Genomic DNA, 144179 nt, shown 5'->3' on the forward strand with positions numbered 1-144179 from the left:
GGAACACCAAGGCTATGACAATAACAATTGTGAACAAAAACATTTCATACCAATTTTTATTAACAATCAACATTAAAAGGTTTTTTTTTATGTATAAAGTGTATACAAATAATACACAATACATACAAATTTAAGAACAATTTACATATACAGTAAAAAAACTTAACAGATTTTGTCTATCGAACAAATGGTATAAAAAAACGGTAAGTGGTTGCATGTTTAGCCCAACTTAGAGAGTGGACACTGTTAAGACAGTTTTTACCAATTCAAAGATCTTAGTTCTGGAGTGACTGAGGCAACATGGCTGGGTAACAAAACAAAATTTTATGTCCATACACATCATGACCAAATTTGGTGATGATTGGACAAAGGTACTTGAGTTATTTAGCATACAAAATACTGGATGTCGTAAGCCCACCCAGCCAATGGCCGTTAGACTACAATACATCCTGTTTATCTAAAACAGGCGTATAAAAAATAATACAATTTCACTACTCGTATAAATAACTCCTTAAACATATCACAGAGCATAAACTCATCATGTAAATAACAGCATATGATAGAAATGACATTCAATGAATACAGAATTAATTCAGACATCAGCAAATGATGGCAGGTCAGAGTCAGAGTCGCTCGTGTACTGCTCTGTGGTCAGAGCATGTGAGAGACCAAGTCGGGATGAAAACCTCCTCTTCTTTAAGACTGGTTGGCAGCTCACATTCTGCACTTCACCTTGAAGATCAAATACGGGTAAACGAATCATAAAATGAGACCTGTAACTATGATGAAGCACTACTAAAATATCATTGAGGAAAGTGAGAGAACAGGAAACAAAATGAAAATGTGGCAAAATGTCAAAAACTTGCTTCACATCTGGCTGCATTATGCAATATGATTATGTAATTGATTGCTATCATTACTTTTCTCCATTAATAGCTTTCATTAATTCATTCACTCTTACGCCAATCTAAAGGCACCAGATGGCTCTAATGATATTGGTGACTGTTCATCAAATGATAGATTCAAAAGCTCTTAGTATGCAAGTTTGCTTTACATGAAAGCCTTTAGTGCCTGAATTCTCTTTATTTACTTATCAGTATCCATACCTTGTGTATTTTTTTCAGAGTTTGCTGATGCCTCCAATACAACATCACCTATCTCATCCAGGCATTTCTTTTGTGCAGTTTCAAAATTCTTCTCTGAAGAAGATAATGAAAAGTTCACTCCGCCACTCCCCTGGCCCTCACTCCCCTGGCTCCCATTCCCCTGGCCCCCACTTCCCTGGTTCTCTATGTTTTCCTTCCGACTGTTTCCATAGCTATCACAAAAGTCTTCAGAATCTGAATCATTGTGCAGAACACTGGACGCATGGGACTTTCTCTTCCTTCCTTTTCTCCTTCTTCCTCCATTCTGTACACCATCCTGAGTTGACTCCCTTGTACTGCTTGCACTTTTGGCAGCAGACTTTCTTCTGGATGAGTTGCTTCCCTTGCCTGATCCCAAACTGGTTTGAGAATCCCCAGTAGCATGTGAGGCTTGACTGGTTCTAGGGCTGTCCTTCAGTGTCTCCAAGTATTGTTCTAGTATGGCCCTGGCCTCGTCTGCACATTGAAACCCATCTGGGTAACCTGTGGATAAAGTAAGCATCACCAAATTGACTTCTTGATTTTTTGGTTTAGTGCATGCTGACTCCCATACTTAAACTTGAACTATCCCATAAACATAACAAGAGGAATGTGACAAATGCTCTGAAAAACTTTGTTGGACAGATTTTCATGATGACCTACCATACCTTCCAATGAAGTTCGGAAATACCGATTTGATACATCTTTAAAGAATATGCATGAAAATGATGAGTCACAGTTAAATGGAGTGGATGTGAACTTGTCTCAGGGTCTATTTTATCAGAAACCGATTTTCAACCTGAGGCCATCACAAACTTGACCTTTGAACCACTTACCCCCAAATCAATAGGTTTCATCTGCTGGTCACTACAAACTTGCCTACCAAGTATGGGGTATCTGGGCCTAACTTTCTTAAGATATTGATTGAAAATGGATATTTAGCCAGGTCACCATGACCTTGACCTTTCACCAACTGACCTTCAAATCAATGGGGGTTCCTCTGCTGATCAACCTTTCTACCAAGTTAAAAGTCCCTGGATCTTAGCGTTCTTCAGTTGTTGATTGGAAACTGATTATTGCTCCAGTTCAATACAACCTTGACTGTGACCCACTGACCACAAAATCAAAATGGTGCATCTGCTGGGCATTTCCAATTTTGCCTACCAAGTTTGAGGTCTCTGGGCCTAAGCATACTTCATTTATTTTTCAGAAACAAATTTTCACCTTGAGGCCCTTTGACTCACATATACCCCAAAATCTATAGTTCCTCTGCTGGTCATTTCCAACCTGTGTGTTCATAGTGTTCCTTAATTATTGATCAGAAATGATTTTTCAGCTCTAGGTCACAATGACCTTGACCTTTGACCAACTGACCTCATTGATGGTTCATCTGCTGGTCTTACCAACCTGTCTACCAAGTTTACTGTCTATGGGCCTAAGTGTTCATCAGTTATTGATTGGAGACAGTGGGGACAGACAGAATTACAGAAGGGAAGAAGGTCAGATTACTATATGCCTCCCTTTGGGGGAATAAAAAGAAATATAAAAAAATCGGTATGACCGAATAGATCATTCTTATTACATGAAGTTTAACAGAAATGGCTTTTATCTTTCTTTGACTGCTCTCGAAACAATCTACCATGCATTAAATGATTTACATTGTAACATTGTTAACATCTGACAGACAAATATCTCTAGACAGCCTCACCTCTGCAATGGTGGATGACCCTGCTCCAGAGTGGGTTGGCTGACAGGTTGCCATGGTGACCCACTATCAGGAGGTGATGTCGAGCTCGCGTCAGGGCTACATTTGTCCTCCTGAATGTATTCACAAAACAATGCTAGGTTTTCTCACAATTGATGCACATACAATTTTAAGGCATGAGTTTTGACTTTATTTAATTTTAATGCAAAATCGTTTTAACTCATTTCACTTAAAGGAACTGTATCACAGATTGGCACCCAAAAGTTTTTTTCTGTAAAGAATCTCAGGACAATTATCTAATAGAATGTGTTACGCTTTGATATCATAATTGTAAAAAAAAAAAAAAAAAATGTAAAAAAAAAATTGTGTCGGGGACCGGGTTCAAATCCGCGTTGCCAAAATTGCAGTCCAGTGTCTTACTCACTGAGCTACAAAGGCTTATTCTAACGGGTGACATAATTAAGCTATAAAGCTACATCAGCAATATCACATGATATCACCGACTAGCTAATCACGCATAAGGAATGAATTCTACCTGGTAGACATACCCAGTAATCTTTTTTAATGGAAAAATACAAAATAACTGCTAAACTTAAATAAATTGTAAACTATGTGGTACTTCAGTTAGTAAGTTTCAATGCATTATACACATCGATGCCAAGTTTATGTCAGTTTTAGACAATTTTCTTTTTTTTTTCGCTAAAAATGAGCAAAACAAAAAAATGCATATGATTAAGGTGCAGGTAAAGAAATATTAGCCATATTTTGGCATTTTTAACATAAGGAATTTGTGACTTCACAACTATTAATTTAAAAGAACACCACCATTTATCAAGGCTAATATTTTTCATCTGTACCTAAATCATATATTTTTATCATTAAACTCAAATGAGTTAAAGATGATAATTAAAAGATAATATTTTTGCATTAACCGATATTGTGAGTTTTAAAGGAATAGCCATTTGCTTCATATCAAGACTCCACATAAAATATGAGAACCTAAATGAGCATTTCATACTAATTGTGTCCAAATTTGGAAAAAAAATACCCCCCCTATATGGTTATAATTAAATTTAATTGTTTGTTAAAGCAAAACTGATATCCCAGCTTTCACTCCTCACTTGTCATTGTCGATGAAGCCTGTGGCGTTAGTGCGGACAGTTGAGAGGATTATGACGTCTCTCTCCCCACCCTGGAAAGCGTCCACAGTCGACACCAGCACACCCCGCACATCATCCGCACAGCTACAACTACAGGCAAAGGAGTGCATTTGCAGGAAAAATAATCACAAGGTAAGTTTGAATACAGATTCTACAAATTTAAGTGTACACACATTTAGATGTACTTGACCATATCCATATGTTCCAGATCATTATCTTTGTTTTACATTTAATTGGTAAAAAATGTCCCTCAAGTAATACAGAGAAATTATTCATACATTTACTCAAACATTATAATCAACTATTCACAGCAAGAACTGGAAGTGAATTTACTGCATGATGTTTATTTCAATATTATTATGTCCCCTTCCCCTCATGGCTTCCCCCTTACCTGGCCAGAATGTCAGTGATGCGGGCCACCTGGGCTCTGTACAAGGTGATCACCCCCACTTGCCCTGGCTCAAGTCCAGCCCCCAGGATCAGTTGTAGCAGGAAGGCCACATACTGGGATTCAGCCTCGTTGTAGAAGCTGCCTGCACCCTCACAGCACTCAGAGCCACGAGAGACATCGTAGTAACACAGGGTGGGCAGTACCTCCTGAAGAGTATATGATTGGTGAGCATAAGAAGAACTATACAATGGTGATATTTCAAAAAGAAATAATAATAAATGAGGATAAACACAAAACCAAATGAGTGAAATCAAGTATAACCAAGTTTATTCTGTATAAAAGAGTTAAGACTAAAAACGCTTTACACCAATGTCTGGTAGTACATGTATCTTGTATGTCATATTATGTATTTATTACATGAAGTTGCTAATTTAAAGTGTAAAACAACAAGTCAACAACCACATATTTTTATATTACACTAGTGTAATCAAACTTGATTTTGATGCAAATTTGCTAATTTACTACTTTTGCATCAAAGAAATGCCATTTAAAACAAAATTTAAGATCTTATCTATGATTTATCCAGTTATTTACCAGTAAGGGTTTCCTGCAGTGTTGTGAGACGCCATCCTGCAACATGCCCCCATAAAACTGGGTGTTGGCCACAGCACTAATATTGGGGTGGCACCGGTACTGGGTCCGTAACAGGGTCGGAATGCTGCCCTGTACAATACATGTGTGTGTGAAATAGAAATTTGTTGTGATCATTGAATTATGTTGAACTGTAAGGGATCCACTGGATTTTCTAGCCCTTGTGCAGTTTACTTGGGGAACGTTGATGATATTTCCAATCTTAAAATTTGAAATTTATGAACTATATAACAGAATACACGTAACCAAACACATATATCAGTTCATACTATGTACAAGTGGTTTCAAAATGACCCGGTAGCCAGGGAATAACAATGGCAACTAGTGATGGGAGGTCCCCCAAATCCCTATTTAACTTCAGCAATTATCCAGCTACTTTCAAACAAAATCCGTGATGTACTGCAAGGATCTACAACTATGACGCATACATTAGAGCAATGTATATCATTTGAATAGCATACCTTATTCTGGTTAAGTTATTCAACAATACTGACCTCAGTTAAACATATTTTTATCTAAATGTTATCAGTTACGTTAAACATGTATTCAACAACAAGTGATGTCAGTGACTTCAATGTTATTACATTACAATTAAATACACACTATTCCTACAGATCAACTGTATTATGAACCCCACCATAGGAGGGGAGGGGGGATGTACCCACCATGTGTATGAGCCTGTCAAACAGTGTCTGCTCCAGACCGCTGGTGTGAGCGCTCTCCGAACCCTGGATAGTGGGAGCCAGTTGCTGTAATACAAAATATAAGACGTTCAACCTCTGTAGCTTGAACTAGAGATTGCTTTTTTGAAAAAGCGCATGTCTCCCCCATTGTGTGGTCGTAGGTGAGAAATAATCAATGATGGACATGAAATTTGTACTTTTGGACTGGAGACGAACAAACATAGGGGTCATCTACTGGTCATGACCAACCTGCATACAAAGTATGAAGTTCCTGGGTCCAAGTATGAAGTTCCTGGGTCCAAGCTTTCATAAGTTATTGAGCCAAAAGAAGTGTGACGTACGTACTGGTGACAAAGAAATTGACCTTGACCTACTGACCTCAAAATCAATAGTGGTCATCTTATAATCAAGACCAACTAGCAAACCAAGTATGAAGTTCCTGGGCCGAAGTTGTGTTTAGTAAATCAGCGGAAACTGTTATTTTACCTCAAGGTCACCTTCACCTTTGACCTACTGACCTGAAAATCAATACGGGTCATCTACTAGTCATGATCAACTGGCATACCAGGTATTAAGTTCCTGGGTGGAAGCATTCTTTAGTTATTGAGCGGAAACCATTTTTTACCTCACAGTATTGTGACCTTCATCTTTGACCTTCTGATCCCAAAATCAATAGGGGCCATCAACTAGTCATGACTAACTGGCATACCAAGTATGAAGTTCCTGGGTGTAAACGTTCTTGAGTTATTGAGCAGAAACCGGTTCTTCACCTCAAGGTCAGTGACCTTGACCTTTGACCAACTGATCGCAAAATCAACTAGACATCATGACCAACCTCACTTCAAAGTTTGGTGAACCTAGATCAAAGCATTCTCCTGATATTGCACGGAAATATTTTTTTACATTAGAGGTCACAGCGACGTTGACCTTTGACCTTGTGACCCCCCAAAATATAGGAGTTTTCTAAACCTCATGATCAACCTCCCTACCAAGTTTGGTGAACCTAGGTCAAACCATTCTCAAGATATTGAGCGGAAATGTTTTTTACATTGGGGGTCGCCGCGACCTTGACCTTTGACCTAGTGACCCCCAAAACAATAGGGATCTTCTACACCTCATGACCAACCTCCCTACCAAGTTTGGTGAACCTAGGTCAAACCGTTCTCAAGATTTTGAGCAGAAATGTTTTTTATATTGGGGGTCGCCGCGACCTTGACCTTTGACCTAGTGACCCCAAAAACAATAGGGATCCTCTACACCTCACGACCAACCTCCCTACCAAGTTTGGTGAACCTAGGTCAAACCGTTCTCAAGATTTTGAGCAGAAATGTTTTTTATATTGGGGGTCGCCGCGACCTTGACCTTTGACCTAGTGACCCCAAAAACAATAGGGATCCTCTACACCTCACGACCAACCTCCCTACCAAGTTTGGTGATCCTAGGTCATGCGGTTTTCCAGTTATCGATCGGAAACGAAGTGTGACGTACGGACGGACTACCGGACTGACGGACAGGGCAAAAACAATATGTCTCCCCCAGAGAGGGGGAGACATAATAATGTTTGTGTTGGAGCCTGTGAAACAGTTTCCACTTGGCTGCTGGTGTTAGCGCTCTACGAACCAATGATAGTGGGAGCCAGTTGCAGTAACAAAATATCTCAGACATTCAATCTCTGTAGCATTACTATTGTTTGTGTTGCACCTGGCTGCTGATGTGAGCCCTCTCCGTACACTGAAGAGTTCGGGCCACTTCCATTTACACAAAATATCAGATATTCAATCTCTATAGCAAGATTATTGTTTGTTCAGATCATCTTAACTTATTTTATTTAACTGCATGTAAGGACAGCTTTGAGGTGAAATATCTGTTTCCCATGTAGAACAAGCACAGGAATTAGATTATTAGACGTATCAAAATGGGGACCTTTAACAAATTGTCAGGACTTTATACATTGTATTGGAAAGTAAGTCACTTTTAATATGGCAAACATGCAATACTTGGGCGAGCTTTGGGCATATTTAAGAACACTTTGGCCTTAATTCAGAACAGCCAATCTCACACACACTTAATGAGTTAATCTTCAGAAATCACATAACAGTTTAGATATGTTTGAGTGAAAGTACTTTCCGTATTCACAGGTGTAAGTGAGACTCAAGTGTTTTCGTGCAAGTGGGACGTTTGTGAGTGCTCGGCTAGGCCACTTGAACCATCCTGGAGGACTGGGAGTTTGAGTGGTAAATGTACATGACAAGTAGAAATGATGAAATTTATCATAAATTTCCAACAAATAAGGGAAATCTCGGTTCCCAGACAATAATAAAGAGATCTTGATACTTCATTGGAGTACTTCAGTAATGTGGACTTCTATTAAAAATTCAGAGTTTCAAAAGTATGTGCCAATCAGATATTTGTCCCAGGTTTATATTAAAGCGTGGTTGGAGACTTGATATATATTTCCCAGTCTACAGTAGGTTGGATTGTAGTTAGTGGGTCATCCATCATAGCATCTGAATTATTATTATTATTATTATCATCACTTCCCCATAAGAAGTACCGTATTTCCCCAATTATAAGGCGATCCGCTTATTAGACGACCCCCTAACTTTGCCCATGAAATCTGGTATTTTTGTCTCGACTCGTTTATAAGACGGGGTCGATTTTCAAAGCAAATCCATCACTTGAAATTCTCCAAGTCTTTGATAATGTTCAAGCTAAACAGTCAATTAAATTTGTTCATTTGCTTAGGATTATTGATTTTTATTTTCCGATCGTATGGTATGTTTTTACCAGCCTAGACACAATCTTGGGAGTTAAATGGGTTTATACCGTATTTGATTGACCTATTTAAATACAAACCATTGCAGTGCACCTTTGATCTTTACACAGCTTGTGCTGTGACATCACAAATTGTACTGTTTGATCTGCAGCCGATGAACACGACACATTCCATTACATGTGTTAATAAGTTAATTTTTTCACAGGTGTTTGTTTGGATTGCAGTTGATGGGACTTAAATTTTGAGAAATAAATAACCATTGATGATTGCGGATAAATTAATGTAATGATTAATGAAATGTGTATTGAAATCTACCAGTTACATGTATGTGCATGATATACGCAAAGCCTAATAGTAAGGAAAAAATAAGTTTTATTTACGACATATAAAAAATAATAATTCAATTTTTTTGTTCAAAATATTTTAATTTTAAAGGTAGCAAAATATGTCTGCTGTGATAAACAATGTGTTTGGACCGATAACAAGCGTTATATCGAGTGTTCATCATAGCGAAACAAAGCAGATGGTCGTCTTAATCCGATGGGTGTGATCGTGTCACTTTTATTGGGGTGTCATCAACAGACAATAAATCAATCGGTCGTATACCTTATGTTGAATATTCCTGATTCTAACTCTATTCTTTCTGAATTTCTTATAGCCTCGCTTATAAGACAGGCCCCCTACTTAAAGGTTAAAAATCGGGACCAAATTTCCCTGTCTTATAGTAGAGGAAATACGGTAGTTTTATTCCCTAATTTAATCCATAGCTATTTTTTATGTGTTTTTAATTGTTTAATTTCAGTTTCAAAATAATATTTTTACTTATTTGTCGCCATTTCTAACAATAAGGCACATAAATCTCAAATTAACATAATTCTGTTAAAAATTGTATATATACTGTATATAACCCTACAATCAAATAGATTATCCGATATGATCATGAATAGTTACATGTAAGACAAGTGAACTGTATTGGTCACTTGATGAAGTGGAGTGTAAGCGAGGCCTGTGAATACAAACAGATCACTTGAGTGTCACTCCTCTTGTCCCACCCAAGTGATCACTTGAGTGTCCCTTAGGTGAATGTGGTTGGAATGTGAGTGAGAGTTTTTGTTCTGAATTTGGCCCTTTAACTTTAAGGTATAAGAAACATGCCATCACAAACCTTTGGATCTCCCACAAGGATGAGTTTGTGACACAGGAACCTGGCTATAGGCAGTAGTGAGGTGGGCTCTGTCATCTGACTGCACTCATCCAGCAACACAAGCTGTAGGCAGCACACACAAGTAGTTCATTTAGCTGTGAGACTTATTTAGGAGCATCAATATAATTTTGAATTGGCACAAAAAAGGGGAGCTCAATTCTATCATAAACAAGAGATGTTTGTCAAACATTATGCCCCCCCCCTGAGCGCCATGTTGTCAGGATTATATCGACAATTGAATGAAATATGCATGGACCGAAATGACAGCTGATTTGTCACTGACATTGGATGCCGTTGAGGCAGTTTTAAGATTATGACCATTCAAAGTTTGAGGGCCATGGGTGCAGGCATTGGCAAGTTATCACACAGACAAGCTTTTTTCTTTCAAGGTCACTGTAACCTTGACCTTTGACCCGATGACCCCTAAAATCATAAGGGGTCATCTACAGGTCAGACACAACACCAAATCAAGTTTGAGGGCCATGGGTGCAGGCATTGTCGAATTATCACTTGAAACATTTTCGCATTCAAGGTCACTGTGAACTTTACCTTTGACCCAATGACTCCTAAAATCAATTAGTGTCATCTCCTTGTTCAGGCCCAACTTCCATGTCAAGTTTGATGATCATAGGTTCAGGCATTGTTGAGATATCACTGGGAGAAGATTTGTTAACTTTTTTGTGTTAAAGGTTATTGTGACCTTGACCTTGGCCCGATGACCCTCAAAGTCAAGAAGGGTCATCTACTGGTCAGGCCCAACCTTCATGTCAAGTTTGGGGGCCATGGGTGCAGGCATTGTTGAGTTATCACTCAAGACAACCTTTTACCATTCAAGGTCACTGTGACCTTGACCTTTGGCCCGATGACCCCCAAAAACAATAGGGGTCATCTTCTGGTCAGGCCCAACCTCCAAGTCAAGTTTGAGGGCCATAGGTGCAGGCATTGTTGAGTGAACACATGGACAACCTTTTACCATTCAAGGTCACTGTGACCTTGAACTTTGGCTCAATGACCCCCAAAAACTATAGGGGTCATCTACTGGTCAAGCCCAACCTCCAAGTCAAGTTTGAGGGCCATGGGTGCAGGCATTGTCGAGTTATCACATGGACAACCCTTTACCATTCAAGGTCACTGTGACCTTGACCTTTGGCCCAATGACCCCCAAATACAATAGGGGCCATCTACTGGTCAGGCCCAACCTCCAATTCAATTATGAGGGCCATGGGTGCAGGCATTGTTGAGTTATCACTCGGACAACCTTTTACCATTCAAGGTCACTGTGACATTGACCCGATGAGCCCCCAAAAACAATAGGGGTCAGCTACTGGTCAGGCCCAACCTCCAAGTCAAGTTTGAGGGCCATGGGTGCAGGCATTGTCGAGCTATCACTCGGACAACCTTTTACCATTCAAGGTCACTGTGACCTTGACCTTTGGCCCGATGACCCCCAATAACAGTAGGGGTCATCTACTGGTCAGGCCCAACTTCCATATCAAGTTTGATGACCATAGGTCTAGGCATTGTTGAGTTATCACTCGGACAAGCTTTAAAATTATTTTACCATTAAAGGTCACTGTGAACTTGACCTTTGACCCAATGAGCCCTTAAATCAATAGGAGTCATCTACTGGTCAGACCCAACCTTCATGTCAAGTTTGATGACCATATGCCAAGGAATTGTTGAGTTATCACTCGGACAAGCTTTGGTCTACCGACGGACCGACATGCCTGTGCAAAGCAATATACCCCTCTTCTTCGAAGGGGGGCATAATAAGTAATTATTTGTTTTAGCTTCATAGTAACGACATATATAGGTTGATATGAATAATGGTCAAATCTGTTTCCAGGGTAAAAAACAGCACTGTTGTCTATTTTGAGATGCCATAAAAAAGTGCCCCTTGTGACTCTTCAGTCTATGACCTCCATGGTGAGAGGCAGACATCTAGACCACTTTCACAGCTCAAACTATACTCTACCATAAGCTATATGGTAACAGATATGCCCTCTATTCTTTGTAAGTACTTACCGGAAAAGTCATATTGTTGAGACAGTTGAGAGAGCACGATGCACAGGTAGCACCAACCACATGGACACGACCCAGCTTCTGTGAACACATTGGTCAGCTTTGTTACAAAAACATAAAATTACGCAAATACACAATACCAGTTTAGATTTTAAACAAAAAACCAGCTTAGAAGCGATGCTTGTGAGTTAATATGTAAACATGTATTCTACCATGATAATGTGTGAACTACCAAAGAAGAAAAATAAAACATGAGTGCTAAATTAGCCTGTCTTGCGTCTAGGACACGAAGGTTGGTGAAGCTTTTTGTATGTTTGCCAATAGTAGAGAGCAAAGGGTGTCAATGAAAAAAATGTCAATTCAAGTGCGATAACTGTGGAGTTGATGACATAAGGTGAGAGATTTTGACAATAAACATTATGCTAAAATGAGCTTAGACTGTAAATTCTTTAATTTCTTGCAAATTCAAGGGCCATAACACTAAAATGACTTTGACAGACCAGTGAATTAGTTATGTCCCTTCGTATGACTGGCATATATGGTTATTGTATGAAAGCTTCTAAAGTAAGAATACGTTCAAGTACTTTGCGATATATAACTGACCTTCTTGTTTTCCCCATGTCTGTGTTTCTCAATGCTCTGCCGTACATGACTGCAAAACACAAATGATGACATTTTTAATGATATCATTCAAAACTAAGTTATAAAGTGACAACTAGAGTGGAATACATTAGAGAATGGTAGCAATATTTTGATATCAATTATAGTGTACATAGAAGGACTTCTTGAAATAATGACAGTCCATACATAATTGTACTTGGACTGCTTATCTCAACTCCACTTAATGATGTTTATTGTATAGAATAAACAGTAATTGGTAGGCCAATAGATTTGCGGCCTTACCTTTTCTCCTGGTTGGTGAGGTCTCCACTCCTTAACATCTCCTGTAGGTCCTTCAGTTCCTGACTGGCAGTCCCTCCCGCATGTACACTGAAACAAATGTACCTGTACATATGTGCCAAAGATGATTTTGCAATATCATGGTAAGAATTAGAGTACAGATAATGTTTCTTTTTAGCATATACCTGACTTTAATTGAAGCTTCTTCTATCTTGTATCTGAATAATTTCGAAGCTTGTCTTCTATTAAGATAAGAATCATAAAATATCTAAAACCATTTAAGCATGTTTGTATACTGGTAAAATATTAATGCTAGTTCAGTTAAACCTATAACTCACCCCTGGAAGGCACTTTCAAATTAGACCACCCCACTGCAGGTGATCCAATAGTCGCATTACAAGTAACTGCCATGTTTGTCGGTGGTTTTGATGTATTACAAGTAACTGACATGTTTGTCAGTGGCTTCATTGTCATATTACAAGTAATTGCCATGTTTGTCAGAGGTTTTGTCACATTACAAGTAACCGCCATGTTTGTCAGTGGTTTTGGCATATTACAAGTAACTGACATGTTTGTCAGTGATTTTGTCGTATTACAAGTAACCGCCATGTTTGTCAGTGGTTTTGTCATATTACAAGTAACTGACATGTTTGTCAGTGGTTTTGTCGTATTACAGGTAACCGCCATGTTTGTCAGTGGTTTTGTCATATTTCAAGTAACTGACATGTTTGTCAGTGGTTTTGTCATATTACAAGTAACTGACATGTTTGTCAGTGGTTTTGTCATATTACAAGTAACTGACATGTTTGTCAGTGGTTGCATTGCCGTATTACAAGTACCATATTATATCATGTATAGGACGCTAGCATAGATAGGACGCAGGCAAAAAAATAGTTGAAAAAAACGGTAAAACCCCTTAATATATAATCAGAGCTGAAAAATTGAGGTTGGTCAAATATTTATAACATTGAAGTAAAAAAAAAGAAATGTATATAAGGCATATTTCGATAACTGGCTTGTGTATTTCGATAATTATCGTCATATTTCGGTAATTCAGTGTACACAATAATGATAAAAGTCTTGACATTTTGAGAACATTCACGCATATTATAAGACTTATACAAATGTCGTAATAGTCCCGACACGCATTCTGACTGACAGTCAACCGTTGCAACCGTTGCAATAGTCCCGACATGCCTTCTGAATGATAGTCAACCGTTGAAAAACTGTGTATTGTCAAAACTGATGATTGTTTTGACAAGGCTTGTCGCTGCGCGGATTAAAATATGTCAGGCATAATTAATGCGTGTCGGTAATTATCCTTGCCAGCGGAAGGCACATCGGGTAAAGTGCAAACAATTAACCATACGGTATTACCATCGCAATAGTTCATTCTATTGATGTTTTTCTAATGGCAGAGAGCGGGTGTTTTTCACACCTTCGCACATTTGAAAGATTTCATAGTGACAATAATGATACTTTGCATTATGCACATTCCTTTATTATTTTTTTAAAACAGTAAGATACAACAATGTTTTGTAAAATATCGAAACATTAAAATCATGAACAATGATTAATTGATATTTACCTCCTTTCCCGATTTTCTGTCGCCGTTATAACTCAATCTAGTTAAAGTGCTGACTCACATCAAGTTTTTGTGAGTAGCGTCCTTTTTGTAAAAAAGTAAACACTCATGTTTGTTTTCAATTTATTTCTCAATTAAACATTTTAAAGCAAACATTCAATATATTTCTGCGTGTGTTAACTTGCGTGATTTTACCTAAGTCAGTTGTTCTCTTCGGTGACACAGTACAGATACTTACTATTACCGCGTTCTTCCCCGGTCCGATATTTTCGACCTAAAATGGACTTGAAAAAAACCAGATGCAATTCTAATAGCAAAGAAAGGACGCGGGAAATTTTAAAGACGAGAATTTTGGGTAAAAAAGTGCGTCCTATGCATGATATAATACGGTAACCGCCATGTTTGTCAGTGGTTTCATTGTCATATTACACGTAACCGCCATGTTTGTCAGTGGTTTTGTCGTATTACAAGTAACTGACATGTTTGTCAGTGGTTTCATTGTCTTATTACAAGTATCTGACATGTTTGTCAGTGGTTTTGTCATATTACAAGTAACTGACATGTTTGTCAGTGGTTTGTCGTATTACAAGTAACCGCCATGTTTGTCAGTGGTTTTTTCATATAACAAGTAACTGACATGTTTGTCAGTGGTTTCATTGTCGTATTACAAGTAACGGCCATGTTTGTCAGTGGTTTCATTGTCATATTACAAGTAACCGGCATGTTTGTCAGTGGTTTTGTCGTACTACAAGTAACTGACATGTTTTTCAGCGGTTTTGTCATACTACAAGTAATTGACATGTTTGTCAGTGGTTTTGTCATACTACAAGTAATTGACATGTTTGTCAGTGGTTTTGTCATACTACAAGTAACCGCCATGTTTGTCAGTGGTTTTGTCGTATTACAAGTATCCGCCATGTTTGTCAGTGGTTTCATTGTCGTATTACAAGTAACCGCCATGTTTGTCAGTGGTTTTGTCATATTACAAGTATCCGACATGTTTGTCAGTGGTTTCATTGTTGTACTACAAGTAACTGACATGTTTGTCAGTGGATTTGTCGTATTTCAAGTAACTGACATGTTTGTCAGTGGTTTTGTCGTACTACAAGTAACTTACATGTTTGTCAGTGGTTTTGTTGTATTACAAGTAACTGACATGTTTGTCAGTGGTTTTGTCATATTACAAGTAACTGACATGTTTGTCAGTGGTTTCATTGTCGTATTACAAGTAACCGCCATGTTTGTCAGTGGTTTTGTCGTATTTCAAGTAACTGACATGTTTGTCAGTGGATTTGTCGTATTACAAGTAACTGTCATGTTTGTCAGTGGTTTTGTCGTATTACAAATAACTGACATGTTTGTCAGTGGTTTTGTCGTATTACAAGTAACTGACATGTTTGTCAGTGGTTTTGTTGTACTACAAGTAACCGATATGTTTGTCAGTGGTTTTGTCGTATTACAAGTAACAGACATGTTTGTCAGTGGTTATTATTGTCGTATTACAAGTAACTGACATGTTTGTCAGTGGTTTTGTCGTATTACAAGTAACCGACATGTTTGTCAGTGGTTTCATTGCCGTATTACAAGTAACTGACATGTTTGTCAGTGGTTTTGTCGTATTACAAATAACTGACATGTTTGTCAGTGGTTTTGTCGTATTACAAGTAACTGACATGTTTGTCAGTGGTTTTGTTGTACTACAAGTAACCGATATGTTTGTCAGTGGTTTTGTCGTATTACAAGTAACAGACATGTTTGTCAGTGGTTTCATTGTCGTATTACAAGTAACTGACATGTTTGTCAGTGGTTTTGTCGTATTACAAGTAACCGACATGTTTGTCAGTGGTTTCATTGTCGTATTACAAGTAACTGACATGTTTGTCAGTGGTTTCATTGTCGTATTACAAGTAACCGCCATGTTTGTCAGTGGTTTTGTCGTATTACAAGTAACTGACATGTTTGTCAGTGGTTTCATTGTCATATTACAAGTAACCGCCATGTTTGTCAGTGGTTTCATTGTCGTATTACAAGTAACCGATATGTTTGTCAGTGGTTTCATTGTCGTATTACAAGTAACCCGCATGTTTGTCAGTGGTTTTGTCGTACTACAAGTAACTAACATGTTTGTGAGTGGTTTTGTCGTATTACAAGTATCTGACATGTTTGTCAGTAGTTTCGTTGTCGTATTACAAGTGGTAAAAATTCAAAGTAAAAATATGCCTGTCAAAAGAAATTAAAAAAAATAATAATGAAAATATTCAAGGGACATAATTTGTATTTAGGGTTCAAATGGAGTTATGTTTCTTGTTGTAAGATGGTCGTAAATAATTTTGAATTTTTATTAGGTGTATTGAATGAAAGGTATAGAATTTTTTTTATTAAAATCCCAACTTGCCCTTAACTTTTACTTGCCTAAAACTTTAACCTAAGTCAATCAGGGGCCATGACTTGTATTAAGGATATGGAGTTATGTTACCTCATTGGGTGTTGGTCCTGAACAGTTGTGTGAAGTATAAAGTCAATTGAATGAAGGGTATAGAAGTTATAAATAAATATCCCAACCTGCCCTAAAACTTTAACCTAAGTTCCATAGTCAATCTGGGGCCATAATTTGTATAAAAGATAATATTAAGTTATCTAACCTCATTATGTGATGGCTCTGAACAACTGTTTAAAGTATTAAATCAATTGAATGAATGGTATTGGAGTTTTAAGTGAAAATCCCAACTTGCCCTAAAACTTTAACCTAAGTTTCATAGTCAATCAGGGGCCATAATCTGTATAAAGAATAATATGGAGTTATCTAACCTCATCATGTGATGGTCCTGAACAACTGTGTGAAGTATTAACTCAATTGAATTGTATTGGACTTATAAGTGAAACTCCCAACTTGCCCTAAAACTTTAACCGGATGTCGACGCTTGGGCGAGTATTATAGCCCACCTTTTCTTCGAATTGTCGAGCTAAAAAATGTTTGGCTAAAAAAAAATCCAATCAGGACAAACAAAGAATGGCCAAATGCTAACCCTTTCACATACGAAAAACCTTTACCCCCACCTTCATTAGACAGGAACCTTGCCCATCAGAATTTCTTTTTTTTGCTGTTCTGGGGTGGGTTGTATGTTGAACCAGTAAAAGTATTAAAGCATGTCTATGGTATGAATGCCTTACCTGTAGGGTAGCACAGGTTTAGCTATCTTCTTCACACTTCCAACCCTGACAAAATCCTCAAACCCAAGATCAAGTAAGCTGAAAACAGAATAATAGGAGAAATTGGAATTTAATAAAAGTTCTACTGTCCTGCTGATTTGACGGTTTTTTTTCAAGTAGAAGTGACTCAGTTTTTCCCTTTGGAGGTTTATAACAAATGTATTAAACTTACCATCAGATTTTGATAAGATCTTAAGCAATTTAAACAGAAAAAATCGTGAAAGTTTTCAATTTCCCTCTAAATACCCCATGAGTATCCTGTCAACGGCGACGTTGGTTGTGGATGAGATGAGGAGTTTCCATGGCAACTGTTGCTGTGGTGACTGTGAGAACACCTCCATAAGGAACAGGATGACCACAGACAGCAGGAAACTTTTCCCCGCACCAAACACTCCTGGTGACCATACATTACACAAATTACGAAGTTATCTCATGAGCACAACTCGGAATGATGAAGTTGGTAATCCATCAATTCAAAAAACTGTTTGCTTCTACCACTTGAATTACTAAAATCATTTAAACAGTGTATGTAGATTAATCATAATCATAAGCTAATATTGAAATTTTGAAAGTATAATTTTACAAACATGTTAGTGAATACACTTTAATAGTATAAATCCTTTCGACTTACCATACATGCTAAATTTCAAAATGGACATTCAAAATTAAAAAGAGTGTTACATGCACAAAAATACGGTACTGCTGATTTTGGCTTGTAATGGTTTGTAATGCAGTCTTCAAAACCCTACATGTATTTCCATCCAGTGAGGTACGTAACTAGTAGACGTAAGAGGCTAATGTACAAACATGCAGAAGATAATCCATATACTACCATGTATGAGGAGCACACTGTCAACGTTGTCGGACTTTCCGCGTGTAAACATGGCTGCCACCCTCCGCATTGCCTCCGCTTGGTCAACATTCAGGTGATACTTTTCTATGTACTCACTGGATAATGCCTCCTACATTGGGGAGAAAGGGAGATGGTCAATATCTTCCAAAAGGAAAGTTCTGACAACTATATAATAGAGAGCTTAACTACATTTAAACAGCCTCAACTCACTGTATCATCTGCATATCCCATGGCTTCCAGTCTAACAGTACATAAAGACGAGGGGAACAGTATTGAACTGAATGTTGACAATATGTACTGTCACACTGGAAGCCATGCAATATTTATTTCATTATACCAAACACTATATGTTACCGGGTTAGTAGGTGACCCGATATGGGATATACAGAGCAAAGGAAACAATATTTGGTTTCCTGTGAGCTGTATATCTCATATCGGGTCACCTACTGACCCAGTAACATATATATCACATTAACAACCTGATTACCTGTTTCATTTATTCATCAGAATATTCATCAGAATCGCAAAATAGGCGCCATTTTGGTAAAATATAAATTTGGTGATCCAATATGGAAAATTATTGGGTCACTGTGTGACCAGTCCTGGACCAATGGCGTTGTGTCATTTATGTTAGAGGCATTATATAATTACATAATATAGACCTTTCAGCCCATTTGATCATTTTATTCGGTAATTGTTTTGTTTAGAGAAGTTGCAAATACCTGCTGTTAAAAGCGCTTTCCACCCCAGATTTGGGTAATATTTTTTTCTGTATTTTAAGGTGAGCATGCTATGTAACAGTTTCATGTCAACTGGTCAAAACCGTACTGTCAGTGTGTGGCAGTATCAAATTGCCAATGATGGTATATGGTTATTTTACATGGGCAGGTCCATGAGGTAAAATAATGTTCAATATAGTTTTATAAAGCCTACCATGTGAGCCGAGGTCATGATGATTGGGGTTGAAGTCCTTTCACCCTGCACCAGAAGAGGGGCATGAAACCCGGTAGATGTGGCCAGTTTGGGAGATAGAATGTCTTCACTGCGTCTAGATAAAAGCAACAAACTCTTTGTCAGCATAGGGCAAAAATATTAAAGAATTAAACTATGAAAATCAGCTCAGTGTTCATAAAAGAAGCATTACAAAACAATATTAAAAATCATAAGCCTTCTTAACATATGCTGATTGGAAAAGCTATCCATTCAAGGCCATGTTTATGTATTTTATGAAACTTTTAATCATGTACCAAATCTAAAAACCACAATATAAAAGAATCCAACATATCTGACCTGTGAATAAGCTGTGTCATGATTGGTGGAGAGTTGGGCAGGACGTGATCTCGCAGGTTGTCAAGGCAACTCAGCTCGGAGGATGCGTTCCCAGCAAGGATGGCATGGCATACAACTTTGAAGGATTTATAGTGCTTGTTAGGTATTTCTGGCATGACATTTGGGCAAAAAATCATCAAATTATCAACAACCAAACGACTATGGCAAAGTTTCCATCATATAGCACTCACAATATTACTGCTTAAACAAGAAGAATGAAGCAATATGTAAATCAAATGTTGCACTAATCTGAAGTTAAATGTATTAGAGAATACAATCATTAAAAACCTAGAAACACTTACTTATCATTAAGTAACAGTTAGAATAATAATCCTGATATGCACTTCTAAAATAAAATGTCAAAACTAATCCACTCCAAACTATCAACAACTTACCTCCATTTTGCCAGTTTGAGGGTGAGTATCCAACAACTGGCTCTATCTCCACTTCCATGGAGGAGGATGGGCCGTACCACATGCTCCGGGCCAAAAAACAGGTGCCCCTGGGGAAGTCCAGCTGCTGGGAGATCACCCATAGGTCATCTGAAGTCAATAATACTGTTACTAACAACTGCAATCACTTGTTTATATTTCTCAACAGAACAAGGAGTAATGTTAATCAAACATTTATGTGTGTATCATTCTATACATACCCATAGTGTCAGTGTTTACATGTACAAATAGTCACATTAATATTTTGAATAGTTTTTGATTGAGGGCCAACATATGCTCTACTTGCATGGCTCTTGTGGTCATTTTCAATCCAGAGCATGTATGTATGGGTGATAGGCAACGAACGAGTTCACGATTAGTTGCATGAACTATTCTAATATGTGCCAAGTAAAGGTCATCTGACGAAAAAAAATATATTTGCTTTCAAAACTGTACTCATGGTCAAAATTCATTTCTTTAGCTTTAAAATAAAAAAAGCTGGTTAAAAGGTCAAAGTCAAGGTCATCCAAGGACAACATTGATGCTCGTTTGCAAAACTGTACACATGGTCCAATTTCATTGCTGTAGCTTTAAAAATTAAAAAAAAAAAGTAGGTTAAAAGGTCAAAGTCAAGGTCATCCAAGGACAACATTGATGCTCGTTTGCAAAACTGTACACATGGTCCAATTTCATTGCTGTAGCTTTAAAAATTAAAAAAAAAAAGTAGGTTAAAAGGGGTCCAGGGGCATAATTTCAACTGTTTTGCTAGACTGTCATCATATGATGCTCCACAACAATTATCAAAGGTATGAGCCTTTTGGTTTGAAACAAGACGATTTTGAAAATATTTCTTAAATACCGGTAGGTCTCTAGGAAACTTGTGACCCCTGGGGCAGTGCCAGTTTTGACCCCATGGGCATAATTTGAACAACCATGGAAGCGGACCATTAAATTATGCCTTATTCAAAATAGCAAGGGTCTTTATAGCTTGTTCAGACAAAAAGATTTTCAAACATTCCCAATCTAAGTATACCAAACCTGTGAACCCCGGGGGATGGCCAGTAATGACCCCAGGGGCTTAATTTGAACAAACATTCACAAGCAATTGTGTTTAGATGGATGCCCGAACACACAAACAGATTTTCAAACATTTCCCAATTTAAGTATACCAAACCTGTGAACCCTGGGACGTGGCCAGAACTGACCACAGGGGCATAACAACATTCACAACCAATTGTGTTTAGTAGGTTGCGCGAATGACAGACACTGGCCAATAGAGCTAAAAATGGCCTTTGGCCTTTCAGCAAGAACAAGGGAGAGTAATTCACAAAATCAACTGCAGAACCAAACAGCAAGTTGTCTCCCTTTAATACTAGACTTGACTTTTCATGTAAACTTGGCTTAAAATAGACTTGCTCATGTAGACTTGGCTAAAAATAGACTTAGCTAAAAATAGCATTTTTTAAAACTTTCAAGGCCCATAATCTAGGCATGCATGGGCAGATCTGGCTGGTTTTCGAAAGGTACCAAGCTCTGATGGATATCTAAATACTGTACAAGTTTCATCGTGATACAATCAAAACTGAAGACTGTATCGTGTTCACAAGCAATTGTTTACAGAAGCATTGATGCACGCATGGACGCACGGACGTTCACATTACCATTGCATAAGCTTTTCTGGCCTTTGGTCAGTAGGGCTAAAAACTACAGGATGTCATTTGAGTCTGTTAAGTTTGATATTAACTTTTATGTACAGAATATAACACAGCTAGATAAGCCATGATTATTTTAAAAGAAAATACTGCAGGCCCTACCTTTAGCATACTGTGAGGAGTGTGCCTTGTATGGAAGCTTCAGGTACATCTGCTTGGTCTGGCATGCTTCATCACTTTCTCTGCTGCGCACCCATTTCTATATGTAGTTGGGGGTGATATTAACTCAGGATAGTTTTTCGATGCATATTGCATGATTATAATCATGTCCAAATGTGACAATACATGTGATCGTACAAAGCGATTGATTCTATATAGATATCTTATCAAGTCTATGGTCGTTTCAAAACATCTTCAAAAAGGTAAATTCTGTTAAAATGTTTAGCAAGGATAATATTTGAAGGCATCAAAGATATGATGCAATTAAAGGCTGTCATTCATAAGTTGAAAAGTTTGTTTAATGTATGTAAACAACAAACATACCGGTGGTTTAAAGAACTTTTTTATTTTTTCCTTGGCCCTCTTGATGAGCGTACACTCGCCATAGAAGTGTATGCGGAGGTTTTTCATATGCAGGTTAAGGGCCTCAACACTGTTGATCCTCTGTTTACTATCAACACCACCGCCCCCACCACCCTTACGGCTCTCATCAGCCCACTGGAAAAACTTGAAAACAATGCAAGGAATCAAATTTATACTGAGAGATGGTCAAATCTTGATAATACTATGTAGAGAATACTTAATAATTTTGGAATACCTGGTAAGTAGGATTTTTTACCATGTGACAACAGAACTGTGACTGTGCAAAGGGTGAAGATATAAATTTTTGTCATAACGAGTGTAATAAATTTTGATCACACACTTAAATCAATAAATATTCTGTTTCATATTAGCTTTAATTTACCCAAAACATCAATTTAATTGGAATATCATGTGACAAACATAACATTGTGTTTTCATTTATAAGACATAATAAAAAAATCAGCCTGGCATAGAGAATGCAGAGAAGTTTTTTTAATTACATAAAATGTAATTTTTTTAAACTGACCTCCTCCTCTAACGAATATGATAAACACAAATAAACAGCTACCTACCTTACACTGTTGCTGCCTGCCTGCACTACAAGAGTAGAAATGTCTGCCTTGGTTAGAACCAGCCTTCTTGACCATCACCAATTTGGAGGGAACCCCACACTGACACGCCGGGTTACCGATGGACAGGCCAACCGCAGACGATTCTGAGAAAGAGTCCAGTCAATTGTCAGCATTCTCATAAAGATAACAAAATGTAATGGTGATGAATATGAGAACTGTCTTTGAATTTTGCAATGATATAAATACTTTTCAAAATGAATATTGAAGATTTTTTCTAAAAGTTAGACTATTCAAAACTGTTTCATATGAAATACAATTACATTTAGCTTTTAAACATTTCCTAAAAACACAACATTCAATCACTCAAAACAACCAACTTCCAAAGCTGAGCAAACAAGTTTTATTCTTACTGTGTTCTGATTTTGAGTACCCTGATGTGTCCAGCTTGGACAAGGCATGGTGGAATCTCCTGGCTACTTCAAACAGCTGGGTGTTCAGGTATTCTGATATGATTACATAGTGCCAGACATACCTCATTATTTACAACAGTATTATTTGCACACACATTCAACATAACAGTCTCTTTTTCATACAACAGAAATAAACTTTGATGACAGTAAAGTAACAACTTGTTAAGATAAGTTTATATATAAAGACTTTTACAGAGATCATGTACCGATAATGACAGTGATCTGATCACAAGATTGGCACTAAGACAGATATGAGATAGGCTGGATGAATAGACAAGTGAAAGTACACATCCATTTTCTTCGATGCTGGTCAAGAAATAAACTTAAGAATAAGAACATTTTATAAAGCTAATATTATGGCTTGGATGTACCTGTTATTGTATTCATGAGAATCTGCCTGTAAACCTGCACACTGGGGAATGTTGGGGGTATGGCCGCCTGTCTCTGGACCTGCAGGCCTCCTTCTACCTCACCACGCCCGGGAAACTCCAGTTCCACACTGCCCACAGTCTGAATAGAGAAGTAAGATACAGACACACTAGGGAGTGTTGCGGGTATGGCCGCCTATCTCTAGACCGACTGGCCTCCTTCCACCTCACCACACCCGGGAAACTCCAGCTCCACACTGCCCACAGTCTGAATAGAGAAGTAAGATACAGACACACTGGGGAAAGTTTGGGCTATGGCTGCCGGTTTATGGCACTGCTGGCCTCCTGCTTCCTCACCACGCCTGGGAAACTCTGGCTCCACATGCCCACAGTCTGAATAGAGAAGTAAGACACAGATCCAGTGGAGAAGGTTTGGGCTATGGCTGCCTGTCTCTGGACCTGCTTGTTTCCTTTCCCCTCAAAACTCTAGCTCCAGAATGCCAATAGTAACCTGTACAAATTTTTTTTATATAGAAAACAGATATGCTTTACTTTTAAGACACAAGAAAGACCATGGTCTGTCTTCTCAGCCAGTGCCAGCTTATTCAATTTCTGGTGCAATACCTCTTTTCTAAATCTGAACATCCTACAGAAAAGATTTATTTTATGTATCAAGAAATGAGTTGAACATACATTAAGTTTCAATACATCTTTTATTTCAGACCCACATTACCTTATACTGCTGGTCTGTGAGAGCTCCAGGGGTGTTACAAGGATGAACAGCGGGCAGTTGAGGGGTCCAGGAAATAACCTGAGACCCAGGCCTTGAAATCAGAGGCGGCTTAAACCTAAACAAATAGGTGAAACATTTTATATGCAAGGTAAAAATCGCAATATGGTATACATATAGGATAATTATTTGTTTCAGTGTAAGACAGCAATATATTTCACTGAGTGAGCACCAAAAGTTATACTTCAAGTGACTTTGCCACTTGTTACTAAGTGACTAGTGAAATATTTACTTTTTGTGTTTACGGGGTGAAATATAAAGCAATCTTACAATTTCTTTTTATTTCAGGCTGATAATTGATTAACAACAATTCATTTTTAAAAATTGAATAGGAAAATAGCGTAAAATTTTAGTCAAATTACGTCATCACTGATTTAAACTGAGTTTATCAGGATAATATACATATTTTGTTTTCTATAAACCACCAAAAAGTATGCAAGAAAGGCTGTCAATATCTACATAGTAAGTTCAGGATGTAACTAATAAAACTACAGGAAGATGTACATGTACCTCTTGTTTGTGCCCTCCTTAGTTTTGCTCGTATGCAGTGGCACTGAGTTTCTCTCATGCTTTGTTACACTTCTCTTTCCAGTTCTGTCCAACATATTGACAACGTTATCACTGTCGGTATGACCATTGTGTCTAGCAGGATTGCTCTGAAAACTGCTCTTAGAACTGGCTGGGTTTTCCAGCAGGTTTTCTTTCCTTTCTGATCGAGCCTTTTGCAAGAGTTGTAAACACCTGAATGTAGGCTTGACCTTATTAGATGGTTTATCATTTGAAACAGTTGTCTCCTCCTGGCTTACTTCCACAACATTTGTAGGCTTTAGTGGTGGTTTCCAGCCAATTCTCAGTGTTGGTTGTTCACCTTTACTGGGTATGTTGCCATTTTTTTTAAATAAAGGAATATTATCATCTAAAGATAATGAAATATCTAGTGATGTGTTGAAACAATTTGATGGACTATTTATAGTTTTCAATGTTGGCAATTCAGATTGTGCACTGGGTTCATTTTCTTCAGAGAGAACTTGATTAACATCTTCTTCACCCTTATAATCTTGACTGCCCTCTTCTTTATCAAAACCACTGATGCCATTCATGTCTCTGGGTGTTCCATCACTCTCAACCTTGTCAACCTCTGATATATCAAAATTGCTCTGTTTCATCTCACAACTTATTGTTTCTGTGTTTTCTTCAACATTTTTGCAAAGCTCTTGAATCACTAGAGATTTTTTGTTCTTATCTTCAAGACTATATTGTTCCATTACATTGTCTGCGTCATTTTCATCATGCACAAATATTGGCGTTTCTATCTCTACACAATCAATCTCCTGGGAAGTGCCAGAGGAACCTGTTATGCCTGTGATAATCTCATTATCATCATCAGCCATATTTTCTGATATTTTATCAGCCTCCTCAGCATTTCTATCATCAAGAATGACAAACTCTTTGGCCGGAACAATTTGGTCATCTGGTTTTTGTGATTGTTTTCTTTCACAACCAGAAACACATGTATCAAAATTTTCCTCCAAAATCATTTTGTCAAATGAGTCCATAGAAGCAAAAGTATCCTGTGAGCATTTGTTACTACTCTGAGCATTAGTATCACTAGGCTCTTCAATATCATTGCCTTTAAAATTAGAATCTCCCTTATGATGTCCTTTATAAAAGTTGTCCCTGCTACCAGTTTCAGTGATAGATTTATCTATTTCCCTTTTAATCTTAGTGTTAAACAGTCCCTCTGGTTTATCTATGACAGTGAAATCTCTTTTAGTCTTCACTGTTTTTTGTTTATGAGACAGCTCATATAAACTCACATCGCATTCATCACTACTTTGACTCTGAGCAAATTTCTGCCATTTTGAGGATGACTTTAAACTGTCTTCTAGGTTTTGAGATATTTCAGAGTTTAAAAATTTACTGTTCACTTTTGTTTTACTTCCATTGATCAAAGCCTTGTCTGTTTCACTACCAGATAAATTGTTCCTCTTATTTTCTACAAGTTCAGGGTTACTTTGAGACCAATTCCAATGCTGTTTAGTTTCCAGCCTGTCGATTTCACTTGGCAGATTGAAAGGGCCATCACTTCTAGGTTGCACTCTGTCAATGCTGGAATCATGTATGCTCTTTTCTAAGAATCTATTCCTGAACAGTTGCATTCCTGAGTAAATTGTTGCTTCCTTATGTACAACATCAGTTCCAAAATTGTCCAGGTTACCAGCAACACTGTGAACTGAATTCAACACTTCACTGTGAACACCCATCCTGTATTTAACAGGAGAGCATATATTGTCTGGAACAAAAGGTGTTTGACCAAGCTGGCTGTTCCTTGTCGGAAGGTGGGGTCTATATTGCCCATGAAAATTTATGGGATAATGTAAACTGCCTGGAACAAGGACTGCTGGAAGTAGGCCTCCAGAGGAGCAATTGTGTGGTTGCTGGGAACTGCCGAACATGTTAGGTCCTGGTGGCTCATGCCCCTCCCCTGCCCCACCCACACTCCTGTACATTGGACGGGCCCGGTAGAGCTCACTGTAGATATCCTCATCTAAAAAATACCGCAATATGATGAACATATGAATTGGGCATCAACAGGCCTGAGTTCTGCTATAACTACCTTATTTGGCTCAAGTATAACAAGGTTATATACATACATGCCATATCCCCGGCGGGGGAAAAAATCCCCCGGAATTTCGAACCATCCCCCGGTCTCCCGGCGGGAGATAAAAATCCCCTGGAATTTATAAGAAAAAAAAGAATTTTTATTTATTTTTTTTTTTTTTTTTTTTTTTTTTAGAAATTTTACATCAGGCAATAATGACAAAGTAAGTGAAACCACAGTATGTGAGTGAAACTGGATGCAAAGAAACAACTCCACGAGGGTGAAATGCCAAAAGGAAACTTACAACAAGTGATCAATTAATTGGTAGTAATTATCAAAGGCAAAGAAATATTACTATTTTGGAAGGAAGAAATTAATTATTTATTCTATTCTCTTATTGTCTGAAAGTCATCAAGCTGATAGAGTTAAGCACATTTTTTTAAAAGACTTTGGAGGAAGGTAAATTTAATTTAATTGTCTCGAAAACATATTTTTCCAATGACATATTTTGTTCTGCAAGTGCATTACAGTATGACATGACAGTGTATCATAAGAATGTGATAAATCATGACATAAAATAATTCTGTATAATGAAAAAGTTAAGAGGTTTTCAAAGCAAACTATATGCGAATACATTTTTTCGTACTTGCGTCTAAAAACACTTTAAAATTTGGCCAACTTAGACCTGCTAAAAAAATCCCCCTGAATACAACCAAAATCCCCCTGAATTTTCAGCCTTTTGAACAAATCCCCCTGAATGGTCTCCAGAAAATATGGCATGTATGTATATAAGACTTGAATTTTTAATGAGACTGGAAGATATTTTACCAGTGTTGGGGGTGTGATTATTAAGACAACTACATTATACTGGGAAATGCCAAACAGGCCAAGTGTCACTGAGTGCATTATGAAGAGAGAAACATTAGGATTTCAAAATAATTTAAAATGGAATAGTCAGTTGTTTGTCTGGACAAAAATACTCATGACTAATGCATATAATACGATTAGAACATAAAACTGAAAAGTTGAAGAATGATAAAAACGTGACGTGCAGCTTTGTTGAAAGCCATAAAAGAGAAACACATGATTTGGTTTGGGAGTAATCTGGCACACTGTAAATGTGTCTCAATGTCAGGTGTTGCATGATCCTGTCACCTGTGCTTTGGGATGAGCCTGACTCTGTGTTCCACACTGAGCGGGCCTGGTCAGGAACTATATGGCACTCCTCTCCTTTCATTTTCTGAAATCAACAACAGTTATTTAATACTGTCTGCATCCATGTTTAACTTGATTACATATTATGACAGTAGTGACTTTTGATCCCAAAATAGGACATGGCAATGCTTCTGAACTTGATAAACTCATAACTGAGCAAAAGAAACTACCGGTAATGATTTCCAATGGTTAATTGAGCTTATCAGTAAGACAAACTTATTTTTTTCACTGTTTTAAACCGTTTAACGTTTTTATCGTGTTCTGTTGTCTTTTTTCAAATAAATTTTTGTGTCAATTCCTAAAGGATGTTGCATTACATAAGCGAGGGGACATTTTTTGGAAGCATATAGAAATTGTTCTGTTCGACTGGAATATTTTTAATCAAGTGACAAATTACTGTTTACAGATAAGGTTGCCACATATGAAATATTTACTTTGGTTGTCCACTAGGTGTCTTCAAACAATTATCCTGTATACAGTTCTTTCAAGTTCGAATAATAAATTAAATGATTAAACAGAGATGACCCGATATATATTTTAAAAGAAGTCAATAACTAGCATGCTGGTTTACATAGTTCGAGTGTATGACATGACGTATTCAGACAATAAATTGACAAAAATACTCCAAAGACACAATTTTGTCCTTCACAAAATATCGGTCTATTGACCCTTAAAATAGCAAAACCAGTTTTATCTGAATTTATACAACTAAGATTTACAGTCTACCAAGGCCACAGGTAATGTAATAATATAACACTATGTTTGATGTCATGCTGTCTCATTGGAAAAATGTTTCAATTTATGTTCATAGTTTTCATTTAAGTATGCTTTTCTGTTTGTAGGTGTTTTTGGTTCAAGTAGTTGGTGTCTGCAGATTTTGTGACAGATGTTGAACATAAGGTTTGTTGACACCAACAATGACTTCAAATATGAAATCATGATTGCCATTTTTTCCCCACCATTTTGGGAATGAGCCAGGGCCTTTTTGTTGGGGAAAAATCTTTTTTAAGTAGACAGGAAAGATAAAAGAATGTGATCAAGTGTGTTTCTTTAGGAATGCACGAATTTTTCCTTACAATTTTTTTTGTTTTGTTTATTCTTACTAGGGACTTTTTACACTATAACTGCAAATTTTGTTTTCTCTTTTGGAAAGAAGTCAACGTTTAAGCAATGTTAATGGGGCCAAAGTTGGTCAGAAAAAAACACTTGACTATCATAATCATCTGCTCACAAAATAAGGAAAAGAAATAACATGATAAACACAGAGCAAAATGCTACAGCCTGTACAAATGTATTACTGAACTAGAAAAGTACAAACATCTATTTATATACAGTAAATCATAAATGTGAAAATTACTGTAGAAGGCTTGTTATTCACAAGGCCCATTATGTGAACAATATCAACAGAAATCCCTTACCTATATATGCAATGCTATTTGTTATTTTTTTGACAATTTATTTAACCTAAAGTGAAGTTTTAATTTGTGATTTAAATTTTTACATAAAATTAAATAATGTCAGACATCAAAAGTGAATTAAATGCTTGTTACAATGATACAACATCACCACAAGTTAAATATGGCCTCTTTATTAACAAATATTGAAAATTGAGAAATAGAACACTCTAAACTGACATTTTGCCAAAAAAACACTACTGGACGTTGATTAAGTGTAGGCTAAAAATAACAATATTACGTTTACTTAAATGATTAACTGTCAGTTTCTGTATGGTGTGTGTTAATAAAGATATGGAAAAATAAATCAAAATAAAAAATTGCCAATACAAAATCTATTAGAGTCCCTTAACTGGAATTGTGAATATCAGTAAACATAAGAAAATATAAAGGCCGCTGAAATTTAAAGCAAGTTACACTACCTATGTTGTGTACATACCTTGACACAGAGAGTTGTATTTTCATTCCACAAGGGTTTTCCTTCATTCCAGCCAATATAGAACTGTGGTGAGGACTTCTCACTTCCCACTGTAATAAGTTTTATGTTACATTTAATAAGTTGGGTAAATTACGTGATTTTTAACAGTCTTCTGTTTGTTATGGTGGCATATAACTGCCATAAGATAACCAGATAAAGTTCGTGAATTGCTTCAGGTTGACCGCTTAATGTTATGATTATATAGCTATCTAGTTAATATTCCCGAAACCTTTTCAGTAAGATAAATATCAAAATACTAAAACCAGACTTGAAAGTGCCCAGAACTGCCAGCTGTTACATTTTCATGTCTACAACACTAACAGGTTATCTAGTCATGGTTTGTGAATTTGACTTAATAAGTAACATAATAACTGGTTAACTAGATAAGATTCAAGTTTCCAGTTATCTAAAAATGTATTTCTGGCTTCTAGCACTAACTAGCTATCCAATTATGATTTGCGAATTCCACTTAGTAATACAATAACTGTTAACTAGATCAAATTCATGTTACCACTAAAATATCTATTATTTATATATAGGGCACACCAAATGGATATTTCGTTCCACGGATTTACCGCTCCTATTTTTTTGAAAATGTAAAAAAAAAAAAAAAAATTTGTGCGCCCGCACCTTCATTTTGATCGCCAAGCAGATTTTTTTCAGGTAATAATTTATTAAAAGGCTAAAAATAATCAAGTATAATTTTTCTAAGCTAGTTTTCGGGTTTGTGTAAAGGGAAGTTACCGATGCGTAGTGTTTTTATACTGTATATCGATCGGTTTAGCATGGGTTTCAATAAATTCAATCAAAATGGCAGCTTCCCGTATAAACAATGTGGCTCAAAGTTTGGAAATTAAATCTTATTTTTGACAATAAATATGTTTTGAGCATACTTGAAGTCATTGTTGATCATCTCATGCACTAAAGGATCATTATTTAAAGCAATCATTATGCAATAAAGCATGTGAATCTGAGACTGGTAGCGATTATATTGCATAATTGGTGACTCGTTTTGAATGGAAATCGGAATGATCAACTTAGAACTATTTTATTCAAGTCATAATACAAGGGACCAAAATTTTACCTCGTAACAACGATGCTGAAGATGACAGGTCAACTTAACTGGAACATGAGTCATTGTTTGGTCCAAATTGATGTATCAAGCTCATTTTTGATCAAATTCTGACAAAACTACAGTTTTGAACAAATATCTTTTCACAAATAGCGATATAAACACTGGTCTGGATATACCTCAACATAAGTAAGCCTAAGTTTATCACCTTATATTTTGTTTTTATTTGCAGCTTAATCCGGGATTGTAATGCACTTGTCAATTGTAACCATTGCCCTGCCCACCCCTTGCCCTTGTTCCAGGGGACAGCAGAGACAATGGGCTGTGTTTTTACCTTTCAGGTGGCCCCGCAGTGCCTAGTGAATGTGGTTTTGTCTTCATATTGAAAATAGTCGGGAATGGGCCTCACATAGGTATTCGGGGTTGCGGGGCCATTTGGCAGGGATTTTACCAGCAGTGTGTCCCTGCAGGTCGGGTGTTTTGAGAGACCGAAAGTCAAAGTCCCCGCTATTCCGGACTTGGGGAGGTGGGGCATATACAATTGGCTGGTGCATAAAAACATCTAAATAACCAAAAAATTTACTCTGAAAAATACCCTTGTTTTTGTTTTTGTTTTAATAAGCACATGTCATTGCATTTTCTGTGTTAATAAAAACAAAATTTAGTCTATGTTATATGGAGTCTGATGTTTGATGATGCCTGTGTGATCATTCTTTACAAATCCAAAATCAAAGTTTTGTCTAAATACAGTTGCATATGATGTTAAACTGATTCAGGTAGATTTATATAAGTCGTTTAAAACTTTTTACTAAAAGCAGGGTTATTTATTATTATGAATGATCGTCATATTAAAGTATGTTTTAATTATATAAGAAATTAGATTTATCAATATAATGTTTGTACTAAACACGGATGAATAAATAGTATGTATTCCGACATTTTCCCTATGTCCATTAGAGGTTCAGTTCGATGGCATTAAAATGGGTTTAAGGGCAATTATTTTGAACAATCTTTCTTATTTATATTGAATATAAGGAAAAATATATTTTTCACTCTTCGCTCACTTCGGTTTTTATGAAGCAATGAAGCATCTTATTTAGATGTTTTTATGCACCAGCCAATTTTGGGCAAAAATCCGAGGAACAAAACATTAATTTGGTGTGGCCTTACTGCCAAAATAGTTTGTCTTAATGAAGACATAATACAGAAATTGTTCATTGGAGATTTTCTTCTATGCCAGTGTTTGTTATCAACATTTTGATATTTCTCATTTGATTCGAGAGTAATGACTCAAAAGACAATATTTTAGTTCATGTCATTAAGCTAAATCAAAACATAGTTTTTTCACTTTTTACAAAAAAATACATGACTTTGCAATCCTTTGTCAACATTTGAAAATATACCTTTGTCAGGAGGTCTCTGGAATGGAGATTCACTATTTGCCCATATGTCACTCCTAGGAGAATTCGATCCACTGCAAAAAGGAAAAGGCTCCCTGTCAACAGTAGTAGCTATTTCTGCTGTGCTATCGATAATTCCTTCCCTTGTACAAGTTACTTCTTTGTCAAGCAGGGATTCTTGCCCTGGTCCTTGAATTGGTGATCCCACTGTGCAAAGCATAGTCATCTCCCTTGTGAAAGTTTTTGGCCCCAGCCCAAGCATTGTGTCTTCCCCTGTGTCAGACACAGTCATTGCCCGTGAGACAGACAGAGTTGCTGCCCTTGATACCATGGTTGAGCCCACACTTCCCATGATGCTCTGCTGCAGGCGTGCTCCCCGCTTCCGCCTGAATAGCTGGCTAGGGTGGGGAACAGGAGAAAGATCTGGACCTGCAGCAGAAATAACACAATTAGGATGTACTATTGGGATAAGGATATACTAACTGTCAAGATTTATTTAAAAACATGCATCTTTAGGTTAAGTCTTCAAATAGAGACAAACAGCAGCCAACTTACATTGCAGTTGGATAAAATAGCATTGACTTCACCAGAATTTATTCCACTTGCAATAATCAATCAATAAAAGAAAAGTCAAATTTGTTGAATTCATATCCCCTACAAGAATAGGCTAAGTAGATGGCATGGAAATCAAGTGAAGTGTTGGTAAAATATTCCAACCGAAACATGTAAAACAGCTGCATTCAGATAGACTCTTATTAACATTGGATATGAGATGTTAGTTTAATCAGGGGTTCCATTAAGAATTTGAAACTGGAAGTATGAACTTCCTGACATTCAATTTTGGAAGTTTTTCACTGAAATGTGGAAGTTTAAGTCTCCAGAATACAAAATCTTTTTCAACTATATATTAAAGTATATTAAAAATTAAATAATTTGCAACTTTAACTTGCCAAATTCACAGACTTACTTATTATAAAAATTTGTTTTACTTAAAACAGTTAAACTGATTGAAATTGTGACCACAAAAGTAGTATTGACAAAAGGTTTTGATCTTTTGAACTTCCAAGCTTTCAGCCTGGGAAGTTTTCTTTAAAATTATGGAAGTTTTTGTACTTCCAACGGTTCAATTTTGGAAGTTTTAACCCATTTCTAGGGAGTAATATACTTCCAAACTTCCTTTAATGGAAGCTCTGGTTTAATGTTAGCAATTATTTGAAATAAAAGGAATATCTTGTATATAGAGTATCACTGCCACCTAGATTCCACCTACAGCTACTCATCTAGTTTTTGACCCCATGTTAACAAGTTTGAAACCAATAAGATCAAGGTCAACATTCTGATTAAGTTTCATGAAGATTGGACAAGACATTTTGCAAAAATATAGCCTCTATAGGTTTTTCTCAGGTTTGAAATTAAAACCTAGTTATTTATTCAATGGGAACTAGTTTAAACTAAGCAAATATTTCATTGCGTCAAATATTCTGATTAAGTTTCATAAAGATTGGAGCAGAAATATTGCATTTGTGTTTCCAAGATTTCTTTATGATTTGACCTAACGACCTACTGTTGACCCCATGTGACTCACTTTTAATGCATCAAGAGGAACATTTTGACCATAGTTTGAAGAAATTCTGACCAATCAATCCCAATATTTGGTTCTGTACATTATTTTCCAAAGAGTTGAACTAGTGACCTAGATTCTGACCTCATGTGACCCAATTTCAAACCAGTCAATGATTTCATCAAGGATTTTTTTTTATCAAGTTTAATAAAAATTGGACCTGATAAATTTCTTCTAGTATTTTCCTAATATTTTTTCTAAGATTTGACAATGTGACCTAGTTTTTGACCCCATATGACCCAATTTAAAATGCTGTTAGATTTTATCAAAGGTAACATTCTGTCCAGTTTGCATTTAATCTGCCCAATCATTACCATGATATGGATGGACTCATGGTTACGAATAAATAAAATATCATAAGATTTGACCCAGTGATCTAATCTTTGATCAAATGTGAAACTGTTTTAAATTTGCTCCAACATTTATAAAGGAGAAACATTTTGATTAAATTTGATGAATGGTGGACAAGATTGTCTAAAACCATGTTTTTGACCCCATATGACCCACAAGTAAGAGCATTCGAGGTTTCAACAAGGGGAACATTCAGACCAAGTTTGAACATTATCTGAACAATCCCTACCACCAAGATATGGTTACAGAGTAAGAAAAAATGGACGGATGGACAACGCCAAAACAATGTCCCCCTTCAAAAACCTTCGGTTCAGTGGGGGATAATAATAACCAAACCAGAAATTGCAATACATGTTTGAAACTTGGATTCAGTACCTGTCATGGCAGATTCACTCTCGGATGCAATGCTCTTTTCATAATTATCAAATGTTTTCCCAGCAATGTTGTAGCGATCTCTGTAAGGACTATCAATGCCACATGGTTGATCTTTATGGGAATTTCCAAATTGAAGACTAGGTGTATTTTGACTGTCACTTTTGTAAGTGTTACAACTGAATTCCATCGTGTCTTGGCTTGTTGTATTGCACGAAAATGTACTTTCACTGCTTTCAACTATTAATCCTTGTAAGCTCTGTTCAGACTGTCCATGGCTTTCATCCTTGTCCATGGTATCTATAAAATCTTCAGTGTCATGATCTATACCTTCAGTATCTTTTGTATTTGAAACTTCGATTTCACTTCTATTATCATCATTCTGAATATTTCCTGAAGAAGTGCTTGCAAATAAGTCTTCAGAAAATTCCAAAACAATATTGCACTGTTCATCTCCATCCCTAGACACCTCTTTCACTGCAACATTCTCCTCAAAGCATTCTTGTGCTGTTTCTTCAAAATATTTTTCAACTGCTTCTGGTATATCTCCCTTGTTACAAGCAAATTCACTGTCAACACTGCTATATATTCCATTTCCATGCTGACTTATAGATTGATCAGTTCCTTTATCAGGGATTTCTTTTGTCACTTGCTGCGGTTGTTTCTGTTCAAATTCCTTGTCATTACTACCAAGCTGTCTTGCAGCATCATGCTCTTCAACATTTCCACACAGAGCATCAGACAATTCTTCATCATGATTGTTACTTTGCATAAGTTCAGGATTGTCTTCAATGTCACTCTCACTAAAATTTGACAGTGGAGAGAAACTAACTTCAAACTTTCCAATGTTGTCCAAATTGTCACTTACATCAGCTTCTAACTTATGAACAGTATAATCATCCACATCAGGTTTATTTCCACCATTAACTGTTTCTCCCTGGCTGTTTTCAACACTTCCTTCCAGGCTGTTTTCAACATTTTCAATTAGTGGAGAAAACTGTAAGACACTTCCTTGAACAGATTTTGTCTTGTTAATGTTAGATACTTTATCTCTTGTAACATTTTCTGCTGAATCTTTTTCATGAGCAATATTGCTTGATCCTTGAACATTAAGTGCATGTGTTGATTGAGTAACAAATCTCTTTGAACTTATCTCATTGGCACTATGCTTAACTTCAGGCTTGATGTTTTTATTTCTTAGTAAGCTCAATATCTGGCTCATATTCCTTTTCTCTTCGCAATTTATACCAGCTGATTTGAAGCATCCATCAGGTGAAGATTTCACATTTTCATCTTTCACTGACGATTTCACAGTAGGTGGATTACAAGTTTCAATACTGTTAACAGAAAACCTTGACAGGCCATATCCTGTTCTAGGTCCATCCTCATTCACATTATCATTGGTCGTCAATTTATTTGTATTGTCCCTGAATGGACTTTCCTCACAAGCTGCCATACTGACAAAATCCTCTCTACTAGTTATAGGACTGCCAGAATGTTTGTTTGCAGCATGAGCGACCAATGGACTGGTAATGCTAGAGGCCCTTTTTGCCCCAAACACTGACCAAGGGGAGATAGGGGCTTGTGCAGATCCCTGACTATCACTGTCTGAAGACTGGGATCCCTGTCCAAACCTTGTATACATTTTCAAAACATTCTTGTTGACTCTATCCAGATCGGTATTAAAGTTTGTAATATTCACGTCAGTTGCGTCAGAATAACTAACACTGTTAAAGTCTTTTGAATACTTTCTGTCTCTACGTTCCTCTTGCTGTACATTTTCATATTCTTTCTCGTAAGATAGTTGCATTTGGTTTGAGTTGGAAGTTCCTGGACAATCCGCCTGCACATTTGGATCTACACATGGCTGTTTTGTCATCCTAGGTGGCATGAAACCCTAAAAATACAACATACACTTTAAACCTTAAGGTGTATTGCATTTTTATCTTAGACTATGTAATAATGATCCTTTCTTTCTAGTATAATAAGTGTACAGTGAAGCCAAAACCAATACTTGTCTTTGTTAATTTAGTGGCAACATGTGTGCCAAGTTTCACTTGAAAATCTTGAGCATTTTCTGAGCTATTTTCCTGGGTCAAACGGTTTCGGTTGAACCGTCTCAAATAGTAAATTAACCGACCAGCTACTACTTATTGTACATATAATTCACTTATGAACTCACCCAGTTGCAATTTGAATCGTCCATTTTGCCTGCCAGTCGGTTTTTATAGACAACACTGTAGGCTAACATTAAATTAATGCATGATAATGCTGACAACAATGCCAAGACTATAACAATACCTAAATTATGTTGTTTTTTTAAACTATTTATAGCTATAACAGGAGAATCCCCTGAGATGCCAACGCTGTTACATTTTCTCCATTGTTCCAGGGACATAAGGACAAACACAAAGATAAGAGCCTTGCTACACATATGTGCATTGTTACTGTTACAAGTGTACTGTATCCAAGATTACAATGACAGCACAACAAAAAAGCAATGAAAATATCTTGTATTTTCTCACCTCAAAATGAGTCTTGCTAAAAAGAGATATATTTACCCCTTTCCTCTTCTTGAGTCCGGCACACCTGGCCTGTGACAGGTTCCTACAAGGGACCGGCTGGCTCACCACAGGGGAGCTGGGACCTGGAGGGGAGGAGACATGGTTTATATATTTTGTTATATTAAGTGATGCATTTTTGCTGATGTTTTATACATTTTAATTTATCCAAATATTGGAGTACCTTTGGAATTACTAGTTCTTAAAATATCATTTTAAAAACCAACTACATGAGTAAGAACCAAATAACAAATAAATTGTTTTCCAATGACTACATATCAAGTTTTTGCAATAAAACATACCAGGGTTTACTCCTGTTTGATCTGCAGTGAGGCCTTCAATGAGGATGAGGTAACGGTCACTCTCGAGCTGGTCACCAGGACCAACCTCCTCAAGGCGAACATGGAGGCTGTCAAGTCGGCCACCCTTCTCATCATACAACACAGCCTGCAAAACAGACATGAATAGTTAGTGTTTCATTATCCTTTATATGTTTAAGTACAATATATAGCCAGATATAGAGACTGTACCATCTCCAGTCCCTCTTTCCATACAACACAGTCTGCAAAACAGACATGAATAGTTAGTGTTTCATTATCCTTTATATGTTTTAGTGCAATATATAGCCAGATATAGAGACTGTACCATCTCCAGTCCCTCTTTCCATACAACACAGCCTGCAAAACAGACATGAATAGTTAGTGTTTCATTATCCTTTATATGTTTTAGTGCAATATATAGCCAGATATAGAGACTGTACCATCTCCAGTCCCTCTTTCCATACAACACAGCCTGCAAAACAGACACAAATTATTAGTGTTTCATATTTCTGTATATCCTGGTATGGTTTTGGCAGTATATAGCCAGATATAGAAGCTGTACAACCTCCTATCCCTCTTACCATACAACACAGCCTGCAAAAAACCGACATAAATTATTTCGTTTTTATGTTGTCTATAGACATCTCATGCAATAATTAGCCGGATATTCATAATGTGCCGTCTCCTACCCCTCTCATCATAAAGCACAGCCTGCTATCAAAGTCAGGCATGAACAGTATTATATATAAAGTGTGTTATGTAAAGTGTTTGATTTTTTTCTATGGACTTTTGTACAGAAAATGTAGTGGTCAATTTCAAGAGTCTGGCATAGTGGTCACATGTCAATGAACTGTACTCCAAAGCTGTGAAAAGTCTCACTCAGAGAAAGTTTCTTAAAATACACTAACCTTATTAATCATTCTAGTGGTAAATGATAAGGTAGAAGCCAGGGGGCAATTATCCTCACATGAAGAAATAGTGCTGTGCGTTTGTCTCAAGTCAACACGTTTAATCACTCATATTCATGCACAATATAAAAAAAATGAGGTAATTGATAAAAACAATGCAATTCAGAGGCTCTCAGAGGGTAATTGTAAACGATCAGGCTACTAGCCAGGAGACGATTATCCTCAAATGAAGTAATAGTGCTGTGCATTCTTCACAGAGGAGGTAATTGTAAATGATCAGGGTACTAACCAGGAGACGATTATCCTCACATGAAGTGATTGTGCTGTGAATTCTTCACAGAGGAGGTAATTGTAAATGATCAGGGTACTAACCAGGAGACGATTATCTGCACATGAAGTGATAGTGCTGTGAATTCTTCACAAAGGAGGTAATTGTAAATGATCAGGGTACTAACCAGGAGACGATTATCTGCACATGAAGTGATTGTGCTGTGAATTCTTCACAAAGGAGGTAATTGTAAATGATCAGGGTACTAACCAGGAGACTATTATCTGCACATGAAGTGATAGTGCTGTGCATTCTTCACAGAGGAGGTAATTGTAAATGATCAGGGTACTAACCAGGAGACGATTATCTGCACATGAAGTAATAGTGCTGTGAATTCTTCACAGAGGAGGTAATTGTAAATGATCAGGGTACTAACCAGGAGACGATTATCCTCAAATGAAGTGATTGTGCTGTGAATTCTTCACAAAGGAGGTAATTGTAAATGATCAGGGTACTAACCAGGAGACGATTATCTGCACATGAAGTGATAGTGCTGTGCATTCTTCACAGAGGAGGTAATTGTAAATGATCAGGGTACTAACCAGGAGACGATTATCTGCACATGAAGTAATAGTGCTGTGAATTCTTCACAGAGGAGGTAATTGTAAATGATCAGGGTACTAACCAGGAGACGATTATCTGCACATGAAGTGATTGTGCTGTGAATTCTTCACAGAGGAGGTAATTGTAAATGATCAGGGTACTAACCAGGAGACGATTATCCTCAAATGAAGTAATAGTGCTGTGCATTCTTCACAGAGGAGGTAATTGTAAATGATCAGGGTACTAACCAGGAGACGATTATCCTCAAATGAAGTGATAGTGCTGTGAATTCTTCACAGAGGAGGTAATTGTAAATGATCAGGGTACTAGCCAGGAGACGATTATCCTCAAATGAAGTAATAGTGCTGTGCATTCTTCACAGAGGAGGTAATTGTAAATGATCAGGGTACTAACCAGGAGACGATTATCTGCACATGAAGTGATTGTGCTGTGAATTTTTCACAGAGTAGGTAATTGTAAATGATCAGGCTACTAGCTAGGAGATGATTATCTTCACATGAGGTAAAAGTGCTGTGAATTCTTCACAGAGGCCATAGTTGTAAATGATCAGGCTACTAACCAGGAGACGATTATCCTCACATGAAGTGATTGTGCTGTGAATTCTTCACAGAGGAGGTAATTGTAAAAGATCAGGGTACTAGCCAGAAGCCCGTTATCTGCACATGAAGTAAATTTAAGCTGTGCATTATTTGCAGAGGTGGTCGGTGATCAAAGTAGTAGACAGGGGATAATATTTTTAAGTAAGGTAATTGTAAGCTGTGCATTCTTCTCAAAGGTAGTGGTCAAAATCAAAGTAGCCATGGGACATTACTCTTGACCTGAGGTCATGGTAAGCTGTGCATTCTTCTCAGAGGAGGTAGTTATCAGTTATCAAGTTACTACCGGTAATCAAGGTGCCAGGGGACAATAGTTCTCAAATGAGGTAATTATCAGCCATGCATTCTTCTGAATAGTATCACAGTGATTCACTTTGTAATCTTCTTTAATGCGTTCCTTGAAAGTGCATCTTTCAGAACCATGGGTCAGGTGCAAGATACTGAAAGCATAGATTACTGGATGTTGCAGTTTAAAAAATACTACTGTTGATACCCATGTTTCAGAATAATGGATTCCCTGGTAAAGCAGTGTGAGTATGAGACTCAGAATGCATTTTCATTTATGGTTGTGCCAAATAAAGAACTAATAAAATTCAAATAAGCGAATAACTGAAGATTTGATAATTGATAATTAAAAGAAAATTGCAAAATAAAGTGACAAAATGAACACATTTTGAAAAGATTAACTTTAAACAGAATGCCCTGGCCCCAATTTCTCGAAACTTCTTAAGTCCTTTATAACAGGATTAAGCTAAACTCACTATTTTTGTTGTTCTATAATATGCATTATACTTCTTTAAGAGTTTTTTAAATTATATAAGAAAAATCTGTATGCTAATTAGAGGAAACACTTTCATTTATCAAAATGCATTATTAGTACGTATTTTGGCTAATTAAAATAAGCGACTTAGCCTGTTAAGCTTAAGAAGTTTCGAGAAAATGGGGCCAGTCCTATTTTCAGAATGAAAGTACTAATAAAATATATGCACTTATAAAACTTTTTGCTGATGAATAAAATTTCTGTATATTTGTAATACTTCATACCTTTCCATTGGTATCTTTATTGAAGGTTTTTAAATTTAACTTGGATGCCTTTAACAGTTTCTTATATGACATTTATTCCGACTGTTTTCAATGAAATGCTAAATAGCAAAATCTTTTCCTTTCCATATACTAGCCACTTGAAAAAATAAATACCACTTAATATTGCATCAAGGTCATGTTTACAATAACAGTATTATGCCTTGAAGTTTGTACATATACAAAAACTTTACCAATGATTTAAATAGACAATAACTTTGTAGCCACTTCAAATGAAGTTCAATCTAAAAAGAGTACAGTATCAATTAATACTTTCCAAAATGAATTATTGGTAGCTAAATAAACCCCGGGTGCTTTTAATATTGTTGTAAATTTGACTAAGATCTCTTTGAACTTGAAATAACCGAAGGCCGCTCAAGGCAGTACCATAATGCTTGTTTGCTAGAAGGCTTTTGATCCATCCATATTGAGGCGTCCCTGACATAATGATACATTGCCTTGTTTTCATTGACACAAGACCCTGTCACTTCAATCACATGTATAAGACCATCTCCTCTGGCTTCAAACAGCAACACTAAACAATTTTATGACAATAGGTTAAACAAGAGCATGTAGAACGGTATTTTAGATATGTGTGTGTTTTGAGGACAATCTTTTTCACCAATTTGTAGATGGGGCTTGGGCCTTTCAGATTAGGAAAAATTTGTCATTTTGACAAAAATTGGGAATTCAAATTCTGAATGCTTTGATAAATTGGCAGAAGAGATAAAAGAATGAGATTAAGATTTGTTTCTTGAAGAATACACCAACTCTTCCATACAAAAGTTCAGGGTTTCAATTTTATATTAGGATAAAAATCTTTTTTTCCACCATAAAATTGGGGAAATTATTTTCACATCTGGAGAAAAAAGTATGTGTTTGAGTATTGAGAATGGGGCTGAATTTCAGCCCCAAATTGGTAAGTAAAACTGACTTATGAGTACAACTGAATCGAAAGTAATAATTATGTCCTACATGCATTGTCAGGTCTGACAGGTTTCCCCCGCAGTGTACATAAGATATGTAAGATACAGTTAAATGCAAGAAGAATACACAAGATACAGATCTGTGCTTGTACTATACATAAGATACAGGTATGTTCCTATACTGTACACAAGATACAGGTCTGGTTCTGTATTGACACAAGATACAGTTATGTGCCTGTAATTCACACAAAATACAGTTACGTGCATGTACTATACACAAGATACAGATCTGTGCTTGTACTATACATAAGATACAGATATGTTCCTATACTGTACACAAGATACAAGTCTGTGCCTGTAGTTTACACAAGATACAGGTCTGTGCCTGTATTGACACAAGATACAGTTATGTGCCTGTAATTCACACAAAATACAGTTATGTGCATGTACTGTACACAAAATACAGTTATGTGCATGTACTGTACACAAAATACAGTTATGTGCATGTACTGTACACAAGATACAGTTATGTGCCAGTACTATACACAAGATACAGTTTTGTGCCTGTAATTTACACAAGATACAGTTATGTGCCTTTAATTTACATAAGATACAGTAATGTGCCTGTAATTTACACAAGATACAGTTATGTGCCTGTAATTCACACAAAGTACAGTTCTGTGCATGAACAGTACACAAATTACAGTTTTGTGCATATAATTCACACAAGATACAGTTTTGTGCATGTAATTTACACAAGATACAGTTATGTGCCTGTAATTTACACAAGATACAGTTATGTGCCTGTAATTCACATAAAATACAGTTATGTGCATGTACAGTACACAAAATACAGTTTTGTGCATGTAATTCACACAAGATACAGTTCTGTGCATGTAATTTGCATAAGACACAGTTATGTGCATGTACTGTACACAAGCCACAGTTATGTGCATGTACTGCACACAAGATACAGTTATGTGCCAGTACTGTACACAAGATACAGTTTTGTGCCTGTAATTTACACAAGATACAGTTATGTGCCTGTAATTTACACAAGATACAGTAATGTGCCTGTAATTTACAAAAGATACAATTATGTGCCTGTAATTCACACAAAATACAGTTCTGTACATGTACAGTACACAAAATACAGTTTTGTGCATGTAATTCACACAAGATACAGTTTTGTGCATGTAATTTACACAAGATACAGTTATGTGCCTGTAATTTACACAAGATACAGTTATGTGCCTGTAATTCACACAAAATACAGTTCTGTGCATGTACAGTACACAAAATACAGTTTTGTGCATGTAATTCACACAAGATACAGTTTTGTGCATGTAATTTACACAAGATACAGTTATGTGCCTTTAATTTACACAAGACACAGTTATTTGCATGTACTGTACACAAGATACAGTTATGTGCCTGCGCTGTACACAGGATACAGTTATGTGCATGTACTGTACACAAGATACAGTTATGTGCCTGTAATTCACACAAAATACAGTTCTGTGCATGTACAGTACACAAAATACAGTTTTGTGCATGTAATTCACACAAGATACAGTTTTGTGCATGTAATTTACACAAGATACAGTTATGTGCCTTTAATTTACACAAGACACAGTTATTTGCATGTACTGTACACAAGATACAGTTATGTGCCTGCGCTGTACACAGGATACAGTTATGTGCATGTACTGTACACAAAATACAGTTCTGTGCCAGTAATTTACACAAGATACAGTAATGTTCCTGCTTTTTAAACAAAGAAACAGTGTCATGCTTATAGTGTACACACAATACAGTTTTACAACTGATGAATATTATTTAAGTGTAAAAAATAGTGTGTTTTTAATATAAAACAAGAGCTGTCACAGAGACAGCACACTCAACTATTCTGCCGTTTTAAGTTTAAGGATTGCAAAGTTTTGGTGAAACGTGCATGGGATCACTGTTAAATTAGATTACATGCAAAACCTTAACCAGTAAAAACAGTAAGATGCAAAATTTGCATTGTATGCAAGATAGAGTAATCATACTTGATTCTATAAAATTTCAATGCAATACATGAAGTAGTTGTAGAGTTATTGATTTATGTGCTTACATGCCAAATCTTAACCAAAATTTATAAGTCGAATAAGAATGGGGGCAAAATTAATATTGTATGCAAAATAGAGTTACTTAACTTAATAAATTGAGAAGGTTGGATGGTTGGGAGCCCTTGTATAAAGTTTCAATGCATTTGATGTATTTTGGTGAGATATTGACCGTTGCAATTACAACCTTAACCAGAATTGTATAATAAAGGGCCTTAAAATGCAAATTAGAGTTATCTAACTTGGTTATATTAGTAAGTTGGATGGTTCAGTACCATTTTATAAAGTCTAAATAGTTTATTTAATTGTTGTGGAACAAATTGTAAAAAACCTTTGGTTTTAAACTTTTTAAATTTTAAATACAAAACTGACTCAAATAGCCTTATCTTCTTAGATCAATGGCACATAAAACAAAAGCAACGGTTACTTTGTAACTTTGTATAGTTGTCACCTTCTTTTCAGCCTGACAAAGCATCACATGACCTTTCAACATGACTGCTATTGTTTGCACCTCTCGTTGTATATGATACAGTACTGGTTTACCATATATACATGACAGCAGGAGTCAGAGCAGGTGCTCAATAATGGCACCAATGGGATGCCTTTCATCCAAACAAATTGCATTTTTTGGGAGTTAGAGTTAAGGTAAACCTTGTTCATGTTGCAGGATCAGAATATATCAACCAACAAAAAGATCCCTGGCATTTATTAACACATAAACGTTTCATAAGATGTTTACCATATTTTTCAAACCAAATGATATATCAACCTAATATGTTATGCAAGATGGACTTGTATTCACTGAATCTTCAAATGCATCAACTTTAACAAAATGCTGACAAGTAAGTCATGTCGCCTACGGTGTTACATCTATTACAGATGCATCAGTCTAAAATAGATGCATCACATCTTTAATGTAACTACGCTATTCTTAATAGGACAACTTCAATGAGTGGTTGTCTTTAAATCTATTTTTGATTATGCATTTAAACTCTCATTATTTACACCACAAAATCATTAAAGTGGTATTTTGTTTACAGAAATGTTTTTAATTATTTTTGCAAGTGCGGTGTATTTCTAAGTACAACTTGAAACTGATGTTCAAATAAACAATGAAAAGAAATGAAAGCACTCCTAAACAAATCACTTAACAGCTAAATGATGCTTTTTGGCAAAAGTACATCCTGTCCATGTGCCAAAGGCAGTTTTTATGGTTTTGATATTCATAACACTATCAACTGTAATAATTTATCCACAGATTTACAACTCAAGTTTCTATATTTAGGTAATGGCAAACGAAGAACAAAGTAATTGTTTAAGTTCTTCAATGGAAGTGATTATTTGCAGATCATAAAATATTTGTTAGCAAGTGAAAAATGGTGAAAAACAATAAATCTAAATTTAAGAGTGTGTTCTTCATTAGTTGAAAACCATAATTCATGTGTGCAATGAGCCTAGATGAACGAAAGACAATCACATGACGCTTAATCTCTTTGATGGCACGTTTCTGACAGATAATATACATGGGCAGATCTTCATCAGTACAAGGATTTACTAGCAAAGAGATAACTACTGACGAAAGTAAATACACATATTGGACAATAAAATCATCAACTTAAAGCTTGTTGTCAGTGACTAACTGTATAAATAGGCTTCTCATAATCTGGTGTTGATTTCAAAATGATGGCCCTATAGGCAGGGTGACATACTATTTAATGGTCACGCTGTGGTCTCTCCCTGGATTTTATTACAATAACAACATATCTTGTTCCCAAATGATATTCTGATGAAAAGGAAAAAAGGGTAAGCAGGTTAAGTTCAAACGCCAGACTACAAGAAACCACTGGACTCCAAGGTACGTCATTATTCTAATGTAATCTTTAAATTTCACATATTTTTGAAAAAATGTAAAAAAAATACAAGGTTCAAATATCTAAGATTGCATATATGTAATTCATTGCTGACAACATTTTGGATGTATCAAAATGCTTCAAAATTTACTCTACTTAAGTAGCAAAAACATCATTTTGGTAGAAAACCTATTGAATGAGAAATAATTAAAATTCAGTTATTAATTTCTAAAAATTTCAAAATAGAATGAACCAAAAGCAATACTTTCAACATGGCTTCTTCCTTTACCATGTGTAGCTAACAAATAAGAAACGTACAGGCAATATTTTCTATCTTTACTAAAAAGTATTTCATGACCAACATATCAGAATGCCCTGACTACAACATTCAAAAGAAGGATATACAAGGTTCCTTTTCTGTGGTATCCTTGGTATTAGTCTTTCATTCAAAAACAAAATAAGATTATATCTTAATTAGGGATGCAAACAAATATTCGAATATTCGATCAAACGTTTGGTATTCGAATGTCAAAATTGGTATTCGAATATTCGGAAAAAAGAGTAATGATACTAATACTGTTCATAAAGTTTGTTTGTTTTGTTTTTACAACGACTGGCCCCTAATGCCAGAGGTGTGAATGTGATGACAATACACTAAACATGCGTCATATGTCATTTAGGGACATATCGTCGGGTACTGTAAAAAGTCCCCCTACTTTTACAATAACTGACTAGGAATCAGCTTTAACACCAATGTTTTGTTTTGGCTGCAAATTAAGCTGTGCAACGTAGCTTAAATCGCCGTGATGATATGAATGCCATGTGCTACATTAACGTTGTTACATATATGTGCTTTAAATTGTTTTCCATGTTTCGATACAATGTTCGCGCTTTGAAATGTAAATGTATAGTATAGCGTTTTAGGATATATCAACTCTATTGATGAACACTGGATGAGTCAAATCCAGATGTGTTTTCGTTTTATTATTTCACCGTATAGTTCCCCGAGGTGGTTTGGGTTTTCCATAGATATATTAGTCAATTTAGAGGTCAATCTCAGAACGAGGCTGCTTGTCCTACAGAAAGACCATCCGTTGACGCAAAACGCTATTTGACTAAGAATCCAATTAATTTCACATTGTTTACACATATAAAGGCAACGGAATTGAAATTATTCGATTTTGTTGTTTGTCTGTTTATAATGTATTGTTTTTTTCTTCATGAAAATTGAGAATTTCAAAGGCTTATTTGGAGAAATCGGGGTCCACCGCTATGACAAATAGGGTCAAATTGCCCCGACTATTACTTAAACGTATGATAATAGTAGTTTACTACATCTTTCAAAATATGTATTTCGGTAATCGAATATTCGATGGAAAGAATAACTGAATATTCGATATATCAATTTTGCCATTCGTTTGCATCCCTAATCTTAATACATGTAAGAAACTTGACCTCCTAGTTACCACTCATTACCTTGGTGGTCGAGCCCGGGTGCTTGAGAAGGCCGTCATGCCAGGTCTTTGCTTTCTTGTGCTTCTGATGAGTGTACAGAACCTTCGATAGAAATAAAAACATGAGCTCAAAATAAAATTTATATTGGTTAGTTAGAAGTAAACAGACTCTTAGCTTTAAAAATCTGACACCAAAATAGGTGGAAAGTTAAGTTCAAAAGGTTCCTTCAAGGACACAGAAAATATAGGACATTAGACCATCCATGTCATTAATTGCTTACCAAAACTATTTTCTTAAAGCCTTTTCACAGCAAATTTGCATATCAAGAAGCAACAAATTACTAGTTTATGATTTATTTATTGTGTCTATAAATTTAAATAAAAATCAAAGCAATAACTTCTGAATTTAGGCAAAGCATTTTCCCTCATATGATATTGTCTTTTTATGATGACACAAAGCATTCAACAATTCTTACCACAAACATTTTCTCCATTAATCTTTCATGGAGAAGTCATTTTCATCATATCAGATTTTGGCTGATTTCCTGAAAATATGAAAAAGAAATAAGACTTGCCTCAGCAACACAAAATGTCAACAAATAAGAAAAAAAATAATGAAAAACACAGAAATCTGTTAATTTTTAAAATAATAAAGAAGTGCTTTATTTATTTTATTTTATAGAGTCTGATCACATGGCCTTAGCCTAGAAGCAATTTAACTTCATCATCTTAGTTTATCCCAGTAGATACATGTAAACAAGATTGCATGCCTGGTCCAAATTACATGAAACCTTACAGCAGGAGTAAGCGAAGCACACTATTTTGGTGTTGGTATAATGTGTAATATTTACATTTTTAAGCATTTTTGGACTTAAAAAAGAAATTATCTTTATGACAATCACATTAAATGAAATTTTAATTAATAAGTCAAGATTTAGTAAGAAAATTGGTGCTGGGGTGAATTTGACCTGTCTACAATGAAATTAGCCACATAAGCTGGTTATAATTAAAAAGACAGGTGACCATGCGACTTTCTCTTTCAAAATTTTGCTTTCAAAATACTTCATATTTTTTTAAATATCAAATTAATATCTCCTTCAATCATAGTTTAGATTTTTGACATTTAGATTTGACTGTTTCCTCTATTCATTATTTTACGTTTATTTATCTCTAATACAAGTATATGACTAGTTGCTTAAACTTGCCGCTGTGACGGGTCTCACTTCTGATCAAACTAGAATGTGGATTTGATTACATGACTTTAATAAACAAGCAAATTTGTTGAATTGATATCCCCCGCCTGATTAAGCAAAGTTCATGGATTGGAAATGAAAAGTAGGTGGAATATTCCTATATTAACATGTAATATGGCTGCAGAAAAATGGACCGTGATGAATATTGGATACAAGTTTGAGTTTGTTTGGAATTATTTGAAATAAAAGTTTTGTATATAGACTAACATTTGTAATAGTTTCTATGAATTTAAATGATTCCAAAGTGAAAGTTCAGTTTTGTCTGTAGTGATAACAGTAAGGAAAAATTGTCCATAAATATAACACTTTAATTGATTTGACCTAGTGACCTAGTTTTTGACCCCACTCCCGAAACCTTTGATTTGGCAGGGGATAATAACATACTTTGAACACCATACTTTGTTTGGAGTTTTCAATTGAATGAACATAATAACAATAATGACACACTGTTGTGCCAGCTATTTTCCCAGATAGAATTGGCAACGATTTGGTGACGCCAAACTATACTAGCACATAAATACAGTCCCGTTTGGACACAACACGACCTAACTGTTTAATATCTATTTTCAGACACGAAAGCCACTGCAGCAATGCAAGAGAACACAGATTGCCAGTATAGACAGATCAAACATTTGTTTGTGCTGCTTAACATGGCCTTCTACAAGGGTCCGATACTCTAAAGCTAAAACGAAACCAAGTGACAACAAAGTGTTAAGCAAAAGCTTATAAAATCTGTAAACAAATAAACAAGAGAATGGGGTTTGAAGGTCATCCGTACATATTGCGGAAAGATTCACAAGATGACAATTTGACCCCAGCTAAGACATTTCTGGTTGTCTTCATGGCAGTGATCAATGTGTTCATGTTCTTGGGAAACCTTCTCTCAATTGTGACGATATGTTCAACTCCGAAACTCCGGCGGCAGGTGTCCTATTGGTTTGTGATGAACCTCGCCATCATCGACTTCATAATCTCCATTACAGTCGTGCCATTAAACACAATCTGGGAATATTATGGCACCTGGCCATTCAGTAGAATTACATGTGAGTTCTTCACATTCGCAGACATTGCCTTCAGTACAATATCAGCATACTCCATAGTGCTAGTCTCATTAGATAAATACATCTTCATTACCTATTCGATACATTACTTTGAAAAAATGACCCGGAAAATTGCTGTGATACTTATTGTTGGTGTTTGGGTATTTGTGTTTATATTTTCAATAATATCCCTCCTAACGGAAGTGGGAACGGATGAAAACTTCAAGGACCACTTCCTCCTTACGGACAATGACTCGAGTACATGTATCTTTGTGATGACAGACATGTATGTGATACCATCAGCAATCATCAGCTTCTTCATTCCTTTCATCATTCTCTGTTTTACCAGTTCAAGAATAGTGTGCATAGCCAGTCGACATATCCGCAAAATACATTCCGTGCCTCAGACATTCACTATCAGTTCAGATACAGACTCTGATGGGGTAAAAATATTTCTGACCAAAACAAAACCACCAAATGTAGTATTGACTGCTATTTCACCTCTAGCACATCCCGAAGAACACGTACGTGCACAACCTGAACAAGAAGATGATGCTAACCACACCCACATTGATCATATCAGGATACAAACCCATGACTCTACAGATCTGAACGAAAAAGCTGGACATACAGAGACATCCTTTTATACATCCCTTGACCATGCTCAAAACACACCTGAGAAAGACGATGCAATCATGCAGAGTGACAATACAGAATACCATCAAAAACCTATCACTGAACTCGATACAATACAGGAAAGTTTTACAGATGAGAAGGACACCTTTGAAAAGGAGCTCAATGGTCTCTGTACATTAAGGAAAATAAGATCTCAATCATTTCCCAGATCTGATTCCCTGAAATCCTCAAGTTCACCAAAAGGACAAACCAATGTTAAACGATCAAATTCACTTAAAGTAAACAATCTCAGGAAGGCTGATAGTCTCAGATCTTTAGCCATTACCAAAAGTGAAAGCAGCCGAAGCGTCAGAGTAAATACCACAAAGAGATCTAGATATTGTAAACTGTTTGGAACTATTACAATTGTCATTGTCTGTTTCATTGTCATGTTTGCCCCATTTAACATTGCCATCACAATTGATGTGTGGTGCCACTGTGTCCATCCCTGGGTGTATGAGGACATACTAGCCGTTCTTTACTACATGCATTCCCTTGTCAATCCTTACATTTACATGGCAACTGACCGGAGATATAAAGCTGCACTGAGGGTCATGTGGACCAAATTTCACACAATTTTCTGGAATAAACAGAAATTATAAAAAAACATATCTTTCATATGATAAATTGTTCTCATCACTGTTAAAAAGTACTAATTCATTAATCAAAACTGTTTCAATAACATCATACAGTGTTATAAATTAGGATTGTTTTATGTAATTTATAAAATCAATTAAGTATATATATCACAACATGTAATGTTTTCTGAATTCATTAGAAAAAAATATGAAAATATTATGTTTAATGTTTTGTTATATTTGTTACAACTTTGTTAAAAATAAATATGGAAAAAAACTTGGCATGCTTTCTTTAGAACTTGGAGTGAGGTATCGTGTAATTGCTACTTTTCTATATCTTTTCAAAACTATGAGCTTTAATGGTCAGTTCAGGCAAAGTTTCTTTGATTTTGTAAGTTAAAACTTTAATTTGATTTGTGACACACGAAAAAGTATTTAACAGGAATTCTTGACCTTACACAACAAATTGTTGTACACTTCTTAATAAGATGGCTTTAACTGTACTAGTTTCATGCTTTGTAAATGAAATTGTAAAAATAATATACAGTGATTTTTTCTGACCATTTTTTGGCCAAAATCTGGCTCCATCATGTATGCTGAAACATTGTATTTTCCAAAATGTGACAAGAATTGGAGTAATCTTAAAGAAACAAACTTTTTAATTTCAATTTGTCTACAAAAGTTTGTAAAAGCATTGTTGATCGTTTTTAAGCAAAGTTGGAATTCAAAATTTTAGTAAAAAAAAAAGCATTTATCCCAATTAGAAAGGCCCATCACCTATTCCCAAAATGGTGAAAAAAACCACTGCTACATATCTAATTGATCAACTGAATAAATCAACGAACTAACAGAAGGAAATAGAGTTGATTGATGATTAGATAATTCTTAATAGAAAGTGTTTTAACTTTTTTTACTGAGCGTGTTGTAATTAAACACAAACTGTACAACGTAATATAAAAATTTAAACTGTTGCAAATCCTCATCATCAAGCAAAGAAATAAATGGTGCAATTTATCAACAGTTACAAAAATAAAAGGAGGGACTGGCGCTTTTGCAACAAACTGACAATATATTGCTTCTATTTCGTACAATAGAAGAAAAGTTTTGTTCTCTAAAATTCATCAAACTATCAATTCATTATCTAATTTTTAGATGGTAAAATGTAAATTTAATATTAGCCTTATTACAATTCCGTTCAGGTAAAGTTAAATTGTGCATGAAAATTGTATGTTTGTTTGATCATCTTTTCACATTATGACGAATAAAATTGGGGCCTTGTGGGGGCTCCGACTCGCGACCATCGAAACAATAGCATCACAATCTAGCGACTGAACTAACCTGCCTGCGAAATCTAACCCTCAAACTCTATACACCCCTTGCTCACGAGTCCTACAGGCCGATCCAGGCCTTCCTGCCTTGTACTTCTGACACTAGTAAAGTAAATCTGGGGGGATAAGTTTGCCTGGTGTTTGGCTTGAAACTAAAAAACAAGCCCGCAAGTTCAAATCAAATATGGGTTATGATGTCCTTTATATTCAGGTTTGTGAATTAATGTCACATGATAAACCAGCACTATTTCGATTTCAGACTGGCAGTTGTACATGTTACACATGTAGACTAGATTTCTTAACAAACATGGGTACCGGTAGTATAGTTTCATGTTGAAAGTTTTAAGTTTAAGAATGAAAAGTCAAAAATGGTATTGATGTCTGGATTTTTTATATTAAAGGATGCCGTAGGTGCACTTTCCGGCATAAAGTCGCATATTTCCTGGTCTTGAATGCCTACATTAACTAGAATCCAGAGTAGGTATACTCAACAAGCACATATTGGATTGGAAACTCCCTGAAGAAATAATTTTCATACCCCCTCAGAAAGTGTTGCAGAAAATTTCGCCAGTTTCTCGCATTGAAGACAAATGGTAATCTCTGTTAATTTCGGTCAGCTTTGCTGTAAATTAGCATGGTCTTGTAAGTCAAAACATTTGTATGTTCATGTAATTAGAAATTCATATATGACCTTTTTGGACTAATATAATTTGATATCAAGAATTAAGAAATGTTTGAATGATTAAAATCATTGATAAATAACTCTATTATTCTTCGTAAAGTCTTGTCCCATATCCGTGAAATTAGAACAAAACTAGAGATTGCTTTTTTGAAAAAGCGCTTGTCTCCCCTATTGTGTGCCGAGAAAAAATAAATGATGGACATGAAATTTCTAATTTTGAACTGGAGATGATCCAACAGTGAGGTTTGGTTTATTCACCTGTATTAAATAGTGAACATCTACTGCAACCTTGACCTCAAAATCAATAGGGGTCATCTACTAGTTATGACCAACGAGTGTACCAGTATGAAGTTCCTGGGTGCAAGCATTCTTTATTTATTGAGCAGAAACGAAGTGTGACATACAGCAGGAATATAACTTAGCACTCGCCCACTCGCCAATGGCAATCTTTTTCCGATCTGGGCGACTGAAAATCAAAAGAAATTTGCCCGAGTGACGAGTCCGATATTTTCGTAGGGGTCAGAATAATATGCTCCCTGTCGCCGAGAAAACCCTCTTGCAAAAGAGTACCTGGCGCCGGGAAATAGGATAATTGCGAGAGCCAATCACGCATCAGAAAAATCCAATATGGCCGCACCCATGTAGACTTATGAGGAAATTTATTGACGGCGTTACAAAGCTTGCAAGGCCTAATAACAAAAGCATTTTGAAGAATATGAAAAAATAAACGGCCAGTGCTTAAATACTTCCTTAAATGGTCGCCAATACCGATCAAAAAAAGTTCGCTCGAATGGCGAGTGGCGAACTACCGTCCATGGCCGTCCAATACCGATCATGGTTTGGTTTGTTTTTAGTACGTCTGCTGGTTTTGTAAAATATTACTGTGAATTGTATAAACTTGACAGTATTAAAACATGAAACAAGTGATACACACAAAAGGCCCCTTGCTATACCAAAAGGTGAAGAAACGCCTTTTGAAAACATTCAGGCAGAAAACATTTTGAGAACCTTAACAAAGCTGCCTATGCCTATTTGAATTGTTTTAAACCTGTCATTCCCTTGTAAAAAGCAATGGGTGAGTCAGTGATTTAAATTGGATGTAAATAAAATATGTAAAAGCTATGAGCCCAGCTGGCTAGTGGTCCAGAAAAGTTATATCCCTGTACAGACTGACCGACTGATCATAAAATCAATAGAGGTCATCTACTAGTCATGACCAACTTGCATACCAAGTATGAAGTTCCTGGGTGCAAGCGTTCTTTAGTCACTGAGCAGTAACTGTTTCTTCACCTCAAGGTCACGGCGACCCTGACCTTTGACAGGGATGATAACAGAGCCAAGTTGCCAATCCTGAAAATGTCTGCGTGGGGTTCAGGGGGCCGCTGAAGGTCCCGATGGGTCCAGGGCAAAGCCCTGGTGGGGGGACAAGGGGGGCGAAGCTTTCCGTATTTCAGGGATTCTAATACCCTTTTTTGCCTTAGAATAGTGTTCAAGGAGTACATCTTTCGGTTTGGTAGATATAATTATGTACAACACGATACATCCACAATCAGAACAATTATCAGGAATCTTAGCAGTGAAGTTTAACACCTTTGTCTTTAAACAAAGTTAAATTTACTTTTTTTACCTGAAGTCACAGGCATTAGACATGTACCTGACATTTTGGTTCAGTTGTCCACTTCCCATAAAACTCAACTGGCTATGATCAAATGCCTGTGTATGAACAGTCTACACTGTGGGATGTTTGATTTATAATAATGAACAACATATCGATTATCATGCTTGCAAATGTTTATTGTAAAAGTGTTAATTATTCAATTTTTATGTATCATAAAAAGAGTATTTATTCCATTTTCTGCACATTTGATGAGAATATAGTGTTATTAATTATTATATATATATTATTCCAAGTAATATCCAAACGGGACTTAAATGCTTTGGCAGCGTAGCCGTTGTGGACATGGTGGACTTTGACGTATTCTGGTCCCTAAGCCAGATTATTTCCCCTCATGGTGTTACATGAGTCCAGTAGAACACAAACTAGATTGTCCCACGGCAGTTCAAGTCTCTCAAACAGGCTTTCAAATTCTATGAAAATTGATTCAGAATCAGCCCTAGTGATTTTTAAGATTCAAATGTCTCAACACTATTTTTTTCTCTATAGCAGAAAAATAGCTGCAACAGTTTTCTCATTGTGTTTGTTGACTTGTCTTAGTTGAAACAAAACCGAGATCCATTAACTCCTCCACATGTTCATCATTGAAATGGCTAGCCACTCCGTAAGTCATCTTGTATGATGCTGTACACCTTTGAAGTTTTAATTCGCTGAGAGCTTTTGTATCTTTGGCAAGTGTGTTAAGTAAGACACACTACTGTGGTGCCAGGGAGCATGTTCAGCCATAAATCCAAGTATCATGGCCTCTGGATTGAATTGTCAGTCATTGACAGGAATAACTGGATGCACTGGCTGAGGTGTCTGTTCATCCCTGACTTTTGTAACCATCAACATAACTGGAAATACACTCACAACTATAGAATTTAAATCTCACTCAAACTGGGTCCTCAAGAAGTTTTGTTGAACTGTCTCAAATAGAAAATAAAATGACTGCCTCTACGTAATATGTATTACTACTACAAAATATTTATTCATTTTTTTGTTTAAATTTGAACCAAACCAATTTTCATTTGAACCTCCCATTATGGTCAACAGCCACTTCTTATTGAGAACAAAGCTTCAAACATTATGAGAATAATAAAGAAACGGTTTACAGCGTAAACTTCAATCGGCCAAATAAAATTTGTAAAATAAAAATCGATAGTTATGACACAATCCGAATCGGGATGTCCGAAATAATGCTACATGCGCAAAATTCATTATCAGTTTGATCACTTTCTATTTACTTAAAAAGAAACGTTTTGGGAATTTCTCTTAAAAATAAATGGCAAATATACCCTTAAAATCGACGAATCGATGTTTTTAGAAGTTGGTGGTGGTCGTTTTTTTCCAATTTTCCAATACCCGTTTATTCGTCTTCGTCGTCTGTCATATCCGGATACGACCATCCGGATACTGTCTTCTAGTCCCATCGGTAATTTCCGTAATCACCGGATGCTATCTTAACCAATCATATAGCTCGATTGCCAAGACGTAAATAGGTTCGTTAATTTCCGGCTTTACGCTTCCGGAAAACTCACCTTTCGTACCCATATTGTTCGAACTGAGCTCGATTCGCTCCCTGTACCCCTCCCCCCTAGAAAAAACTCAACGGATTTACATTAATCTCAAAATCGATCCGTGAGGCCTTAAATCCGGAATTCCGGATTAATCCGGAATTTTATCATCCCTGCCTTTGACCTACTGATCTCAAAATCAATAGGGTTCATCTGCTAGTCATGACCAACTAGCATACCAAGTATGAAGTTCCTGGGTGCAAGCGTTCTTAAGTTATTGAGTGGAAACCGTTTCTTCACCTCAAGGTCACAATGACCTTGACCTTTGACCTACTGATCTCAAAATCAATAGGGTTCATCTATTGGTCATGACCAACTAGCATACCAGGTATGAAGTTCCTGGGTGCAGGCGTTCTTTAGTTATTGAGCGGAAGCCGTTTCTTCACCTCAAGGTCAAGGTTACCTTTGACCTACTGATCTCAAAATCAATAGGAGTCATCTACTAGTCATGACCAACTAGCACATCAAGTTTGAAGTTCCTGGGTACAAGTGTTCTTCAGTTATTGAGCAGAAACCATTTTCAAGCTAAAGGTCACCGCCAACATTTTACCTGAAGGTAACAGCGACCTTGACGGCGACCTTGACGTTTGACCAACTGATCTCAAAATCAAAAGGGTTCATCTACTTGTCATGACTAACTAGCATACCAAGTATGAAGTTCCTTAGACAGGGTGCAAGTGTTCTTTAGTTGTTGAGCGGAAACCGATTCTTCACCTCAAGGTCACGGTGACCTTGACCTTTGAATAACTGATCTCAAAATCAATACGATTTATCTACTAGTCATGACCAACTAGCATACCAAGTATGAAGTGCCTGGGTACAAGCGTTCTTCAGTTATTGAGCAGAAACCAATTTTAAGCTTAAAGTCCCTGCCAACATTTTACCTATAGGTAACAGGGACCTTGACCTTTGACCCTTTGATCTCAAAATCAATAGGGGTCATTAACTAGTCATGAACAAGTAGCATACCAAGTATCAAGTTCCTGGACCCAAAGGATCTTTAGTTATTGAGCGAAAACCATTTTTTCACCTCAAGTTTATCATGCCTTGACATTTGACCTACTGATCACAAAATCAATAGGGGTCATATACTAGTCATGACCAACCAGCATACCAAGTATGAAGTTCCTGGGTGTAAGCATTCTATAGTTATTGAGTGGAAACAAAGTGTGACATACAGATTGACTGACTGACTGACTGACTGACTGACTGACGGACAGGGCAAAAACAATATGTCTCCCCATGAATGGTGCATGGTGAATACAATATGTCTCCCCATGAATGGTGGAGACATAGTAATTGACCAACGTTCCTTAGCATGTTTTCAGCAAGTATCAAGAAATTTGGAGGAGCTAAGTTGTTATCAAGGCTATGATCTCAGATGAAATCTTGTTGCTCACTAGGGTTCAAGGTAATCTATATAGACAAAGAAGGAGTTTCCAATCCATAGTTTATTTTTCCATAAATATACTCAATCAAACTAATAGGCATCTTTCAAAATGACATTATTTTGATTATATTTGTTTACGAATTATCAGAGTTAACTTCTTTATTGAAGTCACGTGACCAGTGACTGATAACAATGCATCGATTGCGTGGCTTAATGATTTACAGCGATGCAGTAGCAAGTGAATGAATACATGTGTGCCCTCATGTAAATCATGTCTTTATTATTATTATACACCAATTTAAATCTGAAGAAATTACTTTCCATTTGATATAAAATGTGCCCATAAGAAAAAAAACAAGAGCTGGCGTAAGACTATGCGGCTTTGTCTTAAAAGTGAAAACAATGATGTAATATGTGCCAGTCAAAAGCAATAAAAAAATCAAATTAAAAAGTAAACAAGAACCCCAATGCTACAAAACCAGGTTTTTTAATGATTGGCAGAAGAGATTCAGTTTCAACTTCTTTCTTCTATTTTTGGTTTCAGAGACCTTGATCCATAGGGCCTCAAACACAATCCCATTGAAGTTCTCCATAAACTCTTCCTACAAATCAAGTTTGGTCACAGTATGTCAACCATAACTACAGTTATTTAGTACCAACCGGTAATTTATTTTAGTAACAGTGACCTTGACCCTAGAGGGCCAAAAGGCAATCCAATGAAAGGTCTCCATAAACTTGTCCTATATACCAAGTTTGGTCACACTATGTCAACCATCACATAAGTTATTCAGTACTAACCATTTTTCCATTGTAAGCAACAGTGACCTTGACCATAACTCTTTGGGCCCAAAACATAATCTCATGAAAGGTCTCTGGAAAAATCTTCATATATACTAAGTTTGGTTGCAATTTGTCGACCCTTTTATTTATTATTTATATATCAATATATTCAATACTAACCATTTTTCAATAAATGGTAACTTTGACCTTGACCTTGATCCTTGGGGCCTCAAACCCAATCCCATGAAAGATCACCATAAACTCTTCCTAAATACCAAGTCTGGTCTGTTTATGTCAAGCCAAGCTAAAATTATTCGATCCATAAGGTGACTTTGAAGCTGCTCTCCCACCAGCCTGCCCAAACAAGACGCAAGTCATTCTAATAAACAGTTTTCCCTTTGTGAAAACCTGGTTAAGAATATAAAAATGTGCCTGTCAAAAGTAAAAAAATTGAAAAAAAGGCAATCAAGGGTCATAATTGGTATTTAGGGTTAAAATGGAGTTATTTAACCTTCTTGGAAGATGGTCGTCAATGTAATAAGTCGATTGGATGAAGGGTTTAGAAGATTTTTTTATTAAAATCCCAACTTGCCCTAAAACTTTAACCTTAGTTCCTTAGTCAATCAGGGGCCATGATTTGTATAAAGAATAATATGGAGTTATCTAACCTCATTCTGTGATGGCCCTGAACAATTGTGTGAAGTATGAAGTGAATTGAATGAAGAATATTGGAGTTAAAAGTAAAAAACCCAACTTGCCCTTAACCTTTTAACCTGCCCTAAAAACTTTAGTTTTGTTCTCAGGGGTCAATCAGGGGTCATCTAACCTCATAAAGTAATGGCCCTGAGCAAACTGTGTGATATATTAAAGCTGCACTCTCACAGATATTTCGTTTTTACAACTTTTTTTTGTTTTGGAAAGAGCAAATTTCTGCGTAAATATCTGCAAACCAATACTAAAAGATCAGATCACAGATTTTCATGTTTCCGTTCAAAAATTAATGTTTTATGGCTTAAACTAATGGTTTAAGAAAAATGCATAAAATATCAATTTTTGAACTTAAATATAACAAGAGCTGTCACAGAGACAGCGCGCTCGACTATTCCACCGCTTTTCAGTGTAAGGATTGAAAAGTTTTGGCCAAACATGCATGGATCACTGTTAGATTAGATTTCAATGCAATTCATGATGTGCTGCGATAGTAACATAAATGTGGTTACATGCAAAATTTCAACCAGATTTTTTAAGTCTAATAATAAAGGGCAATTATTTGCAAAATACAGTTATATATTTTGGTTATTCAATTACGTTGAGTGGTTGAATATCATTCAATAGTCTCAATTCAATACATCGAGTAGTTGCTTAGAAATTAACCTTGTGTGCTTACACGCAAAACCTTAACCAGAATTCCTATGTCAAATAATAAAGGGCAATTATTTGCATTAAATGAAACTAGAGTTATCTTACATGGTTAATTAAGTAGGTTGGATGGTTGAGTACCATTGTATCAAGTCTCAATGCAATACCTCAAGTAGTTGCTGAGATATTAACCTATGTGACCTTGCATGCAAAACCTTAACCAAGGGGTGACACCTACGCCGACGCTTGGGTGAGTAGTATAGTTCTCCGTATTCTTCGAATAGTAGAGTTAAAAATCTGCTATCTAATTTTTGTCAGCAGTCTTATATGACTGGTTTCCATGGTTTTTCGCAGAAAATGGCTCGTTCCAAGACAAAAAATAAAAAAGTTTAATCTGTGAGAGTGCAGCTTTAAGTGAATTGAATGAAGGGTATTAGAGTTATAAGTAAAAATCTCAACTTGCTCTAAAAATTTATCTAGACACCGATGACGATGCTGGGGGGAGTAGGAAAGCCCTCATTATTTGAATAGTCAAGCTAAAAAGGCATGGAAACGAAAAGCCATTAAATGAAAATTGGCAATATTTGACCACCAGAGCAGGTTTAAAAAACAGGAGTGGTTTTACGAAAATCATCATAACTTTTTTATTCTTTACTGATATGATTGCAATTTTTAGACCGATATAAAGCTGGGAACAGTATCTTTCACATGATATAAATTATATTGTAACAAATATTGACAGAAGTGCAGCAAGGACATAAACAAAGTGCAAATATATTAACATTTTTAAAATGATCTTCATTTATCTTATACCAATATAACAAAAAACTTCAACTGTCTCCATGGTTTGCATGATCTCATCAGGAAACATGAAAGATAAAATAATTTAGCTTACATTTAAATAAATGTTGAATTTAAAGGTATCATTTTCATTATAAATCATTAACTCTTGGTCACCGCTATGCCGGAAAAAAACAACAACAAGAATTAGTATTTGCACATTTTTGTGTAAATTCGCACATTTTTGTGTAAATTCGCACATTTTTGTGTAAAAGCAGACAAGAATCAACTTAAATCAAACACAATCACTCAAAGCTGTGAACATAACTGATTATCCTACTCACAGCTTGAATTAAAACTGATAATAATATAAACTCATCAATTATCCTGTTTATTAGGTCTGAATTGAATACTAATCTTAATTATTTTATTGTAGTGGTTTAAAGTGTCTCAAAAGCTTGGTTTGCTTTAATTTTTACTTTCTTGGAATGATTATCGTTGAAATGTTCGCAGAATAATGATATCCACATACCCCTACACACAGGGTGTGAATAAACTGAAGATTCACAAAGTATTTACATTTTATTTCAGTCCTACAACTTAATATAAATATGACCACATCGATACAAGCAATGAATTGTATATATTAAGATACATGTTAAATTATCAAGTTATTCTATCCATCAAGAGCAATTCATGAATTGTTTGAAGGCGATTAATGTGATGATGCTGTAACGTTTATGAACAATATAGTATTACAAACTAGCTGTTTCAGCTCAGAAAGATTGTCAAATAATATACCGGTACAACTGTTTTCTTATTAACTGAAATATGCTGTCATATTGACTAAAAAATCATTATTGACCGAGGCAAGGCGTCACATGCTAAACTGTTTCCAGTCTTTATACAGACAGGTCAATATGGCTTTTTTTAAAACGATTTTCCAGCGTTATTATGATGTCATATAATAAACTGTTTTGGGTCTATAAATAGACCGGTCAATATTACGTTATATTTTGTCTAAGGAAAAATGCTCTTTGTCCAATTGGAAGGTTTATATATAGATCATGTAGTAATTGCCATTAGATTGTCACAGTAATTTCACTGTGTTCAGCAAGCACCTAGCAAGGTAGAAATCTGCCAGAAACATGTCTGACACAGATGGACCTGAAGTACAATTGAAAAATAATTAGAGTTTAGTTATGTCTGTGAGTTATGTATTGGTTGTAACTGAAGTAAACGTTCCCATTTTGCCTTTGAGTTATTTTGAAATCTGTACATTGAAAATGTAAATGGTGAAACCCTTATAGCAGCAAGCGAAAGTTCTCTTGAAATTTTGATTGGTTTTACAAAATACATCCAGGAGGAGTTAAGGTACAGTATAGGTAGTGGTAAAATATGACTTTATTATCACAGGTATTGGTTACGATCTGATCCTAAGCATTACATCATATTAGCATATAATTTCTTCTGACACATGAAATACAATATAAGTTTCACCGCACCATGCTGGCAGAAATCATCCAAGGTCTACTTTGACAAGAAACTAGAGCTGTCACAGAGACAGCGTGCTCAACTTTTCCGCCGCTTTTCAGTGTAAGGATTGAAAAGTTTTGGCAAAACATGCATGGATCACTGTTAGATTAGATTTCAATGCAATACATGATGTGCTGAGAATTATTAACATAAATGTGGTTAAATTTTAACCAGAATTTCTAAGTCTAATAATAAAGGGCCATTTTTTGCAAAATACAGTCATCTAACTTGGTTATTCAAGTAGGTTGGGTGGTTGAATACCATTGTATAAAGTCTCAATGCAATACATCAAGTAGTTGCTGAGATATTATCCTATGTGTGCTAACATGCAAGACCTTAACCAGAATTTCAAAGTCGAATAATAAAGGGGCAAAAATTATATAATATGAAAGATAGAGTTATCTTACTTGATTAAATAAGAAGGTTAAATGGTTGGGAGCCTGTGTGTAAAGTTTCAACGCAATACATGATGTATTTGCTGAGGTATTGACTTAAAAATGGTAACATACAAAACCTTAACCAGAATTTCTATGTCGAATAAAAAAGGGGCCATTTTTTTAATTTTATGCAAACTAGAGTTATCTTACTTGGTTATTTAAGTAGCTTGGATGACTGAGTACCATTGTATAACGTCTCAATACAATACCTCAACTAGTTGCTGAGATATTAACCTATGTGTGCTTGCACGCAAAACCTTAACCAGAATTTCTAAGTTGAATAATAAAGAGCAATTATTTGCATTAAATGCAAACTAGAGTTATTTAACTTTGTAAATTAAGTAGGTTGGATGGTTGAGTACCATTGTATGATGTCTCAATGCAATACCTCAGGTAGTTGCTTAGATATTAACCTATGTGTGCTTGCATGCAAAACATTAACCAAGGTGTGACGCCGACGACAACGCTTAGGTGAGTAGTATAGCTCTCCATATACTTCGAATAGTTGAGCTAATAAAATGCATATTATTTTAGATAGACATTTAATTTCAAACTAAAATACCAAACAACTGTCATTGCCGCAAAATATAAGCATTTCTGAAAGAAATTTAATTTTAAAGAATCCTACCATAGTATAGTTTGAATGGTGCACTTTGATGTCTAACGTAACATGAAACAAAAGCGCTCACTTTTAACAAAGTGAAATGAAAATTGTGCACCAAATACGTCAACGTGTTGAATGCATATTTTATGGTGTCATATCTGTACTGACATCATTACCTGATGTTTGAATTTAAAGTGACATACAAGAGCTGTCACAGTATGTGACGAATGCCCCCGAATGTGACATTGACCTACGAACAAGGTCAGTACATGAAAAGTTGATCTTGCCTTTACGTGTCAAATACATATGGCAAGTTATTTTAAATTGCCTCTGAACATAAAAAAATACCACCCATACTTGACAAACTACACTGTTATGTCCTTATATTCAGAATTCCATTGTGAATAAACACTTAGTGTATCTTTCACCTTAGAGGTAGGGACATGGGTCTTGCACACAACACGTCATCTTCGTATGTGGAACTGAACACATGTAGCAAGTGATTTTAAAATCTGTCCATACAAGGGAAAGTAACAGCCCTGACACGACAACCTGAACTCTATGTCCTTATATGCAGCACTCCATTGTGAATAAACACTAAGTGTATTCTTGACCTTTGAGGTAGGGACACGGGTCTTGCACGCGACACGTTGTCTTGGTATGTGGAACACATGTGGCAAGTTATTTTAAAATCTGTCCATACAAGAGAAAGTTACAGCCCGGACACGGCAACCTATAATCTATATCCTTATATGCAGCACTCCATTGTAAATAAACACTAAGTGTGACCTTGACCTTTGAGGTAGTGACACAGGTCTTGCACGCGACACGTCGTCTTGGTATGTGGAACACATTTGGCAAGTTATTTTAAAATCTGTCCATACAAGGGAAAGTAACAGCCCGGACACGACAACCTATACTCTATGACCTTATATGCAGCACTACTTTGTGAATAAACACTAAGTGTGACCTTGACCTTTGAGGTAGGGACACAGGTCTTGCACGCGACATGTCAGCTTGGTATGTGGAACACATTTGGCAAGTTATTTTAAAATCTGTCCATACAAGGGAAAGTTACAGCCCGGACATGACAACCTATACTCTATGTCTTTATATGCAGCACTCCATTGTGAATAAACACTAAGTGTGACCTTGACCTTTGAGGTAGGGACACGGGTCTTGCACGCGACACGTCGTCTTGGTATGTGGAACACATGTGGCAAGTTATTTTAAAATCTGTCCATACAAGAGAAAGTTACAGCCCGGACATGACAACCTATACTCTATGTCCTTATATGCAGCACTCCATTGTGAATAAACACTAAGTGTGACCTTGACCTTTGAGGTAGGGACACGAGTCTTGCACGCCACACGTGGTCTTGGTATGTGGAACACATGTGGCAAGTTATTTTAAAATCTGTCCATACAAGGGAAAGTTATAGAGCCGGACGGACAGACGGACGGTGCGATTTTAATATGCCCACCTTCGGGGCATAAAAAAACACCTGTAGGTAGTGAGTGCGTTCAGCTTAATTCATGGATACAATGTTCAGAGCAGAACAACATTGTGTTATTGAACATTATGCTACAACAGGAATGACAAAATCAGCAACCCTGAAGTTTATGGAGGGTGGTTTGGCAAAATATTCCAGAAGTATTGTGGCTATATAGCACAAGCGTTTCAAACATGGTGAAATCATCAGCAGATATGCCCAAAACAGGCCAGTCATCTAGGACTGAACGTCACATAGCATGGATATGCTGTCAAAGAAAAACATTCAATGTTGTGTATAAACAGAAGGTTGTTTACGATTGTATTTTGTTTTAAACAAATTTAAATCTAATTGAATATATCAAATAAATAATATATTTTTAACATAATTATATAATTAATAATTTAAACAAGGAATGGAACATAACTACTAGCATGAAAAAGATTCCTATGATTTTACATTAATTTGTTTCTTTTCAAATAATACGCAGGGACTTCTTGAACGCCTAGAAAGAAGGGACATCAGGCTTATATCTATGATAACATACATCACCAGGGCAAACGTGCCCTTCACACAGACCCATCGATACATTGACGACTATTAAATTCCTCAATTGCACCTCGATAGACTTTACTGTTTTTCCATGCCTTAAAAGGATTTACCTGGACAACAATTCGCTGATATACAGTTGCTGCCAGGGCTCGAATTTAAGCTCGCATACTCGCTAAATGCGAGTCAGTTTTGCCGATAGCAACCTCATAAAAAATCTACTGAATCTGGGACGATATCATGAACATTCTCACATCTCAGATGTTTTTACAATCTGTCAATGAAGGGATGTGCACAGTCCAGAGGGTAGCCACAATAATGCGCGTTTAGGGAACTTTTTTAACATTTGGATATATTTGGACTGATCCATACCAATGTAAAATATATTCTTCAACTGTAACTCAACAATACTTAATATTTCACTGTTTAATAAAAACACAAAAGTTATACATTAATTATTTTAGCCAATACTTTTACATATTACACTTAAGTGTTTAATTAATGAAGCACAAATAATTAGTTTTATTTAGATCGACTTCTGTCAATAAAGCATCGCCATTTTGAAACCATCTAGCAGATGCCCGTTACCTTTCTGCTCAATATACTTAGCGCTGGGAACTGGCTAGGAAAACAAAAATGGGGTATGGACGCATAGTCGCCAAATCAAAAATCGTCAAAGACTCTGAAGCGGCTGTTTATATGGACTTATATAATGCAGAGGGAATACGCAGGACAACATATTTTGCCTTAAAGGTTTGATTCCTGTCTCTTTGTTATTGGTCCAATCTCATATAAGATAACTGGATATTTTATCAGCAGTCTAATATCTGGGGGTAAGAATACAGGGAGAGGAAACCAAGCTATACAGCATAAGTCAGTCTGAATATGCTGTCGTCGGTTGATTTTATCACTGATAACAATGATTCGATCGATATCAGCGCGAGCTTCAAGATTTACAGCGATGCGGTATGGAGTGAAATATGTACATGCCTTCACAAAAATGGTCATTACTAAAGTATCAAACTGAAGATTTTTACAATTTATACACCGATAGAAAGCTGAATAAATTACCTTTCCTTTCATGTAAATGCGCTAATAACACAAAAATGCTTGGCGTTAAAACGGCGAGTTAAAAAGAGGCGTTATATGAAAGTCGGCAATATTTGACCACCTGTGCAGGTTTAAAAACCAAGAGAGGTCTAACGAAAATTATCATTTATTTAATTATAAACATGAGATTTTAACAATTTATACATCGATATAAAACTGAATAAATTACCTTTCATTTAACATAAAATGCACTAAGGAAAAAAGATGTGTGGGGTTGAAAAGGCCAGTTAAAAGATTCGTTCAATGAAAATCGGCAATATTTGACCGCCAGAACAGGTTTAAAAAAGAGGAAAGGTGTAATAAAAATAGTCATTTATTTAAAACTGAATATGAGAATTTGACAATTTATTTACCAATATAAACCTGAAAACATTATCTTTCATTTGACATGAAATGCACCAATAAAAAAAAATGGCGTTGAACCGGCGAGTTAAAAAAGAGACGTTAAATGAAAGTCGGCAATATTTGACCGCCAGTGCAGGTTTAAAAGCAGGAGATGACTAACGAAAATCATCATTTATTTAATTTTAAACATGAGAGTTTTACAATTAATATACCAATATCAAGCTTATTAAATTACCTTTCATTTGTTATAAAATGTCCGAAAGAAATATGTTTGGGGATGAAACGAAATTTAAAATAAATCCATGTGTACTACCCCTAAATGAACTGGGAAACATGCCTGAAACCATTAAAAGTTGTTGTTAAGTATGAAACAGTACGTAAACGTGTCTTTTAAAGTGTGATGTGAGAATATCTTAACACGATAAATGTTTGTAACACCTTAAGAAGTAATTAAGGTGTTTATTAAAAGTTGTTAAGAGCCATGCAAGAAAAACACAAAGGGTAATTAGTATTCCAATCTTTTTTTTAAAAAGTCGGCACAAATCGGCTTCATGGCAATTAAACATTATAATATTACTCAAATTATAATAAATTAAACGTAGACAAACAAATACCATCTTTCGATCACTTTGACAAAATTCAAACATTTTCATTTGTGAGAATGGCATATTATAAAGAGGACTACGTTATTTATGACTTGGATTTAGAAACTATACTTGGTGGGTTTACTAAGAGTGCATATAACTTTTTAGAAAGTGATTTTGAGGAAAATTCTGCAACTATTTTTAAATCAATTAACCTCCGAAAACCTTGAGACCGTGACAAAAGTAATTCGCGGAAACAATATGTATGTGATGAAAGTTATGCTTCGGTGTCAGGAATACGTGGGCAGCGTTCAAGACATGGAAAGGAAAACGGCAAAGGTGGGAATGTTTTAATGTTTTATTGGAAATGTCATACAAAAGTGATTCACATGTACATGCAATAACTAGCAACAGCAAATCGGTACTTACAACACTTATATACACACATTTTTGATTGTTTAGTATTTCATTGCAGTTTCATTACAAGAATGCGCATATTCCATACATGACTCTCCCTCGTACAACACATGCATAATGTCTAGTTCAGTACAGTCGAATCTTTTTCAGTGTCAAATATAATTTACCTGTATAATTTACATTCTTGCTGATATGTTACAAGCAGAATAATTTTGTAAACGTAGTACTGAAGTTTCAGAGATTTTAAATTCTATTTCAATGGTTTCTAACATTTACAATACAAACAGTAGATGAAGAACAACACCGTTCATATTAAATATGACACAGCCAATAAACAATGTTGGAGTAAGATAATTTATTATTGGTCATAAGTACAACACAAATGCATAGTCAAGGCATCATTCTCATTAATTACCTATTGGTACTAGTTGTATATACTCATCGACATGATATATGAAAACATGTATATTTTGCATTTTATTTGCTATTGTGTCTGATTTTCTATTTTTCCCAATTTGTTTTCTGGAGGTGAATAGAGATTTATCAGTGAAATGAAAATGTTTTTCATAATTAAACATTTTAATATATTCATTTTAAGCAAATGTGAGTTGATAATCAATGGAGTTCATGAAATGCAGAAGGACCATCTTCTTCAGTTATGAATGAGCCAAACAAGGAATCTGCCAGGAACACGTCAGACGCATTTGGACCTGAAAGCACAATTTAAATGTGAAACATGAGCTTTTTTTAACATAAATATCATAACCTGCATTCTGATATTTGTCAGCAGTCTTATATCACTGGTTTCCATGCATTCTCGCATAAATTGGTTCATTCCAAGACCAAAAAAGTTGTAAAAACGTTCAATAGTAAATGCTGCAACAACAAAAAAGTAAAAAATTATACGCCAAGGAAAAAATAAATATTATTATAGGTGAAATATAGCACTATTATCATTGATTCTGCATTTTGATCTGTCTTTAAGGATTATATCATTAATTCTATTAACTCACTGTCACTTTTTATTCAGCTTGACATATGGAATAAGATATTTATCGCAGCACCCACATACATACCCTCATCCAAATCCAAATTATGATAAGAAAAAAACATGCTAACTTTAAACCATAAATTTAACAAAATTTTTACTTGTAATTTTATTAAAAAGTCCCCCAGTACAACCATCAATATGTTAGGTACCAAATTATGCCAAAATAAATATAAAAATACATTTTGAAAGGCAATTCAATCCCCCCAGATTGATGCAGATTGATGTAGAATTTATTCAGTAAAAACACATTTTCCGAAAAATGAACAATTTTTAATACATAACTGTCGAATAATTTTAAAATCAATTTTTTTTTAAAGTGTACAACTACATTAAGCTATGCTATACCAACACCATTACATTAACGAATTGTCAAAATTTATTTTAGTATGTGTAGAGTAACGAACAAAACCTATCACTAAAACGGCAAATTTCGCCATTTTGTTCGGATATCACCCATCCGAATGTGAAGAGCTGTCCCATTGTCTTATAAAAAATGGTATAAATAACGAATAAAAACTAAAACTACATGAAAGCAATAAACACAAACACTTACGGTTGATCAATGCGATGGTATTTTAACACTCAATGCTTTCTCGAGAGCGTAGTCATCAAAATTATAAAGATATGTTTCGGTCACGTTCACGAATCGTCAATAAATGCGCAATGCGCATGTGCGCGACAACATATTCAAGCATAACGGCTCATTTCCAGTCATTGTATTATTGGTCCCAGTTAATATCTATGGTTTTCAGACACTTACACAAAATCTGGTTCATACCCACACAAAAAATAAGTTGTCAAAACGGTTCATCTGTACAATTTGTAAGAGGTATGCCCACTACACATTTTTTTATCTGAACCTTCCCGGAGGCACAAAAGTTCTACTCTCAACACTAGTTAGGGCAGACCAACATTAGTGAAAACGCACATACGTTTACTAAGTAAATCTTTGACAGTGAAAAACAACTCTGCACTTTCGGATAATACTTCGGACATGACCGGTCTATCAAGGATGATTGTGTGAACATTGAAAATGATCGAAACAGGATTTTATTTACACGAGGTCATGCATGTACATGACGAGATACATACAGAGCCCAAGAGTACAATTGTCTTTTTGAAAACGCCGCCTTCGGAAGCTAAGCAGACGCCATTTTTATGACGGAGCAGTCAACAATTTTCATATGCACCCACATTTCGCCTCACCACTTGATGGATTTTCGCCCCTACACATGGGGCGGATTTTCGCATTGTCGCCCTTTCGCCGCAAAATTGCAAACTATACTAAAATTAGCAGAAATCAACCAAAGAATCTATGTTAGAAAATGTTTTGCTTTTTTTTCGAACTGATTCAATGACTTTTTACATTTGATATTTTTAGGTTGTTGTTCAGTGTTGTTCTTCACCAAAATTTCTTCTTTTTTTAAGTTGGTCCGACGCGTCTTCTTTCATTTAAACCTGGGGAGTAGGGTTATTGGTCCCAGTTTGCACGTATTTTTAAATATAGTATTTCCTTTCCGAACATTTATGTAAAAGTCGGTGTCTATTGAAGGTAAAAAATATGCGATTCGGTTTGAAGGCCCCTCCAACTATACATGTTTCATATCAATTGCTCGTACTGCAATCTACCGTTCCTTATAATATCACGGACTAACCAAGAAAGGGTAGAAGATTGCACTTCAGACTTTTATTAAAATTTTGATAATCCGAAGCTGGTTCTAATATTAACATAACATTTTATATAGATGTATATTTTGTTTAAATGAGTTTTGTTTATTTGAGTTGTGTTTTCCACCTTTAAATGCTGCATAAAGGTAAGTACGAATAAACGACAACTACGAATATAACTATGCTGATGAATGCGTTAAATTACGTTATACGCCCGACGATCGTTCAGTTTTATGAATTGTCCATGTTTTAAAAGCAAAGAAAATTATTGATGAATTATGGACAACCTTTCCAAGTGGACGGAAACATGGTAGCTGAAATTAAATTCTGGTCATTAAGTTAATGCATATAGGTCAGAGCCTCGGACAATTAAAACACAAGAATTTAATTAAATCATGTATATATTGAACAAATAGACACTCCGGAAAAGAATATTGGAGTTATCTTTGATAGCAAGATGCTGTTTGATACTCATATATCAAACATTGTGAAAAAAAATCAAATAAAGACGTTGGGATAAATAAAAGAACGTTTGAATATCTTGATAAGGACATGTTGCTGGTACAATATAAACCCTTAATAACACCAATACCAGAATACGCAACAGTAGTTTGGCCACCATAGCCCAGGAGAGACAATGTACATGTAGCTATAGAACAAATGCAAAGAAGATATTACATAATGTTTTGTGATAAAGCACACCTTTCGTATACGGACCGTGCGCGCCGAGCACTCGATTTTTCTACCCTCATCTATAGACGAGAGCGTAGAGATGTTAAACATTTATTCATGAATAAGTTTGACGAAGTATGTTTACAGATTATTCAGCTCAGTTCTACTAGTAGTACAATATGGGTCAGAAATCTCTCAACCGAATGGAAATGCTCATAGTCAGTTTTGTGCCAAGGAGAATCAACAACTGGAACAATTTAATAGAATATTGTGTAAATGGTTTTACAGGTAAGTTGAAAGTAAACCGACACACCACATACTGTCTCCATGCACCGTCCCAACTCTCCCGCCGTCACTGCCACAGGACATACCGTCACCATGCACCGTCCCAACACTCTCGCTGTCACCAACACAGTACATACTCGTCACCATGCACCGCCCAAACTCTCTCGCTGTCACCGACACACCACATGTATACTGTCACCATGCACCGCCCCAACTATCTCGCTGTCACCGACACAGTACATACCGTCACCATGCACCGCCCCAACAGTCTCATCGTCACCGACACAGCACATACTGTCACCATCCACCGCCCCAACCCTCTCGCCGTCACCGACACACCACATACTATCTCCATGCACCGTCCAAACTCTCTCGCCGTAACTGATACAGGACATACCGTCACCATGCACCGTCCCCACTCTCTCGCCGTCACTGACACAGGACATACCGTCACCATGCACCGTCCCAACTCTCTCGCCGTCACCGACACACCACATACTATCTCCATGCACCGTCCAAACTCTCTCGCCGTAACTGATACAGGACATACCGTCACCATGCACCGTCCCCACTCTCTCGCCGTCACTGACACAGGACATACCGTCACCATGCACCGCCCCAACCCTCTCGCCGTCACCGACACACCACATACTATCTCCACGCACCGTCCAAACTCTCTCGCCGTAACTGATACAGGACATACCGTCACCATGCACCGTCCCCACTCTCTCGCCGTCACTGACACAGGACATACCGTCACCATGCACCGTCCCAACTCTCTCGCCGTCACTGACACAGGACATACCGTCACCATGCACCGTCCCAACTCTCTCGCCGTCACTGACACAGGACATACCGTCACCATGCACCGTCCCAACTCTCTCGCTGTCACCGAAACACCACATACTGTCACCATGCACCGTCCAAACTCTCACCCTGTCACCGACACAGTACATACTGTCACCATGCACCGCCCCAACCCTCTCGCCGTCACCGATACACCACATAATGTCACCATGCACCATCCCAACTCTCTCGCTGTCACCGACACAGAACATACTGTCACCATGCACCGTCCCAACTCTCTCGCTGTCACCGACACAGTACATACTGTCACCATGCACCGCCCCAACCCTCTCGCCGTCACCGACACACCACATACTGTCTCCATGCACCGTTCCAACTCTCTCGACGTCACTGACACAGGACATACCGCCACCATGCACCGTCCCAACTCTCTCGCTGTCACTAACACACCACATACTGTCACAATGCACCGTCCAAACTCTCTCACCGTCACTGACACAGTACATACCGTCACCATGCACCAGCCCAGCAGTCTCACCGTCACTGAAACAGTACATACCGTCATCATGCACCGCCCAACTCTCTCGCCATCACCGACACAGCACATACTGTCACCATGCACCGCCCCAACTCTCTCGCCGTCACCGATACAGTACATACCGTCATCATGCACCACCCCAACTCTCTCGCGATCACCGACACAGCACATACTGTCACCATGCACCGCCCCAACTCTCTCGCCGTCACCGATACAGCACATACCGTTAACATGCACCGTCCCAACTCACTCGCCGTCACTCAGTCAATCACATAGCACATACAGTCACCATGCATCGCCCAAACTCTCTCGCCGTCACTTCGTCACCGACACAGCATATACTGTCACCATGCATCGCCCCAACTCTCTCGCCGTCACTCCGTCACTGACACAGCACAAACCGTCACCATGCACCGTCCCAACTCTTTCCCCGTCACTGACACAGCACATACCGTCACCATGCACCGTCCCAACTCTCTCACCGATACTGACACAGTACATACTGTCACCATGCACCGCTCAAACAGTCTCACCGTCATTAACACAATACATACCGTCACCATGCACCGTCCAAGGAGTCTCACCGTCACTGACACAGTACATACTGTCACCATGCACCGTCCCAACGCTCTCGCCGTCACCGACACAGCACATACCGTCATCATGCACCGCCCGAACTCTCTCGCCGTCACTCCGTCACTGACACAGTACAAACTGTCACCATGCACCGCCCCAACAGTCTTACCGTCACCGACACAGTACATAGTGTCTCCATGCACCGCCCCAACTCTCTCGCCGTCACCGACACAGCACATACAGTCTCCATGCACCGCCCAAACTCTCTCGCCGTCACTCCGTAACTGACACAGTACATACTGTTACCATGCACCAGCCCGGCAGTCTCACCGTCACTGACACAGCACATACTGTCACCATGCACCGCCCCAACAGTTTCACCGTCACCGACACACCACATACTGTCACCATGCACCGCCCAAACTATCTCGCCGTCACCGACACAGCACATACAGTCTCCATGCACCGCCATAACTCTCTCGCCGTCACTCCGTAACTGACACAGTATATACTGTCACCATGCACCAGCCCGGCAGTCTCATCGTCACTGCCACAATACATACCGTCACCATGCACCGTCCCAACAGTCTCACCGTCACTTACACAGTACATACCGTCACCATGCACCGCCCAAACAGTCTCACCGTCACTGACACAGTACACACCGTCACCATGCACCGCCCAAACAGTCTCACCGTCACTGACACAGTACATACCGTCACCATGCACCGCCCAAGCAGTCTAACCGTCACTGACACAGTACATACTGTCACCATGCACCGCCCAAACAGTCTCACCGTCACTGACACAGTACATACCGTCACCATGCACCGCCCAAGCAGTTTCACCGTCACTGACACAGTACATACCGTCACCATGCACCGCCCAAACAGTCTCACCGTCACTGACACAGTACATACCGTCACCATGCACCGCCGAAGCAGTCTAACCGTCACTGACACAGTACATACCGTCACCATGCACCGCCCGAACAGTCTCACCGTCACTGACACAGTACATACCGTCACCATGCACCGCCCAAGCAGTCTCACCGTCACTGACACAGTACATACCGTCACCATGAACCGTCCCAACTCTCTCGCCGTCACTGACACAGGACATACCGTCACCATGCACCGTCCCAACTCTCTCGCCGTCACTGACACAGGACATACCGTCACCATGCACCGTCCCAACTCTCTCGCTGTCACCGAAACACCACATACTGTCACCATGCACCGTCCAAACTCTCACCCTGTCACCGACACAGTACATACTGTCACCATGCACCGCCCCAACCCTCTCGCCGTCACCGATACACCACATAATGTCACCATGCACCATCCCAACTCTCTCGCTGTCACCGACACAGTACATACTGTCACCATGCACCGTCCCAACTCTCTCGCTGTCACCGACACAGTACATACTGTCACCATGCACCGCCCCAACCCTCTCGCCGTCACCGACACACCACATACTGTCTCCATGCACCGTTCCAACTCTCTCGACGTCACTGACACAGGACATACCGCCACCATGCACCGTCCCAACTCTCTCGCTGTCACTAACACACCACATACTGTCACAATGCACCGTCCAAACTCTCTCACCGTCACTGACACAGTACATACCGTCACCATGCACCAGCCCGGCAGTCTCACCGTCACTGAAACAGTACATACCGTCATCATGCACCGCCCAACTCTCTCGCCATCACCGACACAGCACATACTGTCACCATGCACCGCCCCAACTCTCTCGCCGTCACCGATACAGTACATACCGTCATCATGCACCACCCCAACTCTCTCGCGATCACCGACACAGCACATACTGTCACCATGCACCGCCCCAACTCTCTCGCCGTCACCGATACAGCACATACCGTTAACATGCACCGTCCCAACTCACTCGCCGTCACTCAGTCAATCACATAGCACATACAGTCACCATGCATCGCCCAAACTCTCTCGCCGTCACTTCGTCACCGACACAGCATATACTGTCACCATGCATCGCCCCAACTCTCTCGCCGTCACTCCGTCACTGACACAGCACAAACCGTCACCATGCACCGTCCCAACTCTCTCCCCGTCACTGACACAGCATATACCGTCACCATGCACCGTCCCAACTCTCTCACCGATACTGACACAGTACATACTGTCACCATCCACCGCTCAAACAGTCTCACCGTCATTAACACAATACATACCGTCACCATGCACCGTCCAAAGAGTCTCACCGTCACTGACACAGTACATACTGTCACCATGCACCGTCCCAACGCTCTCGCCGTCACCGACACAGCACATACCGTCATCATGCACCGCCCGAACTCTCTCGCCGTCACTCCGTCACTGACACAGTACAAACTGTCACCATGCACCGCCCCAACAGTCTTACCGTCACCGACACAGTACATAGTGTCTCCATGCACCGCCCCAACTCTCTCGCCGTCACCGACACAGCACATACAGTCTCCATGAACCGCCCAAACTCTCTCGCCGTCACTCCGTAACTGACACAGTACATACTGTTACCATGCACCAGCCCGGCAGTCTCACCGTCACTGACACAGTACATACTGTCACCATGCACCGCCCCAACAGTTTCACCGTCACCGACACACCACAAACTGTCACCATGCACCGCCCAAACTATCTCGCCTTCACCGACACAGCACATACAGTCTTCATGCACCGCCATAACTCTCTCGCCGTCACTCCGTAACTGACACAGTATATACTGTCACCATGCACCAGCCCGGCAGTCTCACCGTCACTGCCACAATACATACCGTCACCATGCACCGTCCCAACAGTCTCACCGTCACTTACACAGTACATACCGTCACCATGCACCGCCCAAACAGTCTCACCGTCACTGACACAGTACACACCGTCACCATGCACCGCCCAAACAGTCTCACCGTCACTGACACAGTACATACCGTCACCATGCACCGCCCAAACAGTCTCACCGTCACTGACACAGTACATACCGTCACCATGCACCGCCCAAGTAGTTTCACCGTCACTGACACAGTACATACCGTCACCATGCACCGCCCAAACAGTCTCACCGTCACTGACACAGTACATACCGTCACCATGCACGGCCCAAGCAGTCTAACCGTCACTGACACAGTACATACCGTCACCATGCACCGCCCGAACAGTCTCACCGTCACTAACACAGTACATACCGTCACCATGCACCGCTCAAGCAGTCTCACCGTCACTGACACAGTACATACCGTCACCATGAACCGCCCAAACAGTCTCACCGTCACTGACACAGTACATACCGTCACCATGCACCGCCCAAGCTGTCTTACCGTCACTGAAACAGTACATACCGTCACCATGCATGGCCAAGCTGTCTCACCGTCACTGACACAGTACATACCGTCACCATGCACCGCCCAAGCTGTCTCACCGTCACTGACACAGTACATACCGTCACCATGCACCGCCCAAACAGTCTCACCGTCACTGACACAGTACATACCGTCACCATGCACCGCCCAAACAGTCTCACCGTCACTGACACAGTACATACCGTCACCATGCACCGCCCAAGCTGTCTTACCGTCACTGAAACAGTACATACCGTCACCATGCATGGCCAAGCTGTCTCACCGTCACTGACACAGTACATACCGTCACCATGCACCGCCCAAGCTGTCTCTACGTCACTGACACAGTACATACCGTCACCATGCACCGCCCAAACAGTCTCACCGTCACTGACACAGTACATACCGACACCATGCACCGCCCAAGCAGTCTCACCGTCACTGACACAGTACATACCGTCACCATGCACCGCCCAAGCAGTCTCACCGTCACTGACACAGTACATACCGTCACCATGCACCGCCAAAGCAGTCTAACCGTCACTAACACAGTACATACCGTCACCATGCACCGGCCAAGCAGTCTAACCCTCACCGACACAGTACATACAGTCACCATGCACCGCCCAAAGCAGTCTTACCGTCACCGACACAGTACATACCGTCACCATGCACCGCCCAAACAGTCTCACCGTCACCGACACAGTACATACAGTCACCATGCACCGCCCCAAGCAGTCTCACCGTCACCGACACAGTACATACCGTCACCATGCACCGCCCAAACAGTCTCACCGTCACCGACACAGTACATACCGTCATCATGCAACGCCCAAACAGTCTCACCGTCACCGACACAGTACATACCGTCACCATGCAACGCCCAAACAGTCTCACCGTCACCGACACAGTACATACCGTCACCATGCAACGCCCAAACAGTCTCACCGTCACCGACACAGTACATACCGTCACCATGCAACGCCCAAACAGTCTCACCGTCACCGTCACAGTACATACCGTCACCATGCACCGCCCAAGCAGTCTCACCGTCACTGACACAGTACATACCGTCACCATGCACCGCCCAAACAGTCTCACCGTCACTGTCACAGTACATACCGTCACCATGCACCGCCCAAACAGTCTCACCGTCACTGACACAGTACATACCGTCACCATGCACCGCCCAAACAGTCTCACCGTCACTGACACAGTACATACCGTCACCATGCACCGCCCAAACAGTCTCACCGTCACTGACACAGTACATACCGTCACCATGCACCGCCCAAGCTGTCTCACCGTCACTGACATACCGTCACCCTGTTTTGTCCCAACAATCTCACCGTCACTGACACAGTACATATCGTCACCATGCACCGTCCCTGCAGTCCCACCGTCACTGACACAGTACACACCGTCACCCTGTTCTGTCCCAACAATCTCACTGTCACTGACACAGTACATACCGTCACCATGCACCGTCCCTGCAGTCTCACCGTCACTGACACAGTACATACCGTCACCCTGTTCTGTCCCAACAATCTCACTGTCACTGACACAGTACATACCGTCACCATGCACCGTCCCTGCAGTCCCACCGTCACTGACACAGTACATACCGTCACCATGCTCCATCCCGGCAGTCTCACCGTCACTGACACAGTACATACCGTCCGCCCCGGCAGTCTCACTGTCACTGACACAGTACATACCGTCACCATGCACCGTCCCGGCAATCTCACCGTCACTGACACAGTACATACCGTCACCATACTCCGTCCCGGCAGTCTCACCGTCATTGACACAGTACATACCGTCACCATGCTCCGTCCCGGCAGTCTCACTGACACAGTACATACCGTCACCATGCTCCACCCAGGCAGTCTCACCGTCACTGACACAGTACATACCGTCACCATGCTCCATCCCGGCAGTCTCACCGTCACTGACACAGTACATACCGTCACCATGCTCCGTCCCGGCAGTCTCATTGTCACGAAATGTTAATAAACCCATTGACTATGCATTGAACAACTTCAGTGCGAATTGTTTTTTGTTATTTTTGTTGTTGTTTTTTTCAGATGACGTTAAGTTAGCGGTCTAGTGGCCTAGTGGCATTTTAATTAGCGGCCTTCTTGCCTTGCGGTGTGAAGTGAGTGGCCTAGCGGTATGGCGGCCTGTCGGCGTGAAGTAAGCGACCTGGCGGGATAGCAGCATGACTTTTGCGACCAGGCGGCCAAAACGGCCTAATATTGTTTTCTATATCTAAGCATTTTAATGCGATTGTCGAAATCAATAATAAATTAATTTTTTTCGTTGCTGGGCTGCTATAATTATATAGTTTTTGTTTTCAACTCGTTTTAAAGTGAAATTTATCATTTGCGGTTAAATAGCAGTTTGACTTTGTTTTTGATACTTTGCAACATGGGGATGACACGTTAGTAACATTTCGCTACAGTATGTCAATTAGTGCATAAAACATTGATTTATTTTTGTTTTCCAGAAAAATAATACAATAATGATATGAATGAGAAAACAATTTTAAGCCGCCAGGCCGCAAACTTCACGCCGTTAGTCCGCCAGGCCGCTAGGTTCATGTGTTCAGGTAGTTCTCAAGTAAAGTATGTAGAATTATGAATCACGCCAAGCTGGTCTTGCTGTTGTTTTTGTGTTTAATTGACTTGAGGTGTTCTTGCGATTTGGGTCCGATCAGTGTAGCTCACCGAAAATGCAAAGATACAAAAATGCGAAAACCTGTCATGGAATTCGAGGTTAGAAACAAGAAATATCAATGCGGCGGCTTTCGCCAATGGGTTGGCGCCTCGATCTTTGCCTCCTACTTGTTTCGCCGCCAAACTAAAAGGCGAAATTACAAGTGCTATTTTCTTTTTCGCCCTTTCGCCCTCGGTTTGAAAATGCAGATGTATGATTTGTAGTGATATTGTTTAGCTCATGCCTAACGGAAGACGTTGTATGACGCTCCTGTAGTTCGACCCCACGGACTGCCCATGTGGTGTTCGGAAAGGTGGAGCTCCATAAGTCAGGGAACCTCCGGTCAAGCTGATCGTAACCACAGCCGCCGATAAGCTACTTCAAGAAGACAGAGGAAATAGGAGGAAATGTATTCATGTTCGTTGCCATTTGTATGGTGATAATTAAAGAAGTCCAACTTCAACACAAATTATTTATTTATGAAACAACGTTTCGGCCATTCGGCTGTATGTATATAATGAACAGGAAATATGTCATACGTATACTAGCGGGAAAAAGAAACTGTGTATACAAAATATACCAGTTCTGAAATACCCCAGAAATAACATTTTAAACTTGAACTCTCGCTAACTGAGTTACATTATGTATCAAATAGTTTTGGTATAGATCATATGTAATCAGCAAAAAGCTTGAAATTATTTAATATCGGTATTAGGAATAAAAAAAAATTTATGCTAGTATATATTACATTTTTATATATCTATTCATCACAGTGTTATAATATGATATTTAAATACTTGTCAAAGTTTATTTATTGAATCAAAAACTTGGGATGCGTAACATGAATTAACCCATTTCGTTGTGGTTTTTTTTAAACCTGTGTGAGCCTTTAAAAACTGAAAGTATTCAGAACTCGCTCACTAGAAATATAAATATTATAGTATGTACAAACAGGAGGATGTGAAAAAAAATCTAAACCTAGAAATTGCCTGACTTGCTAGAGTTTAATGTTGTCAACATAAAAACCTGAATTTTCACAAAGTGTTTTCGTTCCGTATAGGTTTTTGCAATTCCCTAATTAACATACGTGTAGCTTCTTATTTAAACACGTTGCCTCTTTACAAACGAACATTTTTTAGTAATCTGAAGAAAAAATATACATTGATGCTTCAAATCCTTACTTAATTGTTCATGTATGATTGGTGGAGTGACGTTGCGGCAACAAAATTAGCATTAGTGATGTTATACAGTAAAACTGTGATCGCTCGAGGACACCGGAGTCCAAGCTGAAACCTCGAGGGAACCGGTGTTTCGAACGATCCGAGTTTCAATTTTCCCAGTCTGTTATGAACTATCGTTCAGTGTATTTAAGTTTGAAGTCGTCAAACCGACTGTTTACTCCGACACCGACCGTGTGTTGATTTGGTGAAATCGCTCATATGTTCAAAGGCTGTCGTATACGAAATGTAAAAGAAAAAAAAACACAATTATAAATGAGTAAATAGTTATGTATGTTTTTACAAAAAGCTTATTTTCTAAACAAGCAACATTAAGATATGACAGAACATATCATGGCGTTAGTCAGATTTATGTTTCGCAAAATCAAGTATTGATGATTGGCGCATATTGTCTGTCTCCTGAAACTGTTCAAACTCATAATTATCTTCTCAAATGCCCCTATCATCGGTCAAGCGTGGACGTTGATAAACGGTTTTTCACACCTTATCAAATTTTTACAACTTGCGAAAACACCTAGCAATTGTTTGTTTATTCAGTAACACGCGTTCGGGATAAAGTGTGAAAGTATGACCTCGAGGGAGCCATAAGGTTTTGTGCATGATTTGTGTATTTAGAACCGGCTATAGTGGTCGACTCCTCGACTTATTTAGGTTTCGATGCAGCGTCAGTATATTTTACATGAAAATAGAAGGAAATATGTTCGGGACCAAGCTCCAACCTCGAAGGACCGCCGGTTCTCGAACGACCGCAGTTTACTGTATACCATTTTTTTTTTTAAATTCTGTAATATGTGAAACTGGTGGTATAAATTGCAAACAGGTGGTGCGGACCAAATAATCCAAGATGGTGCCTAAGATGGCCGTAATAAACTGCAAATTCGTGTAGAATGTTAATTTCGAATATGTCAATTACCATTAAAAGGTTACAAGTGAATATTCACATGGGTATTTTTTCTCATAAAATGTACTTCAAAGTGAAATATGACAGTGGCCACTTCAGTTAAGCCAAGGTCATTTCAAGGGCAAAGTACGAAATATACTTTTAAAAGTTTCGGCGAACAGTAGGGGCATAACTGTAAATTGTATGAATGCCCCAGAAGGGCGCCGACTATATTTGATTTTACTTTAGAAATATTCCAACCAAAGGACTAGTTCATAAATTGCAGAACAATGCTTTCAATAGTTTCCACGTTGCATGATAAAATATGAAGTTTAGTTTGTTTTATAAAACTGTACACTTTAATTGATGATGAAACCTTAAATTATAACAGCCCTGCTTATCATTTTTATTTTTTTTCATTTTAAATACCAACTCAATCATAACAACTCGGCCATCTCAGAGATAGATATAGGCCGAGGTGTTCCGATTGCTACCAACTTCCGCCCAAAAAGATGAAGGTTACACGGTACTATTACAATATCCTTTATGTTTGCAAACCTCGTCATCAACGATATCTAACTTTTCTTTATCAAAATGAAATTGAAATTTATCACGTCCAGTCTTGGACTTACTAAATATGATTACCTTGGTTTTTGATGCATTAACTTGCAAACCCCATAACAGGCAATATTCGTTCATAGCAAAAAGAGCACATACAGTCACCATGCATCGCCCAAACTCTCTCGCCGTCACTTCGTCACCGACACAGCATATACTGTCACCATGCATCGCCCCAACTCTCTCGCCGTCACCCGGTCACTGACACAGCACAAACCGTCACCATGCACCGTCCCAACTCTCTCCCCGTCACTGACACAGCACATACCGTCACCATGCACCGTCCCAACTCTCTCGCCAATACTGACACAGTACATACTGTCACCATGCACCGCTCAAACAGTCTCACCGTCATTAACACAATACATACCGTCACCATGCACCGCCCAAAGAGTCTCACCGTCACTGACACAGTACATACCGTCACCATGCACCGCCAAAACAGTCTCACCGTCACTGACACAGTACATACCGTCACCATGCAACGCCCAAACAGTCTCACTGTTACTGACACAGTACATACCGTCACCATGCACCGCTCAAATAGTCTCACCGTCACTAACACAATACATACCGTCACCATGCACCGCTCAAAGAGTCTCACCGTCACTGACACAGTACATACCGTCACCATGCACCGCCAAAACAGTCTCACCGTCACTGACACAGTACATACCGTCACCATGCAACGCCCAAACAGTCTCACCGTCACTTACACAGTACACAACGTCATCATGCACCGCCAAAACAGTCTAACCGTCACCGACACAGTACATACCGTCACCATGCACCGCCAAAACAGTCTCACTGTTACTGACACAGTACATACAGTCACCATGCTCAACCCCGACAGTCTCACCGTCACTGACACAGTACATACTGTCACCATGCACCGTCCCAACTCTCTCGCCGTCACCGACACAGCACATACAGTCTCCATGCACCGCCATTACTCTCTCGCCGTAACCCCGTCACTGACACAGCACAAACCGTCACCATGCACCGTCCCAACTCTGTCCCCGTCACTGACACAGCACATACCGTCACCATGCACCGTCCCAACTCTCTCGCCGAAACTGACACAGTACATACTGTCACCATGCACCGCTCAAACAGTCTCACTGTCATTAACACAATACATACCGTCACCATACACCGCCCAAAAAGTCTCACCGTCACTGACACAGTACATACCGTCACTATGCACCGCCCAAACAGTCTCACCGTCACTGACACAGTACATACCGTCACCATGCAACGCCCAAACAGTCTCACCGTCACTTACACAGTACACAACGTCATCATGCACCGCCAAAACAGTCTAACCGTCACCGACACAGTACATACCGTCACCATGCACCGCCCAAACAGTCTCAACGTCACTTACACAGTACATACCGTCACCATGCACCGCCAAAACAGTCTCACTGTTACTGACACAGTACATACTGTCACCATGCACCGTCCCAACTCTCTCGCCGTCACCGACACAGCACATACCGTCATCATGCACCGCCCGAACTCTCTCGCCGTCACTCCGTCACTGACACAGTACATACTGTCACCATGCACCGCCCCAACAGTCTTACCGTCACCGACACAGTACATACTGTCACCATGCACCGCCCCAACTCTCTCGCCGTCACCGACACAGCACATACAGTCTCCATGCACCGCCCAAACTCTCTCGCCGTCACTCCGTAACTGACACAGTACATACTGTTACCATGCACCAGCCCGGCAGTCTCACCGTCACTGACACAGTACATACTGTCACCATGCACCGCCCCAACAGTTTCACCGTCACCGACACACCACATACTGTCACCATGCACCGCCCAAACTCTCTCGCCGTCACCGACACACCACATACTGTCACCATGCACCGCCCAAACTCTCTCGCCGTCACCGACACAGCACATACAGTCTCCATGCACCGCCATAACTCTCTCGCCGTCACTCCGTAACTGACACAGTACATACTGTCACCATGCACCGCCCAAGCAGTCTCACCGTCACTGACACAGTACATACCGTCACCATGCACGGCCAAGCAGTCTCACCGTCACTGACACAGTACATACCGTCACCATTCACGGCCCCAAGCAGTCTTACCGTCACCGACACAGTACACACCGTCACCATGCACCGCCCCAAGCAGTCTTACCGTCATTGACACAATACACACCGTCACCATGCACCGCCCCAAGCAGTCTTACCGTCACTGACACATTACAGTCATACCGTCACCATGCACCGCCCCAACAGTCTCACCTTCAATGACACAGTACATACCGTCACCATGCTCTACCCAGGCAGTCTCACCGTCACTGACAGTACATACCGTCACCCTGTTCTATCCCAACAATCTCACTGTCACTGACACAGTACATACCATCACCCTGTTCTGTCCAAACAATATCACCGTCACTGACACAGTACATACCGTCACCTTGTTCTGTCCCAACAATCTCACCGTCACTGACACAGTACATACCGTCACCCTGTTCTGTCCCAACAATCTCACGGTCACTGACACAGTACATACCGTTGCCATGCACCGTCCCTGCAGTCCCACCGTCACTGACACAGTACATACCGTCACTCTGTTCTGTCCCAACAATCTCACCGTCACTGACACAGTACATACCGTCACCATGCTCTGTCCCAACAATCTCACCGTCACTGACACAGTACATACTGTCACCCTGTTCTGTCCCAACAGTCTCACGGTCACTGACACAGTACATACCGTCACCATGCTCCGTCCTGGCAGTCTCACCGTCACTGACATACCGTCACCCTGTTCTGTCCCAACAATCTCACCGTCACTGACACAGTACATATCGTCACCATGCACCGTCCCTGCAGTCCCACCGTCACTGACACAGTACACACCGTCACCCTGTTCTGTCCCAACAATCTCACTGTCACTGACACAGTACATACCGTCACCATGCACCGTCCCTGCAGTCTCACTGTCACTGACACAGTACATACCGTCACCCTGTTCTGTCCCAACAATCTCACTGTCACTGACACAGTACATACCGTCACCATGCACCGTCCCTGCAGTCCCACCGTCACTGACACAGTACACACCGTCACCCTGTTCTGTCCCAACAATCTCACTGTCACTGACACAGTACATACCGTCACCATGCACCGTCCCGGCAGTCTCACTGTCACTGACACAGTACATACCGTGACCCTGTTCTGTCCCAACAATCTCACTGTCACTGACGCAGTACATACCGTCACCATGTTCCGTCCCGGCAGTCGCACCGTCACTGACACAGTACATACCGTCACCATGTTCTGTCCCAACAGTCTCACGGTCACTGACATAGTACATACCGTCACCATGATCCGTCCCGGCAGTCTCACTGACACAGTACATACCGTCACCATGCTCCGTCCCGGCAGTCTCACCGTCACTGACACAGTACATACCGTCACCATGCTCCGTCCCGGCAGTCTCACCGTCACTGACACAGTACCTACCGTCACCATGCTCCGTCCCGGCAGTCTCACCGTCACTGACACAGTACATACCGTCACCATGCTCCGTCCCGGCAGTCTCATTGTCACGAAATGTTAATAAACCTAATTAACCTAATAAAGAAGATAGATAGATAGATGGATGGATGGATGGATGGATGGATGGATGGATGGATAGATAGATAGATAGATAGATAGAGTTACATTATGTATCAAATAGTTTTGGTATAGATCATATGTAATCAGCAAAAAGCTTGAAATTATTTATTATCGGTATTAGGAATAATTTCTTTTTTATGCTAGTATATATTACATTTTTGTATATCTATTCATCACAGTGTTATTATATGATATTTAAATACTTGTCAAAGTTTATTTATTAAATCAAAAACTTGGGATGCGTAACATGAATTAACCCATTACGTTGGGGTTTTTAAACCTGTGTGAGCCTTTGAAAACTGAAAGTATTCAGAACTCGCTCACTAGAAATATAAATATTATAGTATGTACAAACAGGAGGATGTGAAAAAAAATCTAAACCTAGAAATTGCCTGACTTGCTAGAGTTTAATGTTGTCAACATAAAAACCTGAATTTTCACAAAGTGTTTTCGTTCCGTATAGGTTTTTGCAATTCCCTAATTAACATACGTGTAGCTTCTTATTTAAACACGTTGCCTCTTTACAAACGAACATCTTTTAGTAATCTGAAGAAAAAATATACATTGATGCTTCAAATCCTTACTTAATTGTTCATGTATGATTGGTGGAGTGACGTTGCGGCAACAAAATTAGCATTAGTGATGTTATACAGTAAAACTGTGATCGCTCGAGGACACCGGAGTCCAAGCTGAAACCTCGAGGGAACCGGTGTTTCGAACGATCCGAGTTTCAATTTTCCCAGTCTGTTATGAACTATCGTTCAGTGTATTTAAGTTTGAAGTCGTCAAACCGACTGTTTACTCCGACACCGACCGTGTGTTGATTTGGTGAAATCGCTCATATGTTCAAAGGTTGTCGTATACGAAATGTAAAAGAAAAAAAAAACAATTATAAATGAGTAAATAGTTATGTATGTTTTTACAAAAAGCTTATTTTCTAAACAAGCAACATTAAGATATGACAGAACATATCATGGCGTTAGTCAAATTTATGTTTCGCAAAATCAAGTATTGATGATTGGCGCATATTGTCTGTCTCACGAAACTGTTCAAACTCATATTAAATGCCCTTATCAACCATCATCGGTCAAGCGTGGACGTTGATAAACGGTTTTTCACACCTTATCAAATTTTTACAACTTGCAAAAACACCTAGCAATTGTTTTTTATTCAGTAACACGCGTTCGGGATAAAGTGTGAAAGTATGACCTCGATGGAGCCATAAGGTTTTGTGCATGATTTGTGTATTTAGGACCGGCTATAGTGGTCGACTCCTCGACTTATTTAGGTTTCGATGCAGCGTCAGTATATTTTACATGAAAATAGAAGAAAATATGTTCGGGACCAAGCTCCAACCTCGAGGGACCGCCGGTTCTCGAACGACCGCAGTTTACTGTATACCATTTTTTTTTTAAATTCTGTAATATGTGAAACTGGTGGTATAAATTGCAAACAGGTGGTGCGGACCAAATAATCCAAGATGGTGCCTAAGATGGCCGTAATAAACTGCAAATTCGTGTAGAATGTTAATTTCGAATATGTCAATTACCATTAAAAGGTTACAAGTGAATATTCACATGGGTATTTTTTCTCATAAAATGTACTTCAAAGTGAAATATGACAGTGGCCACTTCAGTTAAGCCAAGGTCATTTCAAGGGCAAAGTACGAAATATACTTTTAAAAGTTTCGGCGAACAGTAGGGGCATAACTGTAAATTGTATGAATGCCCCAGAAGGGCGCCGACTATATTTGATATTACTTTAGAAATATTCCAACCAAGGGACTAGTTCATAAATTGCAGAACAATCCTTTCAATAGTTTCCACGTTGCATGATAAAATATGATATTATAAAACTGTACACTTTAATTGATAATGAAGCCTTAAATTATAACAGCCCTGCTTATCATTTTTATTTTTTTTATTTTAAATACCAACTCAATCATAACAACTCGGCCATCTCAGAGATAAATATAGGCCGAGGTGTTCCGATTGCTACCAACTTCCGCCCAAAAAGATGAAGGTTACACGGTACTATTACAATATCCTTTGTGTTTGCAAACCTCGTCATCAACGATATCTAACTTTTCATTATCAAAATAAAATTGAAATTTATCACGTCCAGTCTTGGACTTACTAAATATGATTACCTTGGTTTTTGATGCATTAACTTGCAAACCCCATAACAGGCAATATTCGTTCATAGCAAAAAGAGCATTATGTAGATCATGCTGACTTTTAGCCAATACAACAGTATCATCAGCATACAACAGTATAAATAATCATAAATACACTTCAACATCAGAATCAATTAAACAATCAAATGTAGCCTTTGACAATGTAGGTAAGCCTTCAAATTTAGGTAACATAAACTGTGTTAAATCATTAAGGAACAAAGAAAAAAGTACTGGCGACAAAGATAACTTTTCATATCTTGGTGTCCAATTTAATTATAATGGCAATTTTTCGAAGACGAAAAAGTATCTTGTTGATCAGGCAAGGAAGGCAATGTTAAGTAAGATACGTAAACTTAATTTACCCATATCTTCGCAGATACATCTGTTTCGTACTATGATATCACCTATTTTGTTGTATGGCTGTGAAGTTTGGGGTATCGAAAATATTAAAATTATTGAACAATTTGAATTAAAAATTTATAAGTTTGTTCTCAAATTAATGTCAATTACACCGAATTGTATGGTCTATGGTGAATTGGGTGTTACACCCATAGCCTTGCATGTTAAGTCACGGATATTGTGTTATTGGGGCAAAATTTTGAATGCTAAGGATGACAAAATATGCAAGTTATTGTATAACACTGCACTATATTTACACAATGTTGGATATGTTAAATTTCCTTGGATTGAATATGTTAAAACATCTTTGGATAGCCTTGGTACGTCAGATTATTTCACTTGTCAAAATGTTAACAGTGTCACTCATTTTTAATCTGTGTTAAATTCTCGAGTTAATGATCAGTTTTTACAAGACTGGAATGGTATTATATACAATTCACCAAAGTATAATGTTTATAGATTGTATAAGAAACAACATTTGTTTGAGAACAATCTTGATATGATTCCCTTGAACTTAGCTTATTCATTATGTAAATTTCAGAACTATGAATCACAAATTACCAATAGAAAAAGGTCGCTTTTTAAACATTGATAGAAATAACCGTGTTTGTCATTTATGTACTAATAATTTGTTGGGTGATGAATATCACTATTTAATGGAATGCAGATACTAGCAATGACAGAAAAAAAAGTATATTCAACATCCTAATGTTTACAAATTTGAACAATTGATGATCTCTAAGAGCTGTACTTGTGAAAATGGCATTATTTTGTAAAATTATTCTAGCTAACTTTAATTGATCTCAGTCTCCCTGTATCATTTATTTGAATTTTTTGGCTAATGTTGATATATAACAAAACTAATATCTATTTTAACATCTAAAGACTATATTTAAACTGTCGCTTTGTATGTGTACTACATTTTGTTATACTTGTTTTTAACCATGTAGTTGTATGTCAGTTTTATGTTCAAATCACATGCATGTAACATGCCTTGATTTATGAAATAAACTAAAAACCTACGCAGTAATCTCCCTTAGGGACAGCAAAAATGCCGAGTTTTGAAAAATTAACATTGAGCTTAATTGTTTGTTTTGAAAATGTCATTCGAAGGAACGAACTCCAGATAATTCCCTCTTGATGCATAACATTTTTCATCCCCGTTCTATATACTCATATGAGTGAAATGTGTTAAAAAAACTTATACAATATAAAAGCAAGGAATTCACATAACATGCCGGTACAAATAAAAGGTGAATTTCATGCTATTGAAATCTATGTATTAGACCATTGACTCTATTTCTTCCGAAGAAACGTATGTATATTTTTGGTATAATTTAGTTTTAACCGCAGGATTAGCTTGGAAAAAAAATATCTATAATTCCGGGCTTAAACTATTGTGACAATATCATTATCATGTCCTTCGAGCATATGTACCCAACACAAAAATTATGAACATATTATCATTGAAATAATAACCTTTTTTTGTTATCTGCATGCACGTTTTTTTCTTATTTCATTGCGCCGACTTGATGCTATGCATCAACTTTTTTCTTGTTTTCAATTGAAATAACATTTTGGGGTACCCTGGGGACATCCTAGGTTACGCCCATTTCTCGCCATTGTCGGCGCGAAAACAAAGCCACTGCATTCACTCGGGATTGCGGGGCCATATGGAAGGTAAAAGCACGGCCCATTTCCCCCTCTACTCCTGGTGCATTAGCAAGAAATGGTTTGCGTTTACGTTGAAATAGAAACGATAAAACAGAGAAAACAAATACATTAAACACGGCAGTACCATAATGTACAAACATAAGGAAACAAACGGACAAAAAAACAACAACAACAGCAAATTTATTAGTGAACGATGAACGCTGATTGGAAGTCATTCTGCTTTATACAATACATATAATAATTGAAAAAAAAAAAGAATAAATACAACATCCAATAGTTGTTTGGGGTATTCCGGATCAGTAACAACCTGTTCGTGTATTATTTGTTCAAAAACATTGCTATGAATAAAAAATTTCAATTAAATGAATAATGAGTGGGCCGATGAGTGGGCTTGACCGAAACCACGATAGCGAGCGATGAGCTCTTGAGAAAAAAATCCTCTGTTATAAGACTGATATGAAATGGGCTTTACTGCAATCATATTGCCTTTTATTGAGAGTTGCTGGGATGTTGCTGGGGACCTGTTGTATATAAAAAGGACAATTTGGAATTGCCCTGGCACTTCTCTATAGAAGGCACTCGGTAGGCTTATGTAGAAACATTATATGACTTTCAATATACTTATACTTTAAACATGGGTCGACATACTTAGGGGCTGTTCGGTATTAAAATATTTACAGAATAGATCGGTAAAGCACTGGATTGACTTGTACAGTGTTTAACTTCGGGCTAAATGGGCTTACAATGAATTCACACAAATAGTATACATGCAGTTTGTTAAGCACTGGATTAGGTAAAGTAAGGACAATTGCGGTAAACTTGATTTTTTATTCAGTTGTAATCTGGAAAGAGATGATATGTGATTAAACCTGTTCATCGATTCTAATATTTAATGTTATGACTTTTTTCAAGTGAAATCCAGTCGAACAGAATGAAGTTATAAATAACACAGTCGATATTTTTTTTATATTTGCATTTTAAAATCCAAATTATCATTTCAACCTTTGCTTAGTTTTGTATATCATTATGAAGTTCCTCATAAAACAGTTATCCTCTCTTCCTTAAGATACATATTTTTAAGTGAAACAGTAACATTGTCATATGATAACCTGTCAGGAGCCGTCTGTTTTGGCGGCGGCCATTGGTAACATATATTGAGACACACCACACCTAGTTGCATTCATTAAAAACTTTAAACGTTTTCACTGTAAAATTACTTATTTAACAAAGAGAACTATAGAGGAATTAACCCATAGCTTTTTCTTCAATTTTTAAGCAAACACAAATTAATTAGAAACAATTTTTTACATTCAAATGACCTTGACATTGAAGAAGTCAGTAGTATGTAAAAAAAATACATGCTAACATGAAGCACATTGTAAAAAAAGATACATCCCGTGCTGTTGCATTTTTGAGTCTTGCACCTAGGCTAACACAATTTGCCATACGACCCTAATACAGGGGGTACACGTATTCTGAACCTGCAACGGTTTAAGTGAGGATTTTGAATCTGAACTTCAAGTTGGCGGCGAAACTTTGGAACCTGTTTTCGCCTGGTAAGGATTATACATTATATATTTTCAAACATCTTGGCGTGCATCCGGCGCTACAATCTCCATGCTTTTCTCGGCTGTTTCAAGCTATTAGGTTATAAAACAGTTATTGAAGGAAAACCTTTGACCAGTTCACAAATGTGCAAAGCGAGATTTTGATTCCTTAAAATTCATTTTAGCTCAAAACACTTCTTTGCACTGGTTTCTCCTTCAACATTATTAACATGTTGTATTTTAATTTCCTGACACTTTCTCCGCTTTACAAGAGCTTTCATGGTCAAATTGTGCCCACCTAAATGTGTGCTGATACCAGTTTGGACGTTTGGGCATCCGAGCTGAATGAAATTTGACAAGCATTAAATTTTTAAAAAATAATAGCAAACTGGTGTGAGCTGACATCAGAGTGATTTTAATCGGCAGAGATAATCGCTTTTGACATGCGTCATCCTAAGTTAATTTCGCCCCTCTCACTTCAATTCCTGATGCCGCCACTATATGTCATTTTGGAAGTATTTGAGCTCTATATGTTTTACATTTAAAGAGCGATGGTATTTTTTTTATGGGCATTCGTATAGAGGGGTCATTTTTTTCAGGAAAGTCCCCAACTTTTTTAAGTATCAAAATCTCGCTTCCCACATTCGTAAAGATAAGACTGGTCCAACTTTTTCCTTCTATAGCTTTTTTATTCCTTGTAATAGCTTGAAATAAAAAGCCGAGAGAAGCATGGAGATAGTAGAGCCGCCATGATGTTTTGGAAATAAATAATTTATAATAATTAAACCGTTGCAGATTCGGAATACGTGTACCCCCTGCTAATAGCAACCATTGGACAAACACCGGAACGTTGCAATTACGGTTATGAAAATAATTGGAAAGGTTTACTGTAACCCAAATTATTTTTCAAATGAAGAAACAACATACAGGAAAAAAATCAAATTAAACCCCTGTCTTTTATTGATAATTGCCAATTTCCATTATAAATGTTTAACTGAATTTGCAATTTATGGCGGACATCTTGGGTGCCATATTGGATTTCTCGATTCTAATCACGTGTTGGCATTTTTTACAACAGTTCCATATACTACAGGCTTTGCCAAACATTTTGAATATAAGATTGCTTGTCACGGCTACTTAGTTGCCATTTTTCGCCAAATTCGACTGATTGTAACTCGACTATTAATGTCAATACCTGTGTGTGTTACTGAATAGTTAAATAAAATTTTGTAATACCAGTCATTAGCTTAGAAATCGGCGCCAATATTGGTTGTTGTCTTGGTTACCCCTGGTAACCTGCAGGAGGATGCCAGCTGTACACCATCGCTAAAAGTGAACTTCAGACACTCCCCGACTAAAATATAGAAAGAAACGGACGAAGAAATCACACAAAACCTTTAGGAACCTGTACTTAATGGGTCTATCGTAGGTATCCGACGATGGTTATGTTTAGTAATGTTGGTCAAAATCCGTGGTTGAAATCAGTAAGTATTGATCTTTTGGACAAATGGGGCTTATATATATACCGCAACTTATATAGGCCCTTATACACTTCAATAAGTGGGGGGGGGTGAAAATATTCGAGAGCGACGTTAAAATTCGAAAATAAATAGATACTACTACCTCCAAAAAGAAAGACGCAATAATGTTCTTTAAAGATCTATGAAAGTATTCTCAATTCAGTTGCAGACGTGTCACGACGATATTTTAAGTTCGTAGTTTTAACATTTTATCATAATTGCTGTTATAATCGATATATTTGAATAAACATGATTACATCCTGTATCCCATATTCGGATTGTTAAATTCGGATGTCAAATTTCTGTGCATGTCTTTTGTCTCAAGAAATAGTGTCACCGTGAATAGCTACGATTTTAAGCGTTAATATGTGTATGGTATAATTGTGTGCTTGCTTATCTTCGTTTATACATGAATTAAATTGAAGTATTGTATACTGTATTTTATTTTATTGTTCATCAACAGATCAGGTAGTCTAAAATAATAGACGTGTTATACGGGATTCTTCCAATCAAAATTGAAGGATTTGCCATATCAAAAATCTAAAAAAAATCCGTCAGCGTACAATTATTTGGACTACAGATCAGGATGTTCAAAAACCTAGTGGACGGTATCTACCATGTGGGAAACATGATGACAGCCAACATCAGCCCATACAAGGTCCAACTCGTCAAACCAGACACATATGATGGGTATGAACTTGAGTGATTTTCAAATTATATTTATATGCACTATGTGTATCTAATAATTATGCCCCCCTCGGTAGACTAAAGCTTATCCGAGTGATAACTCAACACTTCCTGGATGTGTGGTCATCAAACATGACATGAAGGTTTGGCCTGACTAGTAGATGACCCCTATTGATTATAGGGGTCATCATGTCAAAGGTCAAGGTCACATTGACCTTTAATGGTAAAAGGATTTTAAAGCTTGTCCGAGTGATAACTCAACAATGCCTAGAGTTATGGTGATCAAACTTGACATGGAGGCTGGGCATGATAGATGACCCATATTGATTTAAGGGCCAAAGGTCATGGTCACAGTGACCTTTAATGTGAAAAGTTAACAAAATTTCTCCCAGTGATATCTCAACAATGCCTCGACCAATGATCATCAGACTTGATATAGAGGCTGGGCCTGACCAGTAGATGACCCCCATTGATTTTAGGGGTCATCAGGTCAAAGGTCAAGGTCACAGTGACATTGGGTGTGAAAATGTTGTTTGAGTGACAACTTCACAATGCCTGCATCCATGGCCCTCAAACTTGACTTGGGGGTTGGGCCTGACCAGTAGATGACCCCTTTTGATTGTAAGGGTCAAAGGTCAAGGTCACAGTGACCTTGAATGCAAAAAGCTTGTCTGTGTGATAATGTGACAATGCCTGCACCTATGGCCCTCAAACGCAGACATTTAGGTTGTGAATGACCAGTTGATGACTACTATGGATTTTAAGGTAATAGTGTCAAAGGTCAGGGTCATAACTCATATGCATCATTAAAATTTCGTCATATTTACTTATCCCCTGCTGCTAAGAGGATGCATTTTTTTCTGCAAATATCTGTCACTATCTGAACATGATTACAAGCTACCTACTTTCCTCACACTTTGAATGGTCATAATCTTAAAACTGCCTCAAAGGCATATAATGTCAATGACAAATCAGTTTTAAATTCAATCCATGCATATTTCAGTCAATTGTCCAAATAATCCTGACAACATGGCGCTCAGGGGGGCATAATGTTTGACAAACATCTATTGTTTAATTTACGTTTACAATTTAATTTACAGCAATTCATTTAAGTCATTATACAAACAAGGAATGAAAACATGGTGATATGTATGTTATTGCTTGTTATGTAGGTATCATTTATTATCTGGTCATTGTGCAAAAGACTAGTGAGGTACATAGTTTATGATTTATGGTTATATTAATGGAGTTAATGAAACATCGCCAATAAGTCAACTGTCTTATAATATTAAGTAACACTTTTTGGAGGCTTTTTTGAAACAAAGATATAAATGTGATAAAAATAAAAGCATATCTCTGTCAATATTCTTTAAAACAACAAATCTTAAATTGGCTTTTATTTACTATTTTGTAAAATTTAAGTTTTCAAGGAGTATTGCATGATTTCTATGTTACTTAGAATTAACATGTATTTTGATATCTAAAAAGTTACATATTGATGGCTTTTATAAGTCTGAATATAAGCTTTCTGAGCATTTTAGACAAACCTGATGCCTAACTGGACACCTGATACTTACCTTACAACTTCATCTCATGTTTCATAGGATTAAATCATCTAGACAGACTATGAATTTCACTTTTTTGTTCGGTGATGATTAATATTGCAAAATCAAACTTTCTTAGTTGATACGACAAATGTATGTTATTTTAGATTTGTTGTTGTTAATTGTTTTAAAATTTATTAAAATATCTATGATTCATGTCTATATTTTAACTTTTTAAATTACCTACAATCCCCCTTTGATTTAAAAAATGCCAAATCAAAATTGTCATTTGCTTTATCTTTGTTATCATATAAAAAAAACATTACACAGTGCTGCCAAATCAGCTTGTTAGTGATGATAGCATTAATTCTTAAAACACATGCTTAATGGCAGTGGTTTGGCTACATTATCAAGCTCTTTAACCTCCTTTGTTTGTGAGGCCAATAAAGTACCACACATTACCGATATCCCAAGCTGAACCAAAGGTTTCAGGTTGGGGATATTGTTACGGCTTGATCCTTCTGTCTTTCCGTTTGTGGTCAGAATGTTACCCTTGATGTTATCTTGGCAAACTTAAAAATCGGGTCACATTAGGTCCGTTCTTCATTACAATATAATTCTCTCTACATAGTAATTACTTACGATTCAATATGTTTCCCCAAAATTTCATTCTGCAGACATAAATATTTCATCGTTTTGTATTTCGAATGTATGACTTATTACGAGGAATGAGCGAATAGTCTTCTAAAAAAAATTCTTAAACATTTATGTCATTCAAATCATACAAATATACATAGCATGGTATTCGTCCCATACTCGTAAAAAAACTTACTTCTAATTCTTTAAACAAAGATATATATAAGATTTTTGAATTTAAAGTGTTGCAGTTACATGATACTTTTAAGAATGTTTGCTTACAGTGCACATTAATATGTATATACTGATTCTAGATCTAGAGAGCTTATTTATTTGGTTTGTTATAATATGTACTATGTATCATATGAAATCATTAATTTCAGAAAAACAGTCGAAAAAAAGGGGAAATATTTCACTCTCTACAAGATACCGGGATGCTTCGAATGCATATTTGCAAATACAAATGCTTCAACAAAGTGTTTCAGGTACACCAAGCGTTAGGAATCGTGACTGTCTGCCTATTCAATCCTTGATAAGGTGTTCATGCAACTGTAAAAAATCACAATCTTATAAAATTTGCTTACCGTTTAATTATTTATATATTTAATAAAATTAAAATATTTCTGTGTATGGTTAAGAATTTATTTTAAGATTTAAGAGTTAATTATATTACTAAATAAAAAAGAAGAAAAACAAGCACATTTAAGTGTTGTTGTTTTTAAAACTTTCCTTTCTGTCAAAGATGCTAAAACACGCTTTGAATAAGTTTTTATTTAAGTATTTAAAAATAAGGCAATGGCACCAAGGTCTGTTTTGCACATAAGAAAGTAAATGAAGTAAACTGATGATTTACAGGCCTATAATGTCCACACTCATAATTTGCAGCCTTACCACAGTGGTGCTACATAAAGGAAATAATAAAACATATTAAATAATAAAACGTATTTCAGTGTTTTCCGCTTGTCGAAGGATGTAGAGGCCTTTACACTGTTTCGGCAATTGGACAAAACACTGACAGACCTTGTTGCTGGTACTAGCTCTGTATATGAGGAAGCGAAGGTTCAGCTAGCATGTGACACGGTCCGCCAACACCCAACATGGAACAGTGCTCATGTTGCCGCATACATTGGCGTGTTCGAAACATTTAAAGACCCTAAAGTGAAGAAGTAAGTCATTTTAATGTTCTTGGCACAAGGGAAACCACAATAACCATCATCAGTTTATTTGGAATTCTGTTAAATACAAAAATTGATAGATCAGATGGGCTTTTGATCATAGTTGAATATTCAATTACTAATTCATGTAGGAAATTAAAGAATATAGCTCAAAATAATGTTGTTAGTTGTATTTTTAGCTCCACTGGCCGAAGGCCATGGAGCTTATGTCGTCACAGATTGTCCGTCGTGAGTGCGTGCGTGCGTGCGTGCGTGCGTGCGTGCGTAAACTTTTACTTTAAACGACATCTCCTCTGAAACTGATAAGCGGATTTTGACAAAACTTCACAGGAATGTTCCTTTGGTGGTCCTTTACCAAAATTGCTCAAATGGTTCCGGTCCATTGCACAATATGGCCGCCAGAGCTAAAAATAGCAAAATCTTTAAACGACATCTCCTCTGAAACTGATAAGCGGATTTTGACAAAACTTGACAGTAATGTTCCTTGGGTGGTCCTTTATTAAAATTGCTCAAATGGTTCCGGTCCATTGCACAATATGGCCGCCAGAGCTAAAAATAGCAAAATCTTTAAACGACATCTCCTCTGAAACGGTTCGGCAGATTTTGATGAAACTTGACAGTAATGTTCCTTGGGTGGTCCTTTATTAAAATTGCTCAAATGGTTCTGGTCCATTGCACAATATGGCCGCCACAGCTAAAAATAGCAAAATCTTTAAACGACATCTCCTCTGAAACGGATAGGCAGATTTTGATGAAACTTGACAGAATTGTTCCTTGGGTGGTCCTTAACCAAAATTGCTCAAATGGTTCCGGTCCAGCTGCACAACATGGCTGCCAGGGCAAAAAAATAGAAAAACCTTTAAAGAACATCTTCTCAGAAACCGATGATCAGATTTTGATGAAACTTAACAGAAATGTTCCTTGGATGGTCCTTTATCAAATTTGCTTCAATGGTTTCGGTCCACTGCACAAGATGGCCCCCAGAGGTAAAAATAGAAAAACCTTTAAACGACTCCTCCTCAGAAACCGATGATCGTATTGCAATGAAACTTGACAGAAATGTTACTTGGGTAGTCCTTAACCAAAATAGCCCAAACAGTTCTGGTCTGCTGCACAACATGGGCACCAGAGCTAAGAATAGAAAAAAACGTTAAACTACATCTTCTCAGAAACCGATTATCAGATTTTGATGAAACTTTACATAAATGTTCATCGGGATGCCCTTTAACCAAAATTGCCCAAATGGTTCCGGTCCGCTGCACAACATGGCTGCGAGAGTTAAAAATAGAAAAACCTTTAAGGACTTCTCGTCCGCAGTCTTCACGAAAAACATTTTAACCTACTAGCCAGTTGGACTAGCATAATATTTTACTAGTCCGAATGACAATCTAGTAGTCCGACTATTTTGCCACATTATAAAACTGTATGCTTGAGGTAAATACCTATTTCAATTGAGCAGCTTGCAGTTTGAGTAAACATTTCTTTATTATGATGCTCATGCAGTGATAGGGAGTGACATCCTTCTGTTGGGAATAGTGCTCCTTGTTTTTCAGAACCTATGGGTACTATGTAAAAACAAAAGGCATCTTGCTTGAATAGACTGTAATAATATCAACATGGTTAGAAAAGAAATGCCATGCTTTAATAGCTTTGATTACATTTTACTACTGAATTACCTCCCTTTAATAGAAAAAAAAATAATGTCTTAATTTTTCACGTATAGCATCTTTAAATAATTTTTAAACAATAATAATTTATGAGTAAACATATAAGCATAAAGTTCTCACAAAAAGATCAATTTAAAAACCTTACATTTATACATAGGAAAGTATATATAGACTGAACATTAATTTTCGTTTAAATGACATTCTGAAAGTTTATGAAACAGCTATTTTTAGTAACTTAAATGGCCGAAAAGTGTAAGTGAAACACCAAATCGATTCTATCTCGTCAGTTCTTGTTCAGGTTAGATACTTGCTTCATAATCTATTCAGATTAAATGTTAACCGATGATCAGATTTTGATGAAACTTGACAGAAATGTTCCTTGGGTGGTCATTAACCAAAATTTGTTAAATGGTTCCAGTCCACTGCACACCATGGCTGCCAGAGCTAAAAAATAAAAACTTTTATACGACTTGTCGTCGAAACCGATGACCTTTTTTCGATAAAACTTGACAGAAATGTTTGTTTGGTGCTCCTTTACTCAAATTGCCCAAATCATTTCGGTCCACTGCACAACATGGCAGCCAGAGCTATTAAAGTAAAAAATTTTTTTAAATAACTTCTCCTCAAAAATTGATGATTGTATTTCTATGAAACTTGACGAAAATGTTCGTTAGGTGGTCTTTGCTTGAACCTTTTGGCCAGTGGAGCACAGGCACTGATGTGCCTCTTGTTAATATAACACCTGCACTGCAAGACGTGTCAGTCTAATTTAACATTTAAATATCTATGCATGAAATCTACAACTAGCTTTCTCTGTCTTGCAGGTTGATCAATGATGTAGACAGTGTGTCTGGTATTAGCCCACTTATGGCAGGTATCATAGGACGTCAGAAACATTGTATGCACGAAATGCTTGTAAATGGGGCAGAGGTGGACAAGGCAGACTTTGTGGGCCACACAGCTTACCATTATGCTGTGAAATACCTGCCAGAAGTCTTAGATGTGAGTGAATTTAACACCTTGAAAAAGACTAAGAAACAGTCATTCTGGTCATAGTCATTCTGGTCATTGAATTTCACTGGATTAGCAGAGTTAATTTTGTTGTCATTCAAAATAATATTCGATGAACAAAGGCACCAGTATCAATTTGAATGTATTTTATTACTAGATCGTCTGATTTTTTCAATGAAATGTATATAGACCAAGGCTGTTATCCAAATCAGCACAAACCTGAATTAAGTCAGGGCTTTTAAACAAACTGGGTTTTGTTACATGTTACTGGTATAATTATATATATATATGAGCTTGTGGGTTATAATTTTATAATGATATGAACATGTAGCATTCAGGTTTGTGGTCTTGACCGTGCAGGGGTAGAAGGGCCTACTCTGCGTATGAACAAAACTCTTTTTGATAGAGTGTTATTCTTTTATTCCAATTAACATTTTCAGTTCCTGTTTGACCATGACAAACACAAGACATATGACTGGACAAATGAGAAGGGCCACACCGCATTGTACAAGGCATGCATGGAGGCCCCTGAGCCCCGCCCCCAGGGGGAAGCAATTGAGAAGAGTGTTGCCGTGGAGATGTTACTTGAGGGTGGGGCTGATCCTTACATCACCAACAGTTACAAACGGCCCATACATGAAGCAGTCGAACTAGGGGAACTAAGGTAAGCATAAACTTTGTTCTCTGTTTGTTAATAAAGTAAACGATAAACTGCAGTGCCTGTTAAAGAGGGCAAACCACACCGATTCTGAGATGACTACTCAGTGTTACATGCCTTGTTCTTTAGTTCAAGACATGACAGTGAATAAAAGCATGGCTATACCATCTCGGACCTTTGGCTATTATCCATACATTCTAGTGGTTACATTCAACAGATTCTATTTGTTTTAATGTTTATTATTTTATGTTTAGTTCACAAGTTGAAATTTCTTCCCATATACATTTTGGGTGTTGCGAAACACTAAAAATAATTGTTATTTTGGCTGCAACTAATTTATGGGCTTGAAAAAAATACTTATACTTCAGCTGTATCGAGCTGATCCTAAAGAAACACCCAAGTCAGAGGAATGCGAGGGACAAAAAGTTCCAGGGCTGTCCACTACACTGGTCCAAAACTAGAGATGTAAGGGCTGCTTGTAGAAGAACAAGCTATTTTCTCATGTGTAAAGGCTCCAATACAATTACAATAAGAAAAATCTTATTTGTCACCAAGGCGCCATTTCAATAAAATTTAGGTCTTAACATCAGTTATCTTAAATCTAGATAAAAATTACAAATGGCAAAACATCAGTTGTTTTTATTGCCTAAACCTCCTGTTCATTTTCAATGTTGGTTTAGTTCAATTTACACAAATATGTAGCAAAATAATTAAACCATGGCACTAAGATTACCCTGTTTTTTAATTTATGACTAAAATCGACTAAGATAATTATTGAAATGGCCCCATTTATAGAAATCCAACTTTTTTATTGTCAGTGCAAGAATTCATTTGATGCCACATTAACTATTTACTTGCCAGTTTATGAAGTTATTTAGCTTGTGTACTATGTTTTCCATATTTATATAATACATGTATGTCATTTCAATAGAAGAAATAATGGCTTAAGCTTGGATTATATAGAGTCAAGACGTTGCTTTAAGTTTACATATTTAATAATATCCAATAGAGAAGATAAATAGTTTCAAGTATGAAAGAAGAATATCATCATAGTAACATGTACATGTACCAGTATAAATATTCATGATACCCAGGTGACGGAGTTGCTGTGTCGACTGGGATGTGACGTGGACACTGTGAGTGGGACGAATCACACACCTCTCCAGGTTATGCTCATGTTTGGGCGCAAGGAAAGTCTTATGGAACTCCTGTGTTACGGGGCTAACGTCAACATTGGGGACAGCAATGGTGACACTCCATTACACTTTGCTGTGAAGGTACTTAGATTTCTTGATGTTGTTCACTTGCTGTTATGTTGTGCATAAACATGGAAGCATGTGTTTGATAGAATGTTATTGTGTTGGAGTTTGTATTAACAATATCATGTCTGTTTGTTTGATTTTTTAGATATGTTTGAGATTTTGCATATCCACTTTTCTGTTTTAAGTGTGGAGGCGCTGCGCACAAGGGCAGCAAAAATAAAGTAATTGCATTTGAGTTTCCCTCCTGTCCAAGGCCGACATTTATAAAACATCTTTAGTCATTTTCTTAAGTTAAATATCAAACTGATGTTATGACAAATAACATAACAATATCTGAAGTACTTATTTTTCATTTACTTGAATGAAAAACATGCTTTATGTTAAACACCTTTTAATTAGACTACGGTATGAATATTAAAGGAAATCGACTTAAGTTAAGAAATGATTGAAGATGTTATACAAATGCAGCCCAGTCTCCTTATAACCATGGTGGCTTTGAAATAATCTTAAATTCTTTAATGATTTAAGCATCATTGGACATGAAGTTAAATGCTGCATTTATACAAAACATTAATTGCCACTTTGTTTTACTCATATGTTATCCTTTAGCTCACCTGAGCACGAAGTGCCCAAGGGTGAGCTATTGTGATAGGGGATTGTCCTTTTCGTCATCTGTCCATTGTAAACATTTTCCTTAAAACAACCTCCTCCTTAACCATAAGGCCAATTGCAAGCACATTTCACAGGAATGTGACTTGGATGTTTCTTTTCCAGAATAATATTAAAAGGTTCCATGTAGATAATCTTCTCAGAATCCACCAATTTCAAAATAATTTCACAGCAATGTTCTAAAGGTGGTCCTTTATCAAATTCCTTCACACTATGTTAGTTTGTTAATAACTTTGCCCATGGGCGATCATCTTGTTTTCGCTTTATGACTTTAAAAATTCTTATCCTTAGAAAACACTGGCCAGATTTCAAAATAATTTTACAGAAATGTTCTTAAGGTGGCCCTTTATCAAATTCCTTCAAGCCATGTTGGTTTGTTTAAAACTCTGACGACAGAAGGCGGGGCTATTTTTCATGACTTAATACTGAAGAATAATTATGTACCAAGGTGCAGTTTAAGTTAGAAAGACAACACCGGTTGAAAGAGTTTTTATCCGGCTCTCTATTTGAAAAATCTTCTCTCTGAAACCACATTGTCTTTCTGTATGCAGCATTATGAAGTGGTTCTTCGCCAAAATTGTTAAAATTATGTCCCCTGGGGTCAAAGCAGATCCAGTCCCAGGAGTCTCAGGTATTCTATATACTTAAATAGTAAAATCTTTGTAGGGTTAGGGTTAGGGTAGGGGTTAGGTATGTAAACTTTCTTCTCTGGAACTGTAAGGCCCTTGATATTTTGAATGTAGCCTCATTTAGTGGTTTTAACCAAGTTTGTTCAAATTATCCCCTCATTCAAAGCTGTCCCTACCCCGGGGTCTCAGATTTTCTATATACTTTCATATTAGATTGTTTTAAATTCTTCTCTGAATTGTAAGACACAAACCCTTGATATTTGGTAGCCTAATATTGTGGTTATTTACCAAAATAGCTAAATAATGTTCCTAGGGTCAAATCTGGCACAGCCCTGGTGGTCCAAGGTTTTCTATATACTGATGTAGTAAAAATCTTTATTGAAACCACAAAGTCAAGACCCTTGATTATTGGTATGTATCCTAACGTAGAGGTACGTTATTACCTACATCAATAGTTAGCATTGACACCCTTTAATAGCAACCAATGACTTCCTTTACTTGTTTTGCACCCACATACATCCATAGCAACCAATGACTTTCTTAGCACTCAAAGCCTTCCTTAGCAAACAGTGACATCCTTAGCAACCAAGGACTTCCTTACCAACTACCTTCATCCATAGCAACCAATGACTTCATTAGGAATTAATGTCGTCTTTAGCAAAGAATGACTTTCTTAGCAACAAATGATTAACTTAGCAATAACTTCATTCATAACAACCAATGACATTTTTTTCAAACAATTACTTTCTGAGCAACCATTGAATACTTTAGCAGCCAATTTCTTCCTTTTCAACCTTAAATCTCCTTAGCCACCAATAGCTTCCTTATGAACCAATGATTTCCTTAGCAACCACTTTCTTCCTTACCAACTACCTGCATCCATATCAACCAATGACTTCCATGGCACATCTGTTGCCACTGGGAATGACCAACTGGCAATGTCTTCACTTTCATAGAAATACTGTTGATTTCCCTTAACAACGACCATCCTCCTTATCAACCATTGAATATCTCAGCAATCACTACTTAGGCAAGCAGCAACATCCTTAAAAACACTGACTTGTTGGTCATTTTTATCAGGTGAGGGATATAGGGCCATCTTGGCCCTCTTGTTTACTTATTAACTGTGCAAACTGTTGATGTTTCCTTTACCAAGTACCTTATTAGCTTTCTACTAATGTTATCTATAAGATAAGAGGAGAGAAAAATTAGTTCAAGTCATGGGTCATGTAGTATATGTCATGTTAATAAAAATGATAAGATAAGAAAGGAAACAAATCAAATCAGTTAAGAAGGTTGTAATGCAAATTATTAATTATTATACAGCTTAATTCTGCATGTTCAAACACAAGTTGCAAAAGTTCAGCAGATCAATATGCTTAATCTTTGCATTTAAATGTATTTTTATGCCATGAAGATTTTCAGTTTATTTTAATTTTTTTAATGCAAATTTCTATTCTTTCCTTATATTGAAAAGTACTGAAACTTCACTCATGAAACTTCATATGAATGTTGGTTGAGTTTATAATGCACTTGTTCATGCTGTGCAATCAAAAAGATGACATTTAACTGTTCTATGTCCAGGTGGCATCTGGGAATATTCATCATATCTGTGATAGTTCTGGTTTACAAAAATGAAATAAAAATGATCAAATGCCTCGTATCACGATTAGGAATGCTTTAAACGTCTTTAATTTATTTCTAGTGACTCTTTGCAATGTTTGTACTAATTTATTTCCCATTCAGTCAGATGACATAGATTTGACACGGACATTTGTGGTGTTTGGAGCAGATGTGAACCAACCAAACAACAGCAACCACACCCCTAGACACATGGCTGCTATTTCCAAGAAGAGCAAAAACAAGTAGGCTAGTGTATAGTCAGGGAGACATTTTAACCTTTTTTTAAGCAAGTTTTCACTGAAACCTGGTTATTAGAATGACATGCATTGTTATTTAGGCAGGTTGGCGTTCGGCCAGGCAGGCAAGTGGGCTGGTGGTGTGATCAAACTCATCTATGAAATTGAATAACTTAAGTAAGGGTTAATATACCTTTTCCAAACTTTTAATATAGGGAGAGCTCAAGGATACCATTCATGGGATTGTGTTTGGGGCCCCTTTGGTCAAGGTCAAGGTCACTGTTTCTATAAATAGTTAAATGCTTGAAACTGAATAACTTTAGTTAGGGTTGACATATCTTGACTAAACTTGGTATTTAGGAAGAGTTTATTGATACCTTTCATGGGACTGTGCTTGGGGCCCCTGGGGTCAAGGTCACCTTTGCTTAAAGTAGAAAAATGGTTAGTACAAAATAACTTAAGTTAGGATTAACAAATCTTTACAAAACTTGGTATTTAAGAAGAGTTTATGGAGACGTTTTATGAGATTGCCTTTGGGAACCCTGGGGTCAAGGTCACTGTTTCTTAAAATAGAAAAACGGTTGAAACCATACTTTGGTTAAGGTTGACATATCTTGACCAATCTTGGTATTTATGAAGAGCTTATAGAGGACTTTTATAGGATGTATTTGGGGCGTCTAAGTGTTACTATAATTAGAAAAAAAGGTTGAACTGAATCTCACAATGAAGAATGAAGATCTTTTGAAAATAAATGAAAACCTGGTTTCGTCACATTGCGACGTTTCTTCTAACCTTTTGTGTTACTTTTGTCAAGTGTAAATTTAATCTTTTGAATTAATACTTCAATAGGATATGTAACTCTTAAGCAACAATATTGTTTGTCATTAATAGAAAAAATGAAATGTAACTATTCAAAGTGGAATGAAAAAATGAAAATGCTGGTTTTTGGCTACTTTTGAGGCTAAGAAACTGTGTTAGGACATGTTCAAGTAATATTAAGATTGTTTTATACTTTCTTACCTGATCAATATGTTTTCCTTGCCAAGTGAGGTTATCCTGCACATGTTGCATGTGTCTGGGGCCAAGCGTTGTTCTACGGACACCAAGGGATGTGTTGCGGGCTGCTCCATGGAGGGAACCAACAACGGCAAACCAGAGGAGAAGTCAAAAAAACTCTTCCAGCTGGACAAAATGGGTGCGTAAAGTGTGTGCTATTGAACAAATTTCAGTTAAATTCATAGTTATTCTTACTTTATTTTAGAACATGCATGTATTTTAGAGTCCCTTTCTCCTGGAATGATAATGCTTTTCTAAAACAGTCCCAGTTTTTGTTATCTAAAACAGTCCCAGTTTTTGTTATATGAGACTATTCCATTGTGAATTTTTTAATTGTCATTTCCTTAAGAAAATGTTATACATATAAAATGTTGATGTGAATGTGTTTCAGCGTTGTTTGATGACATGCTGTGTACGGCAGTTAGCTGTTCAGCCATGATGGAGAGCGGGAAAGGGGAGGCCCTGCTGGACCTCACTGATGGACCAATCGATGTCGGAGATAGGGTAGGCTTTACTGGGAAACTAAGATCACGTTCAATCATGTGGCGCCAGTTGTATAATACTGGATAAGTTATCCGCATCTTTTGGTTAGTTTGCACATGCAAGCAATTAAGTTTGTCAACAGTCATCATTGGATAAATATTGACCAATCAATAAACATTTCTTATAACTTGAACCAAACAAAAGAATTAACTGGTTTTATACAATTGACTGGTAAAGTTTATGTTTGTGATATGTTTTAGTCTATCAATAATGCTAATGATGTAGACAGTTTATCAATAATGCTAATGTTGACAATTTATCTAAAGCATCCTATTTTGTATATGGTATGGCTTTCATTCTATTCCTTAGTGATCAACCATCAAACAGTTGTAGTATTGTATAAGGGCATTGCTTATATGGGATTTATTGGAGGAAAATGTCAAAAGTGTGATACGATGTGTAAAGTATAACTTCTTAATTGGATTGTTTGCCAACAGTAGTCACCATGAGTTATGAAGGAAGAAGTGTTGTGTTTCCCCAGGTGCTGTGCCTGGATGGTGGTGGCATACGCGGGCTGGTACTTATACAACTGTTAGCGGCCATAGAGGAGGCTGCAGATACCCCTGTCCATGAACTGTTTGACTGGGTAGGGGGGACCAGCACAGGGGGGCTACTGGCCCTTGCCATGGGTATAGGTAGGTACATGTGCGTTAAGGTAGCAGATACCCCTGTGAAGAAACTGTTTCCCTGCTGTTAACTGTGAGGGGGGGGGGAGGGGTAGAGAGAGACAGCTACCGATGCTCACTGATGCATGGATATTTGTCTGATACTGTAACAGACTCCTGGTATTGAGGGTATATATGTTATTGGAGCAAGAATGACAGGTAGTTTACACTGAAGTTGTCCTCTCCCTGTGCAGCTCTTTTCCAAATTTTCTGAAACTTGGTGGCAATGTTTATGAATGTAGGTGTGGAGTATGATAACCTGCTATATTTATTGTGGAGAAATTGACTTTGAATTGTGGAAATGTTACCAACATGACCATGTCTTCTTTGTAACTTGAATTTGAGCAATATTAAGACCAAACTTGATAGTAATGTTTTCAGGATATTTGCTCTAACATGTTTGAGAACAATAGAGATTGCTGTTGGCATTATATGTGGTAAAAGAGCCGCGATGTACAACTTTAGGCTTTGGCACAATTATGGGCTTTGGCACAATTATTAAAATGATATTTTTATTACTTTTCATGTGTTCTTAAAGGAATAGTCTTGATGATTTTCAACAGTTACTAAACCTTTGTTTTCATAGCATTCACAGCTTTTGTCCTTACTTTGTTTTAACAACATTCATAGTTTAGCTCCTAGATCATATAACTATTTTGTGTGTGATCACTTTATAGGCAAGCCATTGCCATACATCCGTGGAATGTATTTCCGCCTGAAGGACCAAGTGTTTAATGGATCCAGACCATATGACTCCATTCCGTTTGAAAACCTGCTGAAGGTAGAGATTGGGGAAACCAGAGTCATGACCGACATTAAACACCCCAAGTGAGTTACTGTAAAAATATGTATATTAAATATATATACAGTCGAAACTCGTTATGTCAACTTTTTTGGACCTAGGGAAAAAAGTCGAGATAACGAACATTCGACACATCGGAATTACAAAAATTATCACCAATCCCAACAGATTTTAGTTTGATTTATGTTTGATGTCTGACTTCTGCTATTGAACAGTCTTGTTACATATTACCGTTGTGAAAACAGCAAAAGTATTATTGAAAAATTGATTTATTTGTCTCAAATTTATTAAATTCAATTCAATTTATTGGTTTTAAGAAGTTTGCTTTCTACATGCAGTGTAGAGAAATTTCTTCGTCACGTAACTTTCATTGTTGTCGAATTTTCCCATTGATATCACCGGCGTCCGCGTGCATTTCAAGAAATGTCTCTTGTACAATAAATGTCTCTTTAAAAAAAAATATGAACAAACAACTTTAATTATTCACAATTATTAAATAACCTCCAATTATGACAGTTTGTTATTTTGACATTTACTCTGTAATTTAGCGACATGTCGCAAGTCATGAATATTTTCACACCTACAGCTCAATCTATAGTTCGACATAACCAACAAGGAAAATGTGTGAAATTCGACTACAGGGACTGAAAAAGGAGGTCGACATAGCAAAAAAATCGAGATAGAAAAATCGACACACATTTTTTGTCTTGGAACGAGCCACTTTGTGCGAAAATCCATGGAAACAAGTTATATAAGACTGCTGGCAAAAAAATAGATCACAGATTTTTTTAAAAATGATGTTTTATCCATTTTTTTTAAACCGTTAGTAACGTTTTTTAGCCATAAAACATTAATTTTCGAAAAAAAAATATGAAAATCTACGATCTGAGTTTTTGTCAGCAATCTTAAATCATTGTTTTGCAGATATTTACGCAAAAATTTGCCCTTTCCAAGACAAAAAATAAAAAAGTTGTAAAAATGGTAAATCTGTGAGAGTGCAGCTTTAAAAACAGCTGATAGTGATAGTCATATTTTATGTTGCATAATACTACTATTGCAAACTTCTTTCACAACTATAAATTATGTGTCTTTCACAAGTTACAAATGGAAACCTTAGAGATCCATATATTTATATGTTATATTTACTAAACATGTATAGAGTGATGGTGACGGGTGTGTTAGCAGACCGGTTCCCGGCAGAGCTGCACCTGTTCCGCTCCTACCAGCCCACCCTAGATAAGCCCACTGAGCCCCACGGTCGCGGACAAACCTTCGAGCCAATCAAAGCACCACATGGTACAGGATTTTTTATATTGGGCACATAGAATGTACCCTAACTTCAATTAGTTTTGAAACAGTAAATAATTTATAATACCTGGTAGTATTTCTTTTTCAATACTATTTCTGCACAGATCTTTTAAACTTCAATATCACTATGTCGCTAATAATGATAAATTTAGGGAATCACTGGGGTTTGTTAACCCCTTAGATTGTTCTCTGCTTATTCATTTTTTGGTTAAAATTTCAATAATATGAACGTTTCATAAACACAAGTAATGAGCAGTTCAAAAAGATCAATAGCCAGATATAAACAATCTCAAAATGTTACAGAGCAGCTCATGTGGAAATGTGCAAGGAGTACGGGAGCAGCCCCTACATACTTTCGGGCGTTTGGTCAGTTTATGGATGGGGGCATGATTTCAAACAACCCAACCCTGGACGTCCTCACTGAGATACACGAGTACAACACTGGTCTCAAATTCAGGGTGGGTTCTTTATTTTAATGTCTGTGTCAAAGGGTCCAAATAAGCTGAAACCCGCTGGCTTGGCTCTTGTTAAATACTTGCAAAGCATCGTCAAATTGTAATTTTTCATTTATATGATTTTAAAAGCCAAGTGGTGAAGTAGCAATTTGGATTGTTGGTCATATTTTCTTAAAGATTGACTTATCCAAGATCTTGTGATAAACTGTTGGAAGTTTTGATACATTTCATCAAACCAATTCAAAGTTTAATATGATAAATTGTGATTCACATAGATAGATATCTATGGGTCATTCCATGACAAAGCCAGAATTAGTGACTTAAAATAAAAATATTCAAGTTCAGTTCATGAAAATGTTTTATCCTTGAAATTTTTTAGGGAATCATCCAAAACAATTTTTGAGAAATTCTGTTTTAAAGCAGCAAACTTTAAATATTATCAACTATGACATCACAAGTCGTCAAGTACTTTAATGTCATATATAGGTATAAACCAAACCACATTTATCTTCAAATGAAGCACAACTTTCACATCAAATGTTATGTTAGGAATGCTTACTGACTGAGTACCAAATATAATCTTTGATTTAAGATTGTTACTTTCATTTAAGAGTGATCCTCAAAACCCATCACCTTCAGAGAACTCAACTATGATATGTGTAGAAACTTTTTTAACATGATCCTTTAAGAAAGGTAATGTTTTGTAACCTTCTGAATAAAAAATTGCACAACAATAATTTTATACCACTAATACAAGTTTTGTCCTGGAACGGCTAGCATGTGTTTTACAACAAGTACATGTTTAATAACAATTGTTCTAAAGTGTACTGTAGGATCATTGGTAAGATAGAAAATATGTATTTTATATGTCTGTCGTACATTATCACTGTGTCTTTATGTGGTCAATATTTAGAAGGGTTTCTTTTAGGTTTCAGTAAATATTGCAGTGTACTAATGGTTGTATTTAACCTTAATGACGATTTTTTATTTTTTTTATAGTTATCGGGCTATCTCGCTGTACAACATATAAGATATAAGTTTAATTAAGGAATTGAATGGACATACATTTTGATATTTACAGCAATGGTGTGAAGAACAAAAAAAAGAACCTGGCTCAAAAAGAAATGAGGTTCTTTATAATGTCCTTGCCTTGGAGTAACAGTCATAGTCAGGACTATAATTATAATCCAATTAATCATTTGATAAAGGATTTCATCATCGTCATCATTATCAATGTCATCATCATCATCGTTGTCGTCGTCATCGTCATCGCCATTGTCATCATACCATTGTGGTAATAAGAAAATGTATTGGGTAGTGTCAAATTTCTTCATAAAATTTAAAAATGTCAAGTTGTAGGATTCTCTTCAACCTTTTCAAGTCCTGATTATGTTGCTAATGATTATGTATGCTATCTGCTACAGGTTTGCTATGCATGTTGGCATGTGTACGCATATGCATTGTTTCCCTAATGCTTTTATATGCCTTTGGCATCATCATTAGGGTCCATTCGGTTGTGTAAGTCATCAAATACTGTTCCTACCATTCGTGTTATGAGAATTAACATGTTAATACATTCAACTTGTTTCAGCACTTTTGTTACGTTGCATTTTGGTTCTTTTGGGTTGTTATTCGGTTAATGTGAAGTCAGAAAGAAAGTTTACTGCAATGTATTGGATTTTAAAGGCTTTTACTATGTTGTTGCATGGTTTATACATTACTTCATTATTTTATCTTTATTAAATATGCATGTACACAATTATGGGAATACAAAACAATAAATGTAGTGCTGTCACAACATTGGACATTCAAAAAAAAAGAGTAAAATGTTGTGCCAGGATATGCACAACAATCATCCTTTGAATGTCGAATGTCTAATGTTTAGCAATGTAGCTAGAATATGAAAGATAATTACCATTATGTATTACAAAATTCATGTCAACACAGAGCAGTGTGTTAAATGTTGCAAAGTATTTTTTATGCCCCCCAAAGGTGGGCATATTAAAATCGCACCTTCCATCCGTGTGTCGGATAACTCGTGTCCAGGCTGTAACTTTCTCTTGTATGAACAGATTTTAAAATAACTTGCCACATGTGTTCCACATACCAAGACGACGTGTCGCATGCAAGACCCGTGTCCCTACCTCAAAGGTCAAGGTCACACTTAGTGTTTATTCACAATGGAGTGCTGCATATAAGGACATAGAGTATAGGTTGTCGTGTCCGGGCTGTAACTTTCCCTTCTATTGACAGATTTTAAAATAACTTGACTCATGTGTTATACATACCAAGACGACGTGTCGCGTGCAAGACCCATGTACCTACCTCTAAGTTCAAGGTCACACTTAGTGTTTATTAACAATGGAATGCTGCATTTTAGGACACAGAGTATAGTTTGTCGTGTCCGGGCTGTAACTTTCTCTTGTTTGGACAGATTTTCAAATAACTTGCCACATTTGTTTGACATACCAAGACGACGTGTCGGGTACAAGACCCATGTCCCTACCTCTAAGGTAAAAGATACTCTTAGTGTTTATTCACAAGGGAATGCTGAATATAAGGACATAACACTGTAGGCTGTCAAGTATGGGTGGTATTTTTTGATGTTCAGATGCAATTTAAAATAACTTGCCATATGTATTTGACACGCAAAGGCAAGATCAACTTTTCATGTACTGACCTTTTTCATAAGTCAATGTCACATTCGGGGGCATTAGTCACATACTGTGACAGCTCTTGTTTTAAAGTGAATCATTAACTGATATTCTGTACAGTATCTTATTAACAAATGAGTAAAAATGTTATTTTATTTATGTAATGTCTTAATTTTTGCCAGAATGAGAGAGAGAAGGTGCGTCCCCTTGGTGTAGTAGTATCGCTGGGTTGTGGGCGGCCCCCGAAGGTCCGACATGACCACTTTGACGTGTACAAGCCCAGCAGCCCTCTAGAGATTCACAAGGTCTACAAGGGAACAACGGCATTACTTCAGCACCTCATAGAAGGGGTAAGCACCTCATAGAAGGGGTAAGCACCTCATTGAAGGGGTAAGCACCTCATAGAAGGGGTAAGCACCTCATAGAAGGGGTAAGCACCTCATGGAAGGGGTAAGCAGCTCAAAGAAGGGGTAAGCAGCTCATGGAAGGGGTAAGCACCTCATAGAAGGACTTAGCACCTCATAGAAGGGGTAAGCACCTCATAGAAGCGGTCAGCACCTAAAAGACAGGGTCAGCATCTAATAGAAGAGGTAAGCACCTCATAGAAAGGGTCAGCACCTATTAGAAGGGGTAAGCAGCTCATAGAAGAGGTAAGCAGCTCATAGAAAGGGTCAGCACCTATTAGAAAGGGTAAGCAGCTCATAGAAGAGGTAAGCAGCTCATAGAAAGGGTCAGCAGCTCATAGAAAGGGTCAGCACCTAATAGAAGGGGTAAGCAGCTCATAGAAGGGGTCAGCAGCTCATAGAAAGGGTCAGCACCTAATAGAAGGGGTAAGCAGCTCATAGAAGGGGTAAGCAGCTCATAGAAAGGGTAAGCAGCTCATAGAAGGGGTAAGCAGCTCATAGAAAGGGTCAGCAGCTCATAGAAGGGGTAAGCAGCTCATAGAAAGGGTCAGCAGCTCATAGAAGGGGTAAGCAGCTCATAGAAAGGGTCAGCAGCTCATAGAAGAGGTAAGCAGCTCAAAGAAAGGGTCAGCAGCTCATAGAAAGGGTCAGCACCTAATAGAAGGGGTAAGCAGCTCATAGAAAGGGTCAGCAGCTCATAGAAAGGGTCAGCACCTAATAGAAGGGGTAAGCAGCTCATAGAAGGGGTAAGCAGCTCATAGAAAGGGTAAGCAGCTCATAGAAGGGGTAAGCAGCTCATAGAAAGGGTCAGCAGCTCATAGAAGGGGTAAGCAGCTCATAGAAGGGGTAAGCAGCTCATAGAAAGGGTCAGCAGCTCATAGAAGGGGTAAGCAGCTCATAGAAAGGGTCAGCAGCTCATAGAAGGGGTAAGCAGCTCATAGAAAGGGTCAGCAGCTCATAGAAGGGGTAAGCAGCTCATAGAAAGGGTCAGCAGCTCATAGAAAGGGTCAGCAGCTCATAGAAGGGGTAAGCAGCTCATAGAAGGGGTAAGCAGCTCATAGAAGGGGTCAGCACCTACTAGAAGGGGTCAGCAAATCATAGAAGGGGTAGGCACCTAATGAAAGGGGCAAGCACCTAATAGAAGGGGTAAGCAACTCATAGAAGGGGTAAGCATCTCATAGAAGGGGTAAGCACCTCATGGAAGGGGTAAGCACCTCATGGAAGGGGTAAGCACCTCATAGAAGGACTTAGCACCTCATAGAAGAGGTAAGCACCTCATAGAAAGGGTCAGCACCTAATAGAAGGGGTAAGCAGCTCATAGAAGGGGTAAGCAGCTCATAGAAGGGGTAAGCATCTCATAGAAGGGGTCAGCACCTACTAGAAAGGGTCAGCAAATCATAGAAGGGGTAGGCACCTAATGAAAGGGGCAAGCACCTAATAGATGGGGTAAGCAATTCATAGAAGGGGTAAGCATCTCATAGAAGAGGTAAGCATCTCATAGAAGGGGTAAGCATCTCATAGAAGGGGTAAGCAATTCATAAGAGGTTTTAGCACCTCATAAAAGAGGTTAGCACAACATAAAAGGGGTGAGTACCTCATAGAAGGGATAAACACCTCAATAAAAGGGGTAAGCAACTCATAGAAAGAGTCAGCACTTCATTGCATTTTAGTGTGGATCTGCTTTAATAAGCTTATACTTTCTTAACAAAGATCAAGGTATTGTCATAACCTTGGTGTTGTCATTGTCAATGTGCAAAAACTTGCATTTTGGCCTTAACTCAAACACCATTAAAATATGAATATGACCCATAATTCACATTTTCACTCAAACAATATGTATGTTTATAATGTTGTTTGAACTTTTTGTCATGACCTGACAATGTAAATAATATATTCACAACCTGGTTACCAGGCGACGGTGGCGGAGGGTCGTCCAGTGGATCGTGCACGAGCATGGTGCAGCATGATCAACGTCCCGTTCTACCGCTTCTCTCCCCAGCTGTCTGAGGACATAGCCCTGGATTGTACAGATAATGAGTCGCTTATCAACATGCTGTGGGACACGCAGTGCTACATTGTGGCCAACCATCACCGCATACAGCAGGTTGCGCAGCTGCTCAAGGCGGGGAAACAAGCCACCGGACACGTGGGCGGGGATGCACAGCACCTCTCCAGTGTACAGGGTGTCTCCACAGACTTGAAGGACCTGAAGCTTCATGCTGCGAGCTAAAGTGGAGATAGTCAATCATAAAAAGCCAACATTAAAAGTTGGCTTTGTTTTTCCAAGGTAACTGTGGTTGACTTTTAAGAACAAAGTGTACTGGGGATGTATCTTATAATTTTAACCCGATTATTGAACTGAAGTTATAAATGTTCTCTTGCGATTGAACTATATGATTAATTGGCCGATAAAAATACTCAGATTTTGCTCCTTAGATTTTGATCAATCTAAGTTGTTATGAAAAATAACCCCTGGTCATTTGATCATGCTAATTAGTCAAATATTGTTAAAAAATTATGATGATTATGATACTAATTTTCTGTAATGTGCCATTTTATTTAACGCATAATTCCTTTAGTTCATATTTCTATTTTTGTAGTCCTGTTTCAGACCATTTTATACATGCCATATTTCTGAGAGGTTTCCCAGGGGATTTTGGTCTGAATTCCAGGGGATTTTGGTCTGAATTCCAGGGGATTTTGGTCTGAATTCCAGGGGATTTTGGTCTGAATTCCAGGGGACTTTGATATAAGACAAGGGGAATTTTACACAGTGAAAATTTAGTGCAATTTCGACTTTCATTATATAAGACTTAAGTACAGAAATCTGAATGAGTATTTACTAACATTTATTTATTGCTCTAATATACATAACAAGGTAAGAATAAATAATACATTATAAATTCATCATGTCACTTCATAGCAACAATATATAATACATCAGCATTATAAAAAGAAAAACGAGATGTTGTGAATTTACACCACTAGTATGTTTACTATAAATGTTGGTCTGGGACAAACAACAAAATTAATTTATTGAATTTTTATTGCATGTAGTTTCAACTTTAAAGATTTTGTACAAAAGGTGATTTTTTCAAGACATTGTGTCTACAAATGAAATGCTCACATTAACAGTTCCTCAATGTGTGATTTTTGCTGTATTTGAATGGTAATGTATTACTATTAAACTGTGTGTTTCTCTTTTACTGCCATATATATCTTCAGTTTGCATTTGTTGATGAAATTTTCTAATCCAATAATTTGTAATTGTTTGTAATAGTTTGTAATTGTTATCTTCAGTTCAAGTCTGGATTTATACATACATGTATATGTATATTAAGTTACGGTATATTAAGTTATTGATGTTAAATTATCAAGTGTTATTTTATTGTTATGTTTTTAAAGTGTGTAAAGTTTAATTTAACCCACAACATGGCAGAAAGACATTACAAGTATGACGGACCAACGTGCAAAGAACACTTCATCTCCATTTCGTTTTTGCTGTCTCTGTTTCAAGCACCATTACACATGTGCATGTCTGAGGCCCTCTGTGGCAATGAGGGTGATACTTTACATTTACAATATAAAGGTAACATGAATTGTCTTTCTTTTTATGATTATATCTATTTATTGATATAAAGTTTGAATTGCTTATCAAATGTATTTTTCAATGATTATAGGGTATAACAGCCTTTTTCATATATGTAGATTCAATTTAATGTGTTGAAATAGATTTGTGCTGTGTTCTGTTCTATAAAATCATCATAGTTATTGATTTTAATTTATTTACCTTCATATATCCTTTATTTGTTCTTTCAATTTGTTTCTTATCATGTATTGCCTTGTTATATCATCGTCGGATACCTCCAATACACTTTTATGCTATGCTTTGTTGTGTACCATGGGCAATTTGACTAGGAAAATCTCCTAATTATGAATAATGAGGCAATTTCATTGGTTCCAGAAGGTACCAGATCCTTTCCCATAAATAAAATATTCTGACGAAAGCCAGAATTGAACAAGATCCACCTTTTCACTACAGTTTCACTGTTGACACTACAGGGTTATTGAAGATTATGTAATTATAACATGAGAATTCATTGGAAGAAGAAGTCCATATGCCCATAATTTTTGAACAGAATTGTTTTCAGTAGGGTATTGTATCCTCCAGTTGTGTTGTCTGGTTTAAAGGTATTCGTATGAAATGAAGTTTAATGTTTTGTATAGAAATAAATAAATCAAGATAATTGTTAGCAGGCATGTGTTGACTTTTGATTGTATAATCAAATTATAAGTCCAAGATGTGCTTAAACTATTAAAGAAGGTCTTATGTACAGGCCCTGGCATCACACATTTACTATGAAGGGTAGTGGCTGCAAAAATACACCAAAGTAATACTATGTAAATCATGTGGAAAGTGTTTAATGACAATATAAATGAGCCTGCACATATTAAAATTCTATTAATAATGGTTATCTTTACAAGTTGTGGTGAAACAAATAGTTAAGGCATATGTCTACAAATCCATGTAAGCATTCTCAGTGTATTTAAGCATGAACATTTACATTGATGATATGTTTATCATTTTTATGTATATTTATAATTATTTATATTTACATCATAAATTGTTCTCTTATTGTGCTGTGATAGAATTACCATTTACATGTATAATTTCTTTCTAAATAAATGAGCAATGATATGCTATTATTTTTTCGGTCCTTCTAAAGGTCCCTTAAAACTACTAGGAACTGCTTATAGTTTCTAAGAACTATGTATAGCTACAATGAACTGCTAATAAATACTAAGAATTACTTAGAGCTACACAGATCTAGTAAGAGATACTAATTACTGCTTAGAGCTACAAAGGTTACTTGGAGCAACTTGAAGACACCAAGATCTAAAATACACTAACAGCTACTTGGAGCTACTAGAACCATGTGTCAGCTGTAACTTATATATTTGTATTCGTTTACCGAACAAATTTTATAGAAAAGTACTGCTTCCAGCTCTGAGGGCACCGTATTTTTTCAGGTCACATCACAGCGCAGTCAAATTATATTATGACATTGTATATTTCTCATTTCCGGAGAAATTCCGGTCACGAGTCCTACACACTCTCCCACACCAATTGCAGAGTCCTGAATCATCAACTTGTTAAAGGCATTGTTCCCTCCCCCATCCATAGTGTGGGAAATTAAGAGACAACATATCACTTTTTTCTCATATGTCCATTGTTCACTAATGAAGCTTTGAAATAACCTATGTTCTTTATTACATGTACGTGCTAAAAAAACAATATCTGTTTACGCTGTTCGTCGCTTTTTTCACATGAAAGGATTTGTTAGTCATTGAATGATTATAGTTGATTCTCTCGCTTTGCTTCCTCCTTTTCCAAACAAGTCGACCTACGGCTCAGTATAGTTTTCTGCTATAACCACTCTCATTATTTCTTCTTCATAAAATCGATTTTCAAAAACATTTAAATTCTGCAGTCGTCAAATCAGTCGTGTTTTCGCAGTCTGGCACCCAAATGGGGTGTTTAGCCAAACCTTGCATTGTGCTGTATAGAGTCCTTTTTTTACATATTTTGGTAAGCTTGCAACCCAGATACAAGAAAATCAATGACGGCATCGCGCCAACTTTGGTGAAACAACGATATACTAGTGAGCTGCCAAGACGACCGCAAGATTTTACCAAACCGTCAGTTTAATTATACCCCCCAAAACAAAGTGGGGGGGGGGGTATACTGGAATCGGGTTGTCCGTCTGTCCGTCTGTCTGTCTGTCTGTCCGTCTGTCCGTCCGTTTTTTTTTGTCCGGGATTCATCTTTGTCGTTATTGAACAAATCTTTTTCAAACTTTCAGATATTAATGGCCATGATGTAAACTTGCGCCTCTGTGAAATTGGTACGGGTCACATGACCCTGACCAGAGTTATCTCCCCTTGATGTGTTAAAGTAGGCAAAATAAGCCCTGTCCGGGATTCATCTTTGTTATTATTCAACAAATCTTTATCAAACTTTCAGAAATTAATGGCCATGTTGTAAACTTTTGCCTCTGTGAATTTGGTACAGGTCACATGACCCTGACTGGAGTTATCTCCCCTTGATGTGTTAAAGTAGGCAAAATAAGCCCTGTCCGGGATTCATCTTTGTTATTATTCAACAAATCTTTATCAAACTTTCAGAAATTAATGGCCATGTTGTAAACTTTCGCCTCTGTGAATTTGGTACAGGTCACATGACCCTGACTGGAGTTATCTCCCCTTGTAGGCAAAATTAGCTTTGTCCGGCCTAACTCCAGGGCAAACAACCTAGACATGGAGGGGTGGGGGGTATTCGTTAGCCTATGGCTTACAGTTCTAGTTTAAATTCTGTTTTAATGCTTTGATTCTCGTGCAAGATATGTTTTTGTTTTATATATCAATAGTTTTTAATATAAACAATACTTTCAAATGAAATTATACTGAAATTTATACCATTCTTCAGCCATCATGGCGACCTAAATGGCCGTCAAAACAAACAAAAATAACGAATAAGTTAGGTTTCCTTACAAAATTAATACTTTAATGTTTTATCGATAATAAGTTCTTAAAACTTGTATAATGTATTTGGTATAATACATATTGCATATAAACACAGTCCAGATATCCACCCAGATGTGAACTCTTGCTTGGAAACTGCATTGTTTGATACGTGACACTTTTATGGCACTGAATAAATGCCATTTTTTCATGATTCTAGGACATTTGCCCCCCCGGATGTTTGCCCCCCCGGATGTTTGCCCCCCTTTTGGACCATGGCGGACATTTGCCCCCCCGCCGATTTCGAGGGGGCGGACATTTGCCCCCCCGCCGTTTTCTTCTTCGTGTACGTAAAACTATCAAAGCAAAGCTTTGGTGCGCCTCTACTACTCGTAATGAATTCCATGTTGCTTCGTGGAAGTGAATTGTGAGTTGTAATTTGTGATAGGAAATACGTCCATTATATGAGTCCCGTGTTCTTAGTTTGTATTTTGAGCAAAAGTACGTCACATTTTTCTCGTTAATTATCTCTTCTTTGATATCATGCAAACAGAGGTAAATAGCGCGATCGAGATTGCTTTAATTGTTTCTCATTAATTAACTCTTCTTTGATATCATGCAAACAGAGGTAAATAGCGCGATCGAGATTGCTTTAATTGTTTCTCATTAATTAACTCTTCTTTGATATCATGCAAACAGAGGTAAATAGCGCGATCGAGATTGCTTTAATTGTTTCTCATTAATTAACACTTCTTTGATATCATGCACACATTAGCGCGATCGGGATTGCTTTAATTGTAGTGTTGGATCGCACTTTAATACAAACACATGTTTGGTGTTGATAGTTTGTAAGATTATTAAAGTTATCGCAAATGTCCGCCCCATCGAAAATGGAGGGGGGGGCAAATGTCCGCCCCCTCGAAAACGGCGGGGGGGCAAATGTCCGCCATGGTCCAAAAGGGGGGCAAACATCCGGGGGGGCAAATGTCCGGGGGGGGCAAATGTCCGTTTACCTTTTTTCATTCATTCAATCTAAGTGTTTGTGTTTTCCAGTTTACAGTTTTATTATACACTCGGCGCATACAGCATGTGCAAAGAGGTAACTACATTTAATACAAATTGCATTTGTAATAAAGAACAAATTTGGTATCCAACCAGACTGTAAGGTATTTTAATACAGCTAACAAAATTTTAACAAAGTAACATTATTGACATGAGATTTGTTCCATGCCAGGTGGGGTTTGCAGTGTTTTACATATTGTCAGATTTGTTCCATGCCAGGTGGGGTTTGCAGTGTTTTACATATTGTCAGATTTGTTCCATGCCAGGAGGGGTTTGCAGTGTTCTACATATTGTCATTACAAATTTGCTCACATTAACTAGCTTTGTTTCATTATTCTCGTTCATTATAGATTTAAATCCGAGAATATTTACAGTATTTCTATTAACACAAGGTAATAATGTTTTTCGTTCGTTATTAAAGTGTGGTATTCCCCTGCATCCACTGGTTTGTTCGTTCGCACCTTCGGTCAAAATATAAATAACCTTACTAAGCGTAAATAAAACATTCACAGTCTATATTTTGCGTCATGATATATAGTATGTTTTTCTGAACGCAAATCTTATTTTAAACCAACTCGCGAAGTTCAAAATGATCTCCAATAGAACAAACCAAAAAATATGTGTGAAAACTATTACGTTAGTGATAAAAAAAATAAAGATAATTTATATTAACACATATATCACATTTATTAAGAAAATTTAATATATATATATATATATATATATATATATATATATATATATATATATATATATATATATATATATATGCAAATTATTATGCAAGTTATAAAAAATTATATCCCATTTATTATATCTCCGTATTCCGTGACGTTTAATGTAGCAGTTGTTTACCTTATATAACATCGTTATACCGCAATTTTTCATTTCTTTTTTTCGTACTGACTGTACATCTCGCAAAGACCAAACACATCATAAATTAGTTTCTATATACATGTATCTAGTTAAGGGCCAACACATCATAGAAAATGAGTCCTGCCTCAACGGCAAACTCTCGCAAAATCAGCAAATCTTTGCAAAGATAGGAAATTATCGTAAATACTATTCCAACTCCCGTCGATTTAAGCCACTGGTAACATAATAATTATATAATGTTATATATTTAAATAAATGAGTGACACAAATTTTAAGTCTGTTTATAGACCACTTGTCTGCAGTTCTGTGTGTGTGTGTGGGGGGGGGGGGGGGGGTCTTCGTCATTCTTAGTCATGATTCGGCATTTGTAGGCATGCTTAGTAGTTCTTAGCATTTCTGATACTGTTCAACGTACTAAGCCATTTTGAAGGAGTTTTTTTAGTATAACGTTATAAATAGTGTATACGCATTTTGTATTAAAAATAATAATTATTATTAATATCACCACTATACTTAAGTCAAATCTCAATGTCAATTTCAACTCATTCAACCAAATAACATCAAAAGATTTTAAAAGCTTTTAGGAACTTACTCTTTTTGAAAATGCATTATCTCATAAAATATGATGGTTAAATACCTTTTTCGAAAGTTTAAATATTCTAAAGCGGAAAGAGTAGTTGAGTATTTCTCACTGTTTTTTAAGCATTTATTGACGTACATTTTTTGCTCCAGAATTAGATTTCTCAGAAAAACTGTCAAAGGTTTTTACCAAAACATTCTATGAGAGAAACGTTATAAAAAAGATTAAAAACATACAAGACTTTGAAATATTTTATGCTTTTAATGAGTTGAAATTGAGATTGAGATTTGAGTATTTTCGTGATATTGGGGCCAAGTATTTTTACCACTATGAATGGGATTCCAGTCGAGTCATTTGAAGATCTCTAACGGGCATTTAGCTCAAAGTCAACTTGGCAATCTTGATTGCCTATCCAGCCGAAATCAAACAAGCTTAAGATGTATAGAGACATTCATTTTTGCACATGCGTTTCGAATGGACAAGTGCCACATGAAATAATTAACCTGACGGAAGGTATCACCCTTGTGTCACATAAAACCAGCGAGATTGGAGAAGAGGCAACACTGGTGCCACATACAATCATTCCAATGAGGATAACCCTGGAGCCACAATACATCATTGAGGTGGGGGGGGGGGGACTCTGGTGCCACATACAATCATTCCAATGAGGATAACCCTGGAGCCACAAAACACCATTGAGCTGGGGGGGGGACTCTGGTGCCACATACAATCATTTAGCTGGTGGAAAGGACAACCCTGGTGCCACAAAACACCATTGCGCTGGGGGGGGGGGGACTCTGGTGCCACATACAATCATTTAGCTGGTGGAAAGGACAACCCTGGTGCCACAAGAAACATCATTAAGCTGGGGGAAGGACATACCTGGTGCCACATACAATCATTGAGCTTAGGGAAGGACAACCCTGGTGCCACATACAATCATTGAACTGGGGAAAGAACAACCCTCGTGCCACATACAGTCATTTAGCTGGGGGAAAAGGAAAACTCTGGTGCCACGTACAATCATTGAGATGGGGGGAAAGGACAACCCTGGTGCCACATACAATCATTGAGCTGGAGGACGGGACAACCCTGGTGCCACATACAATCATTGAGCTGGAGGACGGGACAACCTTGGTGCCACAAACAATCATTGAGATGGGGGACGGGACGTCCCTGGTGCCACGTACAATCATTGAGATGGGGGAAAGGACAACCCTGGTGCCACATACAATCATTGAGCTGGGGGACGGGACAAACTTGGTGCCACAAACAATCATTGACCTGGGGGACGGGACGTCCCTGGTGCCATGTACAATCATTGAGATGGGGGAAGGACAACCCTGGTGCAACGTACAATCATTTAGCTGGGGGACGGGACAACCCTGGTGCCACATACAATCATTGAGCTGGGGAGAAGGGCAACCCTGGTGCCACGTACAATCATTGAGCTGGGGGACGGGACAACCCTGGTGCCACATACAATCATTGAGCTGGGGGACGGGACAACCCTGGTGCCATATACAATCATTGAGCTGGGGGATGGGAAAAACCCTTGTGCCACATACAATCATTAGGCTGGGGGACGGGACAACCCTGGTGCCACATACAATCATTGACCTGGGGGAAGGACAACCCTCGTGCCACATACAATCATTGAGCTGGGGGACGGGACAACCCTGGTGCCACATACAATCATTGAGCTGGGGGACGGGACAACCATGGTGCCACATACAATCATTGAGCTGGGGGACGGGACAACCCTGGTGCCACATACAATCATTGACCTGGGGGACGGGACAACCCTGGTGCCACGTACAATCATTGACCTGGGGGACGGGTCAATCCTGGTGCCACGTACAATCATTGAGCTGGGGAGATGGACAACCCTGGTGCCACATACAATCATTCAGCTGGGGGATGGGACAACCCTGGTGCCACGTACAATCATTGACCTGGGGGACATGACAACCCTGGTGCCACATACAATCATTGAGCTGGGGGACGGGACAACCCTGGTGCCACGTACAATCATTGACCTGGGGGACGGAACAACCCTGGTGCCATATACAATCATTGACCTGGGGGACGGGATAACGCTGGTGCCACATACAATCATTCAGCTGGGGGACCGGACAACCCTGGTGCCACGTACAATCATTGACCTGGGGGACAGGACAACCCTGGTGCCAGGACAACCCTGGTGCCACATACAATCATTGAGCTTGGGAGAAGGACAACCCTGGTGCCACATACAATCCTTGACCTGGGGGACCGGACAACCCTGGTGCCACATACAATCATTGACCTGGGGGACGGAGCAACCCTGGTGCCACATACAATCATTGAGCTTGGGGAAAAGGACAACCCTGGTGGCACGTACAATCATTGAGCTTGGGGACGGCACAACCCTGGTGCCACATACAATCATTTAATTGGGGCACGGGCCAACACTGGTGCCACATACAATCATTTAGTTGGGGCACAAACAGCACTGGTGCCACATAAATCATTTAGCTGGGGGACGGGACAACCCTGGTGTCACATACAATCATTGAGCTGGAGGACGGGACAACCCTGGTGCCACATACAATCATTGAGCTGGGGGAAGGACAACCCTGGTGCCACATAAAACATCATTGAGCTGGGGGAAGGAACAACCCTGGAGCCAATTTGAACGTGTTTGGTCAAGGACTACTTGACATTCCTACATAAAAATATCCCACGTCTGGCCAAATAAAACGAACATGAAGATCCTCAGTGTTCTATTACTTTGTTTATAAATCAGTGTAAAAAGACAAAACTGAATGTCTTGAACACTTTATTCATCGTGCATGATACATGAAGGCTTGTCGTGACATTGAGTGACGCTACCACTTACAGTGCATGGTGAAATGTGGCGATGTTTTACCTTTGGTGCGTTATACTGCGAGTATCTAGTAAGATAATAATCTACATGTACTAAATACTGCACGTGCACCGATACTTGTTTTATGTATGTGGAAAACGTATGAATAACTAAATTTAAGTGGTCAGTAAATATATACATGTTTCAATAAGCTAGGGTAATTTTTACCTACATGCATGTGTATAGCTTGTGAATTGTTTAAAACGAAGTAAACTGCGTTATCTGTTCTGTTCCGTTCTGTGTAAAATATGGTCGCTACTCTAAACTTAATTCTATACACAAATTGAAGTAAAATCGACATTTTATCGACATTCACACAAGATGCAAATCCACTGTTTGTGTCAGTGTATTTGACTGTAATTCTGTGTCCATTTATAATCGAAGTGCTTAAAACATTTCATTCATATAATAAAATTTGTTTATAATATGCCAGATGTTATGTGTACAAAACAGGGAATAGAATAATTCAATTTCAACAAAGATTGAAAAAAATCGTTGCCGACAAAATATCTGTGAATGGTCGATTCAATCAGTGGTCAGGCAGTTGGTCATTTGGACCACTTTACCCCTCGGAACTAGCACTTTCTGTGACCACTGGGACATGTAAAACAGTTGTGCTATGTTTCCTGTTTATCCATCAATGGCATATTTTTTACGAACATGTTCATCATTTTGCAGTACTGTTCGATCAGATGTTGGTAAACAAATAGTCAGTTTAAATCTTTATTTCATATTTTGTGTAAACTCTTCATGCAATATATATATACATTTATATATAATATTTATAGAAATATAAAACAATTACAAAAAAAACATAACGTACAAAAATGGCCTACACTCAGATGGAGATTATATCAACAACAAGTGATCATTAGCAAGACATTGTAAAGTCTGCTTTAAAAACAGCTTTCCAATGTTTAATATATATGGTAAAATATATTATGCTCGTGGTTATAAAATATATAAAACTATACAAAAGTTTTCAATTCACTTTCAGCAGAAATCCTTTCAACATTAATTTTGAGCGAAGTGAGGTTGAATAGCATTCACCAATGATTCCATAAAGGAAGTAACGATGCAGGTTTAGATTTTAAATGATATGTGTCGGTATTCATATCAAATTTCACGGGTACAAAAAGTTCCTGGTTTGAAGGTTGATATTCAGCCAATTAAACTCCACGGTTTAGAGAACTATCTTTATGGCACATCTTATGAAAACCCTCATAATAGATCGGCTTACAATTCAGTATCTATGCTGTTAAAATGGTCCACATATTGCTTCAAGATCATACGTTTTTTTTATCAAAAACAACTTTTCTTGGACACCTCGATACAAAGAGTAGACAGATAACAGTGAGCAGAAGAATAGTGTCACTTGTGTACGTTTTTGGGTAATTAAAATAAGACCTAAAATTGCAGATCTTTACTCTGAGACATTTTTGTGAACATAGTCAGGAAAGCCAGGAAAGCCTCGCAAACAAAACCGCCTCACAGACAATTATGAAGAGCATATTTCAACACACTTTGTATTAAGATAGAGACAGCAGTATATAAGTTAAAAAAATAGCACATGTAATTAGTTCGGATATGACATACAGATCTATATTGCTTGTCAGGAGTTCTAATTTATTTCGGTACAGGGGGTGGAGGAGGAGCAGGAGGCACTACCCCTGGGGTAACGTGAACTGTCGGGCCGGGCGGCTTTGGTGGCGCTGGAGCCGCTTGTTTAAATTTAGGGACCGCGGTTGTTGTTGATGGCTTAGGGGTAGGGGTACCGCCCTGGTTTCTCTTTAAATGGGCTTCAATCAGCCGCGCTCTGGCGTGGAAAGAGCCTGGCTCCCCTGTTGCTGGGTCCACCGCCATGGATCGATTGAGCGGACTTGCAGCCGCCGACCGCGAGGTGTTTGGGCCGTCAAATGGCGGCGTTTCCGGTCGGTCACTCTTTGGCTTTGAGCCGAAAAATAAGGGTGGAGTTGGTGGCCTCGGTGTGAAATCTGTGGGAGGAGTGGGTGGGCGATATGACGTATATGGATCTCGGGGTGACGTCATTTGGCTGGGCAGATTGAGCGGTGGCACTTCTGTGGATTCTCTGGGAGTCACGAGTGGTATGTCATTTGGAGGTGTTTTTGGTCGTTTATGTGACTGCGAGTAAAAGCTAGACCTAGGGATATCATTTGGCGGCGTTTCAGGCCGTTTTACCCGCAACTGAACTGGCTCGATTTCATCTTCTTCCTCAGTTCCGAAATTCATCGCTCCCAAGTTATAATGACTGAACCTGGTTTTATCTCCGTCTTCCACCATGTGCTGGAGACGGTCGGACATGGACGCGCCTGCCTTGCTGAAGTCCACTGGTCTGCGACTATGCTCAGTTTCATACGGCACGTCCTCGTCTCGAGTTCCCTTTGTTGCCCGGCGGACGGGCACTTCATATCCCTCATTTGTTGCCGAACTGGCAGCAGCAGCCACCGGGCTATCCCGACCCGATTCCCTGTAAGACCGAATCACTTTTGTATATCCGTATACGTTCTCCTTTTCTTTATCATCTGTCTTGGTAGTTGAATCCTCTCGCACGGACTGCTTTATGACTTGTGTGTAAACATAGTCATTATCTTCCCTTGTCTCCGAGTCCGCCTTGTGCTCATGTCTCGTCGTCTCCACGTGCGCGTCCGCAGGGAAAAACATGACGTCACCGGTGACCGGCGCGGGTACGGGCGTAGGCGCAGGCTCACTATGCATCCAACGGAAGGACGGCGCCCTTGAGGACACGGAGTCCGTGTCGTATGCGTTGACGGACCTCTTTAGGGCGTTTACCGCCTCTGTAACGGAAGACGCCCTTGACCTCTCAGCGGAAGTTACGCCCCTGCTTTGAGGCGGAGTGAGGGTCTGGGGCACAATCGTCACCTCGGCTTCTGTGGTATTCGGGACTTTCACCTTCAATACGATTTAATATGTCAGGCTCATTTTATTGTATTTGGTATATTATATCATGGCAGATGTACTCTTTAAAAATATAAATTTCAAATAAGTAACGCAAAATGATTAAATTACATTTACGTAATGGTGACAAAAATGATTACCTCGGTGTCATCTGTGTTAATTTCTCTGAAAAAAATAAACTTATTTGAATGAGCAATTTTTGTTATGGTATTAAATGTGCAAAATACTGTTTTTACTCTAAGCGACTATGCTATAACGTATCAATACATAATATCATTTAAAAAGCTCTCACCTGATCTTGGGACTGGGAGATGGTTTGTCCGCCTTCTTCTTGTATCTATGGTCCCTAGATTTAGACCTTTTCCTCCCCCTGTCGTCATCGTCATCTATGTATATGACGGGTCTGATCACTGGGATCCCGTCGTACGACTGCTGCACGATGAATTCCTGTGACTGACGCGGCGGGCGACGCTCAGGTGACTTCCGACGGTCTCCGGACTCTTCTGGCTTATCTCGCGTCCTTCGTTTCGTCTTATGGATGACAGGCCTCGGGTCTGGGCGGACGGTGACAGTGCCGTACGGGATGACTATAGGCGGCGGTCCGGACAGCGTTCCCGATCGAGGCACCGACTCATGATGTCGTATTTCCGGCGGCGGCCCGTGGTACGTTGCGTAACCTGTAGGATGCGGTACCGGAATTGGAGCGGGCTCGATAAAGGCCGGATAAGGGCCAGCCCTGTGCATGGGAGCCGGGATTTGCTTCATGTAGCCGTTCATGTATGGCGGAGGGATGTGCCGCTTGTCATAATAAGGTGGGGGCAGGTAGCCGTTCTCGTGGTACACGACTTGGCGCTTCTTCCGATGCCGAGGTCGCTTTTCTGTTTTTGTTTTAAAAATCCCGCCTTTTCTGTAAAGAGAGGTCTTCATTATTTTTGTATACATGTGGAAAACAATAAAGGGAAAAAAGTCTAAGAAAAGAGAAGACATTAACATTCTGTGCTGGACTCTTCTGTAGAAAAAGTTAAAGCCCATGTATTTAGATAAACCATAGTCATTTCCCCAAATAATGAAGTTCGGATATATAAATATCAGTGATACCATATTTCGTCAACTTTATAATAATTGAAAGTGCCACACTTGGGTAAATAAATCGGACTACTTCATTTAAATGCGTATACGCTGGGTTCATATTCAGTGATACATAGCTTTCTGAATGAGCGGTTAACGCCCCAACTACTTTTTGAAGTTTCATACGTGGGAGATCAATCCCTACTTATTGTGCACTTGGACAATTGAATACTTTCAACAGACTACTTAAACAATTGTACGTTTGAAGATCGTGTACCTTGAAATCGGACATCGTGGTTCCCCAAACTGAACGCATCCAAACCCAGTATGTATACCCTATCCACCTTTATGTATGTAGAAAAATATTCCATACCCACTTTTATGTATGAAGAAAAATATTTCATACCCACTTTTATGTATGTAGAAAAATATACCATACTCATTTTTATGTATGTAGAAAAATATACAGTACCATACCCACTTTTATGTATATAGATAATAACCATACCCACTTTTATGTATGTAGAAAAATATACAGTACCATACCCACTTTTATGTATGTAGAAAATATATAGTACCATACCCACTATTATGTATGTAGAAAAATAAACCATACCCACATTTATGTATGTAGAAAAATATAAAGTACCATACTCACTTTTATGTATGTAGAAAAATATATAGTACCATACCCACTTTTATGTATGTAAAAAAAATAAACCATACCCACTTTTATGTATGTAGAAAAATATTCCATACCCTCTTTTATATGTTTGTAGAAAAATATATCATACCCTCACCTGTTTGTTTGTAGAATTCAAATTTTAAAACACAGTATGATAACTTTTGGGATGGGGGAGAAAAATATTTCCGAAAGTGGAAAGCTAATTGTAAGTTCTATCCTACCTATGACGTCACATCCTATCCCAATGAGTATAACATATATGAATGGGACCCGGAATTGAACGACTGTGCACAGTCTCAAAAGAGAACCCGTAAGTCGTGAACTTATATGTTGGAGTGGGTTTTGTAAATAACACGTCCCGTACCTGTAGAAGCAGAAAAAGGCGAGTCCAATGAAGAGGCACAGCAGAAGGGCCGCTGTCACCACGGACGCCGCTATCACACCCGCACCCTCCGCCGCCGCTTGGGCACCTGGAATTAATAAGGTCAGTTCGGGAACTGTACGAACGGTTATCATATATTGTAGAAGACGGAAAGTATGGATGGAACGGAATGTGTACTGTGTTCGCGTTCACCGGCTGACGATAAGGAGCAAAACTCTTTTCCCTCATTTATGCAAACAAGTTAACAGGTATGAGCGGTCGCGCCCCGACATTCGTACGTCTTCGTCTTGAGACTGTTTTTGAAGTTCGGAATTGATGTCGAAATCTTAATACTACCATATTATCCAAATAAACGGAAAACGCCTTATACATATTCATTAGATATTTTATTATGTTTTCAAAACATTTGAAAAGGCGTGTATTTACTGAGCTCTTTAGTCAAACCGGCTTAACAACTGCCAGCGGTAGCACGACGATATGTTTTGTTTCATTCACGTTCTGCAAAGAAGGCAGACAGGGAACAATTTAATATGGAAATGGATTCGTAAAAAATAAAGATGTTGTGATTTCCAAACAAGCCAATATTCATTAATTGATGTTCTTGTAGAGGGAATTTTATTCTATTTTGCGATAATGAAGAGAATGATCCCTGTAAATCCTCTTAATTGGGCCGTTCCTTGTATATAACCGACCATTTTAAGGCCGACGCCACCTGTGGATATTCGGCTTATCTTGTTCACATTATGCAATGAAACTCGTATTTAGCATTATTTAACTTTAACCTATTGTCGGATTATTGCTGCTGTCTTTTTGTATTTTTATCTGTAATTCAAAAGATATAAAGTCCACATACAAATAGTTACATTGCTTATTTCTTTCTTCAGTCAGCTTAACGTAAAAATGTCACTCTTCTATCATGCGTGGTCGATATTTGCCAAGTCATCTGAGGTCAGATGAGAAAGACGACGTCGAGGAATTGAATGATCTGCTGCAGAAAACAGACGATAGAGTCCGGACTGATATAATTTTGAAGATGAACATGATGCAGCTCAAGCCGATACCTCTGTCTCTTGTATCAATGCAGGAATCGAGCATGACAAACTGAACGCTAACATATGAATAAGAAGATGCCGAGCAGACGACAGAGGAGGGGCAATAGAAATATGCGTGGAAGTTGTGCTCTCAACATTATGGTCATGAATGTGTGCCGCTTTACAATAACATGCATACTAAGAATGGAGAAGAGACTCAGTGTCAAATTCCATGCTTGCAATTAACAAGGACCGAACATCAAATTATAAGATAGCCATTGAAATGGTCCTTGAAAGTTCATTAACTTACCGGTCCCATAAGACCACAAATCGATGTCACACAATTAGATTGGTATGCACGGGGAACTAGGAAGTACAATGATCACCTGATCAATATCTTCTGTACAGTTTAATCAAATATGTACTGAGCGTCTGGCACTGAAGTCTAAGTAGAACCCACCTGTGAATTTGAGTCAATAGAACCAAACAGAAACATCGAACTACTCGACAGAATTAAACACCGACAGAGCTGTCCATATTAACAACGACCGACTGGAGTCTTTTTTCAACATTTATATCGATACCACAGACATGCGAACATTCCGGATATATGAAACTGTGCATAACTGCATTGTATTGTACTAAATTCCAAACCCTTTTATTCTTCAACGTTTACATGTTTATACAATTGTATTATCACCATACAGTTCAATGAAAGTGTGTAAATTAATGAGTAGCTACATTTTAACTCGTGCCCTTCGGTCGAACTATATTGCTTAATTGTCCATCACAATTGGGACTATATAACGATGCAACCATCTCTAAATATTTGGGTGTTTTATGAAGCGTTCCACCCCATGACTTATTACCGATGTAGTCGATTGTAAAGCAGTTTGAGATATTTATCATCGTTTTAGGCAGGTTTTCTTACAGCCATTGTATAAGCAAGTCTTTGTGCAACCATGTCTTAGGTTACTTTCTTGAAAGGAACACTCAATGTAAACTAATAGTTCACTTATTTTGTAATGCACAATAGCCATTGAACTGAGTGCAGGCATTTACGGGGAATTTCAACTATTAGCTTAGAAGTTTTAGATGAATATAGTACACAGCAACATGACAAATGAATGAGGTTAATTCGCATGCCGCAAGTAAACATCTGGATAGTCAATCTAAATGTTAATAAATATGCGATGCCTTCCATTGGTTCTTGGTCTTTGTTAAAAGTACAAGTTAAATGATTATTTTAATCATCCGGACATTTAAGTTTATTTAAGCTCGACTGAGATGATGTATATCTCACATATTTGTTTCCTGTGCAGAAACCAGCACTGGTGTCCCTTTGGAGAGATCAGGAGAAACCTGCACTATTATCCCTAAAGCGAAACCTGCCATGAATTCAGTAAATGTGTATGCAGGGAACGTTTGCTGTTTGGTTCCCTGCTTGAAGTGTATGCGCGGCATTGCAACAGGGATACAAAACAGAGCAGTTTTCTGAAGTCCCTATACAGAGACCAGGAGACGCCTGCACTGGTGTCCCTAAAAATAGACTAGGAGAAACAAGCACTGACGTTCCTATAGAGAGTTCAGGAGAAACCAGCACTTGTGCGCCTATAGAGAGACCAGGGTAAACAAACACTTGTGTCCCTAAAGAGAGACCAGGAGAAACCAGCACTGGTGCCCCTAAAGAGAGATCAGGAGAAACCAGCAGTGCTGTCCATAAAGAAAAATCAGGCTAAACCAGCACTGACGTTCATATAGAGAGATATGGAGAAACAAATACTGATGTTCATATAGAGAGATATGGAGAAACAAACACTGATGTTCATATAGAGAGATATGGAGAAACAAACACTGATGTTCATATAGAGAGATATGGAGAAACAAACACTGATGTTCCTATAGGGAGACCAGGAGAAACCAGCACTGATGTCTATATGGAGAGATCGGGAGAAGCAAGCACTTATGTTCCTATAGAGTGACCAGAAGAAGCCAGCACTGGTGTCCCTATAGAGAGACCAGGAGAAGCCATCACTGGTGTCTTTAAAGAAAGGCAAGGAGAAGCCAGCACTGATGTCCCTAAAGAGAGATTAGGAGAAGCCAGCACTGGTGTGCCTAAAGCGAGATCAGGAGAAGCCAGCACTGGTGTCCATAAAGAGAGATCAGGAGAAACCAACACTGGTGTCTCTATAGAGGGACCAGAGGAAACAAACACTTGTGTGCCTAAAGAGAGATCAGGAGAAGCCAGCACTGATGTCCATATAGAGAGATCAGGAGAAGCCAGCACTGGTGTCCATATAGAGAGATCAGGAGAAGCCAGCACTGGTGTCCATATAAAGAGATCAGGTGAAACCAGCACTGGTGTGCCTTAAGCGAGATCAGAAGAAGCCAGCACTGGTGTGCCTAAAGAGATATCAGGAGAAGCCAGCACTGGTGTGCCTAAAGAGAGACCAGGAGAAGCCAGCACTGGTGTGCCTAAAGAGATATCAGGAGAAGCCAGCACTGGTGTCCTTATAGAGAGACCAGGAAAAGCCAGCACTGACGTTCCTATAGATAAATCAGGAAAAACCAGCACTTGGGTGCCTAGAGAGAGATCAGGAGAAGCCAGCATTGGTGTCCATAAAGAGAGACCAGGGAAGCCAGCACTGGTGTCCCTAGAGAGAGACCAGGAGAAGCCAGCACTGGTGTCCCTAGAGAGTGATCAGGAAAAGCCAGCACTGGTGTCCCTAGAGAGAGATCAGGAGAAGCCAGCACTGTCGTCCCTAGAGAGAGATCAGGAGAAGCCAGCACTGGTGTCCGTAGAGAGAGATCAGGGGAAGCCAGCACGGGTGTCCCTATAGAGAGATCAGGGGAAGCCAGCACTGGTGTCCCTAGAGAGAGATCAGGAGAAGCCAGCACTGGTGTCCCTAAAGAGAGATCGGGAGAAGCCAGCACTGGTGTCCCTATAGAGAGATCGGGAGAAGCCAGCACTGGTGTCCCTAACGAAAAATTGGGAGAAGCCAGCACTGGTGTCCCTAACGAAAAATTGGGAGAAGCCAGCACTGGTGTCCCTAGAGAGAGATCAGGAGAAGCCAGCACTGGTGTCCCTAGAGAGAGATCAGGAGCAGCCAGCACTGGTGTCCCTAGAGAGAGATCAGGAGAAGCCAGCACTGGTGTCCCTAGAGAGTGATCAGGAAAACCCAGCACTGGTGTCCCTAGAGAGAGATCAGGAGAAGCCAGCACTGGTGTCCCTAGAGAGAGATCAGGAGAAGCCAGCACTGGTGTCCCTAGAGAGAGATCAGGAGAAGCCAGCACTGGTGTCCCTAGAGAGAGATCAGGAGAAGCCAGCACTGATGTCCCTAGAGAGAGATCAGGAGAAGCCAGCACTGGTGTCCCTAGAGAGAGATCAGGAGAAGCCAGGACTGGTGTCCATAACGAAAGATTGGGAGAAGCCAGCACTGGTGTCCCTTTAAAAAAATAGATGAGATTCAAGCATCTCTTAGGCGGTAAGTGGACACCTATACGTGCTATTTGACCATTATCCATCGTATTATTTGGTACCGTTTTTACCATATTAGGCCGTTGAAATGACGAGATTTACTTTTGGGACCAACTAGCATTGGGGTACATTTTATGTCTTATAGACGCAACAGTTAATTTGTTGATGAGAATGTTACGATTTTGCCAGGATTTGACAGTTTAAAGTTGATAAATAAAACAAAGGAATGAAATTGCTAAAAACAACTTTATTTATTCTGACATCTTTTTCTTTTCGGGCATTTTACGCACGTTTATACATTTAGTATTTATAATTTATTCATTATGTTTTCATTACGTACCTATAGGTCTGTTGTTTTCATGCCATTGTTTTGTTATTTGGTATTGTTTGAGACTCGTAAGCTATCAAAATGGAGAACTTCACGTTTAAATACACTTACAGTTAATTGATAATAGAAAAATTGATTGCTTTGACGTATTTCGGAGTCAAAATATATCTGAATTTAAATCTTACGAACGCGTACAATAGTATTCATACATAAGAACCAACTGTTGAAAACCGTACACATACATATCACAAACACATTGAGCTACAATATGATACGTTTATCGAAATGTATATAACCACGATCTACAGGTCGGATTCACGCTAGTGGTTTTACTAATTAGAACTCCAATACATCTGTTTCAACTTTCCTGATTTTATCTGCACTCTCTCATCAAACAATGATTGTTTTTTATAGTCTGCATTTGTCAGGCACATAAAATACCAAATTTATAAACAATACATGATCTTACAGATTTTTTCATATAATTTTTCTACAATTTGGGATAAAATTTCAATATTTGTCTGTTATTCGTATTATAACTCTGAAATTGACGGTAAAACAGTGACATTCTCACCTGGGAGTCCGGTCAAAACGAGGGCGGCCAAAGGTAGCCCCAAACATCCCGTCCCCATTGTATATCCGGGGTAAATATCCAATCAGGAAGTCACAAAACACTAGATCTTCATTCCACCGGCCTCGCCCATATACCAGTTTACAGCATGTTTCGAAAAGTATAGTGAACAGGCAATGTTTGTATACTACAATACGGCTAAACCCGGTTGAACGCTTCGTTGGTCACATACAAGACCGTGTTTGGTTTAAATGAAAAACCCAATAGAATGACAAACAGGCCATGGGATAAATCTGTATTATACAGGTATTTGCATATAACGAAAACTGATGAAAACATTGTGAAATGTGACATAAATTTTAACGATTTGTTCAACATTTAAGCGATGCATCCCGCTGCGGTAATATAATTGCATAAGTATTATTTTTTCTTTCATGCATGCAATATGTTTTGGTGAGCTATATAATATTAAGCTTAAGTAAAATAAAGATTCTGGTCTGCTCTGTTCCGTTCTGAAATGACTTCCAGCTCGCGCCGCCGAACGTGATCCACGAGACTAATTTCTGTTTCAAAGTATTTTCTTTAAATATAAACAAAAAAGCGGTTGTTAACCCCTCCTCCCTTGGTTTCCGGAGTATCACTTATTTTTAGACCGGAATTCTGAATAACATTTACTTTTTAACTGGGATACGGAATCATATTACGTATCATTATTCAAAACTGCTTCATTTTCGTATTTATTTTTTTTAATCTTGGTTTCCCTTGTCATTTCTTTCACTAATCAGCGAAAGCACACGCATAGACAGACGAAAATAGGAGAGGGAAATACAAAACTTAAAAAAAATAGAATAAAAAATATTCATATCCATATCACCAAAAAAACTTAAAGAAATGCTTTTCTGGTTAGAATATACCTGGATCTATTAAGGCTTTTCGCTTTCAATGCACATTTTCATTTTTCATTCATAGTATCATTTATGTCCAAAATCAAAGAATTATGAAATCCTAATCGCGGGCAAGAAATGCTCACCCAGCCAAGCATTGCAGACACTAGTTAATACAGTGATCAAGTTGTTCAGCATAAGTGTCTGCCACGTCGTCGTTTACTCCGGCGCACTTTCTTGTCCGCGCTCTGACTTAAACATTTCTTTTCTAATCTCGTTACTAAACTTACTAGGTTGTGGTTCTTTTAAATGTTTTAATTAAGTATTTCAAGGCATAAAGGCTTTTAGCCTGTGCACAAAAGAAAACGTTATTGTCATAGCTACTGGGTAATTGCTGCATATCTTGGTTACATTGTGCATATATATACTCAAGCGTATCAACAAAAATTACTAAAAATATTTAATTAATGTAAAAAATATCTCGACCGTTTTGTGATTTATAATATTGGCATATATGTAATGGCACCAGTCAAACAACATGCATTATTTCGGTCTTTGTATTGTTGTGAAGAAAACCAAATTTAATTTAACAATTATTTTTCGTACAATCGTGGCCCATTAAAAATAAAATATATCTAGAAATTGTCAATACTCGATGAGTATTATTTTGGCGTCTATTACGTTTGGCTTTGTATACAGAACTGTAATAGGAACGCAAAACTTGCTGAGTCTGCTTGGTCCATGGCATGGACTATTTTAACAGGCATAAATAATAGCAGATAAACAACAGTGTGTGTATACCACGTAATAAATTGCGTCATAAATGATTCGTCGGATGGCATTATCTTGCTTCGAATGAAAGATAACTTAACTAGTCCTTCACTATTTTGAATGAAACCTAGCTCAGTCTATGCCGCTTGGAGCCCTGCCTTCGGTCTTTTACCAGTTCGATTGAGAGTTTAGTTTCTTAAAACGCTTCGACGAACCTTTCCACAAAACCGCCGCCCGATGGACCACTCACTGTCAAAACATTATTTTGTAAACAGGTTTGTCGCAGTGTTTGAGAAAACCACACGCAGACGGGGATCTTAAAGCGGCATCATGAAACTGCCCTTTGTTTCATTTAAAATGGTGAAGAAAAATAATAGTTATCTTTGTTTTAAGTGTTCATTCGAAGCAAAATATTGCCTTTCGACCCAGCATTTCTGACGTAATTTATCACGTGGCACACACACACACACACACACACGCACACACGCGCACGCGCACGCGCACACACACGCACACACACACACGCACGCACACACACACACGCACGCATACACACACCCTCACTGAACAAATGAATTTGCTTAAAGGTGTACATTTCTCATGGGTTCTCACTGAGAGTAAATCATAGAATATTAATACATTTTTCAATGGATTTAGATTTATTATGAAACATACTTGTAGGTCAAGAATCAGATCATCATAAGTCAATAGTGAGAATGTTACTCTGGGGTCGTCTTACTTCGCGGCGTGACCGTAACACTGGGCTCATTAAAGTTATCGGCAAAATTCCGGAATGTTTCGATTGTCTGGTCTCCCTGACGAATCACGCACAAACTTTTCGCTGCCAAATGGTCTTTTAAAATAATTATATATCTTTGATCAACTGGGGATTAAACATCTGAGACTTTATAATATTTCAGTTGGTTTCATACACCCTTTCCTCCCCAGTGAGTCCCTGTTTTACTAACCGTTCCGAAACAGTAACGCCAACATTTGTTTATAGATGCATGTGTGATGAATGCATGTGTTATGAATGTATGTGTGATGAATGTATGTTTGATGAATGCATGTGTGATGAATGCATGTGTGATGAATGCATGTGTGTTGAAAGCATGTGTGATGAATGCATGTGTGTTGAAAGCATGTGTGATGATTGTATGTTTGATGAATGCATGTGTGATGAATGCATGTGTGATGAATGTATGTGTGATGAATGTATGTGTGATGAATGTATGTGTGATGAAAGCATGTGTGATGAATGTATGTGTGATAAATGTATGTGTGATGAATGTATGTGTGATGAATGCATGTGTGATGAATGTATGTGTGATGAATGTATGTTTGATGAATGCATGTGTGATGAATGTATGTGGGATGAATGTATGTGTGTTGAAAGCATGTGTGATGAATGCATGTGTGATGAATGTATGTGTGATGAATGCATGTGTGATGAATGTATGTTTGCTGAATCCATGTGTGATGAATGCATGTGTGATGAATGCATGTGTGATGAATCCATGTGTGATGAATGCATGTGTGATGAATGCATGTGTGATGAATCCATGTGTGATGAATGTAGGTTTGATGAATGCATGTGTGATGAATGCATGTGTGATGAATGTATGTGTGTTGAAAGCATGTGTGTTGAATGCATGTGTGATGAATGCATGTGTGATGAATACATGTGTGATGAATGCATGTGTGATGAATGCATGTGTGATGAATGCGTGTGTTGAAAGCATGTGTGATGAATGCATGTGTGTTGAATGCATGTGTGATGAATGCATGTGTGATGAATGCATGTGTGATGAATGTATGTGTGATGAAAGCATGTGTGATGAATGTATGTGTGATGAATGCATGTGTGATGAATGCATGTGTGATGAATGTATGTGTGATGAATGCATGTGTGATGATTGCATGTGTGATGAATGTATGTGTGATGAATGCATGTGTGATGAATGTATGATTGATGAATGTATGTGTGATGAATGTATGTTTGATGAATGCATGTGTGATGAATGCATGTGTGATGAATGCATGTGTGATGAATGCATGTGTGATGAATGTATGTGTGATGAAAGTATGTGTGATGAATGCATGTGTGATGGTGATGAATGCATGTGTGATGAATGCATGTGTGTTGAAAGCATGTGTGATTAATGCATGTGTGATGAATGCATGTGTGATGAATGCATGTATGTTGAAAGCATGTGTGTTGAATGCATGTGTGATGAATGCATGTGTGATGAATGCATGTGTGTTGAAAGCATGTATAATGAATGCATGTGTGTTGAATGCATGTGTGATGAATACATGTGTGATGAATGTATGTGTGATGAATGCATGTGTGATGAATGTATGTGTGATGAATGCATGTGTGATGAATGCATGTTTGATGAATGCATGTGTGATGAATGCATGTGTGTTGAAAGCATGTGTGATGAATGCATGGGTGTTGAAAGCATGTGTGATGAATGCATGTGTGTTGAATGCATGTGTGATGAATGCATGTGTGTTGAATGCATGTGTGTTGAAAGCATGCGTGATGAATGCATGTGTGTTGAAAGCATGTGTTATGAATGCATGGGTGTTGAAAGCAAGTGTGATGAATGCATGTGTGTTGAATGCATGTGTAGTCTGTCTGTCTGTGTTGTGCTTCTCGTCCAAGAGTCCTTTGGGTCCTGGCCTTGTTTTTAGAGACGGGAATCGTAAATAGCCGGCTAATGGGCCTGTCCCAATAGTTTACACTGTATTATTCATATTTTCTAGCAGTGCAGAGACCTAGAGGATTTCGTTAAAACATTTTCTCGAAATCGTTAAAATAAATAAAAAAATATAGTATTATACAATAACTCTTAAAAGTGAATAATAAATTCACTGCAAAACACATAATGCCGATTATTCAGAAATTATTTAAACAAACAAACAAACAGAAGCAAAAGCTTGTACCAACTTCCAATAATTTTTTGACAAATCAGTTTTGTAGATCGCATTTTAAAAAGAAATGTTAGTTTTTCGTTTCTACCCATGTATTAAACTTTCAGATAATTGGAAAAATACTATTCAAAAACATATATCGAAATGCCCATTTTGATATTCTGACCTATTATAATACAATTAACATGACTGCAATCTTGTTATAATGTATTCCTTACTGAAATAGCAGTTTCGATGACTGTTTTCACAGTTCATTTAAAACATGCATTATTTCATCGATTAGGTCAATCCGCCCCAAGTATATAAAGATAGTGTATATCTTTCAACAGAAAATAGAACGGTCAGAGCTGAAGGCATAACTACAACAAATAGTGAATATTAACCCGGCAAAACTGTCAGATTTGTTCCAACCAGTCCTGTAAGTTCAGTGGTTTGTCCATTGACAGAGTGTAAATAATACGTCGATAAATGACGCTTTGAATAGACAGTGAATAATAAAAATTCAGATCCTATATCCTACTAAGACTTGTGAAACAATTTCCAAAACAAAGCTTTGATTTAACAGTCACTGTGGAGGACATGGAATCACAACCAGCATTCTACTTGCTCTGTTTAATCAATCAATCAATGCAATATAAACATATATTATATATTATATAAAACTATGACTATGATATGGTGTTTTTTCTGTTTAATACTCAAATAAATATGTACAAATACTGAAGCAACAATGTACCAAACTCTGATCATATTTGTATTTACATTGTAGTAATTAACAGCTATGTTGCATACCATTGGCATACTAGTAATCTATGTACATGTAATAACATGGGAAAACAATTTACGATATATTCAAGGCAAAACGGGCAAAATATTCCCCGGAATGAGTATTTATCATATAAAACGTCTTGGCACAAGTTTTGTCATGATAAGCGTCATCGTTTGCGTGGTCTATAAAAGAACCAGTTTTGGTCAGGAACAGTTGCAACTACAGAGATGACTGAATGCCTAATACAAGACATCGCCCTTCTGTCCATAAATGTTCGGTATGTTGCCGGCTTCGTCATCTGAATCGAAAATAATTACGTCTGCATCTTGTGGCCTGCTTGTATCCGGAATGAGGGGTGAAATAAAAATGTCACTCTGTTGGTCGCTGGTGGGCCGCGCCGTTTGGGATATCTGTGTGGCCCGCACGTGATACGATTCATGACTCTTCACGGCCGGTGCCGTCACCCCTAAGTTTGTGTAACTGTGAGTTGCTCGTTCGGATCCTAAGGGGACGTACGTTGTGCGCATGTCGGGATTTGTTTCTCTACTTGCGGTGGTAAGAGTAATGATTTGTTGCGTAGGCTGTGAAGACGTCACTTCCGCCTTGGTGGTCGCGTGCAGGAAGTCTTGGGTATAGTGCTTGGGTTGTGTTGTGGATCGAAGATGGCGTGTTTCCCTAGAATAAAATGGATTGAAACTCAATAAATTACTTCCCGAAAAGAACTAATAGCAATGGCGGGCGGCATCCGATATACTGATAGCCGGGGTCTGTTGTTGTCTACGAAGGAAGACAGTTATCCTTGGGAAATGGGAGTAGATGCTACATACTGATATAGGATATTAATAAAAGCTTGGTTGTTATTAGTTTGAGATGAATCTCTCGTTTTTAACCATATTGATTATACATGGTGGGTCACAGGAAAAATGCAGTGGGCCAAGCAAATCAAATTATTCTCCTATTTTCGATGAATGGCTCGACGCGCCCCCATCTCTCCAACAAACACCCGTAACAATGTGTTGTCAACAAGCCCGTGTCCGTTTCTAACCTGAGGTTGTTTTGGTCTGGCATGATGTCTGCTACTATTACAGCTTCTTCTTCTTCCGGCTCGAATTGCAATGTTCTAATCTACAATAAACAAACATACACGTACGCTATACAGTAATGTGTTATTTGTAAAGTTTCAAAGTTAATTTGCATAGTCGGCCTTAGATGGCATTTGCCATAGTTATTATGAACATCAACATGGCAAAGACAATCGTCTAAAACGCATCATCATCAATACCTCGTTTAGAGTTATGCCCTGGCGAAAATTGAGTATAAAGCATATGGTAAATGGCAATTAAATCTCTTTAGAACTTTCTGAGTTACGGTCAGGACAAGCGGTTTCCTAATTTATGAACACCGTAACAGGCGATTGGGGGAGGGGTTCAGCAATGACTGAAGGTAGGATAATGGTTATTGCCCTCTGTCTATGTTCAAGTTTCATAATAATACCATCAGTAGTTTTTCTGTTATTCTCCTTACAAGGGCGGGGGGCGGGGGCGGGGGTTATCACCGTGTTAAATGGGAGGTAATTCAGTAAATACGGAAGGCAGGTAAGCTCTTGCGCATTGTATTTCCTCGTCTTGCTATATATCTCTTTGTATTATAGTTCATGCTTAATGTTGTAAGCTGGTATTGTTGTATTTTTAAATTTCCTGGTATATAAATTAATCACTTCTTGTATTTAATGATAATCTAAAATGTATCCTTTTAAAACCATGGCTGTGAAGTTTGGGGTATGTGTGATAGTATTAAGATTGAATGAAGTTTTGTAAATACATATTATATGTTGGAACTCACCTCCAACCCCGCCCCCCCCCCCCCCAAAAAAAAAATAAAAAATAAATAAAATAATAATAATAAAAAAATAATAAAAAAAAAATAGATATTAATAATAATAATTAATAAAATAAATAAAAAAAAATATAAAAAATGGAGAACTTGGTAAAACACTATTAATGAGTAGGAGAGTTGTGTATGCAATAAGATACGGGATATAAAATATATAAGAACAGTTTATCTAAGGGGCTACCTAACTGTAAATCATGTGCAAAAAGTGTAACCGACATATCACAGTCATTAGAATTTATGATGCTTTGTTCTTTCACAATGTTAGAGATGTTGATATATTCAAATGTGAATTTCTGTTTCCATTCGGGGAGAATAAAATATGTTCCATTTCACGATCTTGAAATTGTCAAATCTTCCCTTCAAACAAATTTTGTCGCTACCAAACTTCGACCGAGGTCTGGGTAGTCACCACCAGACCTCATCGCTACCAATATACGGCATAACAAGACATTACCTTCTCCTCGGTGGCAACGACAGGAGGCAGAGAAGTGACCCAGGCATCTGAAACAGTGGAGAATAAAAGTTTTTATTGACAAATGTGTATGAAAGCAATGAATTCAATCAAGGACAAACGTTGTAGAACTGCAAATTCAAACTACATGTATTTGATAAAGGCTACCGGCTCAAAACCATCAAACAAATAAGATATGGAAGACTTAGTATTGATGGGTTGTTTTTGTTATACTGAAACATATCAAATGCAAGCGTTTTTGTTGTTATAAATATCATGCCTATTGTCATGAGATTGTATGTCATGGAACGCCTGAGGTCAAGTTTCATCATCTACTATTTTTGTCCTGTTGATTCACTGTATTGATGATTTCGCATGTTGTGTGGTAACATAATATTAGCTTGACAATCTAAAATGTGAACACGTACGTGCATATGTATGTGTGTGTACATTTTAAAATCATTTACCACTTCGTGTAAAACTGTTTATTATGTTAACGCATATCACTCGTTTCTTTTGAATATGAGAATTCCCCCATGCTATATACCTTAGATTTAAATATACATTCTCTTCCGGTGATTTTTGATAATTGGCATAATTTTGATTTTTCTGTCTTAAATGATTCATCTTGACATATTTTTTATTCTAATCATTGTTATCGGCTTCGCCTCGGACAACATTAGTGTTCTTCCTAGCGAAACGGCTTCTTACGTCTGTAAGAGGAAAAACTCGTACTGTATCTTTTACATAATTGTAATTCTATTTGTAATTTGAAACTCAATGTATTATTCCTTTCATACAACTTCAAACTCAATGTATACTTTGTTTTCATATCTGCTGTATTCAATATGTGCCTGCATAAAGCCTTGTTATACTCAGTATTTGTAATTTCCTCATGTTTCACGTTAAACTCTGTTTGCATTGAGTGTATGAATATTTTTTTAAATAAACTTTGTTTGTGGACCAAATAAAAATAAATACGGCAATGTATTTAAAAAAACTAATATTATAATATTTTACTTTTTGATACCGAAATTGCAGAAAAATACAATTAAAGTGTAAATAATATGTTGGTCTTA

The 144179-nt window shown here is 37.9% G+C and overlaps 6 protein-coding genes across 10 annotated transcripts in view; 2 read left to right on the forward strand and 4 right to left on the reverse strand.

Annotated features, from left to right (window-relative positions):
* Positions 1–1239: 1239 nt before the first annotated feature.
* LOC128216674 (protein ZGRF1-like) lies at positions 1240–56586 on the reverse strand (the record flags this gene model as incomplete). The annotated part of the gene is made up of 32 exons (XM_052923312.1): positions 54504–56586; positions 48195–48263; positions 47741–47821; positions 37887–38031; positions 37585–37670; positions 35027–36920; positions 32683–33108; positions 30169–30257; positions 28216–28300; positions 24969–27006; positions 24402–24516; positions 23672–23810; positions 23241–23333; positions 22831–22973; positions 22220–22402; positions 21839–21935; positions 19989–20135; positions 19555–19669; positions 19198–19312; positions 18244–18373; positions 17658–17805; positions 17373–17450; positions 12620–12706; positions 12320–12368; positions 11720–11797; positions 9656–9757; positions 5697–5780; positions 4975–5103; positions 4381–4586; positions 3951–4079; positions 2833–2942; positions 1240–1628 (listed from the first exon to the last, which is right to left on the reverse strand). Coding segments are annotated over exons 2-32 (7728 nt in total), but the record flags the coding sequence as incomplete, so codon positions are not given.
* Positions 45527–51529, forward strand: LOC128209833 (tyramine receptor tyra-2-like). Its single transcript, XM_052914076.1, has 2 exons — positions 45527–46269; positions 49542–51529. Exon 2 carries the CDS (start codon positions 49726–49728, stop codon positions 51286–51288), a length of 1563 nt encoding a protein of 520 aa, XP_052770036.1. The 5' UTR covers positions 45527–46269; positions 49542–49725; the 3' UTR covers positions 51289–51529.
* A 28045-nt stretch (positions 56587–84631) lies between the features above and the next one.
* Positions 84632–85857, reverse strand: LOC128216681 (exported protein YdbA-like). Its single transcript, XM_052923325.1, has 2 exons — positions 85101–85857; positions 84632–85017 (listed from the first exon to the last, which is right to left on the reverse strand). The coding sequence occupies exons 1-2, from the start codon at positions 85855–85857 to the stop codon at positions 84632–84634; spliced, it is 1143 nt and encodes a 380-aa protein (XP_052779285.1).
* Positions 85858–93331: 7474 nt separating this feature from the next.
* On the forward strand, positions 93332–117663 carry LOC128209844 (85/88 kDa calcium-independent phospholipase A2-like). 5 transcript variants are annotated; one of them, XM_052914088.1, is made up of 19 exons: positions 93332–93471; positions 93744–93970; positions 96531–96632; positions 97098–97313; positions 99814–99991; positions 100441–100664; positions 101027–101123; positions 101753–101935; positions 102106–102141; positions 104965–105083; positions 106124–106272; positions 106525–106637; positions 107158–107311; positions 108019–108169; positions 109303–109439; positions 109755–109909; positions 110988–111035; positions 112743–112910; positions 114877–117663. In XM_052914088.1, the coding sequence occupies exons 2-19, from the start codon at positions 93867–93869 to the stop codon at positions 115192–115194; spliced, it is 2652 nt and encodes an 883-aa protein (XP_052770048.1). In that variant the 5' UTR covers positions 93332–93471; positions 93744–93866; the 3' UTR covers positions 115195–117663. The 5 variants fall into 5 exon arrangements, with proteins under 5 accessions (XP_052770048.1, XP_052770073.1, XP_052770064.1 ...); XM_052914097.1 differs by having other exon boundaries at positions 93380–93471; positions 93861–93970; XM_052914113.1 differs by lacking the exon at positions 110988–111035.
* A 7959-nt stretch (positions 117664–125622) lies between these two features.
* On the reverse strand, positions 125623–135590 carry LOC128223134 (proteoglycan 4-like). Its single transcript, XM_052932416.1, has 5 exons — positions 135396–135590; positions 129967–130072; positions 128142–128756; positions 127990–128014; positions 125623–127843 (listed from the first exon to the last, which is right to left on the reverse strand). Exons 1-5 carry the CDS (start codon positions 135451–135453, stop codon positions 126539–126541), a joined length of 2109 nt encoding a protein of 702 aa, XP_052788376.1. The 5' UTR covers positions 135454–135590; the 3' UTR covers positions 125623–126538.
* Positions 135591–140663: 5073 nt separating this feature from the next.
* Positions 140664–144179, reverse strand: part of LOC128223564 (uncharacterized) — a 7637-nt gene continuing 4121 nt past the window's right edge. The window contains exons 4-6 of the mRNA XM_052932844.1: positions 143104–143150; positions 141802–141881; positions 140664–141431 (exon numbers count right to left, since the gene is read on the reverse strand). Of these exons, the coding sequence (XP_052788804.1) occupies positions 140996–141431; positions 141802–141881; positions 143104–143150 (563 nt within the window). The 3' untranslated portion in view covers positions 140664–140995. The remainder of the gene's footprint in view (positions 141432–141801; positions 141882–143103; positions 143151–144179) is intronic.

Source organism: Mya arenaria, chromosome 2, assembly GCF_026914265.1.
Source record: "Mya arenaria isolate MELC-2E11 chromosome 2, ASM2691426v1".
NCBI lineage: Eukaryota > Metazoa > Mollusca > Bivalvia > Myida > Myidae > Mya > Mya arenaria.

Coding starts and splice junctions, on each gene's coding strand:
- LOC128209833 (XM_052914076.1), top strand. CDS start 49,726: ATGGGGTTTGAAGGTCATCCGTACATATTGCGGAAAGATTCACAAGAT.
- LOC128216681 (XM_052923325.1), bottom strand. CDS start 85,857: ATGTACTGTGTCAGTGACGGTGAGACTGCCGGGACGGAGCATGGTGAC. Junction 85,018..85,100: donor TGGGACAGAACAGGGTGACG/GTATGTCAGTGA, acceptor CTGTTGGGACAG/AACAGGGTGACAGTATGTAC.
- LOC128209844 (XM_052914088.1), top strand. CDS start 93,867: ATGTTCAAAAACCTAGTGGACGGTATCTACCATGTGGGAAACATGATG. Junction 101,936..102,105: donor CATTACACTTTGCTGTGAAG/GTACTTAGATTT, acceptor TTCTGTTTTAAG/TGTGGAGGCGCTGCGCACAA. Junction 102,142..104,964: donor ACAAGGGCAGCAAAAATAAA/GTAATTGCATTT, acceptor TTTCCCATTCAG/TCAGATGACATAGATTTGAC.
- LOC128223134 (XM_052932416.1), bottom strand. CDS start 135,453: ATGGGGACGGGATGTTTGGGGCTACCTTTGGCCGCCCTCGTTTTGACC. Junction 130,073..135,395: donor CGTTTTGACCGGACTCCCAG/GTGAGAATGTCA, acceptor TATTAATTCCAG/GTGCCCAAGCGGCGGCGGAG. Junction 128,015..128,141: donor TCTCCCAGTCCCAAGATCAG/GTGAGAGCTTTT, acceptor TATTTTTTTCAG/AGAAATTAACACAGATGACA.